The sequence below is a fragment of the Rhamphochromis sp. 'chilingali' genome (assembly GCF_963969265.1).
Source record: "Rhamphochromis sp. 'chilingali' genome assembly, chromosome: 5".
NCBI lineage: Eukaryota > Metazoa > Chordata > Actinopteri > Cichliformes > Cichlidae > Rhamphochromis > Rhamphochromis sp. 'chilingali'.
This window is the reverse complement of record NC_137932.1, coordinates 6,611,120-6,755,298: the sequence shown is the minus strand read 5'-3', so window position 1 is coordinate 6,755,298 and position 144,179 is coordinate 6,611,120. Positions and strand designations below refer to the sequence as shown.

At 39.8% G+C, this 144,179-nt stretch overlaps 6 protein-coding genes across 11 annotated transcripts in view; 3 read left to right on the top strand and 3 right to left on the bottom strand.

The window, feature by feature from the left end:
• med23 (mediator complex subunit 23) overlaps positions 1-6,308 on the bottom strand; it is an 18,069-nt gene extending 11,761 nt beyond the window's left edge. The window contains exons 1-10 of the mRNA XM_080882934.1: positions 6,130-6,308; positions 5,854-5,885; positions 4,799-4,886; positions 4,592-4,716; positions 4,280-4,391; positions 3,933-4,031; positions 3,736-3,837; positions 3,571-3,640; positions 3,261-3,373; positions 3,083-3,178 (exon numbers count right to left, since the gene is read on the bottom strand). Of these exons, the coding sequence (XP_080739060.1) occupies positions 3,083-3,178; positions 3,261-3,373; positions 3,571-3,640; positions 3,736-3,837; positions 3,933-4,031; positions 4,280-4,391; positions 4,592-4,716; positions 4,799-4,886; positions 5,854-5,885; positions 6,130-6,180 (888 nt within the window). The 5' untranslated portion in view covers positions 6,181-6,308. The remainder of the gene's footprint in view (positions 1-3,082; positions 3,179-3,260; positions 3,374-3,570; positions 3,641-3,735; positions 3,838-3,932; positions 4,032-4,279; positions 4,392-4,591; positions 4,717-4,798; positions 4,887-5,853; positions 5,886-6,129) is intronic.
• Positions 6,309-6,651: 343 nt separating this feature from the next.
• il20ra (interleukin 20 receptor, alpha) lies at positions 6,652-12,775 on the top strand. Its single transcript, XM_080882055.1, has 7 exons — positions 6,652-7,496; positions 8,149-8,275; positions 8,527-8,750; positions 8,831-9,006; positions 9,614-9,758; positions 10,028-10,164; positions 10,459-12,775. Exons 1-7 carry the CDS (start codon positions 7,448-7,450, stop codon positions 11,293-11,295), a joined length of 1,695 nt encoding a protein of 564 aa, XP_080738181.1. The 5' UTR covers positions 6,652-7,447; the 3' UTR covers positions 11,296-12,775.
• Positions 12,776-18,677: 5,902 nt separating this feature from the next.
• ehd3 (EH-domain containing 3) lies at positions 18,678-37,863 on the top strand. 2 transcript variants are annotated; one of them, XM_080882260.1, is made up of 9 exons: positions 18,678-19,889; positions 25,231-25,407; positions 25,926-26,023; positions 28,629-28,676; positions 31,814-31,955; positions 32,100-32,199; positions 32,877-33,047; positions 34,410-34,574; positions 35,755-37,863. In XM_080882260.1, the coding sequence occupies exons 1-9, from the start codon at positions 19,663-19,665 to the stop codon at positions 36,280-36,282; spliced, it is 1,656 nt and encodes a 551-aa protein (XP_080738386.1). In that variant the 5' UTR covers positions 18,678-19,662; the 3' UTR covers positions 36,283-37,863. The 2 variants fall into 2 exon arrangements, with proteins under 2 accessions (XP_080738386.1, XP_080738387.1); XM_080882261.1 differs by lacking the exon at positions 28,629-28,676 and having other exon boundaries at positions 18,679-19,889.
• A 19,198-nt stretch (positions 37,864-57,061) lies between these two features.
• stum (stum, mechanosensory transduction mediator homolog) lies at positions 57,062-100,590 on the top strand. 2 transcript variants are annotated; one of them, XM_080883281.1, is made up of 3 exons: positions 57,062-57,989; positions 69,399-69,581; positions 98,402-100,590. In XM_080883281.1, exons 1-3 carry the CDS (start codon positions 57,779-57,781, stop codon positions 98,419-98,421), a joined length of 414 nt encoding a protein of 137 aa, XP_080739407.1. In that variant the 5' UTR covers positions 57,062-57,778; the 3' UTR covers positions 98,422-100,590. The 2 variants fall into 2 exon arrangements, with proteins under 2 accessions (XP_080739407.1, XP_080739406.1); XM_080883280.1 differs by lacking the exon at positions 98,402-100,590 and adding an exon at positions 73,851-74,017.
• On the bottom strand, positions 81,635-101,137 carry LOC308397392 (atypical kinase COQ8A, mitochondrial-like). 4 transcript variants are annotated; one of them, XM_080883278.1, is made up of 18 exons: positions 100,974-101,098; positions 100,602-100,663; positions 97,551-97,650; positions 95,459-95,538; positions 95,126-95,373; positions 94,851-95,043; positions 94,666-94,732; positions 90,730-90,804; positions 88,785-88,913; positions 86,516-86,601; positions 86,225-86,365; positions 85,890-85,971; positions 85,591-85,684; positions 84,142-84,283; positions 83,849-83,956; positions 83,670-83,735; positions 82,682-82,768; positions 81,635-82,496 (listed from the first exon to the last, which is right to left on the bottom strand). In XM_080883278.1, the coding sequence occupies exons 3-18, from the start codon at positions 97,642-97,644 to the stop codon at positions 82,200-82,202; spliced, it is 1,989 nt and encodes a 662-aa protein (XP_080739404.1). In that variant the 5' UTR covers positions 97,645-97,650; positions 100,602-100,663; positions 100,974-101,098; the 3' UTR covers positions 81,635-82,199. The 4 variants fall into 4 exon arrangements, with proteins under 4 accessions (XP_080739404.1, XP_080739402.1, XP_080739403.1 ...); XM_080883276.1 differs by lacking the exon at positions 100,602-100,663 and having other exon boundaries at positions 100,974-101,137; XM_080883277.1 differs by lacking the exon at positions 100,974-101,098 and having other exon boundaries at positions 100,602-100,967.
• A 1,295-nt stretch (positions 101,138-102,432) lies between these two features.
• itpkb (inositol-trisphosphate 3-kinase B) lies at positions 102,433-132,491 on the bottom strand. The gene is made up of 12 exons (XM_080882278.1): positions 132,026-132,491; positions 127,946-128,118; positions 127,444-127,594; positions 126,804-127,088; positions 124,865-125,788; positions 111,939-112,038; positions 110,665-110,702; positions 110,343-110,518; positions 108,286-108,490; positions 106,289-106,390; positions 105,661-105,732; positions 102,433-105,094 (listed from the first exon to the last, which is right to left on the bottom strand). The coding sequence occupies exons 2-12, from the start codon at positions 127,984-127,986 to the stop codon at positions 104,891-104,893; spliced, it is 2,298 nt and encodes a 765-aa protein (XP_080738404.1). The 5' UTR covers positions 127,987-128,118; positions 132,026-132,491; the 3' UTR covers positions 102,433-104,890.
• Positions 132,492-144,179: the final 11,688 nt, after the last annotated feature.

The window sequence follows — 144,179 nt, the reverse complement described above, 5'->3', positions numbered from 1 at the left end:
GGAAAGAGAAAAAACTAAACAAACAAACATAAAAGAAATCACACACAGAAGTGTTTTTTGGGGAGACAAAAACCAAAACATGCAAACGACTGCACTGAGACCTACTTACAAGAAGCTGAGGAGAAAAAGTTGCAGGTAATGTGTGTTTTAATAACGTGGTTTGTATAATACTGTAGATACATGTTTGCTATTAGCCATTTACTGTTAGCTTGTCATTTCCACGGCTCTTCCGTCACATTATCGTGTCCCCCAAAGACACTTTCATTGTGTTTCTTCTTTTTTTGCAAAGCGTTGTGAGATTTTGTTCTATTTCTGTTGTTTTTTGTGTGCTTTTACAGTATTTTTCTCTATTTTCATCCATCCGTCCATTTTCTTCCACTTATCCAACTCAGGGTCATGGGGTGAGAGACCCTACACCCAGGACAGGTCACAAACCACTGACATCTATGGACCGTTTATATACAGTAATTGACCTAACCTCACTAAGTCTGTGGGAGGAACCCAGACATAACCCACACAAACACGGGGAGAACAAGCAAGGCCTACATAGAACAGCCCCGGCATGATGGGGGTTCAAACCCAGGACCTTCTTGCTTTGAGGCAACTGTGCTAGCCATCGCACTAACCAGTTTTTTTCCCTATTTCCATTGTTTTACTTAACCTAGCTTGTGTTTTGTGTGCTAAACCTGGTGTTTTCCAAAGTTACAGTTTATTTGACCTTCCAGAGTCACCTTACAGCTTTTACTGGAAAGGAATAAGGTGAATGTAAGCAATACAAATTAGAGCCACTTTATCATTTTTGACTAATGCAATCCAGTTTGCTATCACAGTGCAGTAGCATTATTTAAGAGCTATCAACTTAAAATGCAGACTGGACTATAATTAAACAAAGCATAGCCAGCCTGCCTTTTATTTATGTAAAAAGTAATAAAGTTATGATAAGTTAACCTGTGAGGTGCCTAATATTTTGCTTGTCTACTTGTAGGTACAGCACAATGTTTCTGCGCTTGCTGTGGCACACACTAACCTTTCTGTTTGGGTCTGTAGTCTGCTGTAGTCACTGTCTGCCACATGGCTAGCTATTGCTTGATTTGCAAGCTTGCTCTTGGCTAACAAATATAACAATAACAAATTGCATTAATCACCAAAGACAAGAGCACCGCTTAGTCAAAATAGTTCAGTGTTGCCCCCGGTCAGCACAACAGAAAGCAGCAGCAGGTCCGACACGGGAGGACCTTGCTAACAACAGGCAAGCACCAGACTACATCCATACATGCAGTGCAGCAGGACTTGAAATGTCAACAGCAGGGTTTAAAGTCAGAAATAATTAAGGTCAACTTGTTAGCTGGGACTACATTTGCTCTTTTGCGGCTCAGAGGAGCTGCAGCTCTCTTAGTCTGGACTGTATCCGTATGATCAGTGTCAGTTAGCTCAGCTGACATTAGGATTGCTAACTAAAAATGTTAATCAACTGCGTCTGTTGGGCCACAATGAGGCAAAGTTGAGGAGTACTCATTAATAAGTAAATAGAATTATGCAGAAACATGCTAAGCACAAATCCAAGTACTAAGCATTACTGAGAAACTTGGAGCTTGAAAGCTTTCAGCTGACTGACAACCCCCAATATAAGAGGCTTAGTGGTAATCATGGCTAATCACAGACCTATTTTTCATCTATTTGTCATTAAGCATTAATTTAACTAAGCCTAAATAATTATAATCAAGGTGCTTCTTTTTTTTTGCCAAGATCATATATACTGAATATTAACAGAAAATATCAAGGAGGATACAAAAAAGATAAGGTAAGGTAGAGATAAGGTGTGCAGGTGTGATGCAAAGCAAACAGGCATTATTAAAAAATGTACACAGCGACCTGTTAATTGAACAAGTCATGTGCAGTTAATGACTCAAAGTCTCCCTGGCTTCCCATTAAACTAACTGCTTTTTCTGGTAATCTTTAATATCTCCCTAACAGTGCACCTGTCAAATATTTATTTAACCACACCAGTCTACCATTTATGGAGCCCTGCTGTGTCCATCTCAAGCTCTGTCATGTTTCCCTTTTGTTCCACTTCAAGTTTTCTTCATTTCTCCAGTTTCAGGTCGTCAGTGTGCCTAAAAAAAAAGCTAAGCGTCCAATGAGCTGGTTAGTTGGGTCGGTCAGGCAACCAGGAAGAGGACATACCTGGGCAATGTTCAGAGTCTAGAGAGCGCATGGCAGAGAGACAGACAAATACAACACACAGCCAGAGGACAAAAGAGAGAGAAAAGGAAGAGAAACAAAGAAAGAGGATGAAACGGAGAGAGGAGGGGGGGCGAGGGAAGGAGAGACAGAAAAGAAAGTGGTGACTAAGGTAGCTAGGTTGTTTACTGTCTGTTCAGCACAGTTAGTTTCAACTCAGCCAATTCAGATATATAAACCAGATTCTGGGTTATTTACTCCAAGTCAAAATATAAAGAAATATCCATATACAGCGTTGATTATAGCTTTGTGTTAACAATCCAAGGAGCCCGGAAGAAAAGCGACTGGACTTCTTTAAGTTTCTTGAAGAAGCTTCGTCTTCAAGAAACTTAAAGTAGTCCAGTTGCTTTTCTTTTTAAGCTCCTTATATTGCCATGACCGGGATAACTGAGAACCTACACAGAAATATTTGTGATAATGCCAAACTGTCTGGATTCAATGACAGCTTGACACACTGTGTGGATGTTTGTGCTAAGTGAACTGGGCTGAGCTGAAACTGCATGAACCCAACAGGGCAAACTGACACCAGTGCATTATGGGCCAAGCTCACAGCGTTGCTTTACATTTGTTCTTATATAGGTGTGTTATAAGGACTACAAGGGAAACAAGGTAAGAGAGGTGTGACGGGAGAAGGATATAAGGAGGGTGGCAAAGAAAAGTGAAGAACCCGTGCCGAATTACAACGCAAAGAAAAGATCATGGAGGATAAGGGAAACAGCAAGAGCAGGAGCAGATAAAAGATGGTAAGATGAAAATAACGGGGGCAGGAAATGTGGGGGCATTTGGAGGTCTTGATATGGAGGCAAAGGGAAAAATACAAAAGAAGATGAGGTTGTTTTACCTGCTTGTTGAGCCCCAACATGTTGCACACCATCTCTCTTGAATAAGGCTGTTCTAGTACATAGCGTAGCAACCCTGTCTGTGGCTCAAAAAGGTCCTATATGATAACACACAAATCACAATCAAACTTCTGTACGTCTAAAGGTGTGCGTGGTGTATAAGTCCAGCGCGTTTGTTACCTTGTCAAACGGCAGCATGCCTCTCAGAGGGAAGCGAAGAGTGCTGGGGTCTAATTTCCAGGAATTACAGATAGCACCGCTGTTATTCACCACTGGCAACAGACTGCATCGTCCTGTGAGGACACACGGACGCAACAAATGATTGTACATACCAGACTGACTACATGAGATAAATAACTACAAACTGTCTTTTTAGTTTTCATTCACTTTCTAGTGACTGTCCTATTAATAATAATAACACTTCAAATGATAAGCGGCATATTTAAATCTCCAGGAATCCATAAAAGGAGAAGCAACCAGTTCCTCTTACCACAGATAGAGTTGATCCGGGCTGTGGGTCTAAAACTATCCACAAAGTCTGATATCAAACTGCCCAAAAGCTGAAAATGCACAGACATGATAAGGAATTCACAAATAAAAATTCAGACTATATAGTGTTACATATAATGTTACACATAGCTACACAAACACTCACCCAGTGTGAGAGCTGCCCCTCTGGATAAAGTTTTCTAATTTCTGTGATAGCAAAGTAGGCTGGAAGGAGACAGGCGTTTCTGTCCAGGATATATTCTACCACCTGCAACATGCATAAATATAAGTAAACCTAAAAAGTATTCAAATAAACCATCAAAAATGACATATAATTCATTTTAAAGGTATAAAGATGGGTACCTCTCTGGCAGCCAAAAGCTGCTGGACTATAGCTGAGCTGACAGTGGTAGGAATAGTTTGAATTTTATCCAGCACAGCTTTCAACAGGTCCCGAACACCCTGACGCAACAAGTATAAAAGAATTCATGAACAAGTGTCTCACGTGGAAAGCTTAAAACGACTTTAAAACGTATGACACATTGTAGGATATTCTTCTAAAAGCCAGAGATCCCTGTTTAGCAGCAGTCAACAAAAATAAAACCACTGAAAATCAAAACAAAAAAGCACAAACAATCGAAGAATTGAAGAAACGAATTGGAAGAATCGATCCAGATGTGTCTGTGTGCTAGAAGTTTCGTGTCAGAGACCTTGTAGTCCACTCCCCCGATGATCTTGCGGATCAGCTTGAAAGTTAATGCCCACAACTGTGTTCTCTCCCACTCCAAACTGTCTGAGCTTATTAAGGCCACGCACACCATCCTAAAGATACGAAGATTAATGATTTAGACAAATAACATCAAACATAATAAATACAGTTAAAAACAACTCATTATTGGGATGTCATAAAACAGATAAATTAAATATAATAAATTAATATATGGAAATATTATAAATCATTCTTTGAACCCATTTTACTTCTTTAGGCGTCAAATAATCTCACACTATATGTATGTGTGTACCTGGGTGGTAAAAGACTGGTCTCCACAGCCATTGCCAGACAGTCGTAGAGGAAGGAGATCCTCTTGGGGCTGTGCTGACTGTGTATAAAGCGCACAATCCATTGCACACACTGTTCATGAGACTCCTGCAGAAAGACATTGGAGCAACTGAGAAATCTCAGCCATGTAGGTGTGAGCAAGTGGGAGTGTATGTGTGTGTGTAAAAACCTGTGGCAGGGTTCCCCAGTACTGTCTGAAGGCTCCAAGACAACTGATCAGCTTAGTCCTCTCATCCTCTGGAGTGTCCATAAACATCCTAAAAACACACTTCTTAATTTTAGCATTTAATTTTGCTCCATACATTTTAATATACACACACCGGCCACTCTGTTAGCCACATCTTTTCAATACAGTTATCTAATCAATCGATCACACAACATCACCTAACTGCCTTTAGGCATGTGGACATGGTCAAGAAGACCTAGTTAAGTTCAAACTAAGCATAAGAATGGGGAAGAAAGGTGATTTAAGTGACTTTGAACATGGCATGGTTGTAGGTGCTAAACAGGTTGGTCTGATTATTTCAGAAACTGATGATCTGCTGGGAATTTCCCCACATATACATCTCTAGGGTTTTCAGAGAATGGTCCAGAAAAGAGAGAAAAGGCAGCAAGCAGCAGTTCTCTGGTGGAAAATGCCTTGTTGAGGTCACAGGACAATGGCCAGATTGCTTTGAGGTGCTGGGAACAAAAAAGCAACTCCGATAAACACAACCCCCCTATTCAGAAGAGCCTCTCTGAACACAACATGTCAAACCCCGAGGCAGATGGACTACAGCGGCTGAGGAACATAATGGATGCCGGTAATGTAAAATAAGAACAGGCCACTGAAGCAAAGCAGGATAACACAGCATGTCTTAAAATTCAAATTACATCAAACTAGTTTCTCGAACATGACAATGAGTTCAATGTACTCAAATGATCTCCACAGTCACCAGATCTCAATCCAGCAGAACACTTTTGGGGTGTGGTGAAACAGGAGATTCACATCATGGATGGAGCAGCCAACAAATCTGCAGCAACTGTGTGATGCTGTCATGTCAATGTGGACCAGAATCTCTGAGAAATGTTTCCAGCACCTAACAAAGTGGCCTGTGAGTCTTACTGCTGAAACATCCAGCAGCACTACCAGTGTGCAGTAACTTAACATTACACCTTTTAAAGCTAATAACAATGCAATTGCAAATATCGGGCGTTATTAACATGAATTCAGAGCAGCCTTACCCAGCAAAGGCCTCTTCTATCATCTCAGTTTTCTAAGAAAAGAAGGAGAAAATAAAAATACATTAACGTAAGTGAAGATTTGTGATATTAACGGTGCACCCATAGCTGTTAATTCTCATGTTGGGGACATAAAGTAAAAACACCATCTGGTTATATTTAGGACTGCTCATTTGCAATCCAAAGTAAGTTCAGTAAATAGAAAATACTACTACAGTTATCTGACATGCTAACTAATGTTAGCTCGGCTGACACTCAGTAAACAAAGGTGCAAGTTACCACAACATCTTCAAAGATGCTCTGAAGCTGTGTTTCCATCGAAAGCGCCATGTTTGCAACCAAAAGACAATTATTCAACGAACCATCCCAGAATTCAAACCCGTTACTCCTCTACGGGAGCACAGACGATAACCACCCCATCTAGCTAAATGCTAAAAGGAAGCAGAATGAAAGCGGCCGCATGAGAAGCGCGATGGCAAAAACAATCCGGGCGTGCAACGGAAACACAAGTGGGACAGTTCCGCCCCATTGTTTCTTTGCTTAATTATTATTATTAGAAATTGTAATTCTCATACGTCAGTAATTTGCAAATAATAAAGTTACACATTAATAATATTTTTTTCCAAATATTTATCACAACGCTTGCATTTTTGAGTGTTTAAAATCTGTATTCAAAAATTCTGTCCCTTCACTAAGACAGGTCTGTGGCCACAAGATGTCACAATGGACGATGTTTGAGCACCTGCTGTTCTTCTCGATATTTGCTAATTGATTTTTCCATGTTTTGTTTATAGCTTTCGTGAGGTTCGTGGTGGAATAATTGGTGGTGTGATGAAGAAGAGTAAGAGTAAATGTTTACACTTTAAACAAAACAGCTTTCTCTTTGCAAATGGGTTACCCAGGTTTAGCTCAGTAGGGTCAATATTAATTTTTAATATCTAATCTCATTTGACAGTGTATTTAGAGAGAGAGAGAGGATATTAGCTGGGGGGAAACGGACTAAGGAAATAACACGGAGCACCTTATTACTCAGGCTGCTATCCGGATAAACACCACAGGAACATCTTAAGGAAACTGTACCTGTTCCCACATAACAGCCTCCACACGCCACACCACCGCAAAACTAAACACAGTTCACTTATTTATTTGGAAATGGGTCACGTATAATGTATTTTTTCTTTCCACATATTGGAGTGGATCTAATTGTTTACTAAGTACTTGTACTTAAGCTTAGATTTTTGTAGCCTATTATCTCAATAGACGTCGACACGCCCACGCCCACGCGCGGCTCACAGGTGAACTGTTCACAAACGAGTAAGGTCACATTCCTTTCCCCAAAAGGAACAAGGAAGCCTGTCAGGTCGCAGGGATTCCTTTAACTGAATCCACGGGGTTTTATTGGTTGGCAGTTTCACGTAACCCTTCCGACTTCAGCTACATTCTTTCACTTTAAACCTTGAGTGCGTGGTTTTAATTTCCTTTAATCGAGAGAACTGCGGGCAGGTGTACTATGAGGAGGAACTGGGGGGAACCTGCCGAGGGGATTGGAAGTATTTGCTTTCTTGTTTTTGTGAAAACATGACGACTCCGTACAAAGATGTTGGCTATATTCACATTATTCATTTTTTATAGCCTGCACTCCACAGGTAGGTCTGCATTTAAATGCTAATATCTATTTTCTTTGTTGTTACTTTGTGGCTGCTGGGTTTCTTTGTTTCCACTGTTTCCATTTTGTCCAGTTAGTTTTATGGCGTTTATTCAGTTTAAGCGGACTGACTTTTATACTACAACAATGCACCCAACGATGAGATCATTAAAGAAATTAACACATTGTAATTTAGTTCTTCCACATTAAGTGCAGAAAGCGGCTGTTAGAGCTACAAACACGTGTGGTTTTGTTAACAAAAAAATGTATTAGTCCATCTAGCTCTACTTTAAGTGTAAACTCACTTTACAGACTCAGGTTTTTCATCCTGAGATCAAAGCATAAAACACATTATTTGATCTGTGTGCAAAATGTACTCTGGATAATCTTCCCATAGAGAATCTTTAATCAAACACTTTTATTGTGTTTGCCTACTTGAAATGATTTATAAGGAGCTAAGTGTACTGTGTGAGGTGGAACAAAGTTTGAAAGGCAGTGAATCATAGTGACAGCTCACACCTTATGGTCATATGTGGACAACTAGTTGAATAGTACCATTAAACACAGGGGAAGTTTAAAGGTCAGTCAGGACAACTAGAAGCTAGTGTATATTCTGATGACAGGCACCTCACCTCTTGTCTCTTTCCCCTCAGTCTCCCAGTCTGTTCCCAGCCCCATCAATGTCACCTTCTCTTCTGTAAATCTGAGGAACGTGCTGCAGTGGTTTCCAGGAGAAGGCAATTACGCAGATGAAACGCTCTACACAGTGCAATATGCCATGTGAGTAAATGTTTTAGAATTTAAATAAAAATGTATAGTTCCCAAGAACTAGCCTAGATGCAGTCCCAAAGGGATTTATTGGCAACAAAAAAAAAGTTCCAGCAAGGCTAAAAGAAATAAAATGCAACACGATCTCAAAATCAGTCTGCCTTGTTTAAGTTAATTTTCTTTATTGACTGTGACTTTAAGCAAACTCTGCTCAACCTGTGCAAAAGTTCACCTCTGAATGTGTGGGTCTTTGTCTTTTCCAGCTATGGAGACAGAATTCAAGGTAAGAAGGGGAAACGGGTGAACTGGAAGGCAGTGCAGCACTGTACAAAAATAGTCCGGACGTGGTGTGATCTAACCAGTGAGATGTGGGATGAGAACCAGGGTTACTATGCCAAAGTTCGTGCTGTGGAGAGGGGAGCGTCTTCCAAATGGGCTTCTTCCAAATGGGCTTTCACACCCAGGAGATTTGAGCCAAAGACAGACAGTAAGTTAAAGAAACAAAAGCATTACATCATATTTAACATGTTTACACTTTAAACAATAGAGGTTTGTCCAACTTTGTAGCTACTTTGGGGCCCCCACTGCTTTCTGTGGAAATTGAAAACAACAGTGCCACCATCACTATGATGGGACCGATGAGGTATCCATCAAACAACCACACCCCAGCGCTTTCCATGGTGACTCTCTACGCCGAGATGACTTACAACCTCTCTGTTCGCAACACCCATCTGAACCAAACGGTAGGTATAAATCAAGTAGAAATATATATGACTACTGTAGCTTGACTCCGCATATAAGAAAAGTTTTAAAATTCTAGGAAGAGGTGAAACAATCTCTATCTGATGTTGCTGCCCTGAATTGCTTTCATTTCAAAAACAGGATTGTCAGGCACAAATAAAAACATTCATGCTAGACATTGTATTGAAAACTTCCTTGTAAAGCACTGAGTCAACTACTACAACTTCATTTTTTTTTTAGTTTTTTTTTAACTGCTTATATATGGAAAAGAAATAGTAAAAACTTATATGTGATTACTCATGAAAGTGGCCACTTTCTCATTACTTTCATACATTGTTTTCGTAAGTATCCAAAACATACAAGTTTCATTATATAATTTTTCAAGGGATCTTATATCTGTTTTCACTCTTATATGCTTTTCATACAAGTTTCACACAAGACGGATACAAACTTTAAGATTTATATATATCTTTTCCATATGGGTAGCTATGACGACAAACTAACCTACGCCCACAAAGCATAAACTTTTTGTTTTTTGTGCAGCAATTCTTTCCAAAATTCTTTCCCACTCTCTAGCACTACCTAATCTGTGCACTTGTTGGTTTTTAGCACCATTTCCCAGTTGTTGGCAGCGTGTACAAATACCGCCTGATGAAGTACAACATGGAATACTGCTTTTCTGCACAGTTGAAATTCTCCTCGATGCCAATCCACTGCCAGTCCTCTGCATGGCTCTGCATAACCACACCTCAAGGTACAACTCCATTGCGTGACCGTGTCTGTAAATGAGAATATTCGGCTCCCTGTTTGAAATGTAGAAAAAAATGTCAATAAACATGATATCAAAGCTGGAGAGCGATTAGTGTTTGTGCAGCAGGTGTATTGTACTTCCTTGTGTGAGCCAAATATGTTGGTCAAGGAAATGGTTCAGATGTTAGATTATTTTCTTTTCACATCACAAGCCCTGGATGAATAAATATTTTCACTCACTTCACCCTCTTTTTCTTTTTTTTTCTTCTCTAGACCCTGTGATTGAGCAGCTGCAGAGTGTGACTGTGGGTATTGTTGTTCCAGCTTTGTGCATTGGTATGATCATTGCAGCTGCCTACCTTTTCCATCGCTACCTGTCTGGGAAAGACCAACACAGTCCAAATATACTGGTAATAGAAATGCATATAAACATACTGGCAATTCAATACCTAAACAGCACTTAACTTTAATTAATGTAGGTTCGCTAAACTGGGCAATGCATGTTGTTTTTTTGTTGTTGTTGTTTGTTTGTTTGTTTTTTAAATACGAATTTAACAATTCACCTTAGGGAACCACTGACATAATTGCACTTGCAAACTGAAACTACTGCTTTGCATTTCACCTAAATGAGATATCTTTGAGTAGTGTTTCAAAGGTAAATTATCAAACATTTCATACCTTTTTCCTTCCCTTCCAATTTCCAGAACCCACCTTCTTTTCACAAGTCTCCTATTTTGTTCCCTCCTGAGAGTTCCAACCTCATCCCAATCAGCCCCATCAGCCCTGAGCCACCAGGAAACTTATTCACAATGTCAGGCCTTGAACACCCCATCTACTCTCTACAAGTTGTGAATCCCCCACCCAGCTACTCGCCCCAGAGGCATGAGGCTCCCTTGGATGATTTGTCCGTTGAGTACGGGGGTATCAGCATGGCTCCTCAAATCATTGTTGAAGGAGAAGAGGAAGCAAGAGGAGGGAATCAAGATGATGGAGACCGGAGAGTTGAGAGCGTTAACTCTGGTGGAGCTTACGCTCCTCAGGCTAACACTTCTTGGACATGCAAACAAACCCCCATGCAAACACATGGCCAGTCATCTGCAGGTTTACAGTCTTTTCCAAGATCAGCTACATGTGGGCTCAATAAAAAGAAGGATGGACAGATTGAAAGTTTACTGGTAAGCATTCGGTTAAATCTGCAAACAATGGAGGAAGTAAAAAGGGGAGAAGAGCTGCATGGAGAGGTGATCTGGAGCACACATAGGGAGGGAGTGGCAAACAGAGGTGTGGAGGAAGGAAACAACTGTGAAAATGTGCCTTTAATCTCTGCTTATGCCCCACAGAACATTCCAAACATGTCTGCCTCCTCCTCGGACCAATCTGACATCACGCTAGATGACTTTAGTGTCAATCATGAAAGAGGACTGCATGTACCTCTACTTTTAGAGAGAGGTAGAAGACGGAGTGAAGAGGAGTATGTGACGAGAGCTAGGTTGAGGCTAGATAATGTTTCTGTCAGCCAAGCAAGTGACGAAGAGGAATAGAAAGAGTTAGAACACGACAGGTGGAAACAGGGAGTGAAGTGGAGAAGGTTTTCAACAAATGGGACTTTGTTGGGATCCCCATGGATCAGTAGATGATATTCATCAGTAAAAACCACTAACCCTGTTCTTGAAAGATAATCCAGGAAACATGGCCAGTATACAGTTTCTCAGCTCTATTCAAATGCATACAGTGCGTGATAAAAGCAGCGTTTAGTATTTAGTACTCACTTAATAATGTTACCTTTATAGCTGAAAATCTACTGATATACACATGAAGAAATCATACTATGGTGAACTTTGAAGGATATGTATTTATCTTAATTACAAGATACACTGTATATTTTAATGTAATTTGTTTTGAATCTGTATTCATCCTCATGTAGCTGTCTGATAGTGACAGAAGATAATACAACATATGATCATAACCTAACATAACGAAGAAACTACACTTCATTCTGGACTGGTGTCTGACATATCTCTCTAAGATAATCAGATGTTTGTTTGGGTTTTTTTTTTTTAAAATAGAAAGTACAGCAAAATCCTATATAGGAAACTTTACCCGTGTGTTTTCTTTTAAGGGTATGATCGCAGTGTATTGTAGATGTTGCATGACCGTACGTGTCCGTGTTTACTTGTAAAGGTTGAATTACAGTGGGTAGTTTGTTTGTTTTTTGGTTTTTTTTATCAGCTTGTCCATCATGCTGTTCCGAGTAAAGCATTCAACCTGCTTTTATTTAAATACTGTGGACTATACACCTTTCGCTGTTGTGTTTGTGAAGCGAATCCCTCGTTTTCACTGCCAGTAACAGCAGTATCTGTTTGGTAACTGGAAATGATGATGTTAAGTGGAATGAGAAGTGTAACTGTACATGATCATGACAACATCTTTGATTAATAATGAGTTGTATGATCTGCAGTATGTGTCCACTACCTTTGTGCCTTTGGGTTAAAAAAAAAACTGGTTAAATCTGTGAAATCTGATTATGCCATCATATCGTCTTTTGTCGCTTCTTCTGAACCTTGCAAATGTATTCCCATCTGCAGTATTAACAACATTATGGTTTTACCTTGTTCTTCTCCATTTTTGCTGTTTCTGTTCTGAGCTGAACAGAACATATTTTACACTTTGTCATTTAGAACTTGTCAGACTTGTTTACTGCAGTGAGTCCTGCATTCCAACACCAACAACACGCTTAAAATAGCAGTTAAAATATGTGATCATTACAAAGTACACAAAAGGCTTTCACTGGCACTTCTGAACATTTGTGCATAAATTATGCTTTGTTTTGACTTTTTTGGAAGGAAATCAGTGTGGTCTGTGTTAACACAGTTCCTCTTTCTGTGCCCGTGCTGTTCCTGCATGAAGTTGTAACTGCCCAAAATATGTTAATTTGTAACATCTGACTCATACCATCTCTTTGTAGCTCGATGGGACTTTCTGAGAATAAATTATTTCTTCCTGTAGAAGCTTAACCTTTGTGTTACTAAAACAACACAGAGGGGAAACGGGTACATTTAGTTTCTGACACCCACTTCTAACGTCCATTCTGCACACTGATAACATCTAAAACAGGTTGTTTCAGGTTAATGCATTTACAGAACTCAGTTTGGTGCATGAACTCTGGTTAACCGTTCATTTAAAACCATGATATCCATGTTGTTTCATAGCTTTATATAGTTTGTTGTCCAGTTAAACCCTTGTATTTTAAGAAGGCATTAGGACACTGTATACAATGCAAATGTCATAAACCCATATTTTACTCACAATGGAACACAGCGAGCATATCAAATATTTAAACTGAGGCATTTTACTGTTTCATGAAAACTATTAGGTTGTTTTAAATTAGATGGCAGCAACACATCACAATGTTTGGATGGGGGTATGGGGGGCAGCAAAAAGCTAGAAAGGTAAGTTGTAGTAAAAAATATTTGGAAGAGCATTTTGTAACTAATTAGGTTCATTAACAACAAGTCAGTAACATGATAGAGTGTGAAAAGAGCATCTTACAGAGGCAAAGATTCTCAAAAGGTGAGCATGGGTTTGCCCAAAAAACTACATCTAGAAATAGTGGAATACTTTTAGAATGATGTTTCTCAGTGTGTAATTATGAAGACTTTATCTATAGTACATAATAAAGTACAATATTATCAATCTTTTTTGAGAATCTGGAGAAGTCTCTGTGCACAAGGGAGAAGAACAAAAATCAATATTGGATGACTTTGATCTCTGGGCCCAGTAGTAGCACCACATTTTTAAAAAAGGCATTATACTGTCAAAGACTCAGGAACACTTCCAGAAATCAAAGGATGCTGAGATCAAGCACGCTGTTCATCTGTTCTAAGCTGTTGTACTTAGCTTGTAATCCTCCTGTTGACAGCTTGTTTATACGCAGGAAAAAAGGTTTGTGCGAGCTTTTATTTCAGCCTGCATCTATGCAAATAGACAGAATTGGCACCAAAGTATCTGTTCTTAAATGCACATAATATAACACAATTTTGAAGTATGGTTAGACAAATGTTTCTATCTGGCCCACTCAAAGTTTGTGTACGTATGGATATCTGTTCCCTAAATCCTCCTAGATACGCTAAACAGTCTGCAAGGAACTTACTAAATGTCTATAGAGCATTTGGGAACTATTTTTAAACACTCATATCCTTACTGATTATATTCATTATGTAGTAGCTGTTCTCAGAATAAACTGCCATTTACGTGTAACTTACATGTACATTGTTGTCAGTAAATTTTGCAAAAACAGTTTTCAGTGCAGTGGCACTTTGGGGTGGGTCACGGGAATATGTGAAGAACTGTTCCCCAAAAAGTAATGCTAATAGTACCTGTAATTCATTACTTTGTCCTATGCAATGAATATGTAGCTTGCAAAGAAGGAGACATGTATTTATTGTTCATTACTTATTATTCTTGGTGTTTATGAAAGCCATTTTTACCATCTGATTATATATAATTATTATATCAGATAAAATGTAGATAAAAAGATTGATTTCATAAATTAACATAGATGTCTCTGTTTTAATACAGTGGGGCAAAAAAGTATTTAGTCAGCCACCGATTGTGCAAGTTCCCCCACCTAAAATGATGACAGAGGTCAGTAATTTGCACCAGAGGTACACTTCAACTGTGAGAGACAGAATGTGAAAAAAAAATCCATGAATTCACATGGTAGGATTTGTAAAGAATTTATTCGTAAATCAGGGTGGAAAATAAGTATTTGGTCAATAACAAAAATACAACTCAATACTTTGTAACATAACCTTTGTTGGCAATAACGGAGGTCAAACGTTTACTATAGGTCTTTACCAGGTTTGCACACACATTAGCTGGTATTTTGGCCCATTCCTCCATACAGATCTTCTCAAGAGCAGTGATGTTTTGGGGCTGTCGCCGAGCAACACGGACTTTCAACTCCCGCCACAGATTTTCTATGGGGTTGAGGTCTGGAGACTGGCTAGGCCACTCCAGGACTTTCAAATGCTTCTTACGGAGCCACTCCTTTGTTGCCCGGGCGGTGTGTTTTGGATCATTGTCATGTTGGAAGACCCAGCCTCGTTTCATCTTCAAAGTTCTCACTGATGGAAGGAGGTTTTGGCTCAAAATCTCACGATACATGGCCCCATTCATTCTGTCCTTAACACGGATCAGTCGTCCTGTCCCCTTGGCAGAAAAACAGCCCCATAGCATGATGTTTCCACCCCCATGCTTCACAGTAGGTATGGTGTTCTTGGGATGCAACTCATAATTCTTCTTCCTCCGAACACGACGAGTTGAGTTTATACCAAAAAGTTCTACTTTGGTTTCATCTGACCACATGACATTCTCCCAATCCTCTGCTGTATCATCCATGTGCTCTCTGGCAAACTTCAGACGGGCCTGGACATGCACTGGCTTCAGCAGTGGAACACGTCTGGCACTGCGGGATTTGATTCCCTGCCGTTGTAGCGTGTTACTGATGGTGACCTTTGTTACTTTGGTCCCAGCTCTCTGCAGGTCATTCACCAGGTCCCCCCGTGTGGTTCTGGGATCTTTGCTCACCGTTCTCATGATCATTTTGACCCCACGGGATGAGATCTTGCGTGGAGCCCCAGATCGAGGGAGATTATCAGTGGTCTTGTATGTCTTCCATTTTCTGATGATTGCTCCCACTGTTGATTTTTTCACACCAAGCTGCTTGCCTATTGTAGATTCACTATTCCCAGTCTGGTGCAGGTCTACAATACTTTTCCTGGTGTCCTTCGAAAGCTCTTTGGTCTTGGCCATGGCGGAGTTTGGAGTCTGACTGTTTGAGGCTGTGGACAGGTGTCTTTTATACAGATGATGAGTTCAAACAGGTGCCATTCATACAGGTAACGAGTGGGAGACAGAAAAGCTTCTTACAGAAGACGTTACAGGTCTGTGAGAGCCAGAGATTTTCCTTGTTTGAGGTGACCAAATACTTATTTTCCACCCTGATTTATGAATAAATTCTTTACAAATCCTACCATGTGAATTCATGGATTTTTTTTTCACATTCTGTCTCTCACAGTTGAAGTGTACCTCTGGTGCAAATTACTGACCTCTGTCATCATTTTAAGTGGGGGAACTTGCACAATCGGTGGCTGACTAAATACTTTTTTGCCCCACTGTACAAGAACCAAGCGAACAAGCACTGCAGGCCTTGCAAAAACAGCCTGGGATAAGTTTGTGTCATTAAAGTGTCATTAAAGCGCTTTTGCAAAATTATATTTATAAAGTTTGAATAAAGTACAGCAATTAGCTTTTTTTAAATTTAGCACTGCCATTGTGTTATTACACAGCATGACTTTCACTGTTTTTAGGAATAAAATAAAATAGAAATAAAAAACACAAAATTTGATATGTAATGTATTATTTTGATGTATAGTGTCATTATATAATTGTTTATTCAGTGTATTCTGATTTTTTCTCCGCACTTCACTCTGATTACCCAGGTATAATTTCATGACAATATGCTTTTCTTTAGATCTTTGAATATCTGTTTACCTTCCCTTGTGTGTTCTGTCACTGGATACTTGCTTTGTTCAACAGAATTTGGCACCCAGCCTAAATAAAAGGGTAGTCATTTGATTACTAAGTTTGTTTGTTAAATTCTTTGGAGTCCTCGTATTCAAGTCATCTTCCTCCACCCACTGTGACAGTTTTTACATGTTTTTAATTTTTTTGTTTTGTTTTTTACAATTCATTTTATCTTTTTGAGATTGCAGAGGTTTTAAGCTCTGTATACTTCACAAAAGACATAAATACAACCTGGCTTATTGTGTATCTCAGTGTTTAGGTTTTGCTGACACCTGTGTGTGCTTTATTGAAGAAAGAAAAGAAATATTCAATTGATGGAAAATGACAAGAATACTAAGGAACAATAACTCAAAGTTAGACTGAACTTATGTAATTACAAGTTTACCCTGAAGTCACATTTTTTTATGGTAATGTGGTTTAGATTTAAGATGCTTATAACTTGAATTTTGTTCCAGGTGTCACAATATGTGATGAATGTTCAAAATATGTAGCTTTGAAGAAGATAAAAAGATTATTGTTAAAAGAGTAAAGGATAAAGTAAGCAAGTGGCGATTGTACCTAGTGCATTGTCTTTACACTTACCGCCCCTGATCATTTAAAACATTTATCATTCTATGTCCTGATTTGAAAAGTTGGTGAAACAAAATTAAGTTCTTTCATTCGCTTGTGCACTTTGTTGTTGTTCCTGTATAAGTGATAGGAACATCAGGAAGAAGGAACAGAAGACGGTGAAGACAAGTGGCAAGGCAAGGGAACTGGACGAGTAGCTTAATTGGATCCCACAACATCCAATATCTCTGACATCCAAGATCTCTCTGTCCAGAAGAGCGCATTCGAAATGTAAAGATACTGCGCAGGACCCTCAAACTCCCAGGCCCGTTCTAAACCTATATATAAAATAACAACAACAACAACAACAACAACAACAACAACAACAACAACAACAACTTATGAATATCGCATTTTTTTTGACACGACATCAAATACTTTTGTTTTACTTTTGTTTCTATTCCTAATACATGCTTAGCGCCTCTCCGAAGTGAAAGTAGAGACAATAGCGACATCTGCTGGTTAAACTGTAGATGACATAAGGTTGAAAACAAAACTGGGATAAGTACTTATTTAGAGGACCCTTGTGAGACAGATAAATGATGTTTTACTTTAATAATACTGTAATTATTACTATATTTTAATTATATAGATTATTTTAAACCACACAAGCGGGTAAAAGGTCTTTCTTAAATATTATATAATGCATACAGACGCTATCATTCAAGATCCAAACTTCCAGTTTTGCTTTGGGATATCAAATATCCTCATCTCAGCTGATACTTTTGTCTACCTTTCATTTACCAGTCAGGTATGTCCCCACATGTTAATAAAATGTTGAAATATTCGCTTTACCTTTGCTACTCGCCATGATTTGAAAACCTTTATCGTGTCAATTCTTCTTCTGTGCCTAATTTATAGGCTGTGAAAGTTCATTTTTTACACGTTTAATTACTTTAAGAATGGGCCGTGATTAAATGTCTGATTCTGGATTGGAAGAATAAAAGAACGTATTTGAATGTATTCAGGTTAAATACAAAGCAGAGAATTTAAAATATTTGTAAGTGTATGAGTCAAGGTTATTGTAGTTAACTAAAATTGAACTAAACACTAAAACTACATGTGGAAAAAAGTTGACCCTCCCCAAACACACACATAAAAAACTACAGGTTTTCTTTTCGTGAATTTAGAAACCCAAATAAAATAAAATAAAAATATAGAGGAAATATCCTCGACTTTGGATGCCTCCAAGAGTTTGTGTCCTTACTGGCATACTGATTTTCCTATATCTTGCCTCTGACATGTCCTCCATGCAATAATAACTAAAACAAACTTAAGCTTACACTGAATAAAATAACTAAAACGAAACATTTTCAAACAATGGAACTTAAACTGAAACTGGGAAATCCAATGTGGAAACTATCGGAAATTGAATTAAATTAAATTAACAACAAAATGTCAAAATAATATTAACAATAAACTAATTAGAAAATACAAAACTATAATTACTCTGATACAAGTTACTCTGGTACAATAATTGAAAGAAAGAAAGAAAGAAAGAAAGAAAGAAAGAAAGAAAGAAAGAAAGAAAGAAAGAAAGAAAGAAAAGGTTCAAATATTTCAAGTTATTTTATTAACCTTTAGGTGGCGCGATGTGTTTGAACTGTAGCTCCCCTGTCTCGTCTCATCCAACATGGCGTCGTCCGGGCCGGCTTCTCCAGCTCTCTCATCACTGGGCGGGTCCACGGTTGGTCGGGCTGCCAGCCGTTGGGCACTTCCGGCGGGCTCGGGTTTCCTCCGACTCGGCATTTAAATGGAACTGCAGGACATCAGCTGCTGCTACTTTCAGCTCGTGCTGTTATAGAAAATAACCGGTAGTGCTAGCAAGACAGTCTGCTCTTATTTCTAACTCGAAAACGACAAAAAAAAAATCTTTGTCCCTGAAGATTGTTTGCTCTGGTTGTTGTGTTGTTTTTTCCTTTTTGTTTTTGAGCAGAAGAGCGGGAGCGGCGGAACAATAACGGGGCTTGCTCTCCTGACAGCCTGTCGGTGCATCGTTTTTGGGATTCCTTTGCTAGCCCTCGGACGAAATTGAATAGCGGTAATGTGATGTTGAGTCAGAGCAGAATGATTTAGGCTTTTCTCGGCAGCGTTTGTTTACTGAGGTAGACTGGGGGTAAACATAAACAGGCTCTGCAGCAGAGGTGGCCTGGACTGGACTGGGAGGACCGATGGACTTGAGATGATGAACCTGAACGATCAGGTTTAAATTCTGATTGATTTACGGAGCGATTTGTTTTTAGGATTGTTTGTGTTTTGTTTGTTTTTACGTTGTACATATCACCACAGTGTAACGCCCATAAATAATAAAAATTGACTTAAAATATCATCAAAAAAAGTGTCACCACCCATTTAGTGCAGTAGGATAGCGACTAACGTTAACCATTGGACACTAATAGTCCTGTATTGTGTGTGTTAAAATACATTTTCAGGACAAACAAAATATCTCTATATTTATGCAGGTCTTATTAAAACATTTTCTTTAGTGTAAATTTGGTTTTGATAACTTAGATCTTTTTTTCGTTATAGATCATTTAATAGTTTTGGAATATTTCACTTTAAGCTACATTGAGGACACATTTAGTAGCCTTTCAGGTCAGTGACAAACAGAGTAAGCTGGCATAGATTTCTAGCTGATCAATAATTAGCATTTTTGATTATCATTACCTATCTGGAGCATAACTAAGTCTAATTATAAGTAACCAGCAGCGATGTTCAGCTGGCTTGGAACCGATGATAGGAGGAAGAAGGAGCCGGAAGTCTTTCAGACAGTCAGTGAAGGATTGAAGAAACTCTATAAAACCAAGCTCCTACCACTGGAGGAGAGCTACAAGTTTCATGAGTTCCACTCTCCGGCACTGGAGGATGCTGACTTTGACAACAAGCCCATGGTCTTACTGGTGGGACAGTATTCTACTGGCAAGACCAGCTTCATACGGTATGTTTGCTCACACACATGCAAAGAAAACCTTAGAAACAAGCACAAACAAATGAGGGAGAGGCTACCAAAAAAGAAGGAATGATAGAGAGAGGGAGAGCATGACACACCCAAGCTGACTTTTCCAGCAGTTTGACAGCAAGCGTGAGGAAGAGGTGGTCATAATTATGCACACAAAGCAACCAAAAAAAAAAACACAGAACAATGAGAACAAAACATTGTGAGGAGGCACACCTCCTCAAGCTTTATTGGATTCATAAAGGGTTTATTTGGCATGACTCCTACACAGGCAGACTTGTTGCATTTGGAGGCATTACTGCATTGTTCTGGAGCTCTCCCTGATGAAGTCAGACTGAAAGATGAGCATTACTTCATGAGTATTGGTCAAATAAATGTGTTCACTTGAGGCAAAGTTCAGGAAATGTAGGGGTAAATTGTTTATTACTGATTTTAATTATTGTGGAATAACAATAAGCAGCTATTTGTTGCTGATATAGTTTGTGAACTGATAGAGGTGGGCAGCGAGGCTTCCTTGTAGGAACCCACTGTTAGGACTCATGCAGAGCTGTTTTGCCCTGAGGTGCAGGAAGTCTTGACTCGCTCCTAACTTCTGCTTTTTACAGCATGGAGAAAAAAAGTATACAAACATGTGCTTTGAGTGTTTTTTTTTTCCTTTTATTAAACCTTTTTAACTCTCTAATTGACCACATTTTCATGTCTTACTAGACATTTTGTGTTATTATATTATGTAACACACAGTGTCCTAATATGGTTTTGACATTGTTGTTGTTGCAACTACACATAGGGAGATTGATACACCGATTTATCAACCATGTATTGGTATTGGCTCAGTTTTTAACCTGTTTCTCCCATCAGTTTTATGCTGGTTTAATGTTTAAAGAGATAAAAGTCTTTAAAAATCAGGAATTCTTTGATTCCCTGGAACCAAAGTGGAGAAACAAACACAAAAAACAAAACTGAGAAACAATTGACCAAATTGTTGTTTAAACATCGGTATCAGCCCAGAATTTCCTAGTCAGTGCAACCAGCACATATGTTGCTATTTGACTGGTATTACTGAACTGGATCATTCCTTTTGTGCTTCACCTCATAATGATGTGTTGCTGTTCTGTCAGAGCACATGACCTGGAGTATCAGTGAAATTAGTGTGTGACGGTGAGAAGTGTTAGCAGCTGGGTGTCGAGCCTCTTTTGAGCTGCAGTCCTACTGCTAACATCTCACCCCTTTGACATAGACACACAATTGTGCGTACACACACACTTGTGGAGAGTAGTAGGCAATTAAGCCTTTGAAAGCCTGAGAGTGGATGCTGTTAGTGACTTCCTTCTGTAAGATGGGACCATCTCTGCTCCAATCTCTGCCTTCTCTCTCTTCTTCCTCCTCTGTGTCTGATTCCTGCTCTCCTTTCTCCTTCCTCTGTCACCACTCACGACACCATCCCAGTCAGCAGCCTGACCCCCACGCCACTGACATTGTAGCAGTAGGATGCAGAATGTACAAACTGCTGAGTAACACTTGGATGGAGCTGCTGCTTCTCTTTCATTTCATGCCCCATGGTCTCCCTCGGGGTTTGATGTGCTTGCATGGTCTGCCAAGCTACAAACTACCAGCAGTGTTATTCCCTACTTTGCTAGAAGTTTATTTTCAGACTTGTATAGCCAGTGGATTTAAACGAGACGTTACAGTGAATATGTTTACTAAAATAATATTTGTCTCGGCATGAATTAGAAAAGTCATAGAAGGATATCTGCCTGACAGAGACAGGAAATGGATTAAAGACAGGAGAAGCTGATGGAGGGTAATACAGTCTGACTGCCTTTGAAGTTATTCAGAGTTAAGCAGTCTCAACTTTCCCTCCGTTTGGGGCTGAATTTATTGATTTTTCCTTCTAGGTCTCACATTTTCTGTTAGGGGACTTTTCATAGAGCAAGCCAATGCCAGGATATACAATTTCCTTCAATATAGAATATAATAAACTGTAAATCTGGGCCCTCCTCATGTGCCTAAATCTGTTCATTCACAGGTAAATTTCAATATACTTTGATCCTTAAAACTCAAGAGATGCATCATTGAGGTTAAATGAAAACTGATATGATGGGAGCAGATGTATATATCTGGAGTGCACATACATGGATTATATGTGTGATACGACACATATACTAGTGCATATGTATGTAGTTGTGCACATGCATTACACAACCTCTTTATAGACAGAAGAGCTCACTGTACAGACATGTGTGCACAGAGATGGCTCCACCAGGCACTACTAGCTCCTTTGACAAGCTCTGACAAGGTGGATGTATGTCTGTGGATATCAGGGCACCATCCTTACACCTTGAAGCAGTTAAAATGTGCACGCATCCCACACCCTTATAGCTATAAATCTCTTTGCCTAAATCTCCTTTTGTGGTCTCACATTGCATTTTTGGGAGTGTGAAACTCAACAGAAACACACCAGCCTTCATTTGAAACATGTGTGTTGTCACTGAATCCACAGCTGAGGATTTAACCTTTCACATCTGAAACATATCATATGGAAGTCAGCTGCAATGCCAACAAGGCCAGTTTAGTTGTGCTGTGAGTTAGTTGTGATACTTTTTTGCAGCAGAACACATTTGTGCACACCACTCCATGCATCAAATTTAATGTTCCTGTTCCCAAGCCGTTTTCACTTCAGCAGTCTGTGATAATCATTGATTAAACAAGCCTGTGGCAAGGCTGTATATTAACTGTTTGACCTCCACAAAGAGGAAGCTCTTAACCAAATTCTTACTAACTGGCAAGAATTAGATCATGGGAATGTCAATAACACTATATTCAGTGGTTAAAAAGAGTGGCTGATTGTGCAGCAGAAGATTGATTCAATGTTAATTTCTGGTTTTGTCCACTTTCTTCTTTTCATTTCCAGTGAACCAGTTCTAAAAAATAATAGCGCTGGAGTAGAGATTCAGATTGAAATTGAAAGCTTGGCTTAAATTTTTAATGGAATCGGTTGACACTTTTGAGAAATATACGCCCTCTAACTGCAGTACCACTAATCTAAACAGTGTGAGAATATACTGTTCAAAAACATGGAAAAAAGGGAACTCTTTGAAAAGAGATCAGATCTCAATGGGGGGGAAATCATGCTGGATTTCTATAATGATATAGACTGGGTAATGTGTTTAAAAACAAAACAACGATCATCTTATGGATGTCTGAATTCATAGACATCCTGATAAAGTGTAAAAATGATTTGTCAGTCTCATTCATTTTGCCAAAATGTAATTGCAGCAACTTAAAATGGCACTCAGTAGTTTGCTTGGCCCCCAAGTGCTTATATGTATGCCTGACAATGTATGCTCTTGATGAGTTGATGGCTGGTGTCCTGGGGGGATCTCCTGTTAGATCTGGAGCAGGGGATCACTCAGCTCCTGGGCAGTTTGAGGTGGTACTTGGCAGTGCTGGGCTGAAACATAAGGTCCCATTTAGGTCAGGTGAGCATGGGGGTCAGTAAGTGGTATCAATTCCTTCATCCTCCAGGAACTGCCTGCATACTCTTTGCACATGAGGCTGGACATTGTAGTGCACCACAAGGAATCCAGGTCCCACTGCGTCAGTGTAGAGTCTCACAGAAGGCCCAAGGATTTCATCCCGATACCTAATGGCAGTCAGGGTGCTGTTGCCTAGGCTGTGGAGGTGTGTGTGTCCCTTTGTGGATATGCTTCACCAGACCATCTCTGACCTTCCACCAAACCAGCCATGCTCAATAATATTAAAGGCAGTATGACATATTGGGTGGCTGTAGCTCAGGTGGTAGAGCAGGTCATCTACTGATCGGAAGGTTGGTGGTTCGATTCCTGGCTTCCCCTAGTCTGCATGCCAAATATCCTTGGGCAAGATACTAACCCGAAATTGCTCTCCGATGCATTCATCGGAGTATGAATGTGTGTGAATGTCAGTTGTGCTTGTGCGAATGGGTGTGAATGGGTGAATGCACAAGTTGTGTAAAGCGCTTTGAGTGCTCAGAAGAGTGGAAAAGCGCTATATAGTCCATTTACCATTCTCCATGGCCTCTCCAGACCGTTTCATGTCTTTCACATGTGGTTAATGTGAAACTGTTCTCATCTCTGAAAAAGCACAGGGCACCAGTGGTCGACCTGCCAATTCTGATATTCTATGGCATCATGCTGGGCAGTGAGCACAGAGCCCTCATGAAGTCTGTTGCTGGCTGTTTTGTAAGAGGCATTTACATCAGTGTGCATCACGTTGCTTCCACAAAGGAGCAGATAACATTCCTGCTGATGGGTTAAGGACTTTCTATGGTTCTGGAAAAATGTCAGTGGCCTTCATCTGAAAACAATTCCTGTTTCGGAGGTTTTCTTATTGATTCCCCTCTTTAGTGCATCAAAGCAGCTGAAACAGATTAGCAACCCTCTCTGCAAGCATATCAAAATCCTAGAAGTTTAACTGACTTGATGCTCTGCTCTAATTAAAAAGTGTTCCTTTATAATTTTTTTGATAACTCTTTGAAAAGCCTCAAAACCCGAGTTTGCCTTGTTTTTGGACTATGTGTCTGCGGTTAAGCCATGATCGTATGGTAACAAGACTGACAGTCAGGCACACCTCTTTTTGCTTTGTGGTCGCTTAAAACCAGTGAGGGGGAAAAAAACTGAAAAGATGCAGAAATCTGTGCTTGGAAGTAACAGAAACTTTAATATTTGTTTGCATTTAAATCCACTTTATTGACAGAATTCCTCCATACTTACCTCACCTAATCAGAACACTCTTTTCCAAAAGCCCTTTATTGGTCCATGTGTTTACCAGTAAACTAAATTTTGCTTGTTTTGGATCTGGTCAGTGGCAGCCATCCAGTCTGTGATCATCTAAAATTCCCCCAATCTTGGTTCCAGCAGCGTCTAATTCAAGGCAGACATGTTTTCTGTTTTTTTTTCTCAATTGCGTCTTACCATCCTGACCAACTTCATTTATCAGCAGAGTCAGAATAAAAAAAAAATCATACAAAATGAAGCAGAACTTTGAAATTAGAGGCTACAGATGCAATATGTATTTTAGGTTTTATCTAAAGATTGATGCTGGATCAAACATTCTAATACAAATGTATATATAACCTTTTTATAATACTTTATAATGCTGATCATAATCTTGTAATATCTTGTTGATCCTTTTTCACTATTGTTCTTTGTTCATCTTCGAGGAATTATTTCAGCATACTTAGAAAGCCTTTTTGCACAGTTGACTTATTCTTACACGGTGATTGAAAACATCTCCTCTCTCATCTTGTTTTGCTAACTGCTATTTCCTGTCATCTCACCCGCAGCTACCTGTTGGAGCAGGATTTTCCTGGCATGCGGATTGGCCCCGAACCCACCACAGATTCCTTCATCGCAGTGATGCACGGCGACACAGAAGGAGTCATCCCCGGCAATGCTTTGGTGGTTGACCCCAAGAAGCCCTTCAGAAAGCTGAATGCATTTGGAAATGCATTTCTCAACAGGTAGATGATTGATGGCCACACTCACACTTTCAGATGATGGTCTTTATTGGTGTGTACAGTGAGTTAAGTATTCAAGCACAGAGGGAAAGACCGAGGGAGCACAAGTGAGAATCCACACCGCAGCTCTACATTCCTTTGTGATTGAATTTCCCCCCGCTCACTGGTCAGGGTTTTCTTTGTTAATGGCTGTGTGAGAGACAGCCAGCAGTCTCTGTAGAGCCATCCTTCTGCTTAAAAGTACACTGGCAGAAGCTCTTATGGTAGTGTCCTCAGTGTGAGGATCAAGCAATGTTGAAAGGAGACAGGAAAAAATGATGTCTGTCAGTGGGGATTTAGAGGGTTCGCATTGAAGACGACCACTTACCTGTTCATATTTATTCAGCTGGATAAAACTAGGGAGAGCAGCACAGACGGAGGAGAGAGGGTAACTGAGATAGGGCCATGCTGATGGATGATTTTAAACTTGTGTCCTGGAACTTTCTCTCTATCTCATGTCTGTTTTGTGTGTGTGTGTGTAGGTTTGTGTGTGCTCAGCTTCCTAACCCTGTACTGGAAAGCATCAGCGTGATCGACACGCCAGGGATTTTGTCTGGAGAAAAGCAGAGAATCAGTCGAGGTAAGAAACACATTTGCTCAAACTTCTATTCTCTTCTGTTTATGGTGTGTGTGTGTGTATGTGCGCGCGCATGTGTGTTTATCCTCTGCATCCATTGAGCTGCAGCCCCCCCCAGTCCCACTGAACTCTGAACTACAATGTCAGCATTTCCTTTGGACCCGTGTGTTTGTTTTAGCTTTTGCTATCAGGAGGATTATGCTTCATTCATTTCAAAGAACAGGAAGCTGTTACAAAAAGATGAGCTTTGAATTTGTTCTCCAACATGCACACATAAGTGCACACTGCCTGAATTTTAACACTTTTTAACTTTGTGGTTTTCTTAAGTCTCGCATGGAAATGAAAAAGAGAAAAACAAAATTATATGAGGTTCATTTGGATCAACTTTAATATAGTGTAAACAAAAAGGTGCAGATTTAAGAGGACTCGTGGGTAACCAAATGGTTGCACAGTATGCCATAAAATACATTTTAGGTTAAACTTTTTAAACATTTGATTGGATTTTGAGGATGCTTATGAATATTTATCATCTGTAGGTATTGTACAAGACATGCTAGATTGGGAATTTCAATCTTGAACTGTTTGCTAAGTAGGAAGGGCATGCAGCCAAAGAAGTGTAAAACTATTTAAGGTACCACTGTATGAGTCTTGCAGTGGTGAGAGTACAATGTGCTTTGATACCTTTTCTCTGGGAAGATTGACATAAACAAAACCCCAACCGTCTGACCTCTGTGTCAAATCTAGACAAAGACACTATTGTTCTAATCTAATATCATATACAGTAAAGCAGGTGTGTGTAATTTTGAGTTATTCCTGATAAAGGACGACGAGTGTTAAAGACTTCAGTACATATTCATGGCTTTAAAACCATGGTCTTACATTTCATACTTGCAATATTGAAAGCTTCATAACTGTCCCACCAAAGATAGACGGAACAAAATTGTGACATGTCAGAAGTGTGTGATTACCATCTCAGAGTGTGTTCGCTTCCGCGACTTGTGTCTGCTAACCTCGCGATGAAAAGATGCGCCGGTCAGTACAACACTGGCGTTTGTGTGTGTATGTGTGTGAGTGGAAAGAAAAACATAAACAGAAAACAAAAATATGTGAAGATGAATACGGGGTTTCAACAGCTGTCCTCCAGCTGTTATCAGGATTGCGCCACGAAGGATGAAGCATAGGAAGAGATAACGGAGGAATCACAGTGCACTATAGCCCTGGATTCAAGCGCTGCTGTAACAGTGTAGTCCATAAATGAGAGAAAATCCAAAATAAATACAAACCTTTGTGCTCAGTTCTTGTTTTTTAAAGTCATTAGACATATATACTGCACATTCATTCCACTGTGGAAAAAGGAACAGTTCAAAGAAAACATTAAACGCCCCAAATTACCACCTCGTTCACGCCCATAATGTTGCCCTTACAACAAAGAGCGAACTGGTAGTTGTCAGATCTCCATTATGATGTGTGCTAAAATGCAAAAAGCTGATGATGTGAAGAGAAACTTTGCGTGGAAAGTTTTCAAGAATGTTCCCGAGCTGTCTCACAGGAGGATGTGTGTCTGGCATGGCTGGCATTCCCAAAGCTAAATGGTGGCATCGCTATACCAACCGCTAACATTAACCATTCCAGTTCTTTTGTTAAAGTAAGTCTTAATTTATTCTGTCCTGCACTCACCTCTCTGAGTTTCTTTCAAAGGCGAATGCTTTCTTTTCTTCCATCTTTTGTCTATTTTCCTGTTTCTCCCCCAGGCACTGTTTTGGTTTGCTATCCCAAGTAAAGCCTGAACTAATTGACTTTTGGCATATCCAGTATTGTCTGTCACCATAGCAAATCACTGATTATATGAATACTTGAAAAATAAAAGTAGTAATGGTGTTTTAATATAATAATTTTCTACGTTCCCGCTCCAGAGAGTATTTATTGTGTTCTTGTGCACGACCAGTACTGTGACATTTGGAGTCCTGTTATAAGATGACGTATCAGGAGGCTTATTCAGCTTTTGATTAAAAGCGAAAAAGTTCTGGTCACGCAGTTCAGGACATTACTTCATACCAAGGTTGGGTCTGCATGGATATTATTCATAACTTTAATGCTTGTCATGAGGGTTTTTGTTGTCTCCAGCTTTACTGTTAAGAAATGAAGTAAATCAGTGTTTCATCAACATTAACCAAATATGAAATTTATGTTTGGAAGTTGTTAAAAGGAACCAGACAAGCACCAGCTCTGTTTCACCTTGTTTTTCCTTTTTGGCCCAAGTGTCCAAAAAACGTGGTGTTAAACCAAATAAACAGCACAGTGAGGTGAAACACGGATACTCTGTGGCCAACACAAAAGAACAAATACAAGTTAAACTTAACCTCTGCTGAGTGAGCACAGCTGTGTTTTCTCTGGGGACTCTGTGTGCAATTTTTTTGTTATTGTGTGTTCATTAACTTTTCATTTAGTTCCCCATCATCATCATCATCATCATCATCATCATCATGTTTCATTTACATGTTCTGTGTCACATTCTTTCTCTTAGTCACTTTTCTTTTACTCTGTTTCAGTGTTTTTAAGAGTGTTTGTGTTTGTGTGTGCTCAACTGTGTGTGCGTGTCTGTCTCCAGAGGAGGAGTTGTCAGGCTATAGCAGCCTGCGCAGATGTCTTTATGGAGGTATTGTAGATAATAAATCTTGGCAACAACCAGCTGCAGAAGGCTTCAAATGATACCTTGACTCTGAAGAATTTGTGGGCTTTTACATATTCTTCACCAGCCTTGTCACGTGGCTTTGGGAAAAGTTCACCTTGTTTCATAAAATTATTATTAATATTATCTGTGCAGTTAGCTGACTTATAAATTATAATGGCAATTATTTTGGCCACTCATAAACTGTATATAAAAGATAGACATAGCCAGCAGGTCTGAAAATAAAGAAAATGTCGAGTTGAATCTGCTTTCTCTGTAATGGTCAGCAGGGGGCGACTTACACTACCATGACCTGGATGACTGAGAACCTACACAGACATATTTTATATGATGATTTTTATTTGTTTAAATTCGGGTCAGACAGTAAAAGTGGTGATGGGTTTCTCAAATCCACAGCTAACGTGTGAAGCTTCAAAACTGGGCTTTTTATGATTTGACACACACACACACACACACACACACACACACACACACACACACACACACGTATGGAAACAAATAAAAACATTACTGCTGCCCTATGACAATAGCCAGGGCTCAAGCCACACTGGCTACACCCATCCTTTATGTACAGTCTGTGTCCTTCTTATGAATTCCTGTAATTTTGATAATCTCCTGGGCACTTTTGGTCTCCACATTTTAATAGTCCAGGAGCATAACACTAGCATCACTGTCAGACCTCATGAGCATCTTACCTCCACTGTAGGCAGGTTATTTCACTTTGACTTTTCGCTTAGGAGCACCGTCCCCTTCACAGCTTAAAATTGAAGTGTTGCTTTAATCCCATAACACGTGAGAAGTGCACTGGGTGAAGAATATTCCAGTAGAATTTAAAAATATCAAGGTATCCATATCTCTTTTAACACCTCTTTCTCGTCTCGGCTCTGTTCATACAGATGCAGTCCGAAACAAATGCTTTACATACTTGCTGCTGCTAAATTTTTTCTCACGTCCTACTGGGGAATGCATTTTAGCCAAGTGAGATTAATTTATTCCTTAAAATACCCATTTTTGTTAACAATTGAAGCATCATGTAAACATTAACACAAGAACTCAGATATTTGGACGTTTTGTTAAACACTCAGAGCCACCGTGGAGTGTAAACTGTTCCACTACTGGGCAGCAAGTATGTGAAATGGGGGCTTCTTATCACAGCTATGTACAGAAGATCAAATGTTGCTATGTTCAGAGCAAACAGCCTCTGAATGTAGGTTTAAATATGTAAAGGCATATTTTACGTGCATAGCTTTACAAAGAAAATCCATCTGATAATCCCTGAATTAACCTAAAACTATTGCTTACTCGTAGGATTTCTCCTGGGTGTTATCGCTCATAATTAAATACTGCAGCGCTGGACTGACTCTGCGTCTGTTGTGTGTCCTTCAGTGTTGTTTGAACACTAGAGCTTACTAATCCTTCGATCTACCCTTTGTTCTTTGTTTCCCTCTCATATCCTGTGGAATTCCTTCAGGTAAGCTAGCGTTTCGTCCTTGACTGAGGTAGAAAGTCAAAGAAGTCAGTGGCGTACACCTGCTGTTGGACTCATTCATTAATTCATGTTTACATGTTTTACAGAGGAAGCATTATTCATAGCTTTCTTGCAGAATCCCACGAGTACAATGCACTTGTTTAGTGTAAACTATTCATTATCAATCTTATGACAGATGGAAGTAACAGTCTGTAGTTTGAGGGCTCTCCCCCTATTGTTCAACTTTAAAAAGCCACCTTGTTTGAACATTGGCAGCACTGTTTTCATCAGGAAACAGACATTCTTTTCTCTCAACATGCTACAATATGGGCATAAGTTTTAATGCCTCCTCTTTGACCTGCAGCCATTGGATTTGTCTTGGGAGTATTTTTAGGCCATAATGATGTTCCTATCATAACTTGTTCTGCTGACTTTTACCTCTAAAGTTGCATGCATGTTCTCAGTCTGTAACTTCAGTTGTGTTGACTACCAGTATAACCAATAACTAAAGTGGTTTTGATGTGGGTACTGGATGTGGGTAAAGGATTGAGAGGTAAAAATATGTGTGTTCAATTACCGTATTTCCCGGACTACAAAGCGCACCCGAATATTAGCCGCACAAGCTAAAATCAGGGGAAAATCCTGTTTTGTACATACATTAGCCGCACCTGACTAAAGGCCGCAGGTGTTTCAATGTTGACTTATCATATGTAAGAGAATATGCACAAAGGGAATTGTCAGGAAAGAGATGGCTGTTTGGAGACACACCCCTTTTATTAATATTTTGAAAAACAAGTTATGGGTACATATTTGCATAACCTTTTAGGTATATGTACAAGTAGCGGTAATTACAAGTAGGAAACATGTACTGTGCTTCATAAATGAGTAACAAATGTAGTACATAACAATAACCTACAGCACACCAGAAAAATAGATTCGGACTACCTTTTAGGCTCAGGTGCAGCGACACGGCTTTAACAAGAAGAAAAGTCAGTCATTCACCACCATCTTCCTGCCCACTAAAACCACCAAAGTCCTCTTCTCCAGTGTCGGATACAAACAGGCTCAGGATGGCTTCGTCATCCACTCTCAGCTTCTTTCCTTCGTTGTCACTTTCAAAACCAAAGAAATCCTCGTTGTCAGTGTCAGAGTCGAACACCCTCAGAAGGGCCGTGGCGGTGTCCTCCTCTCCATCATGCAGCATTCAGCCCTTCAAAATCCGTTGGTGATCATTGATGTTTTCACACTTTTCCACGCTGTCAGATTCCACCGTTGGAGTTGAGCATAACTTGCTTTTCGCATTGTTTTTCGCGCTACTTGTACGGCACTATGTTGTCTGGCGGATGGACACGTGACCAACACACCACTCTTGAACCCCGATACTGTGTGTCTGATCACATGCCCTTCCGCCAGGCAACGTAGTGCCGTACAACAGCGGAACAAACAAAACAAATCGTCTTACGATATGACAAAAATCATGGACAATCCATAGAAAAGCCGCACCTGACTAAAAGCCGCAGGGTTCAAAGCTTGTGGGAAAAGTAGCGGCTTATAGCCCGACAATTACGGTATCTGCTTCACTCAGTGCCCCATCGAATTATCTGATATCCTTCTGATGTCCCCTCCCCGCTTCTAGGCTATGACTTTGCAGCTGTCCTGGAGTGGTTTGCAGAGCGAGTGGACAGGATCATTTTACTGTTTGATGCTCATAAACTGGACATCTCTGATGAGTTCTCAGAGGTGATAAAGGCCCTAAAGAACCATGAGGACAAGATCAGGTACTGTGGGATTCTTAAATTCACACCAAATATTTTCTTTCTTTTTTAAAATACCATATCATTGGTACCTGGGCATCCATGCAATATTAATGTGAGTAGCTTGTAATAAGAATCATCACCGCTCTCTTCTGTCTTTTTCTCCAGAGTTGTGCTTAACAAGGCCGACCAGATAGAGACTCAGCAGCTGATGAGAGTGTATGGTGCTCTGATGTGGTCACTGGGGAAAATAGTCAACACGCCTGAGGTACGCTAAACTGGGGGTTTCTGTGATGGCGTTCATACGGTTTTAAGCCTGTAATTGATCCTTTCACCTATGTCAAAATCACAGAATTGTAATGATTTTTTTTTTTTTAAAGATTGCTTTGAAGAAATAATAATTTTAGAGTGAAATAATGAAATTAGGCACTTGATTGTTAATATTTGCAACCACATAGATATCTGCACATAAATGTGTGAAATCTGTGGCTGAGGTACAAGATTATAGACTTCCTTTTCTAGTCTGAGTTGAGTTGGTGCAGATCAATACGGAGACTAAAAGAGGGGCTGCGTTAGCCAAAATTGAATTTTTAAAACCACTGGCAATTGTACATGTATTTTTTATTGATCTGGATTCTTAAAATAAAGACCATCAGATGCAACTGGGAGCTTTGAACCAGATATTTGTCATCTGATATCCACGTAAGCTGGCTCCCACAGACAAAGTTTGCAGACTAGCCTGTGGGCTCACAGGTTGCAGAATTGTTAACTGGTTGTAGGAGTATTTAAAGACTTTATATTTAATGTTTTTAAATAATATCTGGGGAGCTATGATCCATAATGGTGGCCATTTGAAGGACTGTTAATGGCATATTATGTGAAGAATGGTCCAGTTTGCCTCTGACTTTATTTACTTATTTTTTGTTCTGTCTCCCTTACTGACAGGTGATTCGCGTCTATATCGGTTCATTTTGGTCCCACCCGCTGTTGATTCCTGACAACAGGAAGCTGTTCGAGGCCGAGGAACAGGACTTATTTAAGGACATCCAGTCCTTACCGAGAAATGCAGCACTTAGAAAACTCAATGATCTGATAAAGAGGGCAAGACTAGCCAAGGTGAGGAGCACCTGCGACACAGGATGTTCGAAACAGTTGACGTCAAATAACGCAGATGTTACGCAACATTTCCTACATTTAGTGCTGAGCTGTTACACCATGCTGACATGTTTAAGTTGTCAGTATCACCGATTTATCTGTGTGCTTCCTATTTATTGTGCTCAGCTGTGTTGTTCAGCTGTTAACCTTGACAGAAAGAGATGTTTCGCAGAACTAATAGAGTTAGATAAATGACAATGAATTGTTTCCCATTTCCTCAATGGACAGGAAGTTAGGTAGGCGACAGTCTGCTGCCTGTTGTAGTTCGAGGAAACACAGCAGAGGAAACGCACAAGTGCACACAGTCAAACACGCACAGGTTTATCACACTGAGAGTCGAGCACAGTTTTCCTGTTAGACAGCTGATGGGTGTTGGTGTGTTTTGTGATGAGTTTCAAGGACATGAGGTAGACCCAGATGCGTGTATCGCCGCAGTGACTGAACAAATTTTCTTTTCTTTTTTTTTTTGCACGTTTAGTTTCTGCTGAATATTGTTTAAACACTTTTTCCAGGAAAACCCTTTTTGTAATGAAAAGTGAACTCCAAATGTGAATTAGAATTTGTTAATTATTAAAAGAAATGCCCACAAAGGTAACAGTAAAGTGGATGACTAATCTGGTTTATGGAATATTAAGTGTCCTCAAGCTTAATGTTGTCACAGTGGCTTGTGTTACAGTTTACCCACTTGTCAGAAGCTCAAATATAATTCAATCATTACAAGGAGAACCTGAGACAATAAAACACATAATCTTTATTTTAAAGTAATCTGATTATCTACTTTGTATGAGCTCATAGATTTATTAGAGTGCTTCAGTTGTGTGTCTGGTTAAATATCACAGATAGAGATGTTTTTCTTTTCCTTCCACACATTTTTGCATCAGTTTTTCTTTGTGTCTCTTGTGGCCCTTGGAAGAACAAACAAAAAGAACAAGTCAATCTCATGACATTTAATAGGTGACTTTTTTCCCCACTCATAAAAAGTTAACAATTAACTACCTTTGCTGCACTTGATCCTGTTTTTACCTACTCCAAGCTCAGTTTTTCCACAGTTTCTTTTTTTTTATATAGCTCTTTACTTCTGCATACTTAGATGTTGCTTTATAGCATAATGTGGAATATTATAACAGACACGATTTTGAAGTGGAATCATTTGAATCATTTTAACTGAAATTTATAAAGAATTTAGTCTCCTAGTACCTGCTCATCAATTAATAAACATCAATTAGCACCTATAACAAGAATAACAAATAAAAGCTTAATGAATTCAAACACAGTTGCTTATACTTTCCATGTGAAGTCATCGATAACTCTCTTAATCTGCAGGTCCACGCTTATATCATCAGCTCACTTAAAAAAGAGATGCCCGCTGTGTTTGGGAAGGAGAACAAGAAGAAAGAGCTCATCGCCAGCCTTGGAGATATCTACAAACGCATCGAAAGAGAACACCAGATATCACCTGGAGATTTTCCGAATCTGAAAAAGATGCAGGTAAGCAGTGAAGCAAAGGATTAAGGTTTAGTAAATGAGGTTTTGACATGATTGGAATGAATGCAGGGGCTTCACTGATTTTAAGTTACACGAGTAGCGTTAGTTAATTGCAATTTTAGCTGATGTTAGATTTTTAAAAAAACAAGACAAGGAAGTGAAATAGAGAGAGTAGTAACAGTCAGAGAGTCACAGAGTTTTACCGTTTCCTGAGCTAACCACTGAAGTACAACACACTCAGCAGAGACTTTAACTGATGAGGGAAATGTTGATAATTGGTCTTTATTAACTTGTTGTTGTTATTATTATTGTCATATAAGATTGATCTTAATCCTTACTGCACAGAGAACTGTCAGCCTCTGATGTTGTGGGCCATTTTGTACATTTCAATAAGCTTCTCATAACGTTGTATACCACTCTGTATTTTGTGTTTCTCTATTTTCTTTTTTTGATCTTTGGAACAATACTCGATTTTCCTTTGTGTACTTTAAGATATTTTGTGGCTACAAATGGGATGAAACAGAGTTCCATTGAAAGTAGAGTGCTAACTGAGTACTTTAACTCATGTACATCACTTGTGCAGCTATCAAGCAGTATGTCGGTAGATTGATCACCAGCTCCTCCTGAAGTATCCTTGGGCAAGATATTACATCCATCAGAGTATTTTTGAATGTAATCAATCAGTTTGTCAATCCAATCTTTGTTTTGAACACATAAATAACAAGTATCAATGCACTAAAAATAAATAAACACAAAATCATTGAAATCCATCAAATTCACATGGAAAAAACATAAAATGTTGACCATTTTATGTTTGAAAAGAAGAAGGAGGAAGTAAGGAAGTAAAAGTGTAGAAAACAAAAATGTATAGTTTAATCTGTGTGAGTGAGGCTTGTAGTAGAAAGCACTTTGAGTGCTATAGTGATATAAGTACCAGGCTGTTTACTTGAACTGTGTAATGCTTACCTAATTGTAAATATTACTAAAGTGAAACTTTTATTGAAGCATATTTTATTGTTACTTCAGTGACTTAAGTAATTTTATAGAATACTTCTGGAACATTTGATTGACTACATCAGCATTCTTTACAGATGTGTATTTTAAAATGATCTTTATCTGTGCTGAGGGTATAGTTTATATATAAATTATAACCTAACTTGAGACAAACTTGTGTTTTTTCCAGGACCAACTCCAAGCTCAGGATCTCAACAAATTCCAGCCTCTAAAACCTAAACTCTTGGAGGCGGTCGATGACATGTTAGCCAATGACATCGCCGGCTTAATGGTCCTGGTCCGACAAGAGGAAACCCAGCGGCCCAACGCAGTAGTGAAGGGCGGCGCGTTTGACGGCACGTTGGACGGCCCATTCGGTCACGGGTACGGCGAAGGAGCCGGCGAAGGCATCGACGAAGCGGAGTGGGTCGTCGCTCGCGACAAACCTGCTTACGACGAGATTTTCTACACGTTATCTCCTGTCAATGGGAAGGTGACCGGAGCCAACGCCAAGAAGGAGATGGTCAAGTCAAAACTGCCCAATACAGTGCTGGGCAAGATCTGGAAGCTGGCAGATATCGATAAGGACGGCATGCTCGACGATGAGGAGTTTGCTTTAGCCAATCATCTGATAAAGGTGAAACTTGAGGGACATGAACTACCATCAGAGCTGCCTGGACACCTGGTGCCTCCTTCCAAGAGGAAAATAGCTGAATAAATGTAATTCAGATTACCCGTAATGACCTACTCAGCCCTAGAACCCATAGGTAGCCCCCTCCCCCTTCCCCAGAGAAAATGTTCTTTAATAGAAAAGGAGTCATCCTGTAGCAACAACAAGAACAAAGACAAAAAATTTAACACAAGTAGAGCTCATTTCAAGTCTTCTTCCTGTTCTGTTGCTGTTATCGTCTGATCTGTAGTCTTAATTTCCTAATTTAAGCTGCCAATGCATTCAAATGTATCTTCACGCGACTGAGACTGTTAGCATACTGGCTGCAAGCTTTGAGTAACAAAAAAATAAAAAACAAAGTGCGTTTACCTCTTCATTAGGATTAAACCAGATAAGATTAATTTTATAAAATTAAATAGCTTTTATTAGTGTTTCAAGAATGCAAACCATGGCTCTCAGCTTTACAGAATTAAAGCAGAATACTTGTTGGAGTAGGACAGGTGTTAGACATGTGCAAAAGAAGAAACACTGGAATATAAAGACATATATGTACGTTCAACTAAACTACTGGAAAAAGGAGAAATATTGCAACAATGTGAAGACAAAAATAAAGTCTTTTTCTGTTAAAACTTTACCTTTGGTCAAACCGATTTATTATTATGATGATTATTAGTATTCAGTTTACTCTAAGAAGTAAATCCAAATTAAATTATGTGTTTTTAAATGTAAACCAGAAGATTTTACATTCCTTGTACTTTGAGATAATGCGCACATACAGACAACAGAATGAAAACGACATCCTAAAGAGGAACAGGCCTGCGTTTCGTATTAAATGTGACGTGCTGCTCGACCTTTTGCTTTGGAGGAAGGAACCTGTATGATTCTCATTAACACGTGCTGATACTGAGATTATAATAACAGACCATATTATGGGTGTTGTTTGGAAACTAGCGCGACAGCATGCTCTGAATAACCGCTTTGGTCGGACTTTGAATTTTGAATGGACACGCATCTATTGTTCTGTGTGGACACATCCTGGTTATTGTATGTATGTACAATGGTATCTGACCACATGTTATCAGTGTTATTATTTGTAGTATATACAGTATATATTCATAAGAGAAACATTATTAAAACTACTGAGGGTGGAGTATGTTAGTGGGTTATCAACTGAAAACTGATCAGTTATTCTTCACCTTCCTAAATAATGTAGTATAACCAAAAGTAATAGTCTGAAAGCACCGTTTGTTTTTATTGTGATGACACTAATTGACACATTTAACATTGTTCTATGTGTTTTTGCTGGAAACTTTCCATGTCACACATTGAAATTGTATACATGTAATAAATGTAATTCTTCTTTGCCATGTTTCCAATCCATCACTCTATTGACACACCAGTACCTGTGTGTGTGTGAGTGTGTCTCCTTAAATATAGCATGTTAGGACCATGTTCATGTTTGTTAACAGAGGTTTTATTGGGTGTATCATTAGATAACCCAACTCAAATAAGTAAAACTGGATTCCCACATGGCAACAAAAATCTTAAGCATGTCTTCATCGAAATGTTTCCAGCTCATGGCCGTTTTCTGACCCTCGTGCTTTACTGTGAATCAAATGCACATAAGAAGACTTACTGCATTCCATTAACTCGAGTTGGGAAATCGCACAGGCGTTATCCTGTTACGGCTCAAGTTTCGGAGGTGTGCAAGATTGGACTGGGAAAAAAAAAGACTTGGATGTGGATTCTCGTCAAATTCACAAGTTGTTTTCAGACCCTGTGTAAACACATTAAGTGGAAACACTAGCGTTACGGTATTTTGGCTGTTTTTATGCTGGTGATGCAGTACTTAAGTCTGTCCTTCACTGCTTTTCTGTCAATGTAAACAGGCCGACAGTGTAATAAAACTCATGTGTAACAACTATCTAAGTGTTGACTCTGTTTTCAAAAAGGAAATCATGTGCAGTATATATTTTGCACCCGCCCACCCAAGAAACTGAGGAAAAGATTTGGAAAAATGGCTATAAATTATTTTAGTGCAATTATAGCTGCAACACTGGAAGCCAGAAGACTCTGACATCATTTCTCTGATTTGCAAGTCCTCAGATTAATTCTAGTAAACTGAACTGTAACCAAACACATGTGGATTTTTAGAGGAATTTTCATTTCAGAGGAAAAGTAGATCCTCTTTCAGGTCTAAGGTTCTGTGTATCAGAACATAAAGAAATAAAAAAATCATCTGGTCCTTATCAGGTATGGAAATGATTTAAATACAACTCAGAGGAACAACAACGCATTAGACTGTCGAAATGCAGAAGGAGGATGTGAAAAACAATGATTCAGTAGCTCGTAGAACCACCTTTAACAGCGACAACTTAAAGTCATCGTTTTCTGTATGACTTTCTCAGTCTCTCACATTGCTGTCAGGAAATTTTAGACCTTTTTATACAGTTTGCAGGCATTTGTTTATGCACAGGTTTCTTATAGTTGATGACTGGATCATTGCAACATCTTGATTCGTTTCTCCTTTGGCCGTTCTGTTGTAAATTTGATGCCGTGCTTGGGATCACTGTTCTGTAGTTAAGATCCAGTTTGGACCAGTAACATGTGATCTGTTTACTGGCCAACAGATGACATACTTTGGTCTACAGAGGAGTTCATGGCTGACTCGGTAAATGCAAGGCACCCAAATCCTAGTTGCTGCAAAAACGGCCCCAAATCATCACACTTCCACCACCGTGGTTGACAGGTGGTGTGAGGTGTTTGCGCTGATATGCTGTGTTTGGTTATCTCCAAATGTGGCGCTGTTCATTATAGCAAAACAACGTCACTTTGGTCTGGAAGTCGTGTGGTTTGTTCAGACGCAGCTTTGCAAAGCTACGCCGTGTTGCCACGATGTTTTTAGAGAGAAGAAGCGTTCTCCTGCTAACTCTTCCAAATAAGTCCTACTTATTTGGTGTGTTTCTAATTGTACTGTCATGAACTTTAACAGGTAACATGCTAACCGAGGCCTGTAGAGTCTGGGAAGAAGCTCTTGGTTTTTTTTGCAGTTTCTTTGAGTCTTGCACAATCAGTCTTGGGGTGAAATGGGTGGGGCATCCACTCCTAGGACTATTAGCATCTGTCTTGAATATTCTCGACTTGTAAATAATCTTCCTCACTGTTGAATGACAGGTTTGAAATTCTTTGGAAATGGCCTTATAACCCTTCCTAGATTGATGAACACTTGCTCTTGTAAGATCATTGCTGATGTCTATCCTCCTTGGCATTGACTTAACACACGCCTGAATGCTTCAGTTCATCAAACTGTCAAAACTTCTACTTTAATCGACGTGCTCACACTTTCTGATGATGCATTTTTATCCTTTTCTAAAGGATAAAATAAAATAAAAAATAAAAATAATAAAAATAATAAAATAAAAAGCATTAATAGGGTCAGTATTTGTTGAATAAATAATATGGCCTGATAAGTATAACCTTTAAGAGGGTTTGCTTTCTTTTTCACATACGTTTTTCCAGAAACTTGAAAGGCTGATCTATGAAATGCATTCAAGGAATTCTATGAATGTACAAAAAGCATGTTTTTTAAGCCCCCAGCCAATAAAAAATAGGGTGGAAGAAACTGTACAGTATGGAAACTGTCTTTCTTTTCTCCAGGGGCTTGTTCTTATCTCAGATTCAGTTCAGGGAGGTTTTCCCTTCTGTGTAACACCAAACACATGCTTAACTGGTGATAATGTCTTCTCTGACTAAATTCTTAAAAAGATTTTGTGCGGCACATGAGGGCACATTTCCAGATTGCTTTGCAAGTGTATCTGACGTGGACCACAGCGTGAGACGAGCTCCAAGTGACAGGAAACCAAGCATGGGACCACAGACATTACTCTATTATCTAGAGACTTCCATGTGTATGTATGTATGTATGCGGTTTATGTTTGACAGGAAGCCAAAACATTCCTCTGTATTATGACTTAAATTTCTCCTAAAAGATACCACACACACACACATGCACACGTGCGCACACACGCACGCACATATACATATACCACATAAAGTGAAGATGCAGCTCTCTTTTCTCGCACACAGGAAGTTCTGTTTTTGTCCCCCATTTCCTGTCTGTTGCACCTTGACCTCCATCACTCTCTCCCTTTCTTTCTCATGCGCTCACACACACACACACACACGTGGATCCTTCACCGTAATATGTTTTCATATTAACATTATGTGTGTAGGTTAGTCTTGTAAGCGTTAACTTTTTACATTTTATCACCTTTAAGAACCCAGAGGGATGTTTCATGTTTAATAATGCAAATCAAACTGCATATGCTCTTTTTAGTGAATATTTTTAGTGTGTGAGAAGCACCCCTAGATCATGAAAAACACATAACATATGACAGGCAAAAATTTGTGATCAGAAACATAAATAACTCTGTGTAGCCTATTTCAAGTCCACTATTTTTCTCTTTCCTGCAAATTGTGGACTTCTACGACTGGCTGATGGATGTGAACCAGAAATAGACATAAACAGGCAGGAAGAAGGAATCCAGTATTCCAAGAATGGCAAAAACATGCTGAAATGTGTTTGTCTCTGTTTTTGGTTCATTGTTTGTCTTTTTAGCAGGAAAGAACAGCGTATTCTGAGCTGATTCCCCTTGTTCTACTAAACATGGCGCATCTGTCAGCGGTGATGTATGAACATGCACCTGTGTTTGAGTACAGTGGATGCGCGTGATTGATGCCCATGTTTATCTGGTGGAGAAGTACGCATGAGGAAGCCGTACATCAGGATTCATTTCATCCACTCGAGCAAACCGGAAGAGCGTTGGGTGGGGGTGATGCTCTTTATCTCATATGTCACAGAGGATGGTGACGTGAGAATTGCAGCCTTAATGTGATCTCTACTAACCAACATCTAATGGTCTTTAAAAGAATTTGACTCATGAATACAAGAATAAAAAGTTTTAACTTAACTTTAAACGTTAAACTTTAAAAGTTAAAGTTAAGTTAAATACTGAGGACTAAATGCATCATGTACAGTATGCACATACAGTCTGAATACAACCAAAGTATATCAAATAAATATAAAGATGATACAATATTAAATAATGCAAAAGGATAACATAATATAACATAAAGACTACACCAGGTGCCACTCCTGTCAGCTAAGAACAGGAAACTGAGGCTACACAGGGACAACATAAGTCAGGAAAATATACACTGCTGTCTATCAATGGTTCAGGCCATTGGTAGCGCTGTAATGGTTTTATGTAATGATATTTTCATGGCTCAATTTGGGCCTAACTGTGCGGCAGAGTACCTGTCTTCTGATGGCTGCTTCCAGCATCACATCATCTCAAGCTGGTTTCTTGAACATGACACCTTTGGGATGAGGTGGAACGGGAGATTTACATCATGGATGTGCAGCAAATCTGCAGCAACTGTGTGATGCTATCATGTCAGTATGTGAATAATTAAGACAGCTCTGAATGCAAAAGGAGGTCCAAACCAGTGCTGGTAAGGTGTACCTAATAAAATGGCCTGTGTTCTCCATGTTCATCTCTGAATGATCTCATTTTAAAACGCTACCTACGACTCTTGAGGTCAGAGGCCAAGTGCTCCTCGTTTCTGAAGGTTTGCATATCCTCTCACTCCTGATCTGAGCTGGCCTGGAAACAGGCATGTCCTGCCTGTATGACACATACTCATGGTAGCTGCTTCTTTTCATCTGCCAAGCATGAGATTCACCATGAGGACGCAACTTGTGGAAAGTTCACACTGCTATATCACACTGCTATATTCATCATCTCTTTGACCAGCCAATAGGAGTCACTATAGTGCTGTGACAGGGACATGATGTGTCACTGTTTCCACTGGCAAACAATGCTAATTTACAAACTGAAGTGTCTCAGGAAGCGTCGGTGCTGCTCAACAATGAGTCTGAGACTCTGTTGGAGGGAAGCACTCTCTAACACATCGGTCATTGTTTCCCATATGGTCAGATGGAGGCCTTGGAAGAGACCAAAACAGAAATCTTTCATCACCTTTCCCTGTAAGTGAACCAAACCAACAAATCACCCTTAGGGTTCAGTGCTTCGGGTTTTTCCTTCAATTCTTTGATAGGTCACCTTTCTATAAAAAGGACCGCACCAGGGATCTCCCACTGTATCTCTCCAACCCTTTTTAGTTGGCACATCCACTTGTGAGTCATGCAGTGTGAGTGTGGCAGAGGGTGTAGCAGTCACCGGGTCGGCCGAGTGGTGACACCCGGCTGCTAATTGCGTTCGGTGTCCATGGACACAAAGTGTGAGAAGCAAAGGACGACAGCAAAACAGAACACAGCCGTTCAACTTCGTTTTTGTTATTGCTGAGAGTATTTTATTTAAATTCATTTAATTAATACAGGAAATCTTGTCTTTAAGCCGTGTGTCTGTCAGGTAGTGAATTTAAAGTAGTGATCACAGAGTCAGACATATGTACTGCCTGCATTCAGTGCCTATCTCTAACATAAAGATAAGGATGCACCAAAGTCTCTGAATGGCTTTAAGCGAAGTATCAAAAATACAGACAATGCTCAACACTTTAAATGATTTGATGTCATGTTTGTCCGTCACATGACAGTTGGTGTGTGAGTGTTAGGCCATGTCCACATTTTCGTTTGAAAACGCATCTTTTTCTCTCCGTTTTGGCCTTCTGTCCACACTGAGACGGCGTTTTCGGTCAAGTAAAACGCGGCGTTTTGAAAACGCTCTCCAAAGCGGATACATTTGAAACCGTGGTTTTCGCGTCGCAGTGTGGACAGCGAACCCAGAGCCTTTTCGAAAACGATGACACATTTTAGTCATGTGATACAGTCAATTGACCAATTAAACTAAGATAGTGGTGGGCATCACACAGCAGTTGTTTTGTTTGCTCTCAATTCTGACAGCCCTATTAAAGATTAATATCAGTCTGTACATGCTCCCGATAGCTTTTCTTCAAATTCTTTAATTCTCACTCGCTTTTGCAACTTTGTACTTTTGTGTTACTCGCAGCAACAACTCCACCTCATTATTAGTCCGTTTAAAAAACTCAGTGCTTTTCCTCGACATTTTGCCACAACGTTTTAAAGAGAAAGTAAACAAACGACAGACAGAAATGAGGCAGGTCAAATCGTCTTGCGTTTCACGCATGCGCAGTACTGGAACGTAAGCGATTTCAGCCGTTTCAATGTGGACGTACAACCCTGTGAAAACGACTGAAAACACTAGTGTGGACGCGGAGCGTTTTCAGACGAAAACGCCGTTTTCAAATTTATCCGGGGTAGCCTCAGTGTTATATGCATGCATGTATGCATATATGACTCTATGTGTGTGAGTATGTGTAGAGTATAATCCCAAATCCTGGTGACCATTCCTTGAACTCCCCCCTGGCTTAAAACTGAAGCCAAGGACGGGGTGGACATCCTGTGAAAACAACCACACGCATGCCTTTTTTTCCCAAAAAATCTCTTCACGAACAAGTCTGACCTTTGACCTCAGAATCCTTTGGCCCTTGTGTTCCGGTGGACAAACAGCGGGGCTCCTCTGGTCTGTATGTTGAAGTGTCCTTGGGCTCAGGTATCAGTTAGTTATCAGTTTCACATTCTTTTAACTTTCCCAGGATTTCCAGCCCCAAACAATTCCCTTCCAGGAAGTTTCTCTGTGAGAATCTTAGATAGAAATGGCAAGGTGCGACTAGAGTCTTCTTGATCTGACGCGAAGCAGGACAAACCATTTTTAGCTTTGACATTAATAATCATAATGCCTCTGGCGTCCAAATACGAGCTAAATATGATGGCAAGTATGTAATAAATTCATTGATGTGGCTAAATTTGTCTCTCTGTATGGAGATCTTGTTTCAGATGCGTGTCCACCCAAACTGTCTGTGGAAACAAAGGTTTGGTCAGAGTTACATAAGAGATGTCAGAATGAGGAATCCTCTGATATGATATCAGGGAACGTTATGTTTTTCAGAGACAGCAGGCACCAGACTGACTCAACTGCTGACAGCAGGTCTTATTTATTCAGGCGTGGACCGCAGCTAAACATCAGTATTGCAGTCACTTCTCACGTTCAGACAAGATTTAATGCATTGTGCCACAGTAATGTTTCAGTATTCCCACAAACTCAAACACATCATCTAAAGGCAGATATACACAGCTCCCTACAGATGTTTCTGATTCAGCTACTTTTACAGGCAGTTATTCTAATCATAACTTACTGTGTGAGAAGTCGCATTGGCCGACTGTTTTTACATGTTAAGTAATGCGATAAAAATAAAATTCTTGCCATCTTTAGACCCACGGAGGTGTCTCCTGGCACTGCTTAGGCCTAAATTTACCTCAGAGTCACTTCCCACCAGTCGTCCCCGCCGCTCCACTGTAGTTCTGATTTATCCTTTAATTGTCTCATGGTGGGTTTGATGTCTGAGTGTAAAGCAGAGTGGGATTTCTTTTTCTTCCTGTGGGCAGACTCGTTGTCGTGGAGCACCACTACGCTGAGGGAACGCCGTATCCTTTGATGAATGAGCATCCGTTATCTGAAGCGGTCAAAGATCACCGTGACGAGAGGAGAGGATGTGCAGAGAGGAGAGGGTGTATGCTGATTCTTAAATGTTTTCTTCCTTAACAGAGAGACAGGATGTGCACTGGGCAATCATACAGTAATTTGTAATAAAATTACAGCATGGTGGTGGTCAGGGCCCGGTGGCGCTGGTGTCCGGCAGCTTCGCCTCTGTCGGTGCGCCCCAGGGTGGCTGTGGCTACAATGTAGCTTGCCATCACCAGTGTATGAATGTGTGTGTGAATGGGTGGATGACTGGATGTGTAAAGCGCTTTGGACTAGTAAAGCTATACAAATACAGGCCATTTACCATTTATTTTGAATGACTGAACTTTTAGCAGACCAGTCACATTAAGTACTGACAGAAGCTCCATCGTACCTGTTAGATCTGCTTCTTCCAATTACAATAAAAATACAAATGTAGAAACAAAAATGTACAGTACTATGCACACGTCTTGAGCCAGCCCTCATTAGATCCATGTAAGATTTTCTCTTCTTGACTGGGCTCATGTGTGTCATTCTTTCTATTTGTAAACACAATAGCTCACAAAAAATCTTGAGTTAATTCTTATAAAACTTTTGCAGAGGTGTAGAATGAGGTCATGTTAACAATCCATTAAATTTGGATTACATCCATTGAGGTCATTAAAACCAGCTTAATGACTTATTGGTTGTCATTGCTTATAACTTACATCGAAAGTACGGCGTAAAGATTTAAAATATCTAGATATATTACTTTGCACCTCTGACCTCTTCTTCAGGGTCAAATAAGTTCTCATTTTCATTAAATTTTCATTATTTTATTTTTCAAACTTTTATTTGTATTATATTATTGTATTGCATTACAGTAACAGGTTATAACTGTTTATAGACATAACAATTTGAATAAATGTACAACTTTTCTGAATACATTTATTTTCTGTTTAAAAAAACACTATTTTTTAAATTGTCATTGTTTGTTTTACTAAACAACTAAATGAATTCTACAAATATACTAGATCCACATAGAAAAAAATATATTGTACTAAAAATAATAACACTACGTCAAATTATGACAAGTATATTAAAATGAGTTTCAATAATGTAAATAACAGAACTTTTTTTTTACTGCACTAAACATTTCTTAAAGTACCTTTTAAAATAGAAAAAAAAATGAAATTATACAAAATACCCTTAAAAGTAAATACGGTCTTGTATTTATTTTTAAGATAAATACCATTGTTAGTCAGTAGTGCTAGTTTCAGTCATTGTGCCTTTTATAAGGTTGGGGAAACATGGAGTCAGCTAACAGTGAAGAAGTCGGGTTAGTGCCAAAATGTTTCTCCCACTTAAAACACGACATCCAGATGAACATAATCAAATTTCAGGGATTTCCTTACCTGAGTGATAATTATTTATCAAGACTTGTTTCTTTATATTTTGCTACTACTAACAAATACAATGTAAAATTGGTTCTTTGATAAGTTATCTGTTATGTGCAGACACAACATCGGTTGATCCCTTCAGTTTGTTGCCGTTTTGACGTTTGAATGATTTACAGGTCAGTCTTTAGTTGGAGGGACTGGACTGGAAATGAGTGAAAAATTAGCCAATGTCCAAAGACAAACTTTGAAAGGCCTTCAGAAAACCTGAAGAACTGTTGCCCAAGAGCACTTGAGCAATAGAAAGTTTGGCTTCTTGGAAGAAAAGTATAAAGAAATGAGGGGTGGATCCGGACTTTTGGACAGCACTGTGAGCTGCGTAAAAATGTAAAAGAGCAAAGAAAAAACACCTCTCTACATATCCCCACTGCCACCTAATGGTCAGCAACACATCTTATTTTTAAGATAGGCGTTTATATATTTAATTCAATCCAGTTTTATTTATATAACGTCAAATCACAACAGCAGTTGCCTGAAGCCAAGTTGTAATGTGAGGTAAAAACCCCAACAATGAAACTACACATTCATCTGTTTTTTTTTTTGTTGTTGTTGTTTTAATTACATTTTTTAATACAGATAATTTTTTTTAATCAATCGCTTTCGTTTGGATAAAAAAATAAATTCATGTTCCAGTTTGGAACAAAATTAATTCATGTTCCAGGAAGCCAAAGGAGTCCTGGATTGTTTTTAAGTCCTGGTGTGTCGCTGGTGTTTGACTGTGTCGGTGTATAATACAGCAATGTAGTGGTAAAAACTGAATTTGGTGTGTGTCGTTTGGTGGTTTGCTTCTCTGAAAATAATTTGTATCTCAGGCCAACTGAGAACCCACAGATAATTCAGAGCAGGATGTTTGACATCGGTGTCAAAATTTTGAAATATGGCGACTCAGCACCTTACTCATGTTGTGATTTCCTGCATCTGTCCCTGTGTTTGTCATTTACTATATTCTTCTTTCTCAGCAGAAAACCACTGGCTTTGCTTCACTCTGCTTTTACCCATTTAGCATCTTTTTTCATGTCTGGGTTGTAATCAGTCATTCCTCTTCTTTTCCTATAAGTATCCATGCATTATTCTTTGCGACGCTTCCATTAAACCTCTTCTTTTCTTTGTTTATCCCCTAGAGAGTGGATTCATCTTGCAAGACTGACACCTTTTTTCAGTTTTAAAATAAAAGCAATCTAGCACTCTATCAAAATTCATAAAATCTATTTGTTTATAGTACCATCATGTTCATGAAATATGGTAGTTTTTAGGTAATCTAGCTGAAATTTCAATGCTAGATACAGAAAAAAGGTGACTTTTGCAAACATCAGAATAAGACACAACCTGAATTTGCTTTAAATTTATCATACAGAACTTAAAAGATGCCTAACGAGGTAATACGTTAATGGCGTTACGTTACATCATGTCACACACTTTAACTTTGAATCGGCTAAATCACTTAAATCTGTTCTCAGGTGAACTTTGAACATGGGGACTTTTCCTGTCACCAAATCATAGGGGAAAACTCCGAGGTTAAGATAGCACAACCTGTGGTGTTCATTACCTGTGGTGCTGGCAAGTCCCGCCTCTTCAATCCAATCTGCAAGCGGGCTTTCCGCTTCAGACTTTCCGTTAAAACCTCGCTGGTCTCGAATATCATGTCATGTCATGTCTTGTGCAGGTTTTCGGTTCTTTCCTGAGGAACAAAACCTTTCTGCACCGTCACCAAAAAAATAGAAACTAGACTTTGAACCGTTCCTGAGTCATCAAAGACTGAAATTAAAAGTCTGAAATGTTTATGACTGTATTTCGTCTACAACAACAGGACATCATCTAAAGCCATTTTATATTTATGTCTTATGTTTTTACTGGTCACAAGCTTTATATGTACATCTACAACAAACCCTCTTGAGGCCTTCTAACTTTGATCCAGTAACTAGATACATGACAGTAAAATTTCCCCCATGGTGGTTACAAATAAGTGAAATTCTATTGTCGAAGCAGATGTGTTACTCTACTGGGTTTCACACATGCACATGTATGCATTTATATTAAAATGCACTCCTGCCTGTTTCAAACCACAGGTTTCAGTTCGAGCTAGTGTAGGGTGCAGTTCTGCTGAAGTCAGCCTCATGGGGGGTTTTCTTTTTTCTTTTTTAAAAATTTGTTTCCATCCCCAACTCATTAAAATTATAATAAATATATTCAGATTTTCCCTCTCGATATTTTATCTTTATCTATACATACTGAAAGAAACAAAGTATCTAAACATATTGTACAAATACAAACCCCAAACCACATTTTTATTGTGCAAACAGCTCAGACACACCGATAACATCAGCATGTGATCACCAAATATTGAGATAAAAATCAAACAATTAGTAATATGACTTGGCAGAGATGTGATTTGCTGATGCTGGCCTGATATTAAAATTTCCTTCACACATTAAAACCACCTCCATTATGATCTTGTCTCGTGTGTCATAGCAGCTGTTTGATATTGACCTACTTTGGAGTTTCGGTGGCTATTTATTGCCTAAACTGTGCTGCTATCTCAGTAGAGAGCAGTGGACTTCCTGTGGTTTAAAGGTTAGTAAAGTGGGGACCAGGAACTACAACATATGTATCCCATCGTTTCCTGTTATCTCTGAAAAACCTTTAAAACACATTAACAACTTCTAAGAACAGGATACGAGTACAAAATCCGGAACATTTTAGAATCACAAACCCATTCTTGTGCATACCTTTCAATCCCACAGCACTCATCTCCACCCTAACAGTGTTTATATCCGATGCTGCTTTATAATAATGTCACACTATTAAGTATTAGTAAGATATTAGTAAGGTGTTAGTAAGTGCTTAATTACTTCTCCTTAGTGTGCCAGTTATGAATACAGATATGTTTATCCATTTGTAAGGGTTACACCATGTACAGCTATCACTATTACTACATCACTGCTAGTAATAATCACAATCTTAGTCATAATCATAGTCATAATAATATATCTATATTTATAAATCGCATGAGAAAGTGGAGTAATGCTTTATAAATGATGAATTAACCACTTACTAATACTGTAGTAATGCTCAATAGTGTGGCATTATTATAAAGTGCTGCCGGTGTTTGGATTTCAAAGCAAGAGTTTGCATTAGCATCAGTTTAGTCATAAATGCTGTGAATAAGCCAGAAAAAGGCTTTCTAATAGATGTAACTACGGTCAGAAAATCTACAAAGCCGCTGGCAGACAGGTTGTGGTTGCAAAACCTGATTTTTTTTTTTTTCGTTTGAAAGAGAGCCACTCTTAAAAAATACACTATAAATTTGATCAGGCCGGGAAACAACTTATTTAAGACATTTTTCCTGACACATTTATACCCAAATATGTGTAATTTTATCTTATTTTATTTTAACTCATCTTATCTTATCTTGTAACAATGAGACAAGCTTAAAACCGCAATGCATCTGCAGAATGCACAATTATGCATATGCTCAAGTACAGATACGCTCACACATACAGCAACATTAGGTGACTCAGGTGGAGAAGTTGTGTTTTCAATTTCAGAGAAACAGGTTTCAACCACAGCATCATTTGCCCTCCTCCCCCGATTCTTCTTTCCCCTGCTGACCACATAACCGCACTTTGTTTGCATGTTGGGGAGTTGCAACTCATATATTTTTGTAATGGAACTTGTTCTGCTACCTTGTACATGTTCTGCACAGAGACGCATGCACGTATGTGCACACGCGTACACATGCATATGATATCAGCTTAATAAAAGGGAGAGGGGCTGTGTGAAAGAAGACAGACACCGAGCTGTGCAGGTGAGCAAGCAGACTGAAGAGAAAAACAGAAACAAGCAGGACAACAACACCAAAGAAGAAGATGATGATGATGAAGAACCCCGTCATTCTGATGGCCTGCATCGTTCTTTTGTCGTCTCTCGTTACGTCTGACAGTAAGATGACTGCATGCTCCTTATTTTTCTCGTAAAGGGCAAATTGCTCCTCCTTTTCTGTCTTTCAAAAGTCAAAATTTGGTCATTTGAACTTTTTTTAAATTAAGCGTGATCGTGTTTGCTGAAAGGCCAAAAAAGGAACCGATTTAAAAAAGAAGTCTTAGATGAACAAAAGCTAAAATGAAAGACATTGTTATTCTTAAAAATACAGACAAACTGAACTGAGGCCTCTTAACACAACATTACTGCAACAATCATAGTCCTGTGATTTTGAAAAGTTCACAGACACACAAAACAGCCAACTGTAAAAACAATTTTACGGTGATATAGTGACATAATTTTCCACTTGGATTTCTTTTAATAGTTCTTTATATCTCTATAATGTTTTCAGGCACATTCGGTCCGGAAAAATGCTGTTTTCAGTTCCTCCACAAACGTTTTCCAGCCAACAGAGTGACGAGCTTCGAATACACAGACAAACGGTGTGCAATGGAAGGCGTGCTGTAAGTGACTCCAGAGTTCAAAATAAGCAGACTAGTATATATCTAGTATGCTTACAGATATATTTAAAAAAATATATATATACAAGTTGTCAGTATCATTAATTTTTTGTCTCTGTTTTAGCTTAAAGACGGTGGGTGATAAACAACTCTGTGCTGATCCAACCATGCAGTGGGTAAAGAAAATCATTGAATCCATCCAGTCGAAGAATGCCACCACCCCAAGATCAGCATAACCGAGTGTGAAATGAACATTTTAATAACAGTATAACCAAGCAGATCTCTTGGTGTATGAATCTATTTTCAAACCATCAAATCTTCAGATTGATTTTCTTTTATTTGTCTGTGTATAAGCTATTGTACAGCAAAACATATACTGAAAATGCAAAATAAAAAAATAAAAAAATAAAATGAAATTTATTCTACAGCTTGTTTTTGTTTGCTTCTATTGTGAAATCCGAACTTTAATCTAAAAGAATGAAATCCTGCATTCGCTGGGTTAATACACACTGCATTGCCTCCAGTAAAAGTGAAGCATCAAAGTGTGATGTGGTTTCTGGTTGATGAAGCCACAGGAAATTTTAAAAAGGAAAAGAAAAGAAAAAAGAACCACAAAGAATAAAACTAAATGCACACAGTAAAAAAAGTCAATTACATTACTTCGGAATTATTATTGTCATTGCTATTTTTACAAACTTTCTTTTAACCCTTTCTTTTAATCTTGTAATAAGATATTATTTCTGGCTGTGATGTATCTCTGTGGCCAGCAGATGTCGCTCTATTCTCTATTTTATTTCTTTGGCAAGGCTAAAAACCTTTCATAACCGCTGCTGAATTTCTCCTTCTCTAAATGAACTGTGGCAAACAACGAATTGTTTAATCTCATCTGGGTTATGAGGATTGCATCAGCTACAAGCTTCTGCAGAGGTTTCTATCGTTAAATAACACTGAAATGAAAGACGATTCAATAAGAAGACATTTAAAAAAAACAATAACAACAACAACACTGGGCAGCTACAAACTAAAGCAAAACGGTCTTACTTTTCTGTCAAATCTCTGTAATTTTTCAAAACAAGATGACCTGAAATTCTCCCTTTGCCCCAGAATGACGCCTCAGATGACATCAGCGCAGTGACATCACCGGCCAGATTTTCCTTAAATAGTTTCAGACCCAGATTTTTATTTCCATGCCCTAATGTTTCTTCACGAGTGCGCGCAGCCTTCTGAGCGTACGATCTGATTGCTCCATAAAAGCTCACAACGCGTGCCTTATTGACGCCACAGGTGACCCGTCAGGAGAGATGGCGTGATTAGATTTTGAAGGACCTTGCTGAATAATTTTACATATTAATAAGGGAAAAACAGAAGGGACGCGGGCCAGCTCGAGTGCTCCTTCTTTGCAATTGCGATGATGGTTTTCAAAACACCAAACTAATGAATCGGCAGCACAAGAGCTCAGCGTATTAGGGGATAAATGGCTGAACAGCTTTGTTAATCAGTGCTATATTTAAACCACGCCTCACATGGCTTTTGTCATGGTAATAAAATCCTCATTCAAGGGGCCAAGGAGGGAGTTATGGAGATGCCCTGTCAAATTTGCATGAAGCAGGTCTGTCAGCTTGACCTACCTGTAGAAAGTAGGGCAAGAAGTAGACAGCCTCAAGTTCTGCAATCACCAGTGGTGAATTTTACACAAGTGAAATTAGAGTTAAAGTACCAGACATCAGGAAAATGCAAAGTTACAGCACAGAAAAATGGCTGACATTTATCAGCATGGCGCACTTTAATTATTTACCTGCTCGCTATCCCAAACTGCAAATCTATAACCTCCAATTGCAGAAAACCTCGGAGGCTCTCTAAAGTTTTAATGAAAACCCTGAAAAGGATAAGAGAATGAATGAATGAATGAATGAATGGATGGATGGATAATAATTATAATCATATTGTTATAAACTGAGAAAGTGGTTTATTTTGTACCTTGATGGCAACAACACATGTCAAAAAGTTGGGCCTGGGTCATGTCTGTGCAGCATCCCCTTATTTCCACAACAACCTGTAACATCAGTGAACTGATGCTGTGGTCTGGGGAAGGCCTCAGAGGGGACTGGCAGGTGGATCCCCACGTACTAATGAGAAGGAAATGCATTAAAAGGAGGAGGTGTGCCTGGGAGACGCAAATGAGAACAATGGGTTGTAGTGCAGGAAGCATATATAGACAGAGAACTGGAAGAAGAGTGTACGAGGTGTGGTCTCGCTCCTGAAATTTAGATAAATAACCTCCACTTGTGGATGGCACAGTGAACTGTGTTCACAGACAGAGAGCCCATGCACTGATTTCCATGACAGAATCATGTCTGTGTTTAATGCAGCACCACGTGAAGTTCACGGTCATTCAGTATTGATTTTTGATCTTGTTCTTTGCACACGGAGATTTCACCAGATCCTCCAAATCTTTGAAGATATTTACTCTTTGCAATTTTATTTTGAGAAATTCATCAAATTTCATCCCATCTTTACTTCTCAGAAACTCTGCCTTTCTAAGATGCTCATTTTATACCCAGTCATGTTACTGACCTGTTGCCAGTTGCCCTATGTAGTTAAATAATGCTCCTCCCACTGTTTGTTTTTAATATGACTTAATATGACTATTATATTTTGTTTTCACTTGCATTTCAGTGTCCCAACTTTTTCCAATTGGTTTTGTAATCAGCCAGTCACTTAGCAGAAAGTCGATGCATTTAGACATGTAGACATGATCAAGGCAACTTGCTGAAATTCAGAATAGGGAAGAAAGGTGATTTAAGTAAACGAATGCAACATTGCAGTTTCTCAGCTGGCGTGAGTATTTCAGAAGCTTCTGATCTACTGGGATTTTCCCACACAACCATTTCTATGATTTATGGATAATAATCCAAAAATATCCAGTGAGCAGCAGAGGAAAGTGGCCAGACTCCAGCTGATAGGAAAGCAACAATAACTCAAACAACAATCAATCATTACAACAACGTATCTGTGAACACTAGAATAAAGTATTTAAAGTTATAACTTCAAGAAGGCTTGAGTTTGTGCTGAGTGAGCCACTCGTGAAGTGTCTTGAACCTGCATTATTTCTGAAGGCCAGCAGGAGGCGACTCCTCAGTGTTCATGGTAAAATGAGCCTACTGTTCACTTGATTTGCTACCCCAGTAAATGCTTTCCAGATGTGTTTATGGTCATAGCGGCTAGTTTCAAGTTCCTAAGTAAAACACATGTTCGTTTTGTAAATTATGGCTCCATGTAGTTTTAAATAAACCATGAATCAAGAAGGGTATGTTTTACTGCAGGTCCACCTGATTTTTATATGCAATCTGTGGGGTTTTTTGAATGAAATGTTGTTTGAGGTAAAATGTCACTCACTATTTTGTCTCCAAGACTTCATCAGAATGTTTCCCGGCCTTCTGTGCACAAAATAGTGCAGTCTAACTCGCACTGAGGTATGACAGTCATAAAATGGTAACCTTGGGCTGAACACAGTGTGCCTATCTTTGCAGCACGTTCCTGCTGTTTCACCCAAACAATAAAAGAATGTTTGTTCATTAAAAGCTGAGTGAAAACTCAATCCACTGTGATACACTTGAATGAGGAATTCGTGCAGCGTTATGGGCGACTAAGAGACGCAAACAGAAGGAAAACATGGAGACATAAAAGCCAGCCAGTCAGCCGAAGGATGGAGATGAAAGGTGGGAGAAAAGAGTGTGTACAGTCACCGTGGTGATCCGGTCTGAGGTGAGGAACACAATGGGATGCCATCAGCGGCAGCAGCGCACACACGTGCATGTGCACACATGCATGGAACACACATGAAGATAGAGGCGTGTATAAATAGCTGGTGTGTCATGTCAGCTTTTCCTGACAGATGGGATCAACATAAATTAAACCCTGAGAGAACAAAACTCTGTGTGTGTGTGTGTGTGTGTGTGTGTGTGTGTGTGTGTGTGTGTGTGTGTGTGTGTGTGTGTGTGTGTGTGTGTGTGTGTGTGTGTGTGTGTGTGTGTGCAGCAAAACAGATATACAAAGAAGTCAAGGTCCACACAGCTGAATGTTCAAGCAGCATTTGTTCATGACAAAAGTGTGACTGCATGTGGCAAGCCTATGCCACATGCAGTCAATCTCAACTATGACAGGAGTCATGCAGCTGTGGGATGTAAGAAACAAAAGAACTGTAAGAAGGCTAATTTATTGTTATAATTAAAGAAAGATAACAAACCAAACTACATCAGTAGTGTGAGTGTAAGCCACTGACTGCTTTATTAGATACCACAACTCCTTGTTAATGTAAATACCTAATCAGCCAATCACATACCAGCAATTCAATGCATTTAGGCACGCAGACATGGTCATGGTGACCTGCTAAAATTTAAACTGAACATAAGAATGGGAAAGAACGGTGAACATCTTATTTGATGTGGCATTGTTGTTGGTGCCAGATGGACTGGTGAGTATTTGCTGGGATTTCCAACACAACCGTCTGGAGGGTTTGCAGAGCATGGCCTCACAAAGAGAGAATATCCAATGAGTAGCAGCTCTCTGGGTGAAAATGACTTGTTTATGTCAGATGTCACAATAGAAAACAGGAAAAACATTGTCTGGTTTGATGACTCATGATTCCTTCAGTGACATTTGGGTGGTAAGTGTCAGAATTTAGTTTAAACAACATAAAAGCACGAAGTTCAGGCTGGTGGTGGTTGAGGATATTTTCTTGGCATCCTTTGGGCCCTACTGCACTGCAATAAGCCTACTTGGTTAGTATTGCTGACCACATCCATCCTTTTATGACCACAGCGTACCCATCTTCTGATGGCTGCTTCCAGCAGGATAACACATCATGTTGCAAATCTCAAATTATCCAACAATGGTTTCTTTAACATGAGTTTACTGCACTCAAATGCCCTCCCTGGTAATTGGATCTCAATCCAATAGAGCACCTTTGGGATGTGGTGGAACCAGAAATTCATATCACGGATGCGCCAACAAATCTGCATCAAGCTATTTATAGAGACTGGAGTATAACTGCCAGAATATCCTTATAACCTGAATCCAAACAGTAGTATTAAACTGTTGTAGCTCAAATGTACATTTTTCTTACAATGAGAAATTGTTTTTGATTACAATTGGCTCACTGTAAATAAATTATGAAATGTTTTTTGTTTTTTTAAAACACTGTATTACTTTTCCTGTAATGTTGTCATGGTAATAAGCATACACCACATGCCTTTGGCTCAACAATCCAACGATGACTGAGTTCATCGGTCCAGATTTCTGAGAGTCCTGGACTTTCAGACACATAATAATGCCGCTTTGCATAACCAAAACAAAAGAGAAAACTACAGCCGAGTCGGCAGTTACAGCACCGCCCGTGATTCAGAGATGAGAGGAAATTAAAAGTAGGGATTGAACTGAAATTAGTGGGAGAGATGGGAAAAATAGGAGGGGGATAGAGAGGGACCACAAAGTAGAGATCAATATCTTTTGTATAATTACCTTCAGCTTCCTGGGTTGCTAGGAAACCAAACAGAAATGAGAGAGAGAGAGATGTAGAGGGAGAGAGAGAGATGAAAACTGAGACCGAGATTAATTTCAGGCTTTCGCAGATTTGCAACTGTGTTTAAATAAAGCTCGCGCGAGCAGACTGGAGAAGTGGTGAAGAAGATGAGGAAGAGAAGTTGAAAAGTGAGATATGGGGGATTAAGTGGAAGTCAGGGGAGGAGTGGGGGGGGGGGGGGGGTGGTATGTCAGTATTTCAGCTATTACATGAATGATAGCTGAAATACTGACAGTGATTGTCTCTTCGTCTGAGCTCGCTCTCCACTGTTGAGTTTTCTTCTTTTTTTCATCCCTCATCTGCTTTGTCTCAGCTTCCCGTCCTTCTCCTTTCTTTCTCGGTTTTGTAAACCTGCTGTAAACCCAGCTGTGTATTCACGGGAAAGAACAGCAGGTAGCTTTGAAAATGAGCGCTGCAATTACACAATCATTACACAATCCATCAGTTGTAATTATCTATATTACAGACTGGGGACATTTGTAAATGTGTGTCTTCTCTCAACCATTATCTGACGCTCACATAAAGCGCTCGTGGAGATGTGTGAACACATTAAATAAATGTAAACAAAAAGGACTGGGCTGTAATCAGTTGGATTGGAATTAAGCTGCAGGAAAATCGTGCAAAGGTTTTCTTTAGGGTCATCATGCAAGATAATTTAAGCAACAGTGTGTAATTTCTTGCATTAGCTTTATGGATCGACTTCATTCAGAGGCAGCAAATGATGGCACTGTTCCTTTAAATGGAGGGGGACAGAGGGAGAGAAAACAGGGAGAGGGAGAGAGAGAGACGTAGTAGAAAAACGGGGGTCGGTGTGTGCGCTGTCTGCTCTCTGTCTTGGAGAGGTGTGTAGGATTAGCAGGATTTTACTGAAGAAAGAAAGAAAAAGAAAGAAAAAAGAGAAAGAAAGAAAGAAAATAAGAAATTGCAGCACATAGTTTGAGGACTTTACTGAAGATGTTGAAAATATTTTAAGGAGGCTTCCTTAAGGACATGCTGGACATGTATGGGAACAAACAGACGATGTCACTGACTTCTGATGATGGACACAGTGCTTTTTAAGGACTCACAGTTGCAGGATTTTGAAACTTCTGCTTTGTTTGAGACTTTTTTCCCTGATTTAAATTTACTTTTTCAGACGAATCTCTGCATCTCCCTCATATGTTCTTGAAGACAATTGCTCTCCTGAGACGTGGATATGTGTGAACATTTGTTAAGCTGACTTTAAAAATATATCTCATCTCAAATAAAATTAAATATGCATTGCTTTTCTATAAACAGTTTAACCCTTTTTGCCACAAATTCACATTTCTAGCTTGTTGCTGCTCCTGTTTATTTGCCAGTGAATGTGTCATAAGCTGTGAGTGGAGAGCCAGCTGATGACATGAACTGCTGAATATTTAGCTAATCCTCTGTGGATACAACTATTTTTGACATTTATTTTTGCCCTCATCTAAATCCTAATCCAGGGGAAACAAATCTCACCCACTCACCTGAAGCTGCTTTTAATCTAAAGAGAAAAGAGAGATGGCACAGAAAGACGGAGGAACGGAGCAGGGGCGTGTCAAAACAGATGATAATCTGGGGACTAAAGCCATGTCCGGGGGCCCTACAGCAGGTGGAGGAGTGGTGGTGGAGGTCAGGGAGAAGAAAGGCCCCCTGAGAGCTGCAATTCCCACTATGCCTTTCCCCTTGGCGGTCATCTGTCTTTTTCTGAATACCTTCATACCTGGACTTGGTAAGATAAATCACACTTTCTTTTTCTTTCCTTTTCTAATTCCCTCTAATTTCACCTGGTTTTTGATTTGGTTTGGGGCTCAGGTGCAAACAGTCAGCAAACTCACAAGACGAGGTGTACAAATGTAAAGGCAAAAAGAAAAAAGAAATACTACATGAATTAGATCAGAAAACTCAGAGGAGTGAAAAAAATAGTCTCCCTGCTTGTATTTTCCTGACTACTTCCATAAATGTGTGAGAAACGTGCTAAGAATAAGACCCCACTCACACATTGTGTTACAGTAAGAAGCACACGGGCTCAGTCTGCCAGGTGTTAATAAAGTCCATGCAGCTACATCATCACAGCAGGTAGACACATCCTCACTGAGGACACACTCAACATGTGTCATTTTCATACAAAGCTCATGTTATGGGAATCACATGATACACAAATCCATAACTAATCATCACAAATTGATGATTGGACACAAATTGCATTTTTTTTCTTTTAATATGTTATTTAGAAATGGGTTTTTTCTTACTACAAAAGTGTATGAAAGAGCTGAATTAAGCTCCTGGAGCTGACAGCATAGTACTTGTAGATTTATCCAAATTGAAACTTTAAAAAAAGGATTTTATACATTTAAAGGCATTTCACATTTAGTTAAATCTGTAGCAAAAAATCCCAAAACAAGAAAACTAAAATATGAATTTAAATGACAACAAAGCAGCAGAGCTGAGTCTGACTCACTTTAATGTGTGCACAGTTCACCCACACATTCTCAGGTGTGTGATGAAGCCGGTGGTCTCGCTGTGTGTGTATTTCTAAGCAGACATTGACCGGGTTTGCAGCTCATTAGCTAATGGAAGGGTGTTTCTGCCTTCTGTTCTGCCTTCTCCATCTAATTCCTCCACTTTGTCACATTATGTAACATCTGGTAGCTAATGACACACAGATACGCTCATCGCCACTACATAACAAAGCCCACCGCCGCCGCCAGACTGATACACGCGCACACACAAATACAGATATAATGAGCGGCTGTCAACAAATTAATACTGCTACATAAGGCTTTGAAAGACATTTAGTCACACGCGTCCGCACCCCGGCATTCACACACAGCTGTTTACTCATCAGTTCAGTGGTTTGATTCAAACGCAGCAGAACGTCAGGAGCTGATTTCAAGAAAAAGTAGAATATGTAGAAAGCAATAAAGTGAAAGTCACTATGAGGAAAAAGATTTGGTGACATGCGGAAAACATCAGTTATAAGGAACATACCTGAGCTCAATTCACCAAATAACCAAGGGAGAGCCTTCCCCCTCCCCACATTTCCTCCCCCTCTGATCTAGTGGGCATATCTCATGGGATTCATACTCCTCCCTACTCTCGCCGTGTTTATTTGTTATACTTCCATCTAAAAATAGCCTTCAAATCCCAACTATTTTCTCACATTCATTCCTATTTTCCTCTCTTTTGACTCACATTCAGGACTCTGTTTGCTGCCACCTTTCTTTAAGTGTTGAATTGTTGACTCCTCGAGACTGCCACAAACATTACAACAGGGTCAGCAAACCCCCGCTGACCTGTTTTCCCTTTTCTTGACAGGAGCACAAAATTGATCCCTAATATGTGCGGAAAGTAGCACGGCAGCCCTTCATCGAAGAGCGTGTGTTTACAGTGTGTGTGTGCGTGTATGTGTGTCAGTTTGCCTGAATGCATTGACATTTCATTGAATAGCTGTTGCCATGACAACCCTGACTAAAATGAACACAATGCATGCATGGCAGTGTGTGTGTGTAGTTTGGCTCTAACTGACTGGGACTGAAAAGAGCGTCTCGATCTATTCAGCCTGCCGACAAAATAAAATTTAGAAATGTGTAATTGAATTTGGACATGAGCCAAAGCCTCCCAGACATTCATGTTCATGCAAAGGTACAACAGGTCAGGATGACAGGTGATACAGCACCTGGCGCAGTAGTAACTATTATTGGTATGACATCTCTGGCACTATTACTACAGAAACCTAAAGATCCGCTCCAGGTTTGTTTAAAGACAAAAGATTCTCCTTTGTGTCTGATTGTTGGGGCACACTTGTCCTTGAGTCAAAAGCATTGAGATAAAGCAGCCGGCCTGCCTTGAGTCTTTCAAATGTGACAAAGTATGTCTAATAGTACTTCTTAAGCTGAATATTTAACATGTTACATACCATTTATTTAATCTCCACAAACAGATCAAGTGTAAAAACTTTGCACGGAGCTGTGTAACAGTGGTGTCAAAGTCAAACCATTTCATGCATAGTAGGCAGTTCACATATCATGTGGATATTGACTAGTAGGCTCAAATCTAGCCAGACGTGTTTCCTCAGCCTCTAAAATCAACGACTACACCTCTGTGTTGACTTTCAGGATTTAAACAGCCTCTGTCTCACAAGCCTACGTGATTAAACTTTGCATTAACCCCACCTCTGCCTGCTGACATGTTAAGAACAAGAATCTTATATCATCCCAGCAATGTAACAGAGACTGAGTTAAAAACTACAGGCGAGTACCACACAAGCTGTTAGCAGCTTCAGTGTAAACTGATACAAGAGCTGTAAATAATTACGCACACTTACTGTGGAAGAAACTCCGGGTCACTGGTTGCATTACGATATTTGCCATAAGAGGAGAGGAAAGTGTGAAGCTTTAAAACACTTAAGTGAATATATGACTTAGTCCTCTCAGTGTGTGTGTTCCTGTGAGATTGACTGCATGTAATATTAGAGACACTGCAGTGTGTCGTTGCTGAGTTCTGTTGATATCTCGTGTCTGAATTTTCATGTGTTTACTTGCACTAAAATTAGCAGTGTTCCTCTCTTACTCCACTCAGTCTCACTTGTCTACAGCACTGGGCAAAAGCAATTTGCATGATTAATGCTCATAGTGCACACGTTTTCATTAAAAATACTAATTTAAAACATAATCCAGTAGTGTATGGGTTTTTTGTCAGTCCCATTTCTGCAACTGCATTACATTTTCTGATACTAGAAAAAAACAACAACCCTCGATTAGCATTTTTTGGCATCTGGCAGCTTTTCCTCATTCTTTATTCTGTATTCAGTGGTCGCTCAAACTAAATTCTGTCACATAAAGAATACATTCAATACATTGAATTTGACATGTAAAACCAACAGAAATAGAGAATGTTGCATCATATTTGCAGGAAATGATGAATATAAAAAGAATTGGAGTTTGTGATGAATGTTTTTTATAAAAACAGGTACATGTTAATAATCGTTGTTTCACTCAGGTTGGCGTTCATTCTTGGTCTAATTTAGATACTAGAGATCGTTAGCTTGCCAGCTTGGGTCATTCAATTGGAGAGGGACTAACCGAGAGCTACATGCTCTCTCGTCACCAGAGCCGAGAACGCTGCTTGTTGTCATTAGCTTTCTCTAAACTGAGGACTTTATATTTGCTAAGACAGATGTGTCATCCTCCAACAAATTCAAACGATGTATGACAAGGAAGAGAGCAGGGCGACAAAGCACAGGCTGACCTGGATATTTGACTTAGTTTCATGTTAAATATGTGTTCACAGGGCAAGCCAATTGAGCCAAAGACATGCTGTTTTGCTAACACTTTACTGGCTGCAAACACAAAAACATGTAAAGCTGCTTGAAGTTCTTTAGTAGTAGGTGGCTAGCTACTCTGCAAGGGAGGGAATGTTATCCATAGTTTTGTTATAACCCGTGACTTTTGAGTTTAAAAGCAACACTGGCAAAGATGCGCTGAGTAACAAAAGCAATATGTCCAGTGAGGTGATACTCCTTAAAAGTCAGGGGCAGGTTCAGCCTAAAAATGCGTTGCAAATGGCTGCAGGCTGAAAAACATTTCACTGAAAGACTGTGCAACTGTCTATGAAGTATGTTTGTTTTTCCTTTGGTGGTTTTGTCAGAAGTGTTACCCAATCAGCAGCAACTATTTTAAAAATCGTGTGGTATCTAAAAGTCAGTGCACAAAATGAATCAGTTGTCACTGGTCTAACACGTGGGTGACATAACAGTGTGTTCAGTGCACAACTGCTCTTATTTACAAAATAAATAAATATATGGTACTTTTAGTTAGGGATTAAGTCAGCCTACTTCACCATTTTTTGAGGTCATTTGATAGAAAGAAAAAGAATATTGTACACAGAAATATACATTGATTCATGTCTAATTGTTTAGACGTTTTTTATTAATATGTTTTCTTTCTATCCACCCAGCCTGCAGATAACTGAAGAACCCTTATAACACGAGTAACCACATAAATTGTAACTGTTACTGAAAAATATTATGCGATTACTGTAACATGTTTCTTTGTATCATGTTACACTAACACTGGTTATAAACTAACATTCCAAGAGCTAATGTTAAGCTTGAGTGTCATAAAAAGCACACTTACTCTCTGATAGACAGTTTAATTACACTGAATGATAGTTTGCTAACTCTTCAGGTCTAGCAATGTTTTATCTACTTTAGAGAACTGCAGGTAAAAGAGGATAAGAGCAGCAGAGGCAATAAGCAGCTAACAGAGGCTAACAACAGATAAAAGAGGCTAAGAGCAGCTAACAGAAGCTATGAGCAGCTAACAGAGGCTATGAGCAAGTAAAAGAGACTAAGAGCAGCTAACATAAGCTAATAACAATTAACAGAGGCTAACAACACGTAAAAGAGGATAAGAGCAGCAAACAAAGGCAATGAGCACCTAACAGGGGCTAACAACAGGTAAAACAGGCTATGATCAGCTAACGGAGGCTAACAAAAGATAAAAGAGCCTAAGAGCACCTAACAGAGGCTAACAGCAGGTAAAAGAGGATAAGAGCAGCTAATAGTGGCAAAAACTGTAGCACTTACTGACAGAGAGGTTCAGTATATCCTCAGCAGGTCACCTCAATATCACTGTGATATAAGTTACTGACTTGTATCAAACTCCTTCAACAAAGTTTTACGGCCTCCTTCAGAGTAAAAAAATACGTACACCAGCTACCCATGAAACCCAGTACAGGAGAGTTGACTGCACTCTACTGAGATCGAGTGGTGAGATTTAACAAATTGTAATTTTAAGGCACATTTTTTCACAAGAAAATGCTGAATGCATTTTTTTTCTTTAGATTTGAACTACCTGATGATCTTTCTTTCTCTCTTTTCCCTCAATATTTAATTTTTTTTTTAAAAACAACAACAAAACTTTATCTAAGACTTGCAAACTATAGTCAATGGAAGGAGGAGTTTCACATCTATGTAAAGGGGGAGCTTTTCCCTTTCCACCTGTCAGCTTTAAGGTGGACTGGCCTTAAAGGTGGAGTACCTCGATACTTAAGTGATACACCTGATTACTGGTTACTTTGAGTTGGTATGCAAGTACCATTTCATCTAATCAACACAGCTTTACAGTTCACATCCTCCGTTGTTTTCTGGTCCTTTCTCTTCCTTCCTGTTTTCTCTCTCCCTTTATGTCTGCTTCTCTTGCTGTCTTGACACTCTTACACTCCATCATTAACCTCCCACACTACCAGTGGGTGCTTTGTAGAGTTCTCTGTGTAATTATAGTAATTAGTCTGGGTAATATCTACTGACACACATAGACACAAACACGCATGTACGTACATGCGACATACAACGAAGCCAAGAGCTTTTCGCACCTAGAGGATTGTTGGATTTCTCTAGCAAAAAACTGAAAGATTTATTCTGACTTTATTATTGCATCAGCTCAACGTATATTGTTAAGCAAAGTATATTGTTAAGCACATATATTTGTTCAGGTTTTGCCCAGCTGCAATTATTTAGCGGAGTATTTTCCTTATAGTTAGCTCTGTGCTCTTTGATTACATGCTGACTAAAATGCTCTCCACTGATCAATTTACTGTTTTGATAGTTTTGATCTAAGAATTAATCCAACATATAATAATTTTGGAAATATATTTAAAGTTATATAATTTTTTCCCTATGCAAAATCCTCTTATTAGACGGATTCATGGTAATATTCACTTGGCAAGTGATCATTAATGCCAAAATGATAATTTGACTTAATAATTTGACTTAATTTAAACTTATTTAATCAATGTGGTTTTATTTGACAAAATGACACACTGATAAATTCGAAGAGCCCAACTCTGCAGTTCTTATAGCATTTTAGTATCTTTCAGTTGACTGTTTTGGTTTTACATTCAGTTATCCTTCATTATCCTGCTTTCTCAGATTCAAATATTTCTTAATTTCGAAGAATGAACTTGTAGGTTTTGGTGTGCTGAGCCAAACAAATACTCCAAATTGTTTTGTTTTTTCAAAAGCGGATCTAATATTTAGTTGCATTGCTATTTGATAAATTATATTGGAACAGACAGCAAAAACTTCATTGGGAACACCTGTTCAACTGCTTGTTAAGACAAATATTTAATCAGCCAAACATATGACCAAGACAAGCAGCTAAAGTTCAAAGCATCAGAATGGGGAATAAAGTTTATTAAAGTGACTCGGAACATGGCATGTTTGTTGGTGCCAGTTCGGCTGAGTATTTAAGAAACTGCTGATCTACTGAGACTATCTCTAGAGTTTACAGAAAATGGCCTGAAAAAGAAAAAATATCCAGTGAGCAGTACTACTCTGTTGGGATGTGAGCGATGACTCAAAAATGCCTTATTGATGCCAGAGATCAGAGGAGACTGCTTCAAGCTAGGAAGTAAACAGTAACTCAGTAACTCTTGTTACAACCAAGGTATGCAGAAGAGCACATCTGAATGCACAACATGTCGAACCAGGAAAGAGATGGCGACTGCAGCAGAAGACCACACTACTCCTGTCAGAAAAGAACAGGAAACTAAGGCTACAACTGAACAATAAAGGCTGCTTGGTCTGATCAGCCTTGATTTGTGCTGTCATGGCAGGTTAGCCCTGTGACAGATTGACAGCCTGTCAAAATGCCACAGCCTACCTAAGTATTGAAGAATTGAGGGGTTTTGAAGGTAAAAGAGGGTCCAAACTAGTACTAGTAAGGTGTACCTAATAATGCATCCAGTGAAAGCGACACATGTGAACAGTACCTGACAGAGACCGCTGACGTTGGAAGTCATGCAGAAGAAGTAAAACTAAACAGACCATAGAAATCCTTCTGTGCATGCCAAAACTCTGACGGAAGTGATGCGTAACCATTCAGCTACCAGCTGGCTGTCAATCACAGCTAATGTCTGGAGGTGGGCAGCACCTAAGGCAGCCAGAGCATCTGCTGGTGGGTGTGGCCTCTGTGACCTGAAAATTTCTGCTCCTGATCAGACCACGTCGGTCCTGGATGGACTCTCATTTTAGCCCGCTGTTGCTCTTTCTGCTCGAGGCTTTGAAATGAGCAAAGAAAATATGAGGGTTCATCTCTTCCTTTCCACCAATTTATATACTTACTTATCTTACTTTTCTGTGACAGTCAAGTATAAGCCTTGTGAGAGTAAATATTACATTTTATGTCATTCAGATTCATCAGATGTGCTCGGACAATCTGGCAGTGCTTCTGTTGAAAGATTCACCACGATACAACTGTCTCCAAATGCATAGTTAATGAAAGAGACTGACACTGGATGGAAATTTTGAAGCAGAGAGAGAGAGAGAGAGAGAGAAAAAGAAAATGAAACAGAGAAAAAAGTGAGAAACTAACTTATACATGAGCTGGCCTTTCCTTTCTACTTAGAAAAAAAAAGCACACACAGCCGGCAGCCTGTCAGAGCCTGGCAGAGCCTGCTCCTCCCTCCCCCCACCTGTTCTGCTTGCTGTGTTATTTGAAATTCACCAATGTGACAAGAAATGGAGCTGGCAGAAAGGGAAGGGCCAAGGCCATGATGCACACAACGCCCACCAGGCATTTCTTATGTCGCATGCAATATTCACAGTATTTAGTCTTTACAAAAAGCCTGCGGAGAGCAAGCCGGAGCGTCAGCTGATTGTTTGAACAATTTAGGCTTTTTTAGGTCTTAAAAAGGTTCTTTGGTGTTGTGACTTTGAGAAAATACTATACTATCAGCTATTTTAAGCTCAACAAGAACTTGTGAGTAAATATGACCTAATTAAAATATGACATCTGTAGCATCTTTACTTTAAACACTGTGGGTCTGAAATCCACAAGTCTGCAAAATGATTTAATCTGAGCATTTATATTCTGCAAATGTCACAAGAATGGAATTTGTCTTCTGTTTATAGGTTTATTTTTTGATTTTAGTTTTTATGCACTCATTGAAAAACTGGACCCAGAAGGTTTCCAGAGTTGTATACGTGGATGCTCAAACTCGTGCATACAGTTTCACACAGAGCATTTACTGTGCAGGGGATGGTCTCCAGGCTTTCAGATAGCAGAATAAGGAGTGCGACTGGACTTAATTCAGACAGATAAGAGTTGAACATTGAGATAATCCTGTTTCAGCTCTATTACAAACAGCCAGTATATGTGCTTTTTCTCCAGGGCATAGAGACATCGCTGCAATGGCCAGGTACCTGCCACCGGGAAAACCTTAAGTACTGACTCTCTCTCTTAGACACAGAAAAAACACCCCAAAACAAAACATAGAGAACAGCTTCTTTAGTCTAGCTTCAGTTATTTCTCTGCGGCAGAGAGAAACATTTTGCTCTTCAGGTGTGACTGGTTGTATCACCTTATACAGCTGCTTTTATTTCCATGCACATCTTTACTGTATACAGAGATCTGACGAAGTACTGAGAGTAAACAAGTAAATAAATCTGTTTTAATAAGTGTTTTACTACTTTTACTACGTTATATTAATACTATTAGTGCTTTTAACATCTTAGAAATTGGGCAGCTCTCAACTGCTCCTATAATAATAATAAAAAAACAAAACTGAATGCATAAAATGAAGTGCTGGTTTTTCTTAGCCCAGAATGGGCCTCTGAGGGGGTGACTGCACATTTAAGCTCAATCATTTGACTCACTGCTACTGCTACACAGTAGCAGTGAGTCAAATTTCTTTTGTTAACAGTAATCTACCACTTTTCATTTCTGAAAGTTTGAATAAATATTAAGATAACAACTATTGTTGTACTTGAATTTAAAAAAACAACAAACAAACCCCAAACCGGCTTTAGGCAAGGCAAGGCAAGGCAAATTTATTTGTATAGCACAATTCAACAACAAGGTGATTCAAAGTGCTTTACAGAGACATTAGAAACAAAAACAAATAAAAAGCATGATTTAAAATTGATTAAAACAAGCAAACAAACAAACTAACTAAACACACACATTTCACACCTGTTCACCTTTACAAAATCATTGTTTACGGTGATTTTGCTTTCTTAATTGGGATGGGACAAGGGTCCTGAAACTAAAACAAAAAGATGATTTTTCACATTTTAAGTGTTTCTTATGACACTGATTTAAGTTCAAGGCTTATAAGTTCCTTCTTTTGTTCATATTGGACCTGATGCAGTACAGCGGGAAGCAGTGTTGGTCAAGTTACTTGAAAAAAGTAATCAGTAACTAATTACCGATTACTACCCCAAAAAAGTAATCCCATTACTTTACTCATTACTTATTTTCAAAAGTAATTAATTACTTAGTTACTTAGTTACTTTTTAAAAACATGATTTACAACCTGAATAGGTAATAAAGCAATAGATCTTTCAGCCCAATTCTACTTTTTCTACATAATCCAGCATACAAAATGTAATCAAATGGAAAAGTCTCTTTTTAAAACTTGTTTTATTAGTTTTAATCTTTTAACTTTATGCATCAAGCAAAGATTTAATTATATGCAACATTCTCTGACTGGAAGAAATTTGTTTAACATTTAAACTTATTTTCTGCACATTCCAGAACATAAAATAATTTTTTTTTTTTGTGTTTCTCTGTGAGTTTCCCATTACGTGGTAGTGCACTCGGTGCTTGCTTGGAAGTTCAGGGGTTTTTTTTCGCTGTAAAAAGAAGTTTTCTTCCCACGCACAACGGACACTAATGTTTTTGTCACTTTTTATGGAATCAAACTCAAAGTAAGGTCAGTACTTCCACGCTTTAAACGCTGCACGCTCATACTCTCTCCCGCACTCGATATATGATCCATTGTTGATCTGCACACAGCTGTTGTCACGAACGTCGCACTCGCTTACGTCACTGTCATGAGACATTCTCGCAAAAAATCACGGTTTTAGTAACGCAGTAACGCAGCGTTCCTACGGGAAAGTAACGGTAATCTAATTACCGTTTTTGCAATAGTAATCCCTTACCTGAAAAAAGTAATCAGATTACAGTAACGCGTTACTGCCCATCTCTGGCGGGGAGTAATGTTACGACTGACAGCTGCAGTCACAGAAAATCTTTCTTATCTCTCTTCAGGGATTAAGTACAGATGCAGTGCTGAGAAGAAATGCAGCATTTACTGTCCATGACCGTGACTGTGTGTTTCAAACCAATAAAGAGAGATGTTCTGGTTCACTACTGTAGCAGACTGTAATTCTTTGATGGATTACCATAACATTTTGTAAATACAGTACTGCAAAAAAGTCTTATATCACCCCTCGTTTGCACAGATCTAACGACCTTCAACACAACCTGAAGTCTCTTAGACAAGCTTTGATGTAATTTCTTTAAGAAGTCTTCAGGAATAATTCTCCAGGCTTCTTGAAGGACATTCAAAGCTGTTTTCCTGGATGATCACACACTGCTTCACTAATGTTGAGGTCCGGTTTCTGGGGAGGTCAGTCCATGACTGATACTTCCAGTTTTCCTTCTTTAGGTTAGCTTCTTGAGAGCTAAACTTCCACTGAGAAAATTTCTGATTCTTTGGGAATCAGCTTGTTGGTACAGAATTATCTATTTTATATCTGTCCAATTGTGTCATGTTTTGGCATTCTTGCATAGATTGTTCAGGACTTTCCTGGAAATGAGTGGAAAAGCAGCCAATGTCCAAAGAAAACCTTTGAAAGACCTTCAGAAAGTCTGGAGAACTATTGCTTGAGACCCCTTAAAAAGTAACAAAACAATCTGGCTCTTCAGAACTAAAATGTTAAAAAATTAGGGGTGACTCAAGACTTTTGCACATTCATGTACATTTAAGGTCCTTTAAGTGTACTCATGCCCTGAATAGCTGTCTACAAATTACTCCACATGATTTTGTTGAAGGCTTATTGCATTCAATATATCCGCATTTGTCTCAAAGCACTAAGTTGTGTAAGTGCAATTTACCTGTGTGATGTTTCTATTTGAAACAATAAAAAAAACCCTTTCTGGTTCATTTCATCCGGAGTCTGTTTTGGCCTCGCTGGAGATTAACCAGAATGGAAAACTCCTCAAAGGTTTTTATCATGTCGGACTATAAACATCGCAGAGATATTTGATAGCAAAGTACATCAGAACTGTTAAAACAATAACTTCTTGGATTGTTTTTGGTAACAGTATGACTTGTGGTGTTTTTCCCACAGGCACCTTCATCTCAGCGTTCACAGTGCTGTGCGGCGCTCGCAGTGAGCTGATCTCAGAGCGAGGTGTTTGCTGTGTATTCTGGCTCAACGTAGCAGCAGCCCTGATTCAGATCCTCACAGCTGTTATCATGGTCGGATGGATCATGAGCATCTTCTGGGGAATGGACATGGTCATCCTGGCAAGTCAGTAGCAGCTACTAGTGTCTGTGTTTGTCTTCCCCTTTGCTTTCTTTTCTCCACATGTGTCACATGCACTTTTAAAGTTAGTTTCAGCAAGCAAAACATAAGGTCCAGGGACCAGAATTGGCCCAGTAAAGAGTCCGACCTGGCCCTCTGAATGGTTAAAATAAATTAGCATAAATTTTGATTTGTGTTTTTCTGTGGATCATCTGTGGATTAACAGAAACTTTTGTTTAAAATTACAGGACAATCTGGGCAATGAGCTACTGGAACTTTTTCCTGTAATTTAACAGATTTTGTTCTTACCATTTAAGCACAGATTTCTTTCATTTAATACGAAACATTTCTTTGTCATGTCAAAAAACTCAGACATACTGTTGAAATTACACTTCTTTTCCTTATATTGAGTTATTTCATGGGTTAAATGTGTAGTTAAATTTATTTACACTGACAGAAAGGGGAGTTTCACCGGTCTGGCCCAAATCAGCCATCGCTGATGGCAGCCAAAGCCCTCCCATGTGCTCCAAAAATTACTCTGTTTGCACTAAATGCCCTCCAGTAAATTATCTTTAGTTATTTAACACTGACCTGCTGCTGTTAAAGCAGAACTTATTTTATTTCACTTAGGAAATATCAAAGCTAAATATTGCATCCTCAAGACGTGGCAGAGCCGAAAAATGAAATAACATAATTACGACCCATTTTTAAAGAATTGTATGATCAGCTGGAAACCAGGGCGCTCGGTGAGATTTGTTGCTGGTTTGGGTCTTTTCTGTGGTTTTTATTGGTGAAAAAAACAAAAATAAAATAAAATAAAGCAGGACAATAGCAGCATTATCCTTCAAGACCTGTGTTGCAAAGGGATGCAATCAGTGGCTCTGGATTACAAAGTTGTTCAAAGGATTTTACATAAATCGTGCAGAAACATGAAAGAAAGAAAGATGCAGAGAACAGACATGAAAAGGTTGGGTAATTTTACCACCCTCTCTGTCAGGAACTCAGCCTCTCCTTAGGCACTGATGCATGAACAAGTGCACACACACACACACACACACACACACACGCACAAGAGTCACCATTGTCTCAGTGCAGCCTTTGAATTATCCACAGCCCTGTAAGTGTCCTTATGTGAGGTAGCCTAATTGCTGCCTGCCTGCGCCACCAGAGTGTATCGATTCGCACACGCCTGCGAGAACGTGCGTGTTTGTTGTGCGCGAGGTACAGTAATTGTGTGTGTGTGGGAGTGAGCGGCCCCCCCGGTGTGTTTTTGTTCACTGATCCCCGCTGTTTTTCAGGCCTCTGGGCACACATCTTCTGCAACTGTTACTGTAAAAATCATTCTCTGGTAGCATGTTGAATATTCGGGTTTGCGTAAGATGACTGTTTCCCAGTTGGACTGAAATAATGCCGGCTGTTTATTTAGAAGATCAGTTGTTATTCAGTTATTCATTACCACAATACGCGGTAGCTTTGAGAGTTCATGCTCGTATGGGCTGATTCAGCTTTCTTCCTCTATGCATTTAATGCCTCTGAAAATGTGGTCTCTGTGTGAGTTTCCTCCCTCTCTCCCTCTAATGAGCCTGTGCTGTATATGATCAGTTTCCTCTCTCTTCATAACTCCAGCTCCACATACATGGCTGCCGCCCTCTTCTTTTTTTCCCATCTATCTAATGATCGTGGTGTTATCTCCCTCCCACTGATCGCCTTCCATCTGCCTTTTTTCTCCATCCAGTGATTGTTCCTGTTTGATCTTCTCATATCTTTGCTTCCTCTCTTCCTCTCCTTCCTGCTCACTCTCACATAATTCCTCCCACTCGCTGCCCGCTCCCCAGTCTTCCTCGCCACCTCAGTTTCTTCTTCAGTTTTTGGTTTTCACTGGTTCCCGTCTCCATCTCTCATCCCATCGATCCAGTGGATGAGGGTCATGTTACTGTAAATGTGTTCATTTGATCATGTAATGTACCCTGCCACTCAGATGTTTGAGCTCACTTCCAAATGTCCTTGCTTTTAAAGAAAAATAAGTTTAAAAAAAAAAAAAACAGACAAACTTTAAATTAATTTGAAATGCTGCAAGTTACAAATGATTTATGGTTATTACTGGAATATCTACTTAAGCATACAGATGATCATTGTCAGCCACCACTGCTCCAGTACAAAAAATACTGATTATAATATTTAATAAATATGAGATGATAAATAACTGATTATTCTGTTAAACAATAACTTTTAAACTAAAATAAAAACTCATTTTGTTTCAACAGTGAGGATGTTTACGTTACCCCCAAAACTGCTGCGTTTATTTGTAGCTCAAAAGGGTTTCATAGTTCATACTGAGCTGTTTTCTTTGAACTACATCAGTGCTGTCAGCTTCACACATCACCTTAAAAACAGTGAAACGTGTTCTCACTAACCGTCTCTTGTCTCTTTTCTCCCCCTCTACGCTGCTCCTTCACGAAAGTTTCTGATGGTAGGTGTCTCTTTTTTCCCTTCTTTTACAACCAACAGTCCCCCACTGAGTTAATAAAACTGCGGAGGATGTAGAAGCAAGTCAAAGAAATAGCGAACAGCGAGCTTTTTTTTTTCTAAATTTAACACAGTTATTGTAAGCCAGAAACAAACAGTTACCCTTAAAGGACTTCAACACAAATCGGAACGTTCTCACGATCTTGGCAGCAAGAGTTTGGCAACTCACTGCTTTCTATTTGTGTGACAACGTCCTGCTCATCAGTGGACTGAGCTGTCATGGAGCCTGGTCTGCTAAGCTCAGTAAATGTTCATACACATCCAGCCATGTTTAATCCGACATACCTGATTCGAAACTATGGTATCGCACCATGTAATATGACTAAAAGCTTAGTGACGGCTTTACTAACTGAGCTGAGTTTACCCATGGTGTGTGTGATTAAAGAGCTCCACAAGAATGCTCAGTTCTCATTCCCAGAGTTAACCATGCATTTTCTTAACTGCTTGTCCATCTTCAGGGTAAGGAGGGCTGGAAGGACCAGGAAAATCCCTGGATAACCATGCCTGCCCATTTGGAAACACCATTTAAGCCAGGCTTGTCCAACTCCAGGCCTCGAGGGCTGGTGTCCTGCAGGTTTTAGATCTCACCCTGGGTAAACACACCTGAATCAAATGATTAGTTCATTACCAGGCCTCTGGAGAACTACAAGACATGCTGAGGAGGTCAGTTAGCTATTTAAATCAGCTGTGATGGATCAAGGACACATCTAAAACCTGCAGGACACCGCCCCTCGAGGCCTGGGTTTGGACACCGCTGATTGAAGCTAACATGCATGTCTTTGGACTGTGGGATGAAGCAATGTTAGACGCATTTAGAACAAGCACACTCCAGGCAACTGGTGGATTCTGAGTTATTTGTCATGGATAACAACATTAAACAAAGTCTGCATGCTTGTTCTGTTAGACAAACCCAAGTCTGCTGCTCCACTCACATGACTCCCTCCTCCCACTTTAACATATATCCAACACACCGCGTAATCACAGTACTGCACCTAATCTGCCAGTACTTATTCTAATGCAGAGGGTATGGGCATACATAGACTCTTCCAGGAGTTAAGCTGCTGCCATCACTGCTGCTGCTGCTGCTTACAGTGTTTCAACATCTTCCCCCGTCATCCTGTAGGTTTTGGGGGAGATTTGGAGCTTTTTCCTATAGGGGAAATAAGCATTACCTTTCCTCCCTCCCCGCAGAGATAATGCTTGGTTTATAGTTCTGGGTTAAATGTGCAGCAGACCTAAAACACTGCAAACTACACTTTGCACCTTGCCAACCTCTGTGATAGGTCTATTTGGAAGTATTGTGCTGCACAAACACAGTACATTTGCTTAACTGTATTAAACTTGCTTGTGCAGTATAGGCACATGCCATTATCTTGATGCCGAAGCTCTGTTCTTGTTTCTATTGACTCTTATTTGCGCTTTATTATCTCCAAGCCCAGCATGTTCAGCTCACCTCCACCTGTGATGGCAAAAAGATGCAGAAACAGCTGTGCAAAAGTATCTCCAACAAACACAGGATTCAAAGCAGCCTAGTTTTGCCCCTCATGCCTCGTGGTAGTCCCCACCAGGGTCCTGCCAAGTTCCGCTTTCAATTTTGCCAAATTGAATGAAATGAAGAGTAAAATCATGACTGCTGTCAACAGTTCAAAATGAATGATTTGTAATTGCATGCGGGCATTTAAAAACCTTTTTAAAAATGATAGCAGGGACACCAAATGATAGAGAGCCTTGTGTTCCCTCCCTCCTCAGGCTGCAGAGACCAGGGCATTCCTCAGGATGTGTGAGGGAAGCCGCTCTCATGCTAGCTGGTGGGTCGCACGGACAGCTTGACCTCTTTGACCTCCCCAAAGGTGACTTTTTCATTAGTAATGACCTTGAGCTGACACCATGTAGAGGCCGAGACGTGATGAATGGATTCATTAATGAACAGTGAAGCGAGAGGCTGCCCTTCATGGAAATCTTTAATCGCTGGCTGCTGATTGGTCACATTTACGTTTGCCGAAAATTATACTTAGCATTTACAGCCACAAGAAATATAAGGGATAATAATGATATTAATAATGAATAAAAACTACATGTGTTGACTTTGTTGAGTAATTATAAAAGTGATGTTGGATTTTTTTCATTGTTCTTTGATTTAATTGCCAAATATGGATAAAGGAAAATTTGTGAGCTGCTTGATTGAGCTGCCCCAGGACTTTTTATCACATGTTTTAAATGTTGTATCAGAGACTACCTTTAGCCTTAGCTTCTAGTGTATTGTGGCCTTTCCCTTACAGTTTTGTTATAATATCAAATCGCTAGTCTTCTCCATGTAATGTCAGGATATACAGTAACAGCCACAGCGCTGTATGTCCATCGATCTTCATACAAAACAATCCCAAAACTCAACATCACAGCACATGAGCCCGGGCTGTGAAACACACGTCTTCCTGTGGAGCATGTCATGGTTAAAATACAACACCATGCTACGCGATATTCACTCAACTCTGAGTAAAAACTCATGACAATGGATTGAAAATCTGCAACCAGGCGATTATCTTATCCTTGCTAATAAAGCTAATATGTTTTTTTGCTGGTCACATGATGTGCGTGAGCCTAAAAAAACCTGAGAAAAACCGAGTTAAAAATGATTCATTCTTCCTGATGAATATTTGATTTGAGTTTTCATACCTCTTAAATGTGTAAATCAGTGCCAAAGGGATATAGCACATTATTCCTGCACTGTATCTAATTAACAGTCTCAAAATATCAGCTCCCACTTTTAATCACTCTGGAAGACACACTGTCTGTCACATTATGATGAAGATAAAGTTACAGGCCCATGTTCGAACAGCTATTGTTTGTTAATTGATGAGAGTCGATGGAAGCCACCAGCTCCTCCCATTAGAAACTCCGAGCTCCCTTTTTGAAACAATCAGATCAGAAACATTTAAAGCTGATTAATTCACTGTTTCGTGTCACATGCAGCCAAACGTAAGTGGTGCGTTTGTGTGATGGATAATGTGCAATATTCAAGAGGGAGACTGAAGAATGTGGTTCAGCTGTGTAAGTGGTCCTGAAGCTAAAAGGGGGAGAAATGTGCATCACTCTGTAAGTTGCGGTGGAATTGTTGAGCCAAATAAAGCCTTTCCCATGATACCCCATCAGCTTTCTCATGCACCACATCATTGCCCTATTTCCCTTAAAAAAATACCCAAGAGTATAACAAGTCAAAAAGGCTATAAAAAATAAAAATATAGTAAATGACAATGAAAAACAGTGTACTAGATCAAAATTATTAAGTGTGTTGGCAGGAAATAATTAATAAAATCAGGTTCATTTATACCCTATTTCTTTCCCTGATCACTAAGACTTTAAATGCAGATACCTTCGGGGAAGAACATTAATGGCCGGCTAGTGTACATTTTTTAAGTTATAATAGAGTGCTGTTTTTTCTTTGGCAAGAGCCAGGACTTAAGGGACTGAAAATGCTTACGTTTAAATCACCATCAGCTATTTTATGTTTAGACCTGATTCTTGTGGGTGTGAAGTTTGGTTTCTCGTTGATGTGTGACTGAGAGCAGTGGTAGGGTTTAGCTGGGAGCGGGCCACCACAATAAAGACTCTTAAAGCGATGAATCAGCCCGACATTTGTCTTCAGTGTAGCTGTTAATGGTACTGACTGCAACAACAATCACTTAACTGAGTGGTGCAAGGTCAGTGTTGCTTCAGGATGTGTTTTACATTAATAGACAGCTTATAGAGATTACGATAGAAATGATAAAACGACCTTACAATAGCAAATAAACAGCTGCAGTGTTACACTGTAAAGCTCAATCACTCACTGGCCATTTCATTAGGTTTACCTCACATGGCAGCAACTCTGTCCATTTAGGCATGCAGACATGGTCAAGATGAAGATCAAGATCAGAGAATGGCCAGATTTCAATGGCCAAACTGATAGGAAGGCAACACTAACTCAAATAACCTTCTCTGAATGCACTACACCTTAACGCACATGGGCCACAGCAGCAGAAGACCACTGGGTGCCACTCATGTCTGCTATAAACAAGAAACTGAAACTAGAGCTCACACTGGCTCATCAAAATTGGACATTAGGAGATTGGAAAAATGTTGCCTTGTCTGATGAGTCTCAATTTCGGCAGCAAAATGCAGATGGTAGGGTCAGAATTTGGCATAAGCAACATAAAAGCATGAATCCATCCTGCCTTTTTTAAAAGATTTAGGCTGCTGAGTACCAACTGAGCATTGTTTAAAGACCACAGCCTCCACAGTGGCCACAGTGTACCCGTCTTCTGATGGCTACTTCCATCAGAATAACTCACAAAGCCGAGGTCATCGATTTTTGAACATGACAGTGAGTTCAAATGACCTCCACAGTCATCGGATCTCAATCCAATAGGACGCCTTTGGGATGTGATGGGACAGGAGATTCAGCCAACAAATCCACAGCAACTATGTGATGTTATCATGTCAACATGGACCAAAATCTCTGAGAAATGTTTCCAGCAACTTGTTGCATTTGTGCCACGAACAGATAAGGCAGTTCTGAAGGCAAACGTGGATCCAACCCATTACTAGCAAGGTGTACCTAATGAAGTGGTTGTGACTAGTCTACTGACTAGAGTTTAAACAATAGCAAATCTCACCAACAGCACTTTACTGTATTTTAACAGTGGAATTTGTTTGCTGCTGAAAACAGTAAAAATGCTCCTCAGAGCGTTTTAAATACAGGTACGCGAATCATTTCTTATGACATATGAAATAGAAAAGTGGACTCGTAATAATACAAATTCATTCATTCATGTGATTTTTACCCCATACTTTGTAATGCTGATAAATCACTTTGAGTTTTTTTTATGATATTCGTTATTTTAGACAAATGCCTTTTAGGAAGATTTCTGTATTTTAGTTGAGAACACCAATATTTTTATGTTTTAAATGTGCACATGTCGTACAGTGTTAGTGTGTGAACATAGAGGTAATGATAATGATGATGATGGTAATGATGTCTGTAATGGTGATGATATCTTATGCCTTACAACGGACTGATGTTCTCTCACATGTGTTTCTGTATGTGTGGTGCTGGAGTTTCTTTTCATAGATCTAAATATGAAACAATTTTGTCACAATCTTGGTTTTTTTTGTGTTTCTTTAGTGTGTTTAAGGGGGAACATTAAATAGATGTTGTGCTTTTTTTAAATTGTGGAACAGTATTTTTTTTCCTGCATGAACCTTTGGTGTCAAATGACCACTTGCATAATTTATGATTGTGGCTTATTTTTGTGGCTTTGCTGCGTCGGTATTAAGCAGTTTGAGGCAAAAGATATAAAAGTCTTGCAATTAAAAGTCATTTTAGTCCAAATATGGGAAACTTGTAACTGTATGGTGCGTGCTTTGTTGAATCAATATTTGCCTCAGTCATTAACTACAATGACTTCTTGCACATTTATTAACTGCTTCCTACTAACCTAACAGAAAGACTTCTTGGTTATTCATCCTCTAAATTAAAGGTGTTTCATATTTGTGGAGTGTCTCACCTGCATTCAATCTGGTTTAATAGCTGCAGTCTCTGTTTTTCATCTGGAAACCATAAAGCAGCATTTATGCTTTACATTTTTATGTAAATAAATCATTTGTGGATGGACTTTCATTTGACTCGTATTTTTGAACACGTCTGCTGGTTGCAGACCGTGACATGTTTGACATTTATCTCCAGTATAAACTTGATTGTTGAAAGTCTGTTTCATCCAGAAACTGCAGTAATGTGCAAAAGTCTTGAGCAACCCTGTATTTCTGTATATTTTGCCCCCAGACTGTCTTGTCATTTTTAAGACCAGTGGCTCAAGAACTGCTGGTCTTGAGCAATAGTTCTCCAGACTTATTTTCTCTCCCACTTATTCTCAGTCCAGCCTTGTACCTTACCATTTTCATCTTTATGTTTGATTGTTAAACCATTTACCATTGAACTATGAATCATTCAAGCATAAGACAGGCACCAACTAATCTGGGTAAATTCCCAGATGATTAAACATGCAACCATTTTGCTGGTAATAACTGAAATGAGTAAAGAAAATCAACAGCCTATTTATGCAAGATAATTCATAATTTTATTGGGGGGCGGTATATTGTTTGGGTCTGATTATTGGGGGGCGGGGGGGGGGGGGGGGGGGTATATTGTTTGGGTCTGATTATTGGGGGCGGGGGGTCATAACCCCCCAAACCCCACTGGAAATTACGCCTCTGGAACCACTGCAATACCATCTGGAAACCTTTTTAGCATGACAATGATCTCAAACACACACATCATGACACATGACTATTGGTCGTGGATAGGCCTCCCCTGAGACCGGACCTCAATATTATTTAGGCAGTGTGGGAGCATTTTGGCAGACCAAAAGGGGGGTGCTCTAGCAATGTTACTAAAAATTAAATAATTAATTATTGTTGAAATTGCGCTTTTTAAAGGTATCTTTGGTTGGTCATCATCTGTTCAGGTTATTATAATTATTTTTCCTGGTCCAGCCCACTTGAGATCAGATTTGCTGTATGTGGGCCAGGAGTTAAAATGTGTTTACCAAATATGAGGTAATTTAGAGTTTATCTGATTTAGAGGCTGAGATGTGCAGGTCTTGATTACTTCATAAAAATTAACTCCCATGTTGCTAAAAATAAATAAATAAATGTGTCATTGACCTTCTCCACACTTACGAGGACAAACCTGGTGCAAAAACACGCTGAAGAAAACTGGTAAAGGCTGTGCAGTAAGAGCAGTTTGGCTTTTTGATTGTACACAGGCTTGATTTTGGTCACCAAATAAGGATTTCTTACCCCTTGCTTTTTCTGACCAGATGTCTCTTCCACGGCATCCTACTAACACGCCCACCATCCTCTGTGTCATGTAAACACAGCCACAGTTGAGACAAATCTCTTTCAGCTCAGCAAGTTGGAGTGTCAGTACAGACATTCATGGCACTGGGATGAAGCACAGCACCTACGTGGGCTAGAAAAACGTCTTAATCCAAACATGGATGCTGGATGCCCGTCTTAACAAACTGCCACACAGCCAGGGTTTATAAAGTAGTTCTAAAAAGTATTTTGAGTTTGATAGACAGGATGTTCAGATAGATTTTCTAACATTATTATACAGTATTGTGTGAAAGCCTTGAGGCACTCCTAATTTTTTAACATTTCTTTTCATTTTTAAAGTGATCTCGAGCAATAGTTTTTAGGCTTACTGAAGGTATTTTTTTCCTCTGGACAGAACCTGAAAAATCCACGAAAAACATCAAAAATAACACCCTTTGATGGGGATAAAATAGCCTTTTTGCACTAACAAGGCAGTTCTCAGAGAGCTGTTAGCTAAAAACTTATATATCTCGGCATGCCATGCAGTGTGTCCTTGAGGAAGCTGGTATCTGGTACAGGGCCCGAGCGATGAACTGGACCACTAGTTGATCCATCTACTGTTGATCCAAAATGGCCTCAGTGGAAAGGTGGCAATCAGGAAGCCACCGTCAAGAAAGGGAAACAGGGAGAAAGGCTGAGGTATTCCAGATTACACAAGAACTGGACTGAAAGTCAGTGTCAACAGGTCTTAGTTTTCATTATATCACTGTAACCATTTTCCTTTTTCTTAGCAAAACGTGCAGAAACAAAGGGTAGCTCAAGACTTTTGCACAGTACTGTTTATACAAGCAGACTGTATTTGACTAGATTTAATAAAATAAAACCCTGATCAAGCTTTCCATACCAATACTTAATTGTTGTATAATTAGTTTGACTATTTTCTAACACACAATAAATACATGCTTCAGGGTCAGAGGTATAATTTATGACCTTTCATGTGTGCATTTATATGAATCTCTCATGCACACACACACACAGCATTCAGTGTCAAGTACATGCGCCTGATTTAATCACTGCTGCTGTGTGTAATCTCTCCCGCCTCTGCACACCGGATATTTTTAATAAAGCAATATTGTACCTGCAGCCAGCTGAGTTCCATATAATTATCCGTCTGGCTTCAGGCTGCTTATGTTTTGTTTTCTCATCAGGATGTTGTCTCTACTCCAGCGGCTGACCTGTCAAGTCGCTGTGGGAGAACACGGCAGCGCCGTGTGCTGGATATTTAGTGAATTACATCAGGTTCTTCATGCACTTCACACTGAAAGATGAAAGCACCGGTTAACTGAAATTACTTGCAATAGGTTTGGGTTTCTCCAAACAAAAAGTATCACAAAGAGTGTGTCTATCGACGCCCACTCGCCCCAAAGCAACTCACCTCCCTGTGCGCAGGTAACAGCATGATTTATTTGCTCGGATATTTTAAGTGTGCGGGTTCACATCGTCTGAATATTTCAGCGTGCCTTCTCATTTCCCAGGCTCTGTGCCAGTTCCTCCACTGCTGGCCAAGACGTAGCTAAATAAGGAAGATGACCTCTCTCCCTCTACTGTGTTTTCACTCGTTTTCTCTTTTAAAAACAGATTACAACCTAACCGAGGGGCCAGCACACATCAAAATCTGGGTTATACACACATATGCCTGGGTAACAGTGATAACGTAAAGCAGGGACCACACACACACATAAACCCACACAGAGACACCCCGACCAGAGTAGCTCAAACATTTACTCTTTTCATATATTTTATTACAACGTTCAGTTAAGAATGCATTTCGATTACAAAATTGAAACCCTCTGCTCAGTGATGCTTAATATGAAATATAAAGTAGAGATTTCTAGCTACAAACCATCTGCTAGAAACATCAGGCACCTTGTTTTTTTTCTCCCCCCCCCCCCCATTTTCACACCATATCATCATAACAGTATTCACACAGCAGATCACAGAGAACTTTCACAGTCACACACCAGTTAGGAGGATTTTTCACCCAAGGAGGTGTGGAGAGATTACCGACTTGCGGGAGCGAGCCGAGCCCACAAGCTGATCTTGTGCGTTATCAGGACGAGCGCTTCCCATCCAGGTAGTTTGTGAACATTCAGGTCCAGTGTTTGATGTGTGAGCTATGACCTGTTTCTTCTGGGAAACATTCATTTCTAAGCAGAGAGCAACATGGATCCATGTGGTTTGTTAGTTTCTGACTGAAAATAAGGAAAAAAACAATTCAGATTCAGGAAGTCTGAATTATGTCTGACAGAATTTAAATTTTGAGCAACAATGATGCTAACTTGGCTAGTTAGTCCATATGAACACTGTTTAAAACCCAAAAAGAGGACAGAACCTATTTAAATTAGAGACTTTCATCCTCCTGTGAATTAAGCTTGACTTAATCTCATGCCCAAAACAATTTCCCTTAGAAGCTACAAGCTATAAACAACATCATTTAGTACTGTCTGGCTGCATTAATACACAAGATCCTGTATACTACATATACATATGCTAAAGTCACACATTCTTGTGTGTAAGTGCTGAGAAATATCACTTTGTCACCCCCTTTAAAAAACAAAAAACAAACACAAAACAAAGCAAAATGCTTGAATAATTCTCATCATCTCTATTTTTATTTTATAAAAAAAAGACTAATTATCTGCAGTCTGCTTTTAGACCAATACCTATTATTTATAGCCATAATATCTAATTATTAAATGTGGTTTTTTTTTTTTAAAAAGAAGCAGAAATACCTGCATTGTTATTCTGGCCTAAAATTAAAGCTTAGTTAACGCAATGCAATGTTGTGACATTTACGGTAAAGAGCAAACTTTACAGTGTATCCCAAAGCTCAACAAAACACAGCAACATAAGATGCAAGAATCATCGTGAAATCATCAAGAGATGCAAATTCAACCTTTTTACACTCAGTTTACACCTAAAACAAGGCTGCTTCTCTCCTTCACTCTTGTCTCTTACAGCTTTTTTTTCTTCTGGCCTTAAACGCAACACGCACACCATGTTGCTGCTCCCTCTTTCAAACCAAAAATGATGGGTGTTGATATGTATGCGGGTCTTTTCATTGGATGCCCAACACGCTGGCGCTCGACGACAGTTTCCTTCCTCCGTTTTGGTATCTATGGGCACTTTTCTGTTGGCCCCCTTCCCCCCCATCCAGTCCATCATAATTCCAAACACAGATTGGTTTTATGCCGAGTCAGACGGTGGCGTGCGGCCTTCCCAGTACTTCTGATACGACATTTCGAACATCTCCCTGCACTGCAGCTGAGCATTCAACCGGGAGCAGATGAGGAACGAGCCGCCCATCTTACGGTGGAGTGAGTATGTCTCCTCCGGGGGCGGGGTGAGCCGGTGTTTGAGCATCACAGGGATGAGGTTGTGGATCCTCTCGGTGGTGGACTGGGAACCGAAGTCGAAGGGCACCGAGGAGGCAAAAGCCTCGCCGAGGATCATCACTGCATCCACGTGGGCATTCACCATTGCCTGGACAACACACGTAAAAAAACAAAAAACAAAAGAACAAAAAAATTTAATAAACCAAAACACATGCTTAACACATTATGTTTGCGCACTTTTACAACTCTCATTTACTTGTTTATGGCTACTCCACAGTGACAAAGCCATCATTTGTAAAGCAGAGCTGGCAGAAAAAGCTCAGAGATCATTACCTTGGACTCGTAACCGGTCAGGAACTTCATCTCGATAGATTTCTTTAGTACTCCCTCCCTGTTGCCCATGGCAGCTGAACGGATTATCTGCACAGGACACACACAGGTCGCACATGTCACTCTCTTTTTCTTCATTCAAATTTAGATTCGAATCTCTTGCGAGGATTTGGGTTGCCATGAATAATTAGGGTCTTTTAACACCTTCTGATTTGGCATTAAGATCGAGTTCACCAATCATCAGAGGCAAATGAGTACAAGTGTGAGTTACAAAATGTCAACATCAGCGAAAAAACTAAGACGTACATCTCCCCTCAGGGTTTACAACTACTGGAGCTTTATGTTGTCTCGTCTCTGGATTACTGCTAGAAATATTACAGCTGCACCTGCACTGTACTGCCAAAAGGATTCGCTCATCTGTCTCCACATGCATATGAACTTGAGTGACAGTTCATTCTTAATCCATACGTTTTAATATGATGTTGGCTCCTTTGCAGCTATAACAGCTTCAACTCTTCTGGGAAGGCTTTAAGAGTGTTTATGGGATTTCTGATTTTTTTTTTTTTTTTTTTTAAAGATTTGTGAGGTCAGACAATGATGTTGAATGAAAAGGCCTGGCTCACAGTCTCCACTCCAATTCGTCCCAAAGGTTGTTTATCAGGTTGAGTTCAAGACTGTGGAGGCCAGTCAAGTTCTTCCATACCGCTCATCCATGTCTGTATGCACCTTGCTTTGGGCACTGGTGAGCATCATGTTGAAACAGAAGGAGCCAAACCCAAACTGATCCCCCAAAGTTGAGAGAATGAAAGAAATTGTTCAAAAAGTCTTGGCATGCAGAAGCATTAAGAGTTACTAAAGTCATTTAAGGCTTGACAATCTGAGATTAACATCCCACAGTCAGAAGATCAACACAGAAAAAGTTAGTGAAGCTCCATAAAGAGCATACATCATCACCATTCATGATAATTATATAGCAGCTGCCTGGTCTCACCTCTATGTAGACATCAGTGAAACATTGATCAAATCCTCTCGTGGCTCCAAAGTCCAACAGCGCCACCTAGAGGAGCACACGGCAGTTACCATTTCCCATTAACTGCCAACTTCATATTACTTATATTTACAGCTGAACAAACTTCATGACAACACACAACAGGTTGTACTGAAACTCACCCTGTGCGCCTGTGGATCATAGAAGAAGTTGGACCAGTTTGGGTCAGTCTGCATGTACCTGAACTCGAACAGCTCTCTGACACACAGAGTCAAGATGTTGAGGCAGATCTGAAAGAAAAGACAAAGGTATACATTCAATCTGCTGAAAAGAAACACATGCCAGATTGTACTCGCTTTTGCTTTTTTGTGGTGTTTAGTGTGTTGACTGAACTGGGATCCGCTAAGAAAGGAATGTCTGCAGTTGAGAAAGCCCCTCTGCACAAACTAACTTGTGTAATCATAACCATCCGTACCTCGTTCTTCAGCTCCTGAGAGAGGCTCTCGGCTTTGTCCAGGGGAAATCCAGGAACGAGTTCAGTAGTGAGAACATGGCGGCTGCTCAGCTCGTCTATCACCTCTGGTACGTAGAAGAACGGATGGTCCTTTAACAGCTCCCTGAGCCAGACGAGCAGATACAAAAACACATGAAATACAACTTAAGAACACAACACTCCACATAGAGTGTTAAGTCTATATATAAAACTGGCTAGCAATCACAGTCAGCCTGACCTTGAACCCAAGCAACGGACATTTAAAAAGGGGGGTGGAATAAGCTAACTATATTTAGTATTTAGTATTTATTTATTTATTGTCATTGTCAAGAACAATGAAATTGCGTTTGGGGCTTCCATACAACCCCCAAAAAAAAAAGAAGAAAATAATAAATACCCCTTAAAACCCAAGTGTACATATTTAACCCAGTGTGACTCCAATGCAATAATATCTGTGTAACCCGAGTGTTTCAGGGGTGACGGAGAGCAGACTGCACAGTGCGGAGAAAGAACAGAAAGGAGAATCGAGCCATGATGTGAGCTCAAATACTCGATCAGTGCATCAGGGATTCTGTCGAGTACGATAGTGTGCTGTCACTGACATGACAGTTAGGTCTACAGTCCACTTTATCCCAGCACATAGATTAACGCAGCCTTCCTTTTAACTTGGAAGTCAGACCTTGGAGCTGGGAATGACTGTCACACACGAGGTGACTGTGTTCCAGTGAGTACGAATACAGGCTCTGTTTTGCTCTGAAGCCAGGTGGCGCCATCACTAACAATACCTGGAGCACAATGCAATGCTGCAGCATGGTCAGTTCTCTGTGCCTCGCTGAATTAGAGAGTCACAAATACAACTGCTGCAGCTTTACTGCCATTTATCCTGCTTGAATCACGTAGTTGGGGTTGGTGGGACTTCTCAGACTTTTGTAAGTGGCAAGTTCCACTTGAGGGGCTGATCATGACCCAGAATTCAAGATTTCTGATTTCCCATTTCCAGTGTAATATAGCATTAGGCTCAGATTCCTGCACGTGAATTCATGACAGCTAGACCCTACACCTTTTATTTCTTAAAGGTTTAATCAGGTTTACATAGACTGAGTTTTAGAAATCCAGGATTTAAGATATGTTTATGAAATATGGAAACAAAGCGATAAGTTTTTCATTGGTCGGGTGTATTGCTAAATTAGTAGAAATTCAAATCCACTCAGAACCTCAAATTTGACCACAATCTGGGTGAAGACCTATTAGGTGATCACTAAAATCTGAGCAATGCCCCAGGAAAAGCAATTCTTGTAAATTGCCATAGCATGAGCTCACGAATCCTTTGGCCATATGAGCTAAAAATTATTTTCTTTAGTAATTTAATTAAAGGAAAAAATATTTCTCAAGCTTGGCTTTCAGATTACAACAACATTTGCTGCATAATACCTGAACTTCCTTGCACACTGGGCTTCTCTAATATAGTCACACTCCAGGGCTAGCTCTTTTCTCATGACATCTATCAGGTGCTCTGGAAACAGACCTAAAGACACAAACAAAACAGGACAAAAACATTGGGACTAGTCGTGGAAACAGTAACTCAGAAACAGGTAGAGAGAAGCAGACACAGGGAGATGAAGAGGATGCTGTGTGTGTGTGTGTGTGTGTGTGTGTGTGTGTGTGTGTGTGTGTGTGTGTGTGTGTGTGTGTGTGTGTGTGTGTGTGTGTGTGTGTGTGTGTGTACACACCTTCAGGCAGAGCATTGCTCATATTCAGCACCGTCATCAAATTGTTGACATCACTGTTGATACTCTGAGCCACACCAGGATACTGAAGACAACAGACAGAGAGAAAAACTTTCAAACACTTTGTTTAATTTGATCACACAATCATATTTAGTATAAACAGTTAGCAAAGCAATAAATCTATTTTATTCAGTAAAAGCATGAGATAACTGGCTCACATGTTCCTCTGTAAGGAAACGCATCCATCTGATAATCAGATTATGCGTTTCCTGTATGCATGCAAGTTTAAGCGAGTGTTGACAACACGAGGACGCAGTGTCACATGTTTTTATCCTAACCTGTATTTTCATGGCCACCTCCCTGCCATCCTTCATCCGTGCAAGGTGAACCTGCCCGATGGACGCTGCCGCAAAAGGGCGTTCCTCAAACATTTCCAGCTTGTCCCTCCAGTTTGGGCCCAAATCGTTATTCAGTGCTTTCTGCAGACAGACAAGAGCAAGTAGGATTTTAGCATCACTGGAAAAAAAAGTCTTTCAAAAGAGCCAGGGGCAGGAATCACAATGTAATACAACTTAAATCATTAAATAAAATATAAGTTGCTGAGGAAATGGCATAACTATCAGTCTTACTGTCATTTGTTTGATTGGCATGAAGTCAGCACTCTGTCTCACACGCTCAAAAATCTTGGCAAGATGAGGATTGATGAAAGCGTCATCTGAAACATAAAAACATCTTGAGATCTTTAATTACAGATTAAGTTAAGTGGTTCTCAAACATTTTACCTGCCATTCCCCTCATAAAAGCTAAAAAACAAACCAATGAAAAAAAAAAAAATCCAAACATGCTCCTCTACCCACAACTTTGAGCAATCATTGAGCATAAAGAATGACCCCAAGTTCAACTCTTGTTAAATAAGGTCAGCGTGATAACATCAGCAAACCCATTTGCTTATTTTTTCACTACCATATTGCGTTGCATAACGCAACCTGAGCGGCACCATTACTTTAGAAAAACCCCCAAAAAACATGAACGACACACAGGAGTGGGTGCTGAAACACGTACGAAACAGGCACCAGGGCCTAATCATCAAAGATCAAAGTAACATTTAGACACTGCGTGATGCAAAAAAACATTCTCTCTCTCTCTGAGCCAGTGTGTGAGGGGCAGCTCTCCCGCTCTCTCACAGGCCAGTGCACAAACACAGATCCTGCTCTTAGTGACTGTAGTGCAGAACTGAATATGTGGATATGCCTCGCTACAGTCAGAGGACTCTCGTTGATTTAAGTGCAGCCGGTTGTGAGAAATCTGAGAGAAACATGCATCAAATACAGACTGAAAAATGCAGTTTTTGGCTGACTGGCTTATGGGTCACCTGTTCTTATCAGACGTGCTTTATTTATACTTGCAGCTTAGAGACGAAAAACTGAGTCAACTTAACTTTACAGACATGAGTTAATGATCAAAGGCAACGGTTTGCTAGCTGATTGTGAAGCTGTGGGTCCGCTTATAAACACAAGCTGAGCTGTCAAAAGGAAAAATCACAGTGTGAGTGTGAGAGCAGTCGGAATATAGAGTAACAGCACAAATGTAATTGTGCAATTACTCAGCAATTTATCATAAACAATTAAGCCAGACACATCGATATAATGTGTAGATTAAATTGCTGTGTAGTTTCCTACTAAAATGTGTAGTAAAAGTACAGTTTAGTACTTTGTTTAATGGGACTGAAAATTGTAGATACTACATAAATAGCACATACAGCAATCAAGCTTTAATACTCATAATAATTGCCTGATTTTACTGCTTGAGTACAATAAACCACATCATAATCATAATCAGCGAGTTAAATCAGACTCGCTGTGTAAACTGATAGATTGCCAGTGTCTAATGTTGGCTTTGGCCGGCGCTGCAGAAGATATATGTAACCAGGATTAAAGACTTTATTAACAGTTTCAGACCTCTCGAGGTTAACACAGTTTTGAGTGCTGTGCTAAAAGAGCACAATGGCTGAACAGACAATCATCTGCCCAGCACTGCATTCCCGCCATGGCAGATAAATGTCAGCAGAGGACAAAGACTGCAGGGATTTCTATCCTCTGCATATAGTCAACCGCAGACTACTATTATTATTATTGTTATTATTATTATTATCATCATCATTTCCATTTCAGCTTTTTACATTTTCTGTGAAAAGAGCAGAGAGATTGTGTGTGTCCACCCACAGAATATTACATTAACCCCTGACCCAGCCACACTTCGAAACTGCAGTTTGTCACCACTTGAGAGACATGGTAACACTGCTCAACAGGTCTCAGCACAGTGGACTGACCTGGTCTTTTTTGAAGCCGCTGCCTTCCTCTCTCCTGCTACCGTCTTCATGGCTTATTATATTTACTGCACTGCACTGTTCAGGCAAAGATGGCACGAATACCAAAGGAAAAGGTCACCAAATCAAGGTTGGGCAGAGGTAGCAACAGAGCTAAACAAAGCTGTGATGACGGGTTTACTGCTGTTACCTGACACGGCTTCATTAACTCACTGGTTGAGTTGTTTACTGCCGCTGGCCTCGCTCTCGGATTATCTGTTTGTGTACAAGCACTGACCTAAATGCAGGTTAGAGCCAACACAGAGCCGCAGTATAAAGATGGCAAAAAAAACTAAACAAAAACAAACAAGCTCACCAAAAAGTCCTCTGTCCCAACTCTTAGTCAGTTTACAAGTTCTCAGCTACTACAGCACACGGTCAAGCTAACCTGCACCACAATAATCAGCCTGAAAACTGTGATTTTATAGAGAGTGTTTCCCTTCACATAATCCAGGGTAAGGAATGCTTTTTATTCACCAGCAGAAAACTTTAAAAAAAATCTAAATTTCAATGCGACTATGTCCGTCTCTCACCTTGAATGCTGAGCATCTGTCCCAACTTTAATGCAGCTCCTCTGACTTTGCACAGAGTTCTGACAATGCGCTCAGCGTTGGCCTCGGACAGGAAAGGGCTCGAGTCCAGAACTGCTTTCCTGTTTTCACCTGAAGACAAAAAGAAGTATTACATTTGCATGTAGTGCATTTTGTTATGCATGTTAAGTGTTTTATCCAATCAGCAGGCCAATAAACAATAACTGTAAAAATCATACTTACTTTTCTTAATTGTGATTACATAAAACGTTTCACAGATTTCATTAAGTATTTGTATGTATTTGCTTTTTTCCATACAGACAGATTTTGCACCTGAAGTGCTTGTTTGGTCATGTGACACATATTTTGAATTTAAACTTATCCCCACATAGTTGTCTGATCTCCTCTGCTATTTTTTTTTTTAGCCTTTGAACATTTTTATTGAGGCTTATTTTGATAACTTGATTGATAATCTGCTCCAGAAAGATTAAAAAATTTGCACTGACCATTAAAATACACAGTGTAACAAATGTAGGCCGTGCAGAAACTAAACATCAACAAAAGTGGCCACCGTGATAGTAGTCGTAAGGTCGTCGTGCCCAATTAAACTGTCAATTCTACAAATATATATGATTGTGGGATTTGTATACGCCATACAGATGTGGGCACTCACATTTATATGAAGTAGGCAATGTTTCTGCAAAGTTTTGTCAAGACTGGTCTGTGGTCTTGTGTGCACAGTCAGGTTCACAAGCTCTTGTGTCACATTTACTGTTTTTCTTCTATGCAGCAACACAATTACTTTAAAATAAGGCAACAAGGATTTGACTGAAGGACAAACGTTTTAATTCAAGGATTTAAGAGAAATATTTCGTGCAACATTTAGGAATTATGGACAATTTTTAGAGAGTCCTTACATTTAAGCCTACCCCGTATTTGCAATGTGCAGGACTACTGTTGTGTATTTGTGACTTACTATATAAGCTATATGCAGAACACTTGGCAGTGCGTAAAAACAAAAAACTAAAAAAGAAGAGTTGAGCAGTCCTGCTAGTGATGCATGTGACTAGCCTTATTAAGATAGGCATTCATGCTAAGGATGACTATCTTGCTTTTCCAGCTTTACTGCTAGAACATGCATATCTTGGGAGTGATGTTGCTCCAGTATCCGACTTCTGTGGTAAATGGGACGCAGCGCTGTGGATCTGACTGTACCAATGTGTGAGGGGTGTGACTGTGTACGTGTGTCAGTAGGTCATCAGGTAGTACGCTCTGGTACATCTGAAGCTGCCTTCAGAGGCTTTAATGAAGATTACACACACACACACACACACACACACACACACACACACACACACACACACACACACACACACACACACACACACACACACACACACACACACACACACACACACACACACACACACACACACACACATTCAGTGTGTGCCTGGGATTAAAGCGCACACAAAAATAAATAGCAACAAACAGATGCATAAATGCCACAGATTTACGCCTGTACGCTCTGTTTCAGCTTAGCCTGTGTTTCAGGATTAGCAGGTTGACGAAGCAGAGCAGGGACGTCTGTTTAGGGGGCAGGCTGTAAGGGAGATGGCCTAATTGAAGTGTGCAACATGTAATAACATGCAAGAGGGATTGGTGCTGAGGGCAATTCATAGGAATGCTGCTGCAAAATCTCTGCATGTTGTTACCATAAACCAAAAACAAACGCACCGTGAGGAGTCCTCACCACAACATTACTAAGATTTTTTTCTGTGTATACTACTGTTAAGAACAAGTGTCATGTAAAAAATGAATAAATATGCCAGTGTTTTAAAAGCAAACGGTGAGGTTTTCATCCATTTCTTAGCTGTAACGTGTAAATCCCGCTCACTGCTCGAGCCACTTAGGCGTGTGTGTGCGTGTACGCATTTCTGAGTGTTACCTTCTGCGCCGTTTTGTCTGATGCTCTTCTTGGCGAATTCTGCTAGAGCTCCAATACCCAAACCTACAGCCAGACCTGGTGCAAACACACAGAAAAACCAAAACACATACCAATGTATTACAACAACAAAGACCAATGCGTTTTCATCATTAACACACAAATACAACACATTTTAAAGCACTGAATGCGTCATCTGATGATGTTCTGCTGTTTTTTTTTAATTGATGAAAAGAACAAAACAAAGCTCACATCTACACTGACAGTAAAACACAAATCATGCAGCATATGTATAAAAAAAAAAAATCCTTTTAGTAAATCAGAGTATGGACAGGCTGCGGCTTTAACGGGACCCTCACCTCTGCTCTGTCATGAGTGTAAATAACCTGACTAAACGAGGCCATCTGTTGCAACTGCTATCACTCCTATCAAAATAAAACATATGCAACAGAAAATATGACAAAAATAGAAAGCAAACAAAGCCTTTGATCGTGTCAGTATTTGGCAATGGCTGCAGTAGTAACAGTTGCATCCAAAACATGGAAATAATGTCAAAAAAAACTGAAAGCTTTTGGAAAACTCAATCATGTTAGAAATTAGAGGATTAAAAGAAAGAGTTTGCGCAAGTGGGCGGTTGTTTGTGAAGTTCCTCTGAGCTTGCTTCTAACTTACATAACTCAACGTTACATAATCAGTTAGTCAGCGGCCTCTCTGAAGCAGAGATGCAGCGGTGGACGGACAAATGGGGACGCGGTGTGCTTCAGTGTCATGTATACAAGTCAACTGAGCACTTATTCATCATTGCTTCGTGTGTGTGTGTGTGTATGAGTGTAACTTAACGTGTAACTTTTCCTTTCACAGTAATGTCATGTGCCTGTGTTTTGTTTCCTGGTTTAGAGAGGATTTGCAATGCACAGATTTAAACACTGAATATGAGGCAGCCGGTTACGTGACTGTACCTATATAACTGTATGATGTCAGCATGTGCAACTGTCAAGCCAAAGAGAGATCAGCATTTCCAGCAGCATCTCTGAGTGACATATTTTGTTTTCCAGACCACGCACAAGTGTCTGTCCATCATTCGATCTCAAGAAAAGCAACGTGTTTGCAAAAATGACTGCGGTGCTTATTCTCGTCAGTTTATTTGGTATTCAGAACCAAACTGCACTGTCAGCAAAACCTTTGGAAGCGGTGACTTGAAAGGCAACGGCGAGAGGAGGCCGATGCCACGCAATGAATCGGTTTGGTGCTTTTTGCCTTGTCCGACTTTGTTGCCAAATGTTGTAGGGGAGTGAAGGACGGGGTCGAGGCCAGGCTCATGCATCGCCTCCTCTTTTCAACACCTTCTAAATGTTACCGCTGTCAACATGCTGAATCATCTCAGCTCTCTACCTGTCGCGGCTCTCTGCAATTCCAACTTGTTTGGAATGAGCTGTGGCTAAATTCTGCAATGTCGACATTCCATGCTGACTTATGTGAGGCTGTTCATGTTTCACTTCTGTCCACTTTATATTCTCGTTCACATTTCTGGCTCCGGTTTGACTCTGTGCCTCCTCCTGACAGATCCATCATCTGTCTGAGGAGAAGTTCCTAACACAAAAGCTGCCGATCAGTTCTCTTAAACTACTTCTGAGGCTAGCTGCGAGCTCTTTGCTGTGCTTGTGTGAACATTAGAGCTTTGAGTAAGATTAGCACTGAAAAAACATCCTGTCGTGGCACAATTTGGAGGATTAGAAGAGACACTTGATATGTTTAAAGTTACTGACTGAATAATGTGAAGTATTTTTTTATGTATTAAATGTCTCGTACTATTAATGTGTGAACAGAATGTAATCCAACATATAAAAGCTGATCTCCCACAGCGCTCTCTGTTGCCTCTGAAGTGTTTATGCTTGCTGCTGAGATCTTTTTTCAGGACCTTGCCTCTGCTCTCAATGTTCAACACTAGCAACATTAGCTAATGTTAGCTTAGAAATTGCATCCCCTAATCACCAACGTCAACAAAAAGGGTAAACTCACACTGCAACACAAACTCCACAATAAAAAACAACACAAAAACAAAGACACAAAATAAAACACAAATGTTGCTAGCAACAAGGTTAGCAAGAAAGTCATCCAACGTCAGGCAGCTAGCCTCTAGTGTTGTAAGGTAAGTCAACAAGTAGCAGGCTGATGACTTCAGTCATTTTCTGGAAGATACACATTGAACCTTTGGCTAATGGTTAACTCACCAGCCACTTTATTAGACGCGCTCAATTGATTACTAACACAAATGTCTAATCAGTCAATAAAGTCAACGACAGCAATCAAGATGACCTGCTTAAGCTCAAACTGAGTATCAGAATCGGGAAGAATGGTGAGTTAAAACTGGGGTTTTCCCCACACAACCATCTCTAGAGTTTACAGGAAATGGTGAGAAAAAAAAAGAAAGTATGCAGAGAGCTGTAGTTCTCTGGCTGAAAATGCCTTGTTGATGTCAGAGGTCAGAGAAGAGCCAGACCGCTTTGAGCTGACAGGAAGGCAACAATAACTCAAAAAAGCACTTGCTGCCACCAAGGTATGCAGAAAAGCATCTTCGAACGCAAACCACACTGAAACTTAAAGCAGCTACGCTACAACAGTCTTAGATCACACCAGGTGCCAGTCTTGCAGCTACAAACAGAAAACTGAGTTGCAATTTACTTGGGCTCACCAAAAATTGACCAGAAGAAGACTGGAAAAACGTTGTTTGGTCTGATGAGTCTTGATTTCTGCTGCAGCACTCTGATGGTAGGGTCAGAATTTAGCGTAAACAACATGAAAACACGGATCCATTCTTGGATCTGTGCTTCCATGCATCATTAAATACCACAACCCACTTTTGGAATGGGGTGGAGCGGGATCATTCGCATCATGGACGTGCAAATCTGGAGAAACTGTGCGATTAGATCGTCTAATTCTAACCAGAATGTCTAATAAATATCTCCATCACCTTGTTGCATCTATGCCGCAAATAATTAAAACAGTTCTAAAAAATAAAAACAGGTCCAACCTCATACTGGTGTGCATAAAAAAGTGGCAAGTGAGTATATTGTAAACCAGACAGAGAATGTTAAATTTTAAAAATCAATTTTAGATTTTTTCTTTAATGTACATAACTGAACTGCATTAATTTATTCATTAAATGTGTCACAGACAATAAATGGAAAACTGTGAACGTGGTGAAATAGTAGATTAACAACAGCCGTGTGCACTACAAAGTCAAACACATTTCATTCCTTTTATGGCTGCACGATTGCAGAACTCCCTTTCAGGCTGCCGGTGTCTCGCTGTGCCCTAACAGGGCATGTTTTTATCTCAACAGGAGCAGATTAGTTAAAGAAAAGGCTGAGGAAGCTTGACCTCATTTCTAGAGGTTTTTGTTTTGAGTGCGGCTCCAACGTCTGACAAGCATGTTACACACATTTCTCAATGTCTTGTTTCCTTCGGTTCCTTTAAGGGCTTTGTTTTTGTATTCGCTGCCATTTAGAAATGGCCTTATGTAGTCACGTGAATTTATTAGTACTGTCTTAACACCAGTGACCTCACCTAAAAAGGTAAGTGGGAGGTTAAAAGATTACAAGATTAGGTGACTAGAATTTTACCAACTCAGTTTTTATATATTATTAAGCACAAAAAAAGCTCAACAATTAGACAACATTTCACCAACACAACTAGATCTTTCAATTAATAGAGACTCACTTTGACTTCTGTGTAATCAGAAAGAACACACTCTGTTTTCAAATATTAGTTTGAATGTAGGACCCAATAAATGTCATCTGGACCATTAAAAGCTGAAGTCTAGCCACACAAAGCTTTACTTTGCTGCTGATGTATATGCAGACTTGCACGACTACAGATACAGTCAAATATTAACATCCACTGAATCATCCATGACTCAGACGCAGTGTAATGCTGTACCTCCAAAGTTGGCCAATCTGCTGATCCGGGTCACGGGCACTTTCCTCTCTCTGGCTCTCTCACTCAGCTGAAGAAGACACAACGCAATGTGACTTTCCATTAAAATTTGAAACCAATAGCAGAAATTAAGCGTTTAAACGAGTAGCTTTGTGTTCAAGGAACAGGAAATGAGAAAGAGGAATTACCATCTGTTTATGTGGTTTTCCATCAGTCCCCTTGCTCTCTCGAGCTTTCTCGATGTCTTCGGCCGTCAATCCCCCCATCGTGGATGGGTCCTGATGGTAGCTCCTGAACTGACTGACAGGATGCTGAAAGTAAAGCTGCCTCCACACATGTTTGTTCATTCTGTGGTTGTAGAGCTGACGTCCACTAAGATGTCTGCCACAGAGAAAGCAAAGAGAATTACCTTAATCCCCCATAACCGGCAGCAGTGATTCGTTTATGGCACAACCATTCTTACCTCACATCTTGGTGGTAGGATCTGGTGTTCCCACTGAACTGTTTGCTGGGGTCTTTGTATCCTTCAAATACTGAGTGTTTCCCACTGGCATGCTTCGCCCCTGTTGCTGCGTCATCGCTGCTTCCTGAGTGATCCACTGTGAAGTCTGCACCTTCATCCCTGAACTCTGAAGTGTTGAATGTGCTGTCATCTGGAGGAAAGTCGAAGTCGGACTCTGAGGAATAGCTTTGCTGCTGGCCGGACATTTCCTTTAGAGACAAATGCATACATTTAAAACAAAGTCAAAGTACCGTTATGACATTTATTAAAATACACAGTATTATCTGCACAAACCTGGATTTTTACCATGGCTGCCGAGATGCCTTGCTCCGCAGCTGATTGGACACTTTGGACAGCAGCGCCTATTCCTGGGGCTGGTTATACAAATACAGGAAACTTCAAGTTGTTTTCTGCTAATAATAAAGCAACTATTGTGTTAATATTTTATAAACTTCATTATGAACAATGCATCTTAGTGTTCTGGTTAAAATTAGTCAACTGAATATTGCAGAAGGCCCTTCGTTCCTGTGGCCATCCAGTTTCCTGGACCAATTCCTCCTTTTTCTTTATTAACTGTAAAACTTTCATTTCTTTTAAAACTTGAGCAACAGTTACAAAACAGCTTTAGGATGTCCTTTTACGCAAGGCTACTGTGCTGTTATTTAGAAAATTATTCCAAATCATAAAAACGATTCTGTTTGCCCTCAGTGGACAGCTTAATGCAGACACACCCCAGTGTGTCACAATCTGAGATCCACTGGTGGGAAGACTACAGCCCAATCGATTTATCGGTGGGTTGATTTTATTGTATGATACTGGCTATTTGCTGATTTATCAGTGGCGGCATTTATATTACTAAACTGAAATAAAAGTAAAGAAGAAATGGAGAAACAGCCTTCAACCATGTAATGAGTGTTGACATTACACAGTTTGCCCACCAGGGGGCTCTCTGCAATGTCCTTCAACAGCCAAATAACAACCAACTAGTCTAAGCAGAGATGGGCGGAGCATAAACGTAGTAAATAACTACACGCATTAGGGAAATCTGTTAATGTTTCATGTGCTGTTTTCATACGGATCATGCGATGACCCTGACAGGGTTAAAAACACTGCAATTTAAAAAAAAAAAAAAAAAGCAACAGCAAATAGAAAAACAAAAACAAGCACACAAAACACAACAGAAGTGTTCGGGGACATAATAATGTGACAGAACAGCTGAGGAAGTGACAGAAATGGACACACTTAAAAGAACAGAGGGTTCGTCAGTGCTGTGATCAAGAAAAAGATGCAGGTAATGTGTGTTTTCATTGCATGACTCATATATATAATACTGTAGACACATGTTTGCTATTAGCTTATCACTTATCCCTTCCACAGCTCTTCTGTCATGTTATCGTTTCCCCAAAAACGCCTTTTCTTGTTTTCTTAAGTTGCAGTGCGTTTGGTCTCTCAGGGCCACCGTAGGATTCTCTTCACCCATCTCACCTGATCCCTAGCATCCTCCTCTGCCACACCAACCCTCTGCGTGTCCTCCTTCACTACATCCATGAATCTCCTGTGAGGTCTCCCTCTTTTCCTCCTGCCTGGCAGCTCCATATTAAACACCCTTGAACATCATCTGCACATGTCCAAGCCTTGCCTTTTTAACTTTGTGTATAAACCTCTCATTTTGAGCTGCCCCTGATGTGCTCATTTCTAATTATGTCCATCCTGGTCACTCCCAATGAATGTCTTAACATTACATTACAAGTTGGGCTCCAAACCAAACAAGTACTGAAACACTAACAAAAGTTCTTTAGCTGCCTGAAAATTAGACATGCCACGTTAAAGAACACTCGCTATTTGTTATCAAGTTGTAGATAGAAGTCAGTTCAAGCACTTACAAACATTTACTTATAACTTTGTGACTTTTTACACTACAGTACAAATGAACTTCCTGTCAACACGTTTTGGCTATAAAACTGACACAATTTGAACATTTCATTTATCAGTGACAAAATGCTTGCTACAGGGATGTCAGGATTTCTGTGTTCTCATTCTGAACCCTGCTGCTGTCCAACATCTGTGTCTACTTTTGCCTCCTCAAACCATTTTCTTTTCTTCCTTTAGCTCCTGATAAACGCTGAGCTCTAGGCTCCTTATCCTATCAGCAGACTCGAGAAGGAGTCACCTTCACACAAAACACAGTCAATACAAAGCAAATGAATTGGTTTTCCTCCCAGAGGGGAGGGGATTTAACTGGGCTGTGCCTCATATCATTTGAATGAAAGTCAGTTTTGGGGTCGCTGCAAGTCCCACACGGAAATGTCTGGTTTAGTAAAGTGGGAACATGACTACCAAAGAAACAGAAAGATAAAAGCACAGGGAATATTGTTCAGAAACATACCTGTCCCACTGCGGAGGGTGTTGGTCTGAGTCTCTACGACTGCCTGGCTCAGCTTAGCCAGGCCTCGCATTAGCAACATCATATCACCTGCCATGATGGACTACAAACAGAAGACAGAAAGACAACAAAACAGAGAAAAATGTGGGGTGAATGTCATCCTTTGATTCCCCTGGAAGCTCCGACACAAAGCAGTCAGAGATTTTAATGTGTCAGTTTACCTCTTCAGGGAAGATTAAAAAAAGACCATAGAAACAAAGAAGGCAAATGGAAAGAAATAAAACCCGTTGTCGAGTCACTGCCAACAGAAACACTCACAAACATACACAGCTGTCACATCTTGAGAGGACTTTAATACTCTGTCTAAAAATACCCATGACCTCCGATCCCTGTTTGGGCACACGGAGGCACAAGAAAGGGAAGGCGAATGCTTGTAAGCTGTGAGCATGCGTGCATGTGGTCCAGGGCGGCATCTGAAAATGTCACTGGAAACAAAACGGGAGGAGAGCAAGGGATAAATCTTTCAGCTATTTTTGTGCACGAGTGAGTGTGGGAGCACGTGTTGAGTTCATGCTCGAGGCCCACCGTCATATTTTATGCCGAGCGACGGGACGACGAGGCTGGTTTTCTATGAATCTAAAAATGTCGCATCTTCCTTTCAGGAAACAACCTGGTTATCTTTACAGACTGTTAAAGCTGTTGCTATTGTGATGGCAACGCTTGAAAGCAAATCTCAAGATTGAGTTAAGACACGAATAAAACTTGGGTTTGTTTCAGGCTTATCTAAACAGCAGAGCCACCGCTGCATTCCTGCCTCTTACAGCTTGCTGCCTGTTTTTGTTACAATGTTACAGGTGCTGCTTTGTGGGCGTGACAACAGGCTCCAAAACAGCTTGGCGAGGATTTGGGCCTGTGGAGAAAGCTGCTGGGGCTGTGGCTGAAGGAATCTACGCAACATATCAATAAGCGTGTATGTGAAGCAGTGCACATACATCGCCTGAGTCAGAAGTGGGTCATCCATCCTCCTTCAGGGCTGCTCTGTTTTCAGATGGTGGATACTTTGTGACACAAGGAACCAAGAGGAAGGGGAAGAAATGAAGAGTTTGTGGAAAGACGTGATAGGATTTATTCTTTTTTTTTTTTTTTTTTAGATCAGTAATATTTGCACTGGAATAATCATGTTTGAGAAATCTGAATGCTCATTTTCCTTCACAGTGTTTAAGATTAAATTTAAAGATTAAGTTTGAAAGTTAAAATAGCTATAAAGGGTACAGCTAATTCATCTCGTTTTTAAGGTAATTTCAGTCTTTGATTTTATAGAAATACAACACTCTTTCCAATTACAAAGCTGTGCCATCTTAAACTTAACTTCCCACAATGTGCCTCTTCCAAGATCCCTTACTTGTTTATTTAGACCTAAATCTGTAAAAGACAAATCTCCTACTGTACTTAGATTCCACGGTTATAAAATCAAGATTCAGAAACACTTCAGGGGTTTTTTCTGGCTTAGAATGTGCCCTGGTCCACATTCATTACAGTGCCGTTGATTTTTCTCTGGCTGTGACTAAGATGTAATTTTATTGCCAAATGTAATCGGCTGAGCAACTTCCCATTTGCCAGAGTCGGTGTGTGGCCTGTGTGTGTGGGCCCCGAGCCCTCATCTCCAGAGGAGGGAAACTGAAAGGTATGATTTTGGTAATAGCGTACTGACTGTGTGGCAAATATGCACACCTAAGCCGCAGCTGTTGTCTGCTGCTCAAGCTGTTGTCTCACCGTTATGGAAATAGCCCAAGCAGTGTTAGTCAGCGTCTGAATCCTGCTCAGTCCACCTCATGGCTTCCTGACAGTCTACCATCACTTGCCCTTGACAAGCGTTCCTGAGCCAAGAGTGGGAAATGTTTCCCGTTAACTTTGCAGTGGCGTCACCACCGTTTATGAGGGAAACGTGAATAAACTCACGTCGTCCTGCGAGACTCCTGGAAAAGAAGAGTCTCTCCCATTTTAATAAACTGCACAATCAAAGGCAGTTCCTGCATTAAAAATAATGCAATCACAGCCAGCTGTTACACTTTTATCTGTTAGCACTTCATAGAGGCTTAGATTGACCTACCTCACTTTTATGTGTACATAATCTGACATGGTAAAATGGGAAAGCATGCTTCTCTATTTTATTAGATTTTTGGCCAAATTAATGCTATTAGTTGTATCACAAGAGACCATGAAACACATTATAATATATAACAACTAAAACTTTTAACAATAATATAACATCGAGGTGATGATGGGTACTGGGACTGACATTAAAAAAAAAGGAAAAAAAAGAAACTTCTCAAAAATTATAATCGTCCATAGTAATAGATGTGTTATATGTTTTAGAGTGTTTGATTCTTGAAATGATTGCTCTAAAATGTTGTGCAGATATGAAAGTTGTACAATTACTACAGGAAACTATTAACAATAGTTTCAGTTAAAGGTTAACCGAAACGAAAACACGTACACGAGTGTCAACAATTGACTTCCGTTTATGCCAAATAAGCGAAATTTTATTTTTCCCGCAGTACCTGAAATAAACATATGCTAGTCACTAGGTGCACGCTCTTCCAAAAATGTATAAATTTGGAATTAAGCTTTAACACACGTTTTAACAGCGTAACGAGACACTACGGCCTCTCTTCTTTCAATGCAAGGGCACAACGACAGTTGTCCTTTTAAAACTCCTCCTAACTCACTTCCTCGTAGGCGACCGTGCACGAGACTTCATAACAACAAACTCGTGCCACGTTAAGGAGTTAAAACTAGCATTACGGCTGCTGCGAATAGCCTGCGCAGATTTCCAAATGTCCCGAATAAATTAGCGCTCGGTCTGCAGCTTGACAAAGTTTGTACAAGTACGGGGCAGCCATGGTCATGGCAGGCACGTCAGCACGCCGCTGCGCAGGATTTTTCACGTTCAGCTGGTTTGAGGCTGAAGCGACGAGAAGCGGACGAGGCCAACCAAAAATATACTTGACTGCGTACATAATAATTAGCAGCTAATGCACGATAGGTACTCACCAGCAGCTGTCGTGTGGGCTCTTTGCTGGTTTCCCCAAGTCTTATCAGATAAAGTGGCCCGCCTATGGAGAGTCAAAGCAGCCGATGTTTATTTGAGCTGCAGCAGCACTTTCCCGAGGATACTCTTTATCTTGGGAAACGGTGTGCTAACAGCAGGAGCTAAAGGTTATTTACTAGCCGCCCTCCTCCTCCTACTGCTGGTAGCGTTTAATCCAGTTTGTCTCCCTCTCTCTCCACCATGAGGTCAAACCATATTTACCAACTTCTCAACACCAAGAACGGTGCGATGACGTAACCCGCTCGTGTGTCGTGCAGCGATAATGAGGAACGCACACACTAAGTCGAAATTTACCACATACAAGAAGGACGTACCAGAGTCCTTCTAGACTTTGGGGGGCTGGAGGGGCGGGACATGTACAACCACCATGTTTACTTTTCGGGGGTCCTCCTGCTTTATTACCAAAAGCTATGTACTGAAGCTAAATTGACATAACTTTAGCTTTACAAGACTCTGGTTTTTCTCCTCCCTCGCTCCGTCCCGCTCTCTACTCCTATTGGTCCTCCGCCGTCTGTTGACAACACAAGCAACGGTTGTTTGACGGGAGGCGGAGTTTAAAGGCGCGTGCTGATTGGTTTATCACGGAGAAAAACAAAGTGACGGTTAGATGTGACCACCGCCTGATTTGTAGCTGAGTTTACTGATAACAAGTTTAACTTTTACAAGGCGGGGTGGCGGCGTGGATAAAAGACTAATTCCACAAAGGTGTCAGCTATATAAACAAAAATACAGCCCTCGATGGTGAAATGGGCCTGTGCTTCCCTCTACTGTTGGTAAGAGGACGGTACCTTACTGGAGCGGCCATGTTTAATTAAATAAAAAATGTTCTGATTGGACCATTACATTGAAATGTCTAGCAGAAGAAAATAACTTCGAAGCAGTCTTTACTCAAAACAACAATAACGACACAAACCCAAACAAAAACATGTACACGCACGTTTCTTTTTCAATTACAGGGATGTTATTGTTTCCCCTGCAGTTTCGATATTGGGACAGCAGAGGGCACCGCAGAGCTACACAGCTCGTGTGACTAAAGGTTTTATAAGTTGTAATCACTTTCTAGACTCAATAAATTCACTTGTCCTCTATAGTGAACATATGATATATGAGACCAGGATGTAGACAAATTAAATATTCCACCTTGCATTCCAGTGCGGAATATGGGAAATAAGCTTGCTGTGAAACTCAAGCCAGATTTTATGACACAGATACACAACAAATGCAAGGAAAGAATTTGATGTCCCAGAAGTTTTGAAAGAATTGAAAAAAGAAGACTCACAGAGGCTTGTCTTTTTCACCCCTAACCTTAATAAAAGTGGAAGGGGGGGGGGGGAGGGACCCCACATCAACCTCATCAACATCTCTGTTCAGAAGGTCCCATGAATCATTGCCTTTCTTTCCCACCAACTCCAGACGTGGCTGCTGTTGTGGACAGGTGTGATTTGAATGGCAAATTACCCTCATGCAAACACAACAATTAATGTGGTCAAAGAGAAGCTGCAGCTTGAGGTCGCTGTTGGCTTCCTGAGGATGGGCCACAGGAAAAACTATCCTTGTGCTGTCAGCTTACATACCAACCCATGCCATAGATAGGCAGATAGAGAAAGTGTCTTTTGACCTGTCTCCCTCCCCTCACCCCAATCAGTCACGATAGATAGATAGATAGATAGATAGATAGATAGATAGATAGATAGATAGATAGATAGATAGATAGATAGATAGATAGATAGATAGATAGATAGATAGGCTTACAAAGATTAATAGAAATCACACATGAACACATTGTTCTTTCACCAAAAAATTCATTTTTCAAAGGAACAACCCAAATAAATACAGAAGCCGGCAAAGCCAGAACAATAGGATGCCTACTTACAAATGACTGTAGGTGCACAAAGGGGAGCAAAAGCAATAGTTTAGATGGTCTTAAAGGAATAGTTGCTGGCCCTTTTGGCAGCTAGTTAGCTTAGCTTAGCAAAAGGAAAAAGAACAGCTCGTCTCATCCCTGTGCAAAAACGGCAACATCTAAAACTGACAAACACACAAGTTTTATCTTAATCTTGATTGTTTAACCAAGGAACATTTTCCCCTATTTCTAGTTTTTTTGCTAAGCTACACTAGCCAACTGCTGGTAGACATTTTCACATTTAGCACACAAACAGAGAGTGGTGTCCATCTCTTCCTCAACTACATAACAACATTTCCCCACATGCCCAACTATTTCTTTAAGAAGGCACTGCATTAGGATTGTAGTCTCTTTCCTCATCTACTTTCACTGCAAACTTTAACCGAAAACCATGGCATTTTAAATTCATGGTACATTACAGAAACTGTTTAAGTATTACTTTTCATCATGAATGTGTTACATTATAAGACATTTTTCTCTTTCGTCCTCATCTGGTATGACGGTATTCCCCCTCAGGAGGACATGGCTCACTTAGTCAGATACTATAAACCTTTTTCAAGTTCAAATATAGGTTGTCAACAATGTCAGCAGTCTGCCCTACAGTTTGAGTTTTACTCATAATGCAACACAAGCTTGAGGACAAAACCCAAAAACAGTCATAAATTTCAAAATGTCATGGTATCCATTGATTTAAAACAAAGATTTAAATAGAAACAGAACAAGCTACAACTTAAGAACAAACCTTTCAAAGGGATAATAAACATGCACTCGTGAGAGGCTAAAGCACAGAAGCCCACATTTAAGACTAAGAGCAAACAACGCTTAAAAAGAACAGATTTTCACTCGTCTGACTTGGATTTGTAATATTAAGGCACTATATAGCTTAAATAAGATTGTTCATGGCTGTTAAGTGTTCAACAGGAGTCAACTAAAATAATGTTACAATAAAAAAAAAAATGGAAAAAAGTTAAAACTACATCAAACAAAATAAATCTTACTGTACAGAGTGAGAAGGCTGATAAGTGTTTGGCCACTGAAGTCAAATGAACTAAAGTTATGTTACATATGAAACAATATCCTCCGTCGCATTACTTTCTGCTGTGAGATGAATTGTTTAGCTCCACCTGATTGCCTGTTATTGCCGGATTATTGTGGATAATCCAGCAATAACTGGCAAGGCTGCCACTGAAACTTATGCGAGCAGCCTACATGATCTAAATCCTCTCTAAGGCTTCGTGTGTAACGGGTAATTCTGAAGAGTGAAGCAGATAAAAGTACTACTATTCTTTCCACACATTTTAAAACTGTGATCTGATGAGTAAAAACACTCTTAACTATGTAATTCCTACTACTTGAAAGTGTAATGAAGGGAATATTTTCAAAGGAATGGCAATGTGATGAAGTTGTGGTCAAACGTGTAAAAAGAAAATCCTGTGAGAGTGACCTTAACTGTGTTAAGACGAAAAGCAATTTATCTTAAACTACAGCCAAATCAAGGCTTTAAAGGTGAAATGTGGACATTTTTAAAGCCACTACAGTTATTATGTGATTACAGCATCTTTCAAATAACTGGGGGAAAAAAATTAAAACCTTCACCAGGGGGCGTCAATGTCAGACATTTTTAAATTCCTCACATTCCTCACACAAAAGGATAACCCTCTTTATCATATATTTATATAAATTCTTGTAGCAATAACCACAATTTAAAGGAACAAAGCCAGAAAGATTTAGGGCATAAGAATTTTCTCTGTGCTCTTGTCCAGTCTGGAAGTACTGGAAGAGAAAGTAGCATGTAACTAATGCCGCCCTTTAAGGGGAATTCGTTCAGAGCACAGAGATATGGAAAATCACCTCTAAAAAAATTAAATTGATAGATAGATCCATAATTCTTTAAAAACTGAGAATTAATTTAGTTAAAAAATGTTTTAGGGGCCTTTGTAAATATAAAATTCAATCTTTTACATAGTAACGTTTAGCAGAAAACCTCAGGTGCAACAAAGAACGTTAATGATACCGTGTTTTCTGGTTTATGAGGAACTGAGACGTTGTTAATGTCATGAGTTCCACTTGTGCTTTTTCTGTCAAATGCACTATTAAGACCTCTTAAGAAGGCGAAGACAACAAAATAGAAGACTAAACTTTTGACGTTCTGAAGGTTATGTATGGATTCGGCCATGTTTTGGTTTTTTAATAATTGTGTTTCCAACATGAGAACAAGTGTCTGTGAAAGAGTTCTTGAGGAGGTCCCCAGAAGTGTTCCCCCGAGGACTGACGAATGAGTTGAAGTGGTTGTGTGTCCCGTCTTGATTAAAGGAAATCTCCTAAGCTTTATAAGTTCACCATGGATGAAATGATATCCAGCAAACTATCGAGTCCAAAAAGGTAGCCGTCTTCTCTGTTCCCCTCCACCCAGGAAGCTCGGTGGGTCAGTTCCTTCCCCTCGGGGAGAGGTGTGGTTTTCCCAAAGTCAATCATCCAGACTTTGGCCCGTCCGTTACGGTCATGAACGAACAACAAGGAACTGCCGATGACCTGGCAAACACACAGAGAGGCACAGAGATGAATGAGATGAGAATACAGGAAATAAATAAATGTAAACAAGTTTCTTCTTTTATTAACACCCTACGTGTTTGTTTACGTCTTTTAGAAATCTCACTTCCTGTTTTGTGACATCAGTGTCCTTCATGTCAGCTAGTATTTATATTTGAATTTGGGTGTGTGTGTGTGAGAGAGTGAGCAGTCATGTTTCCTTAATAATTCAATTCAAGCTAAGATTGAACGTAAAATCAAATACAGGACTGGAGTATAGCCAATCTGAAAGTATGAGCTACGTGACATCTGAACATGTCTGAACTTGGACATTTACACAAATTGAGTGTGACAAACCCAACCTGTTTACAGCTTTATTATGTTAGTTAGTACATGTTAGTACATTTTGTTCAGAATTTCTTGCTTTTTGATCATAAAATTCCTTACAGAATAAACAAATACACGGTGCAGGCAATAGAAAACACCATAAATAAATGTATATGCACTCAGAACTCACATATTTGTATATGAAAAAATGTATACAAATAAACTAACTAGTGTGCCCTTACCTCATGAGTTTTGAAGAATGGGGAGATCTCCAGAGTGGCTCTTATTTCCTGCAGCCGGGACAGATAGATATTCTGAAAAACAGAACAACAAAAAAAAAACAAGCTTTAATGGCACGTTCCAACAAACCGTTAGTATTTTTTATCTGGCAGATCTGAGCTGTGTTTGTATGTGTTCAGTTTATTTCAATGATGTAAACAATATACAGAAGTACATTTAGGAAAGAAACGAAAAAAAGTGCAATACAAAATACACTTCGATATCGCTTCAGCTATTCTGATTCAGTTATATATCGAAACAAAGTGGGAAGAAGTGCAGAATATGGAGCGATGTACAGTCTAATACCTGCTTTTAATTGTTTAGTAAGCTGTTGTGGGTATTGTGCACACATTTCTATGTAACCTCTAGTCTTGAATTAAAAAATGCTCGGGCTGGTTATGTGTTTTACTGCTTGGTTTAAGGTTAGGTTTACATTGTGGTTATGGTTTTGGTAAGATTCCAGGAAATGAATGTAAGTCAATGTTATGCCCTCTGCAGTGATGCGTGAGTGTGTGAGTATTACCCATGTGGTAATTAAACAGTATTCAAGGCCACTGACGCACATTCAGTAAACCAGACAAACACACTCACCAGTATATCCTTGTTTCCTTTTACAAAGTCGTGGAAGGCCGCCGTAACTTGTTCTCTCGTCTTTGTCTTCTTAAAATCTCTGTTCACCGTCCCGTCCTCCTTCTGCAGAGGAGAGGGTTAGCATGAAAACTGGCTTAATGAGAAAGTTCGACATTAGTTTTATTAGCATCAATAGCATATGACAAAAAACCTTTGGGGAAAATACAAGATAAACTGTTTAAGATGACTTTTCTATCCAATACTGAACTAGACGTACTGAAGGGAAGAAAGGCGCACAGGAGATGAAAGAAAGGGATGAAAGGGGGGGACGGAAGAAAGGATGGACAAGAAAAGCAGAGCAAACAATTTGCGGAGGAAAGGAAGCAGTGGGATATTTATAGAGGCTTAACCTTAAAGTAGCAAAAGGTCTTTGAGTCTTTTGAGAAAAACCCTCTTAGCGTAATTTCTGGAGTTGTTTGACAAACAATACAGCAACAAATAATGTTTCAGTTAATTCTAAATCCATACACTCTCATGAACATGTGACAAATGACCTGTAACAGTCATCCAGTTACTGTTACAGGTAACAAAAAGTAACAAAAATATATAAAATCAAAGTGTAAATTCAATGTATACCAATTAAGTAAAATGAATTTGAACAGATTACATTAAACATAAAATTTTACACTGTACCGATGGAAAATTAAATGTAATCCAGTTACTTAAAGTCAGCATTTTGTGTGTGAATATTTCTGAGGGTAAGCTTCACTTTCAGTATGTACTTTTATGTCACTGCATATGAAACCTGATGGGTAAACCAACTACTTAGATAATTTGGGCTCTTTCCATTTAAGTTGCTTTTTAACTGCCATTTGCGGGTTTTTGAAAGTTTTGAAAGTCATAGGCTAAAACACAAGCTTCTATTTAAAAATAGTCTTTTCTGGGGGCAGCAGCATTGGGGGGAGTGGAAGGTGGCGATGTGGTTTGTTGCAAGCTAAAAAAAAAAAAGACATCTAAAAAACTGCCACGCGCTAATTTTCTGTTGGTCGACCGATTAAATAATTGTGTCAGCTATTACACCCTTTACCTTTATGTAGTCACATACAAGCTGCAGTTCTGACTGCCAGTTTAAGAATTCTGCACATGAACTGAGAGCCGCAAAAGAGAAATGCACACATCAAACATTTTTGTTCAGTTTTTGTAGTAGTAAAGTCTGTAGAAGAAGATCAACCAGTTTGTTAAGTTAGGAATAAATTAGCTTTTTCTTATTTTGCTTGCTGCCAGGCAACAAGATACTATTTAGAGACAAAACTTCTTTTCCCTTTACTGTTCAAGTCTGGGTACAGAAAACACACACACACACACACACACGCGCACAGACACACACACACACACACACACACACACACACACACACACACACACACACACACACGCACACATACATTATACCTAATTATCCCATTTTCACATATTTAATAGAGACAAGTTGACACAGACACATTCCCATTTGCAAAGAGAGGCAGTGAAGCGCAGTCAGATGCAGTACTTCTAGCGCACACACACACACACACACACACACACACACACACACACACACACACACACACACACACACACACACACACACACACATTTCTGTTTCTGGGGGATAACCCTTAGAGTCATGGCAACAGACCACCGGGAGGCTGTGAATGTCCTTATATAGCCACATCCCTCAAGGAGACAAAGATTTGTGTGAGTGTGTGTGTGTGTTTGAGCTCATACAATGTCACTTCCAGATGCTGAGGCCTATAAAGCTGTCACAGACAGGCCGTATGTGCAACAAAGGCATTCATGCACAAACATATACTTGAGAGGAAGTTTCTGGTCAAACAGGAAGTTAGATCATGACCCTGGGAGATAGACGCACACAAGATCCTAAAATAGAAACACACAGAGAACTGGAAGAAAAGAGGGAAGGAAGCCCCCCCCCCAGTCTCACCCGCACACCCACGCACACCCACACACAGTCTTACCTTGACCCCCTCTATCCTAAATCCCAGGGTTGCTGTTGAGCTAATAGTCTCTCTCCACTGCATGTATCTGGGTTTGGTCACTGCCTTCTTGTCATTTTCCTCAATTGTAGGTGCAGCAGGATCAACTTCAATCATTTTCTGATACATGTCAGGTCTTGGAGAGGGTTTCTTGCGAGCCTTGGTCAGCTCTTCCTCAAGGTAGGTCCTGAAGCACAAAAAAAAAAAACACCGCACAGGTGATGAGTGGTGAAAGGAAGAGGAGGAGATAGGTAGGCAAGAGATGAGAGGTAGGCGGCAAAAAAGAGAGGAGGAGGATGATCTGTTTCCAAATAACATGACACAGCTGTTTGGAAGGAGTTTTCCTCACAGATATTTGCAGCAAAATTTACAGCTGATATCTTATTTTTCATCAGCCTTATCTGTCATTTTACTTTCCAAGGGTTATAAACACTTGACATGTGCAAGAATCATTGACATGTTAGCCCTTTTTGTGAAGAAACAGGAGCTCTTTAATTGAAATGATCTCATTTATATAAAAACAACCATGGTTAGCCAAATCTATCGAAAAATAAAAAAGGAAGAGAAATGGTAAAATTAAACCAACTGATCAGACTTTGTGTACAAAAAGGGAGCATTACAGATATTTCTGATGGTGTTACAACCTAATACAGTTGTTATTTTGTAAGTATAAAGGTTATAATAACTGCTACAACATTAACCATTTATAATCTCTAAACTGATACAGTTTAGATATATATGGATGGATATTAGGGCTGCTCAATTAATCGAATTTTAATCACGATTACGATCTGGGCTTTCAACGATCATTAAAAATGACTGAGCCGATTATTAGCCCCTCCCTCATTTATCCGCGACACCTTAAAGGCCGGTCCGTGAAAATATTGTCGGGCATAAACCGGTCCGTGGCGCAAAAAAGGTTGGAGACCGCTGATTAAGAGGACCCGAGGGAAGCTCGGAAAGCTAAGCAGAAGTTATTTGGAGAGTGACTGCCGTTGGTTGAAAAGAGAGTTTAAAAAAAAAAACTTCAGTGGTGTTGCACACTATTTTATATTATTTTTTAAAGTCATTGTTAACCCTTTAAAGCCGGTCAGAGCAGCACGCTCCGTTTTGCGTAACTATTTTTAAATCCCTGTAGAACCTGGACAGTGTAAGCTAGCGCAATAATTTGTTTTGCATATGAAACCGGAGGAGTTGTACTTACATCTTATGCCATCAGCTTGTCCTCGGTCACGGTTTCGTTCCACATATAGCTTTGCAAAAATTGCATAAAAAGCGCTTGCAGGAACAAAAACATAATATTCCAGAAACACGCTTTGCCGTTCCTATCAGCTGTTCGTAACACTTCCCACAGTGAAATGATGCACATGCTGTTTTCTTTGCAAATTTGCATCATAGGATTGTTTTTTGTTTTTCCTGCAGTATATAAAAATTGCTGTATCTCCAAAATAAAACTATGAAGACACTCAAAATAAATTTCCTGTGGTGGGAAACTATTTTTTGCAACTTTATTGTATTTAAAGTTTTGAGGGATAAACCTCTTAAATTTCTCCAAGTAGAAATATATGTAAACAAAACAAAAGCGATTTTCTATTTTTTTTGTAGTTTATTGCACTTTTTTGCAATTTATGTAATTACTATGGACTTAATGCATACATATTATTAAAATATGGGCTATAACAGTTGTATTGATGTATAGCAACTTGAAATGCTCCCACAAATGGCACTACAGCATGTAAAAAAAATAATATAAGCTCTGGTGGACTTGGTTCTATAGTAGGTCTTAAAGGGTTAAATAAATATCGTCAAATAATCGTGATCTCAATTTCAGTGAAAATAATCGTGATTATCATTTTTGCCATAATCGAGCAGCCCTAATGGATATATATGTAAGGTTCAAATAACCCTCACAAACAGGCCACAGCGTTAAAGCCATCACAGTTACTTATGTACGTGAAATATAATTAATCGCTTTATCCTCTCAGTCGCCGTGTTGTGTAAGGATGACTGTGTCACCATGCATTAATGTGTTCTCTCACCTTACTCCCATCTTACAGTCCATCACACATGGGTAGTCAAACTCAGCCAGCAGATCCTCCATCTGGTTGTATTTCTGGCCGTCTTTCTCTACGTCTCCATGGTAACCAGGGACGTAGGGGCGAAGCACGTCCTTCATCAGGAGGGACAAGCAGCGCTGCTCACATTCACAGTGTTTCTAAAAGATACCATTAAGGAATCAGCGTTTTATGCTCTGCGCTGCAGATCATTCAGTATGAAGATTTTTAAAGTCAGAGTGGATTTTAAACAGATTTTTGCGCAGTGACACAGAGCTGCTTAAGGGGCCGCTAAACGGTTGCTTACTTTTAATATCCGTCCATTTGCTCCCGCCTTGAAACTCCCTGTGAAAAGACAGAAATTCATTGTAAATGTGCAGAAAGAGTCCTGAGTAACTTGCTGTAGGTCATCGGGAGCAAGTGAGAGTAGAAGCTGTGACTCGTTTTACAAGTGAATGGACAAGACAGCAGTTCAAAAAAGATGTTTACAGATGTTTCCAGTAGAGACAGAGTGCAATTAAGTCCCACTCACACTGGAGGAGAAAACAATTATTGGCTTTGTGAAGTTGCCTCTTCTGTCAAATAGCAAAGAAAAAAGAAAAAAAAGGAACAATCCCTAAAAGCTGCAGTGTACAGGGATGCAAGAGCAATAGGAAACCCAGACAACCCAGACCAAATTTTTATAAATTACCAAATCAAAATCTTTAACCTTTAATGAGAAAAAAAACTGAGATGGGAAAGCCTGAGAATGAGAATGCTGCTTCCTACTGTTGTGATAATGATTTTGCCAAATGTCAGTTTTAGGCTGGCATATTTTTACAACTTAATCAGCACAAATATAACCAGCTACATGTATTTTGTTACCATTTTAGCCTTCAGATGTTTACTGCGTGCCCACGTTTTCCCCTCCACTAGCCTAGTTTTAGGAATGACACGTTGTGCACGATCTCTATTCCCAAGTATTCCCACAGACTCGTCCCCTGAGGGCCCTGACCACAAAGAGCCGGCTCCAACAAAGACAGATCTGCCTGTCTACATATTTTCTAAGAAAAACTGCGTCTGAGCCCACCACCGAGACAAAAAAAACCCTGGCCAGCTGACCACCAGCAAGTACGTATGACAGCGTGTGAAAGAGAATCCCCAAAATTAAAACTATATGAAGCCAAATTTTATAAAAAAAAAATCAAATAGTATGCCTGATGAAAGTTGTATTCTAGAAGTGCTGATTTCATACGCTTAAATGGACAAGCCCCCAATGAGTTTGCTGTTTTAGTTCTGTATTTATTCAGAGAAACCTGTGTGTGTGTGTGTGTGTGTGTGTTCCTGTCTAGCTATCTTTGTGAGGACCGAAATCTGCATTCTACTATACTTGTAAGAACCAACAGTCACAAGTTTGAAGGCCTTTTTGAGGCTCAAAATGTGGTTTTAGTGTCAGGGTTACAATTAGGTTATGGTTAGGCATTTATTTTAAATGGTTAGGGTTAGGGTAAGGGGCTAGGGAAACCATTATGTCAACGAAGGTCCTCACTAAGATAGCTGAACAGGCTTCAGTGTGTGTGTGTGTGTGTGTGTGTGTCCTACCTGCATGCCCTGCCAGTTGGATCCATGGATATTTCTTCTTGAAGGACATGACAAACGGCGACCAGTGGACCATGTTTTTAATCTTCTTCCAAGACTTGTGCTGCAAACACAAACATGTACATTGTTGATTATTACTTACTTGGATGTGTTGCTTTCACATTCAGGAGGAATTCAGCCATAAGCTCTGCCACAAATGACTCGTGTACCATAAAGCTGCCTGCCTAAGTTCTTTATTTTAGTTAAGCTATTCATGATCACTAGCTCAAGGCTCTCCGACCTCAACCCGTTTAAACCAAACTCCACTGTTTGTAAAATGAGTGAGTGCAATATTAATATTTGCTCTTCTGCTTATGCAACTTTTGTAAAACATCAACTTCAGTCTACTTCAGTCTCAGAGGGACTGTACTGCAAGTTCTCCTCTAAACCTTTCGGGTGATCCAGTGTTTAATGACCGTGAGAAAAACAAGACTTTAAATCACATATGTGCACACATACCACACGCACGCACACACACACACACAGGCGGGTATCCCTGACCCTGGGGGAGCTGCATGGTTCTCCCACACTCGCTGTCATTCTTTTTTATTGCAGTGTTTTAGAACATTTTATCTAAACTCTGGAGGATTGGGCTGGGGTTTCCCCTAGTAACACACACACACACACACACACACACACACACACACACACACACACACACACACACACACACACACACACACACACACACAGTGTTTCTCCAAAGGCTCTCCCTGTCCTTGGCAAGGACACATTGAACTGCGGGACTCCTGCCGCACATAGAAACACACACGGACACTCATTCACAAAATGAGGCCTTCGGTCTCTGACACACACACACACACACACACACACACACACACACACACACACACACACACACACACACACACACACACACACACACACACACACACACACACACACACACACACAGCTTTCTCAACATAAATATGTTTTCTCTGATCTGATTCATATCCATCGTTCCCTTTCTCTAGCTCTTAATCTTTGTGATAAAAAATGTCTTCCTTTCAACAGCAATATCCATATTTCAGCAGAAGAAGTAGCCATGTAGAAACATGTCAAAGAGTGGTGTTTAGGCCAAACAAGGGAAACTACAAGAAATACTTTACGAGTAAATGAACCACAGGTTATTGTCACTTTAAATGGCACTCTTAACCAAACCTCTCAAATCCATTTGAACATGGATTTGACTAAAATACTCTTCATTTCTTGTCCTCTTATACTCAAGTAGATGTGCTAAACTTGCAGCCTGTTGCACCTCACTGAAATGACAGACTCTGGCTGAGTACAATCTTTTATGCTTGCAGCATTACATCAGATGGAAAAATTCCACGTCTTGTTCTGTGGGTTTGAACAACGCTTGGCTGTACCACACCGAGAGAGTAACAGAGAGATGCGGCAAAAAAAAAATCCAAAGGTTTTTATGGCATCTCTTCAAACGCAGTACAAACAGCCTATTCTCAAATAAATAACCTTCTATGATAAGATGCTTAGTTTTAAGAAATAACACAAAAAAACTGAAAACGTTCCACTGGTAAAGATGTGTCCTCTCTCACACAAGAGAGTTCAAACTGGTCTTGTGAAGGGGGGAAATAATCTTGTGTCAACAAATTACTGGAGAGGAGAAGAAGAGAAAGGCGAGAGAAGTAAGGAGAAGGATAAGATAAGAGAGAAGAAGACCATAGAAGGAGATATATAACCCCATGTCACATAATCTCGACCTGATGAAAATTCATCAGCTGATAGCATGACTATCTATGGTTAGATGCACGGACACACACAACTTCAGGCGCACACACTTTCTCCCTCCCTCCTGGCCTTACTGTCCGAGGCAGCGACGAGTCACATGAGGGGTTTTTGCTCTGCACCAGTGGAGGATCAAGAAAAAGAAATAACCTCACTCCCACTAAAAGTACAACTCTCACACATTCACATGTGTGTAGGTCAGCCGAAATGACTCTGAAGAGAGCAGCAAGGCTTGAGTCATCATCAGCACGATGAGACTTTTTGCAGCAGAAAGTTTAGTAGCGAGGTTTAGCCATTTCAGTGTGTTGTGCAATTTAAAGAAAAATGGAAAAGCCTCAGTATGATTCAAAGCAGACTAAAGGTGACATCGAACAGAACTCTGCATGTGTCAGGATATGTAAGTAAGACTAGACTGTCAACGTCAGAAAAATGGGTAAAAAAAACATTAATAATCAGGAACACACTTGGTGGCCTGCACTTTGTAGACCACCAGCAAACGCCAAACAGAATGATAGTCCCCATCTCCTTTTTTCCCCACGCCACTTTTAGCCAGTTAGCGAGTGAGCTGCGGTGTCGGGCTCCAGCTCATAAGTAGCAAAGATCTGCATTTTTCTCCGTGACATCTTTCTACCACGTTGCCCACTGACAGCTTTGTGTGTGCGAGCTGTAGAGGGCAAGAGAGAGAGAGCAAGAAGGAGAAAGTCTGGAGCAACTCAAGTGTGAGTAATAACAGACATGGTTACCGTGTGCAGATTTACGAGCTACAGACATTTAAATTTCATCAGAAGAGGAGAGGGAGGTCTGTAAGACTAAAAACAAACTTCAGCCTGCAGCTATCACAGCGATAGTGCAGGTATATTATTGCACAATAAAGTTTAAAAGTGGAGTAGAGCTGTCAAGCATCACAAAACATGAACTAAGTCCAGCTATGAGAGCATTCTGCAGAAAGCCTTTACTCAAAAAGAGGCTGTATAGGTGAGAGTACCTGCTGCCGTTTGTGGCGGCGGTGGATGATGGCAATAATACAGATGGCTCCAACTGATAAAATAACACTCCATACCGAATACAGCCATGTAGACCACATCATGACCAATCATGTGCCACTCAGCTGGAAAAACCCTCGAGAACGATTATCCGTCCGGCTCTCCCGCAACACGCCCAAACTTGAGCTATCTGTGCCGAAAAACCGAGCACCTCAGGCTTGCATACTCCTCGTTCTACTCGTGCCCCCACAAGATGTACACATATATGTCTGTGTGTGTGTGTGTGGGGATAAACACTTGTAGATCATTTGTTTGGCAAAACAGAGGACAAACATAATCTGGACATGCAAATACCCACAAAGGTTGCAAAGGCACGGACAGAGTGTGCGTGATTGGAAGAGAGTCCGAGGGCAAAATCCTGGAAATGCAGAGAGGTTTCGTGGAAATTCAAAATAAACCTGCGCGTTGGTGTTTATCTGCTTTTAGTTGTTACATGTGTCTGAACGCGTCATTGCGTAAACCTCTACGCTTGTCTTGAGGATGACACAAAGAAAGATTGTGACAGAAGCTGCAACAAGGGCTAAAATAAACTAAAGGAAACATCCTAAACAGCAGCTCCCACACACTCTGCGCCGAGCCGCTGAAGCTACTGCAATGCACCTTCATCCTGTAACTCAGCACTATTGGGTGCAGCAGAGTGTCACATTTGAATTTTACATGGCTAGTAAAAAGAAAACATGTAAATAAATCTGGACATTCTCTGTCTGTGATTATCTTCTGAAACAATAACTTACCAGCTGACAGATGAATATCACTTTTTATAAGCTATTTAGAAAGAGTTACTTTACAAAACTATTATATTTTTAATTAATAAGTTAACTGTTTCCTGAAATAGTGAAACTGTCTCACTGACAGTAAAATAATAAAAAAAATTACAACCAATTAGAACATAACAGATACAGATTAACCTCCAAAATGTTTGGCTTTTTCTTCATCATTTTTTCAGGGCAGATCATTTACACCAGGGGTGTCAAACATAAGGCACAGGAGCCAGAATGGTATAGACTGTCAACTGTATTTTCATGAATTTTTTCCAGCTTTCCTGCTAATAAAGACCTCCAAGGCCATTTATATCACACCACAGTAATACATTAACAATTAAATGGCAAAAAAGTCCCTGTTATCCACTATCTACTACAGAAATGTCTGCTTTTTAAAATGTGTCCACTGTAAAACAAATAAATAAACAAAAACAGAACGATTTTTGTGAATGAACTAGAACTTTCTGCTTTATAATTACAGGACAGTCTGAGCAACGAGCTACCTGAACCCTTTCTGTAAGTTTACACTTTTATCCCAAAGAATCAATTATCATGTTGTAAAACCATGCAGTTTAATTTATTAATGAGTAAGTTAAAGTACATTAAATGTAATTAAATGTGCAGTTAAACTTCTGATAGGAAGGGAAGTTTCAGTAGTCCGGCCCACTTAAGACGAAAGTGAGCCTGTAAATGAGTGTAAAGTGAGTTTGACATCCCTGACTTACACAGTTGATTAATTTGTATCTTCCTAATTGCTACAGCACTTATTTACACTGTCGTCCCTTTATAGCAAACCCAGCATGGTCTGCAAACTGTCCTACCTACTTTACAGCTTCATTGTTTAAACACTATGACGACCACTTTTGACAGACTTTGAAACTCCTCTGATGACTGTATGTGATCTATTAATACATGAAGCATTCATCTGGTAGTGTCGGTGTCTCTGGTTTTTTGTTCTGTTTTGTATGTGTGTGGTTTTCCGCACATTGTTTCATGCTTATATGCAAATTGCCAGTCACCAGATATGTACTGGAAGAAATGCATAAATCCTCTAGGAAAGGCACGTATTTTTAACTAACTGCAACCCGCATTTGACATAATATATTTAGTAAGGTTTAATTATCACTATTGTTTAATAAAATGGCCTTACTTAAGTATGCACTGGCGCTTATATAGCTCTTTTCTACTAAAACAATCAAAGCACTTATACAACATGTCTCATTCACAGTCATGCTTTTATCTACGTCTAAGTGCTTTCTATCTAACATTCACACGTCGATGAATGCAAAGTGGAGAAACTCGGCCCAACGACACTTTAGCATTCAGATTGGAACAGCCAAACATCAAACCACCAACCTCCATCCTGAGCTGTCTTGAAAGTTCTGGCACCATGACTGCAGTCAGTAAATGTGTTGATGACCATCCCCGTGCAACATGTTACTACATGTTGCTCCCCTTTGCTCTCCCTTCCTACATTTCTGGTCAGAATTCGCTGTCTAAAGATAAGCATTCACAGGGGTGTGTTTTCGTGGGGAGGATCACACATTACTAAGAAACTGGATGCATGTTGGGCAAGATGATTATCAAGTACTCTCTGTCTTCTTCAACCTGATTGGATGAATGCCTTGCATGCACTCCTATTTTATGAAAATACTTCAGCAAAATAAGTTTTAAACAGCTGCTGAATATCTCTTTACTTTAAATGAACATCAGCCAGTTCAAATGCTGCTCGGCAATTTCCAGAGATCTTAACTTTGTGGGAATGGGGACTGGAGTGACTGAACGCTTTGGCGCTTAACCAAAATGCGTTGCACGGATGGCTCCGCAAATTAACTGGCAATGGGAAGGCTGGAAATAATGGATCCTGTGGACATACACGAACTTAAAGGCAAAGTTCCTACCCAAATTTAAATAAAAGCAGGAGCTGTAAGGGGAAACTTGAGCTGATCTCTTGAGTCATCAAAACAGCTTAATTGAGTTCTTAAAATGATTAAAGATTACTTGTACAAAGAAAACATCTCCCAACACTTTCCAGCAAAATCTCCACTTGTGTTTTATAAACAGTTTGTTGTGTTAAATAATGAATTTAGCTATAGATGCTAAATTTGGCCTATGTATTACACCAAAGCATGAGATGCAATAAACCAAAACAAACTGTGCACATTGTTACACCCGTGTTATTAAACGCAACCTATGGGTTTGCTACAAGTTTCCAAGTGTTCCCATGCTTGCCTCTGGCTGTTTGAAAAAGTACTTATGTTTGCACTTAATTTGTTTAAGTTTGCATTTTAAAAAAAATAAGGAAAATGAAGATGCGTGCTGCTTGCCAAATGCTCTCTGCTCACAAACCTCCCTGAGCGTCAACACGCTCATCTTCTTCTCACTCTCTCCTATCTCCTGTCCCCAGACCAGCTGGATGACAAGGGGAGAGAGGGAGAACTAGTGAAGTTTCCATTGAGAGAGACAGAAAGAGAGAGACAGAGAGAGAGAGAGAGAGAGAGAGAGAGAGAGAGAGAGAGAGAGAGAGAGAGAGAGAGAGAGAGAGAGATAGGGGAAATGGTAAGCGAAGGAACTTCTTGCAGACAGGAAGTGGGGGGGTTGCCGCTTGCCTCAGCGACAGTATTTTCCACATCCGCCGCTGACTACAAACAAAAAACGACAGAAAAAAATGGCCTTGCCCTCTGTAAACGCATGGACGTTTTATTGGCCTCTTGATTATCATGCCTACAAAATGTGCATCACGTTCCTCAGCACATGCGTGCAGACATGCTCTTGTGCAAAATTTGCATTAGGCAAGTGACTCCTATAGATTCTACAGCTGGAAAATTATTACACGCAGTATTAAAACAATTGTTGTTGCAAACCATACGCATAGATGATGTGGAAATTTGATATTTTTGTCTCGATCAGGAGGCCCAAGGTTATATAAGGCAACCAGATATCACTCATTTGCATGCAGGGAGTACAGAAAGAAGGGTGGAGAGTGATTTTTAAAAAAGCCTTGGGGGCAAAGGGTGACTCTGGGTTATAAATGTGTAATGTGAAGAAGCAGGGGAAACACTGATGCATGCTGATGTTTTCAACGGAGAGGCACTGAGGAAATAACAAGCCTGATATCGCTCACCACAAGGTCCCCTGCAGATACAAACACTCTAGCTGTCTGAGTCTGCAAACTTTAGAGGCACACACAGAGACTCACAAACACTACAATCACACTCACAAAATTAAACTGCTCAGAGTGTGATGCAGGCAAAACAACATGCTTGGAGAGAGCATGATAAATATCTTAGCAACCGAGGCTGGCCAGTGGAACAGCAGCTTTGCAAAACTGACAGTGAGACAAAGGCGAGAAAAAGGGACACCTAAAAGAAAAAAGAAAGGCTTGATACTGTTCAGCTGGGTTGTAACTGAATGCTGCAGTCATAAGGAGACTTATTTCCAAATTGAGGTCAGTATGGAACATTAAAAAGCATATCTGACTCTAGATCTAGGCTTCACTGTGAAACACCTCAAAATGTTTTCTTTTCTTTTTTTTTTTGGGGGGGGGGGGGGGGGGGGTTCTCAGTTTGCTTATGAAAACATGGTTTGTATGCAAGTATCAAATCTACAAGTACTCCTTCATGAGGTGTGCTCTACATCCCTTTTCTAATCATGTGTCAGAACCAGCAGGGGTTCCCCAGTGTGCTGGTATCCAAAGCTGACGATAACGCTCTGAGCCCAAATGTCAGCATCGGTAAGAGGAGTCTGACCTCTCCTCCACTGCCTAGAGCAAATCAAGTCTGCACATGCATGCTCCTTCACTCTCACAAAAAGCTCCAAATAAAGAATTGACCGGTGTTTCCCCTCTCAGACTTAACCAGGCAGGCATTCTGCAGCACACACCAAACTTACAGTCTCTGCCAAACACACACACTGTACAGCTGTGAGAGGGAAACTCGGTTTGACGTCACAGGGTTGCTAGGAAACTTACCGCCGTGGTAGTGAAGATTTTCCACTGCAGTACAAACACTGTTGTGTGTGTGTGTGTGTGTGTGTGTGTGTGTGTGTGTGTGTGTGTGTGTGTGTGTGTGTGTGTGTGTGTGTGTGTGTGTGTGTGTGTGTGTGCGTGCCAATCAAATTGAGTTACAGTTGTGGACACAGAAATGAATTTTCTTTCAGTGCATTCCAACACATAAAAACAAAAGTTTAGGGTTTTTGTTTTTTGGTATTGGGAGTGAGTTTCGATTCAAGGTTGGATTAACCAGGCATGGGAAAAATTAATGTTTGGGTCAGAGTGTGACAGCACTTTAAAGCATCAAGTAAAAGTTAGTTTAAGGTAGGCTTGTGAAGAAGAAAAAAAGAGTGCACAGTGTTGCATGAAAAGTATGTACAGCTAGTATCAGCCAGAAGAATTTGCAGTGTGTAGTGTGTACAGAGGGTGTGTCGATTAAAGCATCAGTGCATGTACATGTGTGTGTGTAGCTGTATCTGTGTGTGTGTTTAACAGTTTACAGATACAGCAGCATGGGCGTAGTCTTCATTCAAAAAGACATGTTTGTTTGCATATTGATCTGTTTAATTGCTACACCTTTTCAGCAAATGAGGACTGTGGTAAAAAATATGATGCAGTCAGAGCTTTACAGAGAGTAAATACGCACCATGAGTGACAACACACTGTCTGCATCATTTAAAGTGTGACTTTCATAAGTCCTGCCCCACTTCCGTTCCGCTGTAGCTTCTGCTCCACTTAACTTTAGTGTCTTACATCAGGCTTTACAGAAGCTGAGGCTGGAGTGTTCTCTACAGCTTTAACAAAACTCAAGCTCCTATTTTATTAAAAAATGGGAAGAAAAAAAATGAAAACATTTGTGTGTGTCAAAGGTAATTTTGCAAATTTAAATAGAGCTGTGAAAAACAAAAGACGCCCAAACTTTAAAACTTCACAGTAACAGTAAACACGGCAACATGCTGCATAGTTTATCTGCCATCTTACTCTCAGAATAACCGGCAATTTAAAGCTGTGGACTGGTAAAAGTTTTTAGGCCTGCCACTAACAATGAAGCTGCTTTCCATGTAAGAAAAGAAAAACAAAAGAGTGAAATTACACTCCAAACAGCCAAACAGTATTTTTTAAATTTTTGTTGTGATATCAAAGATGGCCGAAAATCTTAACTTTTAGGCGCAGGAACATTCAAAATGTTTAATGATTAATAAACAATGGAAATATTTAACTTTTACCCTGACCAAAATAGCAGGGTTTTACTTTTCTGTAGCTGTTGTAATATCAAGTTCATATTTTCATTAAATCGATCATTAGGATCATTTGAACCGGCGTCTAAATCGATGCCATGATTCTTACTGATGCACACAATTTCAGTTTAACACTATTTAACCAAACTAGTTAGTTTTCACTTACATGCAAGTCTATCAAGATCTGTTTAGGTTTAAACTACTCTCATGTGGATTTTTAAAGAGAAGCAAACGACTGACTGTCACCCGAAGTAAGTCACTGGTGGCTTAATTTTTTATTCCACAGAGCTCAACTGAAATCTTACTGAAAGAAAAAAGGTGCTGATGCCAATCTATGGCAGGTGTCCTTTTGTGAGAAGTTAAGTAAAGCTATGGCAACGCTGGCAGCGCCTGCAGTGTGTGTCTTCTAACCTTGGAAAGATGCCCACCAGTGAAAAGATCAGCCAAACAGTGTCTATATATGGCTCTGTTCAGATTCCAACCCCTACCAGTTAAGCGTGAACTGACTTCATATAATCCAAAAGCTAACAGCAGAAGCACGTATTAATGAAAACAAAGGTGAATTCAGTGGTGAAGAATACAAATGCAGCTACATTTGAATACAGAGCATAAACTTTATCTGGGGTTAATCTATTCAAGGGGAGCACATTTGTGTCACACACAAACTTTCATTTTTAAAAAGCACGCATGAAATTTTATCATTTAAAAAAATCTCTTTTTGTAGATCTAGCAGTGCTGGTGCTACATTTAACTCTGAATCTATGAATTTCCTATTAGGGTTTCAAATCCTTTATTAATAATATCCCCAAACAATATCCGTGCAGTGTCGTTTCCTTTGGAAAATGCCACACAATGTGTATCCCTGCGCCAAGCTGCCATTAGAAGAAGGCTAAAAACGATTTTCCCTGTAAAGCCAGCTGAAAACAACATGGCTAATATGCAGTACACTTTGTACAACTTTTCCTGTCGTGCCCTTTTTTTCTGCTCTGTCTCTCTGCCATTTTTACTGTCGAGCTCACTTTGTTTTTCGTTCTTTCTTATTCTCACAGTATCACTCCTCTTCTCTCTCTCCCTCTCCTCTCTCCTACATACCTCCCACACAAGCGAGCATGCTTTATGTGTTTCTGCACGTTTGCCTCTTGCACAGACTCACCAGGTTTCCTTAAAACTGTACGGATCAGGAACTGTGACAAAAACATGAATAACCCACACGTTTGACATATCTGCGCCATGAAGAGCTTCTGTCGCTTTCTCTGCCTGGATAAAACCAAAAACAATGACCGGAAATATGCAAAGAGCAATACAAACAATATTCAAATCCACAAGCCAAGATCACTTAAACAAATCGTTTGTAATGCGAGTCGGCTGGTGAGAGCTAGGATATTGGTTTCGGGTGGGGTCATTCGTTAAATATGCAAGAAAAAAAGAACGCATTTGCAAGTGAAAAATCTTTGGTCAATCTACCATCTCATTGATTTCATGCGGTAATATGGCTATACACTGAATATTTCAGTAGTTTTTCTGTTGCTGTTTTTAATATAAGCACTTCTTTCTGAAAGCCAGAAACCGATTTTTTAGCACTTATTAAGTGCTAAACAAGAGCCAGCTCTGGGACTGGCACACTGTGTAAGAAACATTAAAAGCAGTTATACAATCCTTCGTTAAGTCGTGTTTCAAAGCAGAAGTGAGATGGCCTTGTGAACCTTTGCTGGCTACAAATAAAAACACATCCGCCCACCCACCTACACACACTACATACCCAATCAGGCCTCAGCCTCCTCTCTGAACTGCATCCAAGTGCAGGAAAAGCCTAAGTGTGTGTGACTAGCAACTTCTCCAGCTTTCCCTCATTTTGATCCCCCCCCCCCCCCCCCCCCCCCACACACACACACACACACACACACAGACACAGGTTGGGGCACAGAGGTAGCTTTGTTATCGTGAATAATGAGCCGTACAATGAGAGGCTTCTGGTTTAAGGTCGCACTCACGGGCCCCTTTGCTTTCATATAGGCATATTTTAATTGCACTGCAACACCCGAGTTATAAAGTTGCCTTTGGGCGAAGCCAAATGCACAGTCAGCAATGATGATGTTTTCTTCTTTTGATGACTAACGCTGATCCAATGTGCCATTTTTTCTGTTACTGTATTGTGAATGTAGTGATTGCATCATTCGGTGGGAGCCGATTATGATCGGTGTACGCAGTGATTGTTTACTACAGGCTTGTAAAAAGATTTGGGGAAAAAGCACACTGATAAGCATCATTTTTCAGGACAGTTGCCATTAGAGAGTCTCGCAGAAACAAACTCCTTCCAGGAAAAGATAAGCTACAACATCACATCAGCAGGTTTAGTGTTTCGTAACCTGTTGGACTTCCATTAAAAAAGAAGGAAAAGGAAACTACATGGTGGAGGAGATGCTCACATGCTAATATTAAAAAAGTAGTATGCTTACAGTGTTTCCATTCATACAAAGGACTGTATTTATTTTACTAAAGTCTCAAATCTGAAAAAATTTCACAACAACCAGCTTGATGCTTGATCTGAAAAAAAAAACCAAACCCCAAAACAAAACAACAAAAACAACAAAAAAAGCAGACCAATAGATACACCCAGCATTACCACAGTGCTACTCCTGGCATGGCTTAAAAATATTTTGAGATTATCTTTGTTGATACAGTCTCACTATTTTATTAGTGACAGTCATTTATCAAAAATGTTACAAAACTTTAGCTTTTCCATTATTTTCAAAAATTTTTAATGAAATGTTCATATTATTCACACAACTTAAAATTCAGTGCTTAACGTGATTTAAAAAAATCTCTGCTCCCCTGCAAGAAGCCAAAAAGGGACAAAATAGTTATTTCTTTTATTTATAGTTATTTACCTAATTAGTTTGAACTTGTCAGCAAACTACGAGTCTTTGTTCTCATTCTGCAATCCTTAATGACTGTGCCAGTTTCTTTCATAGTTTCTCGTCTATTACAGTGTGTGTGTTTCGTGTGTGTGTGAGGGGGCAAGCAGAAACAGGGTGAAGAGAAGAAAGCAACAATGGAGCTAATCAGAAATTGTCGACTCTGACCACAATAATTGTTGCTGAACAAGTTTTAATTAGCCTAAAGCCAAAGCGGCGCCAACCCCAAACATCTGTAAGTCTGATGGGAGTGAAGCTGACCACACATGACGCTTAACAGCAGCTTAATTTCAAAAGCTCAAAAGTTCAAAGACAATCTGTTAAAAGAAAGGTGTGCAGAGTTAGCGCCATTGCAAACCATTTACTCTCAACAAAAGTAAGAAACCGAGGGCGGGGGGATACTACATTTTTCCTACATTTTCTCAACAAAGTTTGGCATGCTACAACTACACCACCAGTTTGTCAGTCAACAGTTCATAATCCTACATCCTACAGTATCCTTTCCTCCTCATCAGTAAGTTTTGCATTTTTTGTCATCGTCACTTACTGATACAGCTATATATAGTTGTTGAGAAAAGTGCAAACTTTCCAGCTTAGCTCATCCAACGGGAATGGTTGTGAGACCCTGACATGAAAGAATGCTGTGGTTATGAGCTAGTTAAGATCATACTCCACTGTGAGGTCAACAACACAACTTCCATAAAACTTACAACACCATCTTACAACATGCCAGGCAAGTCTTTTGGTTTCCTTTTGTGCATACAGCTTCTGTATGCAGCGCTACATGAATGGACAATCTCTGTGGTCAGACCTTCAGTTCACAGATCACACTTCAATTGTAGCGCTCAAGATGTTTGTTCCATTATGATGCATTAGCTAGGAAACTCAAGCTCTTTGAAGCATGCTTCAAATGACCAAAACCAGCGAGCCTCTGAATGGTTGGAAAGTCATTAAAATGATGGCGCCACTTGTATTAATTGTGATATGGCTGTAAGTATGTTGGTTCTTTGAGAGGAAGAACATTATTATCTGTTCCCTAGCTTTCAAGAAGAACCCATCCCTGACATTTCCTGTGTGCATTTCATGCGACAATCTTATTAGAAGTTTCCAATTAAATCAGGTCCACTGAATAGCCAGCAGGCTGTAGATACAGTGACAAACAAGCTCAAATCTCAGATTTTGAATCCACTTACTGCTTTCTGCTGAGAACTGAGGAATGCAGGGTTGAGAAGCTGTTCTCCTTTCTCCGTATCACTGGAAATATCCTCCTCCGACTCCTCCCACGAAGAGGAGAAACCGGCTGAGGAGGCAGAGGACGATGACAGCTTCCTGAGAGAACGAGTGGAGTTTGGCACGGGGCTAGAACTGGGGCTAGGCGAGCAGCTTCGCCCCTGGTCTGAGCAGGAGCCTTCAGAAGTTTGAGGCTGGTTTTCCAAACCGTGGTCAGTTACTATGACGGCAGGGATGGAAGAGTGGTTTGAGGTGTGCTCGGTCATGTCGAGCAAACAAGGGGTGCTCTCGCTGCTTTGTGCCTGGGACATTTCAGGATTAACCTCCAACGTGTGTCCTTCTGGCTGGAGCAGCATTTTAGTACACAACAGGTCCTCTTTCTGATCCATCAGATCTCTTTCATCTCCGAACAGTTGCTTGCTCTCTGTTTCCATGTCCCTCAGTACTTCTCCCTCTTTTTTCTCTGTGTCTGTCATTCGATCTTTTTCAAATGTCTCAAGAAAACCTTTATCAAACAGTCCATCTAAACAGGGAGTTTGCTTTAATGTTTCTGAAAGGCAGTCATTTTGTTTAATCAGTGTCTTGTTGTCTGTATTTGATTTAGTGCTGCTGCTGTCCCTCTCACCATCACTCTTTCCTTCTTCGCTTCTTTCTCCTTCCTTTGTTTCTTCATCCCTTTCTCTCCCATTTTGGACAACAGAGGGGGCTTTAATTTCTTGTGGGTGAGTCATTAGGTGATCCAGAGCTGTGTTTCCTTTGCCAGGATCAGAAGGAGTTTGTTGAGTCACTCGTCTGGGAGACCGAGGGCTGCGCTGGAGCTCACTATTAAGTACCTGGGCACGGATCCCGGAAATGTGGGCCTCAAAAATGCCAACTTTTCCCCTCACCTGCACAGAGAGAACATTGAAACTACGGTTTGATTGTCTTGGTCTTACTGCAGAGAATTATGCTTTGATGCATATTTGTGTTTTCAATATTTGGTTTAAATAGTTTAGGATTTCACAGGTGTAGCAGAGCTTTGGAAAATGTCAGAAAAATAAACAGAGAAGAAGTAATTGAAAAAATATCATAACAAAAAACACCAATATTAAGAAAACACAGCAGGAATGGCCCACGGCGCTCAAATTTTCTTGAAAAATGGGCCACTGGCACGCTACAACTTCAGTGTGTGACTGTCTGCAGTTTCACAGTCAGTTCTAAAGTATGTTGGCATTCCCCTCAGTAAGAATAAGGAGAAAGAGGGTGAGGGAGCATAAATGTCAGGATGAATTTAAACCAACAAAAGTACTTTTGTTAAATTTGTATTGAAATCAAACTGAAAGAAATCTAATTCTGGTCCCTCTTTTGTTTAATCAGTGCACAGCAACCTCTAAAGAAGCCAAGTTGCGTAAACTCACAAGCTTCAACATATTATAGAGTGCCTATTTTCTTTAATAGTTTATGCATGATGAAAACCATTAAAAGTCTTAAATGGAAGTGGATTATATTACATAAAAGCTGTATTTGTTTTAGTAAATCCCACTAAGTTTTGCAACTTCTGTTTTCAGGAAGACCTGATGAAAAATCCTGTAACTGTTTTATTGAATGACATGCAGACAGCTTTTCTATATACATAAAAACACAAGGAAGAAACAGCTGAAAATGCATGTGGCCTACCTTTTACTTTTCACCCTCATCACCTACAGCTGTGTAAGAGTAGCTATGGTGGCATTGACGTGACTGCCCCAGCAAATCAAATTAAACCAGGAAATCCTTCTATTTTTTATTTAATTGCTTTGTTGCATAACTGCATTTTTTGGATGCAGACAGAAATGGTGGTAGATGTAGCAAGTATTTCTAAAAAGCTGATAAAACATGCTGAGAATGAGGATGGACATAATTGAAAAGCACAGGTCTGATCACCTCAACGTTCTGCAGCTCTCTGTGAATCTGCAGCAGCTGCGCTTGGCGTCTCCTCTCTTCTCGCTTCTCTCCTCCTCCCGTCTCTCGTCCCCTCTCCTCGTGGCCGTCTTCGTCCCCTCTATCTTCACCGCCAGGCGAGCTCAGGCGTCGGACTCGCTGGCCCACATTGACTCCTAGGAGCTCCGGGCTTCGCGGCGAGGGGGAGCGAGCGCGAGGTGTGGGGCTAGGCGAGCGCAAGGGTGAAGAAGGGAAGATAAAGGTTTGACCCAAGCCACGAGGGCTTGTCTAAAAGGAAAAAATACAAAATAAAACAACATGGGATTTACTAACAGGAAATGTAAAACAATATGAGCTGTACAATATATAAAATATAAATAATCTAAGCAGTTTCTATTTCGCATTCCCATACTGAACTACAACAAGTGGAAATTGTAGCATCAAGGTAAAACCTAGTGTAGTTTCAGTGAGCTAATTAAATTAATCTCAGTTGCATACCACTATTATCTATCTTACTGGCATAAGCTTTCAAGGTGTTTTACTGTTGCTCTAGTGCTTTTGTCTAGACAATAATCTACTAGAAAAAGCTGGAAAATACATGAACAGTCTCTTCAGATTTTGGTGGATGTGATGAACAGGCTACCTGTGGACTCGTTGGGCTGTAGAGACCTCCTCCCAGTAACTGGCAGTAGGTGCTCCGATCTGGAACTGGCAGCACAGGTCGGGCAGCTGGTGTGATTCGGGCTCGAGAGCTGGCACTAGAGGAGCCTGGCTGGGTGTGAAACTGATTACCACTGTGGAGATGTGATGTGGAGAGACGATAAGAGAGAGTTTATTTTTAGGTTAATGTGCTTCAATAGGTTGTAATTATATTAGTGACTAAATAGGACACATCAGTGAAACCTAGACTTGAAATAAAGAGGACATTCACTGACAGCATGCCCATTAAGTATGTGTCCCTTAAAGTTATTAATTGCTCTCTAATGGAGTACAAACAAAAAAAGAAATCCTGTTGGTCTGGTTTAACGGCTACATCAGCAGCTAAATATGTTTAAAGTATACAATTCCCATGCGAAAACGTTCTGGGAAATCTGTGTATTCTCTCAACTGTTAAAAGCAAATGAGACTTTTGAGAAATCCCATACCTGTTCATGACTCCGTTTAGGTTCAGGGCAGAGGCTGCCATCCCCGCGGCCAAGCCAGGGGCTTTGAGTGCTGGGTACACATCTGACAAGCTCCCCTGTAGCTACAGGGAGGTCTGGAGATCAGCTTTCAGTGGTTCCTCTGCATATAATCACAGAAAAATCTGTACCCAGCGCTAAAAAAAAGTCAAGAGAAGTTTGTTTTAGTATGTCAAAGCCCTGTTATGACTAAATATCAAAATAACAAACAGTCTTTAACATAATCCTTTGTACATAAAAGTCCCTTTCAAACACTGGGCCTCCGATTTTCCATTAGTAACTGTGTGATGGACAAAAAGCATAAAACAGAGAGAAAGTGAAGCAGATAAATGAAGGATAAATGCTGCAAGATAAAACATTTCAGTCACTGGATAAAATTTGCAGTTTTGGCTGTCAATGTTACAAAAATGCAGAGATTTTTATGGTGCTCATTTCAAAATTTGAAAAGCCAATTTATTCCAGAGTTCACAGCTCATCCATCAGGGCACTGATCTTTTTTACACCAGGTTTTCGTGCTACCGTATACAACTTTGTTATAAAAGGACCGGTGCCACAACTGCCAAAATTCCTCCCAATCAATCTCTCACTATTGTTTTGCTCTTCTCGGTGCTGCAGCACTTACACTTATTTGAGAAATGAGCTGCAGTCTAAACATGACATGACATTCCTTCAGGGGAGAGGCCTGCAGAAAAATTGCTGAACTGAGGAGACATATAAACCAGCCAACGTGGGAGAGTGAGAAATTATAGTTAAAATGATGGTGTCAGTGTTACAATCCAAAACACTTGTGCATAGTCCCCTTATTACCTGACAGTAATTAATTAAAGGTGTTCCAGAGTTCAGTTCCTCTTCTTTTTAAAATGATTTATAAAGAATCATATTATTTTAAACTAACTGTTAGAAACATGTTATTGTAAATAAATCAATATTCTACTGCTGATTCTTCTCAGCCTATTTAAATCCCATTATCATGATGTGACACACAGAAATGTGCTGTCACCGATTAGTACTTCTCTTTTTGCAGTGGTATTGGTTTTTGGTCCTGCACTCTGATTGGCCAAATTCAAAAAATAATAAAAACATTACAATATTGCAGAAACTGTGTATCTTCTGGTTTATTTTGATTTATTTTTTGCATAAAAAATAAATGTTAGATTTGTATACAAATTCTTTATTTTATTTCTAATGTAAAAATCATCTTACAAAGCCAACTAAGTATACTGACTTAGCATATATTAACTCACAGTTAACCTTGAACTCAAGAACAGAATAGGCTTTCTATTATATAATCTATTGTTTCAGTCACATACACCTCAATGCATGCAGTTAAGCTGCATAACAGCTTGTAGTTCCATGTCCCGCAGTGGAAAAAAAGCCATGCAAATACTGTGCAACAGAAGTGTTTGATTTGGAGTGGTCAACTGCGCAGCGCTTTCAAACACGTCTAATTTCTCAGTGGCTCCTACTTTGTTTCAATTTTATTCAACATCATACTTTAAATTTCAAATGCTCAGCTTCAAGCGAGACTGATAAATGAGTGTAGATATTAAGTGTTTTTCCTTCTGCAGCTGAGCAAGATATTTTAGCAACAGTGAAATGGAATGTGGTCAGCCCAGGTAACATAGCTTAAAAGAGACAGAAACACACTGTATATTTTTCACACCAAACAACTAGTTTGCAGGTAAGAACACCCAGCTGAAGCCTGTATCTCTAACAATCTAGAGCTTTTCAAATCTTTTCAGTCAAGTTGGCTTCTCCCAAGCATAACAGGATTCTTGTTCTCGCCACCTTGCCAAAAACTGCCTTGGCATGAGTTTTGATTCCTGGTAAGTTAGACAGCAGTTTATGAACCAGGGGGTAAAGATGGGATTTCCTCGTTGGGTTGTGACGCAGTTAGATAGAGGCAGAAAACAATCTGAATGTCTCGCCTCTCGAGTACTTCACAAAAACCACCACTCCTACTTTTTCACACTGTTTAATCACTTGTCTGTGCTTTAGTCTTAGTGGAAGCAACACAAAGGCCCACAGGGGATGAGGGAAGTCTGAGAGGGAGACACGGAGACAGTGCAGGATTGATAAAAGAAGGAAGAGAAAGGGGGGAAAGAGAGGTCCTCACAGGCTATTTTGGTTGTCTTTTCTGAACCTCTCATGCAGAAGTAGGGGATTTACTTTCCATGAAACAGCTCGGAGTGAGTAATGAAAAGGCACTGGGCACCAGAAACTATTTTCACACTTGCAGATGTGTATCTGAAACCCAAAAATCTATCTCCATCTCAGGACAACTCAAAATGTTTTGAATATTTAGCTTCGTGGGGTTTGTTGCCCCACTCGGACCATTTAAATTTAGACTGTTACTAAAAGAGAAATTAAAAAGTCTTAAACAACTGACTGACCGCTTCATAAAGTGGATCAAGGTGCTTCAAATGAGATGAGTCAGATCATATATAAAGCAAAATGCATCCATTGTGCCACAATGGCCTAAAAAAAGGGGCAGGGCATTTCCTGAAAGACAACATTCAACAGAAGAGAAATGAATTTGACAGCTACACTACAACATACTTTATTTCTTTAAACAAACCCTGTTGTCAATACACTCGCATTACCACACTTAAACCACTTCAGTGTTGTCAGTGCTTTAGCACAGCCTAATATCTCACACACACACACTGAGTGGGACTGCGCGAGCATTCAAACTGTCCGCTTGCCTACACAAGTGGGCAATAAACCTACATGCAATACACTAATAAAAAGGCAGCTGAAGGGAAAAAAAGTGTGGAACATGATGATGATGACGATGAACACTCCTTGGAATTTACAAGCAGATATTATCAGGATGGGTTTAACAAAGGTAAAAAGATGATATATTACAGTGACATCTGTTTCTTTGTGAGCTTTGCAGTGTTTACCCTTTTAAAACCTCTCTTTGGGTATTAGGATATTCTGGGCAATGTTACACTTCTACAGTTTATAGTAACTTTGAATGTTTATGTGACTGGTTTAAAAGGATTAAGCAGTACATAAGCAGCTTCTCTTTACAATACATCAACAGATAGATGGGTTTTCTAAATAAAACTGCACATATAACGATAGATGAGAGTGTCCATATCACACACTCCTAGCAGATGGAACACGCAGAGCTCAGTATCTCATTTTCAAAGGGCTTGAGTCAGAAAAATTATAAATAAACTGAGCTCCAGTGATCAGCAATTGTTCTAAAAATGAGGTATTTCTTAAAATTTAACTTTTGCTACCAGCTTCTCCAGTATGCTGATTTGCTATTTTACTGTTACACATTAAAGATAAGGGAATATGTGGGATTTTGGACTCTTGGGTGGGACAAAACAATCATTTATTTACACCAAGCAAATATTCAAGGGAAGGCAGACAGATTAATCAGTAATGAAATAAACTGTATAATCTAATGCTATTATTTATCTCGTAATATCTACTATTATACAAGCTATTGGGTTATATAGCCGCTCAAATTATGGATCTGCGTACAAATTGATAAAATTATTTATATAAGGGAATTTATTTATTTTTTTATCTGTCTGCTCTAGATTTATTTTAGAAGCAAAAGTTAATGACATTTAAAGGGTGGCCTATGTAAGGCACAGAAATGTGTATATAAAGACTTTAGAATTTTGTCTATTTAAAAAATGACTTTAACCACTTTTAAAGTCAGTGGCTGTATTTCAGTTTTCCATGAATGGTTACCTCTTGCAGTCATTGAAGGCTAGTCCAAAGCGATTAGATAAGGTATTTGCAATGATTCAGCTTTGATAATTGGGTCCATTTCTGGATTCAGCTCCCACAAAATGTTCTAAAACTCCAGGTTTGAAAACTCAACTTTAGCCTGCACGACGCTGCATAAAACACAAAATAAGGGCAAAGAAAGAAGAAAGCTTCCCCACGTTGGCTTGGCCTCTCAGCCCACCAAAGAGGATGCTACCTCTCCGTACCGAGGTGCTGGTATTAAACTGTAATAAAGCTACATCCAGTCACGGTGCTGCTGTGATGGAGGTCATGCCGGTGTTATCTTACCTCAGCCCCGTCCTCTCCAAAGCTGCTGCGGGACGCTTTAATCAGTCTGTGATATTACGGTCATCTCCAGCAGCAATATCTCGATGATGAGTCTTCGCTGTCTCTGAGTGTGACAATCGCAACAGCAAACGCACAAAGGCAGCACCAGTCTCTACTCCTGTCTCGTGCGGTTTGACTTTTTTTCCATGAACCAACTTCGACGCAAACGCCTTTTCACCAAAAAAACAAAAAACAAATTAAAAAAAACCCTCTTCAACAGAAGAAAAAAACTTTAAATGTCCTTTTCTTCTGTGAGCATCTGGTTGTTGGTGAAGAAGACTTTAAAGCATTTCAGAGTCGGTCCAGTTGAATTCCCGTCACGGCTTTGCTCTCAGGATAAGCACTTTCTGGTGAGGTTTCTGTTGTCATGTGTTGCTCGCTGCTCGTAGTAAAGCGCTGTTTGTCTGAGTGCTTGAAGCCGGAAGCAACCACGGAGTATCGCTCTCTCCCCCCTCTCTCTCTCTCCCCTCTCTCTCTCTCCCTCTCTCTCTCTCTCTCGGTTCACTGCAGGGCTAAAAACTGAAAAGCCGAACGCGAGCCGTGTTCTCTCGCTTTGTGGACGCACGTGCACTCCTGCGGGGAAACCCTCGTATAAATACTCACAAGCGCGCGTGCTGAAAGTTAATTAAAAGTAGCAGTAGCGGTGGATTTGAGTTAAAAGTGAGATACTGCTGACACCGCGGCTGTCGTCGTTATCTTGTAGGTTCTTCCATCTAATTCAAATTAGCTTTATTTGGCTTGACAGTGATTAAGGATATGCATGACTGCGCAAGCAAAGCAGGTAGCCTGCAGTATTTAGGAATCCAGTGTTTTGTGGTTATTACAGCAGGAAATATTGTTAGTGAAATGTGTAGGCTAGCTAAAATTAGCTGCAGTTCACAGACAGAATTACCCTGATCAGAGTGTAGTATTATTATAATATGGCCTTTAGTGTTACTACCCGTTTTTTACGAAACTATGGTAATGATACTTTATTAGAGCTGGGCACTTTATTAGGTTGTAAACCCTTAGAATTGCCTTCAGAACTGCCTTATTTCTTCATAGCAAAGATGCAACAGTGTTCTGAAAACATTCTTCAGAGATTTTGATCCATATTGACATGGTAGCATGACACAGTGCCTGCTCCCATTCCACCACATCCCAAAGGTCCTCTACTGGACTGAGGTGGAAGCACTGTGAAAGTACAACATGAGCTTAGTGACAGTAGGCATCAGAAACTGGTTACACTGTGGTCATAAAGCAACAATACTCAGGCACACTAATACACCACCAGCAGCACACTGAAGCGGTGATACAACTCAGGATGGATCCACGCTTTAATGTTGTTTATGCCAAATTCTGACCCAACTATCTGATTGTTGCTGCGGATTTCAAGACTCATCGAACAGGAGAGGCACCCGGTGTGGTCTTCTGCTGCTGTTGTCCATCTGTTTCAAGGTTCAAAATGTTGTGTGTTCAGAAGATGCTCTTCTGCATACTTTGATTGTAACCACTGGTTATTTGAAGCAGCCTGACCTTTCCCTCCTCACCTCTCTGGTATCAATGAGGAATTTTCATCATGAAATACTCAGACTAACTCATCCGACACAATCAAAGCCATTTAAATCATCTGTTATCCCCACTGTGATGCTCAGTTTGAACTTCAGCAGCTCGTCTGCCCCATGTCAACGTGCCTAAATGCATTGAGTCGCTGCTGTGGGATTGGCTGACTAAATATTTGCACTACCAAACAGTTTAACAGGTGTACCTAATAAATAGTCAGTGAATGTATATGTATGTGATCAGGGAGGGCATTGCTAATCTTGTCTGTTAGATGCGCACTTGTATAGCAGTGGAATATAAATTAAATCAGACTTGTTTCAAAATAACTCCCAGGTAATCAAGAGTAATTATTTGTGCCTCCCCCCACAGGCTGTACACAATACAAATGAAACTGCCAAAGTACATAATTGCATTACAAGCACAATCAAATCCGGCACACAGAATGGGTGTAAATGAAAACTGTGTAGGGCGTGCTAACCTTTTTGCAGCCTCTTTGAAATGTATTAATACAAATTTAAAAACAAAAGGCCCTGCACATCCACATGTGTGTTCTCAGTAATAATTGAATCATTAGTTACCTGGAACTGCCTGGAGCTTAAAAAGCCTAGTTATGTGATGATATATAGCTATAGTTATGTAAATTGTCCCACCCAAACAGGTGAAAAATAGCCAGCAGGAGAGGCAGGAACCTGTCAAATGAGCACAAGCGGGAATACACCATGAGAAGAGGTGTAATCACACAACGTAAGTGAGAAACACCTATGCAGCTCAAGCTGACCCTTCATCAGTCTGTCTCATATAATGAACATTGTACTCGTTGTGCTCACGTGCGACATTATTAGAAATGTAGCAACAGTTAAAAAGGGGATGATGAAGTTGTTTGGATGTACGGGATTGTTTCTGTGCCTGTTGTGAATCTGTTTACTCTCTGTTTGGATGCCAGGATAAAGAGTCGTGCTGGAAATTGTTGATTTGAATGTGGTCTGTGATGCAAGAGCAGTAAAATGAATTCTCCAACCACAGAGGACAATACAGCAGCGCCGTGAGTGACCGAGGTAGCACGAAAGTTTAGTTCACCAAAAACATTGAAAAATCAGTTAATTAAGAAATATCTCATTATGTTTGATACCGAAGTTAATGTTGCCATGCTGTAGAAGGAATGTGTAGCTCAGAGGATCAGCAGTATCTGTACTTTAAACAACAAGTCGCATGTGGATGGGCCTTCAGCAGTAGATGTTGCTTTTCCCAGATTGTTTTGTTGTCATTGTTTTTAATCAAGGGTTGAGATCCTGATAACAAGCAGTTTCATCGGGAGTCCTGCTCTGATTGTGAATTTCATCAATACTGACACACCTCTACAAAACTATGTACTGCATATAGCCATCAGTATAAAGGCTCAGTAGCTGTAGTATTTCAATAGCTCATTAGTTTGTTGCCAGTTTTTCCAGTTACAGTTTAACCTTGTCTTAGTTGGAATATGCAGGGCGAGGTGGAAAATGCTGTGCTGTGTTTTTATCTTCTTTGCTATAATTTGGCCTTGAGCTTGAACCAAGTGAAAACAAAGCTCTATATTAGCTTCCTAAGATGTTTATCAACACATAGATTTCAATCAGTACAATCAGATGTCAGGTACCAGAATTTTAAACATTTTTTCTTATCACAGGGGCGTAGTATGAAAACATTAATGTTGGTTAGGGTGTCATATGGAGATAATTGGTCACAGTATCAAACTGTGGTTAGACAGGTTTCTTATCCTAATCCTAGTCTTGTCCTGGTATGAAATGCTTGAAATATTTCACATTTTTTCCAGGAAGGCTTAAGTGGGACTTTGTGTAGAGTGCAGAAGAATGAAAAACCCAAACAAGTCCAACGTGTTTCCATTTGAGGAAACAATGTGTCATCTTAGATAAATGCATTTAGTTAAGGACAGTAGTCATCTTTGCAAAACATGGCTATGTTTTTCAAGCTTTCACACTTGGCTAGCAATATTAAAAGAGCTTCTCTCATCCCACATGAAGTCAGAGGTGACACTGGTGATAAAAGAGTAGGTGCTGCCCTCTTGTGGTGTGTAAGTAATCTGCAAAATGGGAGCAGACTTAGGCTGTAAAGAGTACATACACTGCTCAAAAAGTAAAAAATACAAAATGAAAGGAACACTTTTTAATTTCATTTCATTTCATTTTTATTTATTTCACACTTGGTACTACAAATCAAACAAAACAACCACATCTTCTATCAACAAAACACAACAACCATGTGTGAAAAGGAGCAGGAAGAAGAAAATATTCTTATTAAACCCTGCCCCCTATCTACCATCGAACTTATATCACCGATGGGCACCAAAAATCAGGAACAAACTAATATTGACATTTCTCTCCGGTCGAATCCCAAACCAACATCACATTCATTCGCATTCTTCATACTGAGTTATCGTTTTAAACATATAACACTTTTTAAAACATTGTAGATTTATACAATTCTTTAAATTATAATGAAGTGAATTCCACAGTCTTATACCCCTAACCGTTGTGCTCATTAATCTTTGTGTAGTCCTGGCTAACTGATGTTTAAAATAAAATTTCCTTCTATTCTCTTCTCCCCTTGAACACATCAAAAATACTCTTTGTAACTTAAAAGGCAAAATATTATTTTTAGCCTTAAACATAATTAATAATGTCCGTAATTTCACTAAATCTCCTAATTTTAATAATTTTGATTCTATAAATAATTTGTTTGTATGTTCTCTATATTTAACATTATGAATTATTCGTATAACTTTCTTCTGTAATAGGTTTAAAGGTTTTATGGTATTCTCATATGTATTCCCCCAAACTTCAACACAATAGTTGATATATGAAAAAAACAAAGAAAAATATAAAATACGCATTGTTTTATAATTTAATAAATCTCTTATACTACCCAAAATATAAATACTTTTGACCATTTTCTTTCTAATATGTTCAATATGAGATTTCCATGTCAAATTCTCATCCACTATTACACCCAAAAAACGAAATTCAGTAACTCTTTCAATCAATTCTTCCTCTATAAACATAATGACTTTATCCTCCTTTACACGATTGCCAAATATCATATATTTCGTTTTTGTCAGATTCAAAGATAATTTATTTACATCAAACCATTTTTTTATTCTTAACATCTCAGAAGTCATAATTTCAACCAAGTCTTTCAAATTCTCTCCAGAGCAATAAAAATTTGTGTCATCTGCAAATAAAATCGAATTTAACCTTTTAGATACGTCATCAGAGTATAGCATCAGGTCAGTTAAACCTCTGAGATATTGATTTGATCAGTTAAGTAAGAAAGGGATTTTTAATCAGTTTCTGATGCTTTGGTATAAATTATATTTACAACAGGTGCACTAGAGTGGCAAAAATGAGACATTTTTCCCTGACTGTTTTTTTAATCACTAGTTTTGCATTTGGCTAGGGTCAGTGTCACTACTGGTAGCATAAGGTGATACCTGAACCCTACAGAGCTTCCACAGGTAGTCTAACCCCTCCAGGATGCCACATCAATACGTACCACTGCCAGAAGGTTTGCTGTGTCCCCCAGGATATTCTTAAGAGCGTGGAGGAGGTTCTAGGAGACAGGCAGTTACTCTAGGAGAGCTGGACAGGGCCATAGAACACCCTTAACCCATCAGCAGGACTGATATCTGCTCCTTTTGTGCAAGGATGAGTCGAAGAGTCCAGGTATTGTGTTTTGCGTGTCCTCTCGTGGATAAAATATGGGTTTGTGAGATTTACAAATCAATGCATTCTGTATTTATTTACATTTTACACAGTGCCACAGCTTTTTAATGATTGGGGTTGTAACAACTTTAAAATTGGGATAATGCAGGTGATATGACATGGAACATAGACCCACGAGAAACATGGCACTGCACAAGAGTATGACAATTGCTTTGTATAATCGTTCACTCTTGTAAATTTCTGTCTTTGAAAAAGTTTAGGACATTTCAAAAGTCAAGTAAAGCTGTCAGCAAAATGTGAAACAACGATTATGACTTTATGTTCAAAATGTCTATATTTTGTTGAAGAGATAACAGCTGTAGCATAACTAGGACTAGGCTGTACTTTTGTGTAATACCACTTTGTACCACAAGATGATGCAGTGAGACAGTGTAAGGTTTATTAAATGTAAATTGTGTAAAATCTTGCCTTGCAGTAAACTGAATTTTTTCATTTTTATTTTTTAACCTCTCACTGCTGTCCATCTGTAGTGAGTGTAGGCTGTCCGCATTCTGTTAACCTCAGCGGGTGTCCATATCATTATGTTTGGGAGGCTTTAAACTTTGTGAATTGAGTCCAGCACGAGTTGATGAGTCAGTGAAGCTCACTTCTCTCTAGTGATAGCGATACTGAGGTGAGTAATTAAGGATATCCTGAACTTTTCTGTCATTAAGCGCTGTTGCTAGCTGCTGTTAGCCGGCGTTAGCTAAACTTTCCTAACATTGTTGGACTTGGTGTATTACCTCTCACACGATGTGAGGGAAAGTTTGAGTTTTAGGACACTCAAGCCTAACATTAGCTGACAAGATGTTAGCTTATAGCCAAGTATTGTTGTTTAGGTCGCATGTCTGATCTGCTGACAGTAAGTAAATATGACAATAGCGGGAATAGTTTTCATGTTTTAGAGCCTTGACTTCACTTCAGGAAATTAGGCTTGAGGCGAGGAGGAAGAACGCATGAGTTTGTTGGGAGACGTAAATACAAGATGTATATTTGTTTGTTTGTATATTTATGAGTACAAACAAACAAATTTATGAGTACAATATTCTAGGTGATCGTGGCTCAAGAGTTGGCAGTTCGTCTTGTAATCAGAAGGTTGCTGGTTCGAGCCCTGGCTCTGACAGTCGGTCGTTGTGTCCTTGGGCAAGACACTTCACCCGTTGCCTACTGGTGGTAGTCAGAGGGCCCGGTGGCGCCAGTGTCTGGCAGCCTCGCCTCTGTCAGTGCGCCCCAGGGCAGCTGTGGCTCCAATGTAGCTTGCCATCACATGTGTGTGAATGGGTGGACTACCGTAAGTGAAGCGCTATACAAATACAGGCCATTTTCTATTAAATAAACTCAAAAAATGACTGTGTCATTAAGAACACTAAATTATTTACAACAGTGACTTGAGAAAAGGCAAAACCACAAGGAAATTAAAAGTGGGGTTAAAAATAAATACCAAAATAGCAGCAGGCATTTTTAAAAAATTCAGCACGTCCATTCATAACAAGCTGGTTAGCCCTCACGTGAAAAAGCTAAACATCACTTTAACGATCATTTGTAGATAATTTAAGTAGCTGATATTCTTCTGGGTAGCTTTATATATAATACTAAAGCATAATTTACTGGTAGATTCATATTTTATATTACCATTTACTTATGCAAAAGGATTAGTTGCTACAGCTTTAAGATAAATAAAGCAGAGTACAAAGTGCAAAAATATATAATTCGCTGCTGTGCTGTGGCACACCTGTGCCCAGATGTGAGGTATGTTTCCTCTATGTGATTAAACAAGTGCAAACACAGAGCTGAAACTATAGACTGTAGCTTGGTGACACTTGAAGAACAAGTTTCTAAATAAACAAGTGTTTTATTGCTGCTGATAAGCTAATGATGGGCGACTCTGCAGAGAAAGCTCTCTCTGTATGTTTCAGGCATTCCCATACTACTTCCCATCAATGTACATATATATTTTAACATAACTTTCTGTTTATGGCTTCCCGCTCTTTATTGATCTGTAGATGAAGTTGTTTGTCTTTTCGAAGTTTTTTTTTTCTCTCTCTTCCTTCCTCGACTGACACCTGATCCTGGAGTTTAGAGTTACCACACACAAACACAATAAGAGGCAGGGTGAGGGAGTGAGAGAGTTAAAGGCTGACTTTACATAACAGCAAATAGGTGTGAATGGATAAAGAAGTATTTGTTCAGTGTTAAGGTATTTGCTGAAGATAGAGCAAGAGAAGTAGACTTATTCAGGGAAGTCTGCAGTCCACTCAATCCTCGCCTATCAGCTGTTTGTCAGGTAAAATCCATCTCAGTGTTTTTGCCTAATGTGGGTGTACTGTCCTGTCTTAGCATGTGTTTAGCATAGAAGCTGTACATCTCTTCAGCTTGTAGACTGCAGGCAACAGAGGTGCATAGACAGCATACCACTTAGCTTAGAGAAGTTTCACTGACTGTGAAAACGAGAAATGGTTTGCAGTGAATCAGGGGTATTGTAGGGGGGTGTTTTAGTGTATTTCTGTTAAATGTGATTGTGTTTCCCCTTCTATGCTTGGCAATCTTCAGGACTGATACAGGTATTATATTCCCCTTGTGCATGTTTTATTTGCCATTTGTGTTGCCATGGATGAAACCTTTTAAAATTCGAAAAATCACCCCTGAGAAGTTTTCATAGACATTACAGAACAAAAGACACATTTGACAGCTTTTATAATATTTACATATCATAGTATCATAAACTAAGTGTTGTTCCTACTCTTCAACTGATGATTGAGAAGGATTTTTGAAATGATTAAAATATATGGCATCACATTCAGCAACGGTAGCATGCAATAGTCTTGAGCCACCCCTCATTTCTTTATATTTTGCTTCCAAGGAGCCGGTAATAGTTCTCCAGGCTTTCTGATGGTCTTTCAAAGGTTTTCATTGGTTGCTTTACTACTAATTTTTTAATTTTCTGTCTGGTCCTTGTACCTTACCATTATCAGAGGCTTGAGTTTTTTCTTTTGTTTGTTAAGCCACTTAACTCTGGCCTGTGAATCAAGCATAACATTCAATTCAAGTGTAAAAAAACATCTAACTTAGGGGATCAAACAGTTTTGCAGCATTACTCAAATCTTGGTATATCTACGCATGGTGTGCAGCGTGCCCTTAAAAAATCGGAGGAAATTGGCAGGCCTAAAAACTATCTGAAAGTCCTTTCCTTGGGAAATAGGAAAGAAATACAGCAAAGCCCTGACACAGAACCTGAGTGATGTAGCTGGCCCCTTAAATGATCCATCGACTGTTCACTGAAACCTGAAATGGTCCCAGTGGAAGGGTGGCTTTCAAGAACCCGTTTCTACGGAAGGCAACGGAGAGAAAAAGCTGGTATGGCAAATTAAACAAGAACTGGTGTGAAAGTTCTGATAGAGTGATGAATCTAAATTTCACATTTTTAGTTCAAACTGTTTTTCATATGTAGAGGAGGTTAGGAGAGAGGTATAGCAATGAGTGTCCCTAGCCAACTGTAGAATCCGGTGGAGTCTATATTGTAGTTTGGACTGCATTTTAGTCAGTGGTGTTGGGGATCTTGTCAAAACTGATGGAATTATAAACACAGAGAAGTACTTTTAGATTTTGGTGTGCCATACAAAACCATCTGTACAACGTCTGATTGTCCACAGCTTCATTTTCCAGCAGGACAGCTGAATCTCAAACACACTGCTAATGCAGTAAAAACATACCTGGATAGAAAAACACACATTGCAGCACTATCAGTTATGGATTGGCCTCCCCAGCACCCGGACATCAGCGTTATTGAAGCAGTCTGAAATCATCTGCATGGTGAACAGAACAAACAGCAGTCAACATCCAAAGAAGAGCTTTGAATTTCCTGTTGAAAACTATTCCAGAAAACTACTAAAAGAGATGAGAAAAAAGCTTGTCTAAGACCTACTGTTATGAAGAATAAAGCTGGTCATACAAAATATGGACTTTGGACATTTCAGGATTGTATAAGCTGTTTTTGATTTGTATACTGCATTTCCATTTATTTTTGCACTTTTCCATAAATTGTAGCAAAATTTCAAGTAAAGTATAAAGAAATGAGATGTGGCATCTCAAATGAGATGAAAACATCTCAGGATGTTTTAACTAGTGTAAACTGATATTAGATCATAAAGATCTTGTATTTAAAAAAATCTTGGACTGAATTTCATGGGGGGTGGATTAAAAGAAAAAGCAAGCTTTTTTTGTCTTTACAGTTGTTGCTGATGATAATTACATGAACATCATTAGTCTGAAAGGATGCACCAATCATTAAATAATACTTAGCAAGCTTTTTTCCCCTAATAAAGATAGGGGGCTGATTAGTTTCTAAAGGTTACAGAGATAAATGTTTCTCAGTTTAGGATTTGAGGATGACAGGCTCATAGCTGGCTCGTCCTCATATGAGGGTACAGACCTGCAGGGCAATAGTTGATCTAGTGGGCAATGTTTTACTATCCAGATGGCTGTGTCAGAGTAATTCTCCTTAGAAGGGCTCGCCACTAATCCTCCAGAGAATCTGCACTGGCTTGATCTCGTGTTTGTATGTGAAACCAAACAGCTAGCCTACTGTAGCTCCCTGGCTGTGAAAATGCTGAAGTTCTCATTGTAAATGCCGTTGTATTGTGTAAATTGGAGCGCAAGTTATAGGTTTACTGGGAGGACACAGCTATCCACACTGTGAGCCTTTCTAAGGAGCAGAAAGCAAAGAGTCCACAGCTTTGCTGGGTGCTCACCATGCACTGAGAGGTTTCTGTAGGACAGAACAGGAAGGGATGAGATAATCAACAGAAGAGAGAGTGCTAGGAGAGAGAGAGAGAGAGAGAGAGAGAGAGAGAGAGAGAGAGAGAGAGAGAGAGAGAGAGAGAGAGAGAGAGAGAGAGAGAGAGAGAGAGAGAGAGAGATACAGGCACCATAGATTGAGTCAGGCTGATTAGGTGCAGATTCAAGTCATAAGATTGTCTTAATCTCAATGCTGGATCTATTTCTGCAACATGGGACCTTTGACAATCAGGTACACTTTTCAAGCTTTTAATATGCCTTCAGGGCTATAGAAAACCTAACTGCTGTTTACTGTAGTTTTTCTTATTGCGATCTTAGTCTTAATGGTGAGCCACACAAATTTGAATGTCTTAGAAGCAAGAAAAACGTTGACATTAAACTACACAGAGACAAAACCAGCCTTTTAGTAGTCTGTTACAGGGCCGTGAGATAAAAAAGGTTGAACACTTTAGGCACAAATGAAGGTGACTTTAACAGAGTGTGAGTAATTGTTGCGTTGTCGATGCTGTGAGGGGATGGGCTGTGTATGGTCTTTTTTCCCCATGGCTGGTCTGGATGACTCATAGGTGCAAAGGAATCAGCTGTGTCACCTTCACTGATGAGCAGACTCAATGAAACAGGGTTGTGTAAAAACCTAGTTTACCTATGCATATAAAAGCATGAACTCATTTTCTTTTTTTTTTAAGTGCATCCATGTGCAAATGTAGTGGATGTAGCTCATAAAATAAACATGTGGCTGTGATGTGAAATAATGCACGGGCTTTAAAGAAGTTTCTGATGCACTGAACTTCTCTGTGTTTCATCGTACATGCTCCTCTGGACTGCTTTGCTGCTGGATCAATGCTGCTTTGCCCATGGTGAGTCCACTGAAGCACACACTCCACTCGCCTCTCAGTTACCTAACTGGGAAATCCAGTCATCTTTTCCAGTTGAGAGAGTTTATGTCACACTATTTTCACCAGTTACTAATATTTCAATCATTCAGCTTTATCTTTTAGTTGTTTAAAATCTGCTATAAATCACTGCTGTCTTTGTGTGGCTGTTTACTCCTCTTTTTGTAGATGTCAAATCTGCATGCTGCCTTACTCTATAAGCCAATTACTTGAGCTTTGTTAATCTGGGTGTGCGCATTGGTGTTTATTTACGGGTGTGTTTAGCAGCAGCCGTGCTTCACATTATGCAATGACCCCCCCCCCCTCCTCCCCATGAATTGGAAATAAACTGCTTATGAAAGTGAAATGGAGGCTAAAAACTAATGCGCTTGATGTCACTTCTGTAGGATGGGTTAGAAATCACGAGGAACTGTAATTAGAAATAAACTAAGCAAACCCCAAGGCTAAGCATGTTAATAATAAATGCATAACTTAAAAATATAGTCTGTATAAATAGTTTGCCACAGAAAAACATGTCTTGACCAACTCACATGCAAAATTTTAGAAACAATATTGAACCCGTATTGCATCATCTTATTCTTTTGGCTGCTCCCTTCAGGGGTTGCCAAAGTGGATAGTCTCCCTCCATCATACCTCTCTCTAGCATCCTCTTCTGCCACACCAACCCTCTGCATGTCCTCTATCACTACTTCTATGAACCTACTCTGAGGTCTTCTTCTTTTTCTCCTGCCCGACAGCTCCATCATCGATATATTTTGTCCAACATATACCACCATCACCAAACTATACATCATAGCAGGTCTCACTATTCCTTTGTAAACTTTCTCTTTTACTCTTGCTGCTATTCTTTTGTCACAAATCACCCCTGAGACTGATCTCCACCCACTCCACTCTCTTTCTCCCCTCTCGTGCACTGTCTTGTTGCTTTGCATGGTTGACTCAAGGTCTTTAAACTCATCTGCCTTCACTACCACTACTACTTGTATCTGCAGGTTTTTCCTGTGTCCTTGAGGTGTGACTACTCATATGTGCTCCACATGTAGTTAAGTCAAAAATATGCATTACTGGACTTTACAGAGGTCTGTGCATTTTCCTGTTACTTTATGGCATTTGGCAAAAAACAAAGTATAT

Bases quoted from the DNA above. Each gene is read 5' to 3' on its own strand.
- il20ra (XM_080882055.1), top strand. From the start codon at position 7,448: ATGTTGGCTATATTCACATTATTCATTTTTTATAGCCTGCACTCCACA. The intron at 9,007-9,613 runs GTAGGTATAAAT...GTTGGTTTTTAG, and splicing joins ACACCCATCTGAACCAAACG to CACCATTTCCCAGTTGTTGG. The intron at 9,759-10,027 runs GTACAACTCCAT...TTTCTTCTCTAG, and splicing joins CTGCATAACCACACCTCAAG to ACCCTGTGATTGAGCAGCTG.
- itpkb (XM_080882278.1), bottom strand. From the start codon at position 127,986: ATGGCAGCCTCTGCCCTGAACCTAAACGGAGTCATGAACAG. The intron at 127,595-127,945 runs GTATGGGATTTC...ACATCTCCACAG, and splicing joins CTAAACGGAGTCATGAACAG to TGGTAATCAGTTTCACACCC. The intron at 125,789-126,803 runs GTGATCAGACCT...CTCTCTGTGCAG, and splicing joins GAGAGCTGCAGAACGTTGAG to GTGAGGGGAAAAGTTGGCAT.
- ehd3 (XM_080882260.1), top strand. From the start codon at position 19,663: ATGTTCAGCTGGCTTGGAACCGATGATAGGAGGAAGAAGGAGCCGGAA. The intron at 19,890-25,230 runs GTATGTTTGCTC...TCTCACCCGCAG, and splicing joins GGCAAGACCAGCTTCATACG to CTACCTGTTGGAGCAGGATT. The intron at 33,048-34,409 runs GTGAGGAGCACC...CTTAATCTGCAG, and splicing joins AGAGGGCAAGACTAGCCAAG to GTCCACGCTTATATCATCAG.
- LOC308397392 (XM_080883276.1), bottom strand. From the start codon at position 101,015: ATGTCCCGCCCCTCCAGCCCCCCAAAGTCTAGAAGGACTCTG. The intron at 83,736-83,848 runs GTGAGTTTCAGT...GTGCTCCTCTAG, and splicing joins ATGATCCACAGGCGCACAGG to GTGGCGCTGTTGGACTTTGG. The intron at 82,497-82,681 runs GTAATGATCTCT...TGTGTTGTCCAG, and splicing joins TGACCGGTTACGAGTCCAAG to GCAATGGTGAATGCCCACGT.
- stum (XM_080883280.1), top strand. From the start codon at position 57,779: ATGGCACAGAAAGACGGAGGAACGGAGCAGGGGCGTGTCAAAACAGAT. The intron at 57,990-69,398 runs GTAAGATAAATC...TTTTTCCCACAG, and splicing joins TACCTTCATACCTGGACTTG to GCACCTTCATCTCAGCGTTC. The intron at 69,582-73,850 runs GTCAGTAGCAGC...CTCCCTCCTCAG, and splicing joins GGACATGGTCATCCTGGCAA to GCTGCAGAGACCAGGGCATT.